General features: G+C 41.8%; 5 protein-coding genes across 5 annotated transcripts; 3 read left to right on the top strand and 2 right to left on the bottom strand.

The window, feature by feature from the left end:
• Window positions 1-22057: 22057 nt before the first annotated feature.
• LOC137914010 (GPI ethanolamine phosphate transferase 3-like) lies at window positions 22058-29429 on the bottom strand. The gene is made up of 10 exons (XM_068757629.1): window positions 28952-29429; window positions 28447-28590; window positions 28209-28332; window positions 27784-27940; window positions 26120-26302; window positions 24422-26018; window positions 24124-24327; window positions 23392-23573; window positions 23112-23182; window positions 22058-22187 (listed from the first exon to the last, which is right to left on the bottom strand). The coding sequence occupies exons 1-10, from the start codon at window positions 29427-29429 to the stop codon at window positions 22058-22060; spliced, it is 3270 nt and encodes a 1089-aa protein (XP_068613730.1).
• Window positions 29430-30570: 1141 nt separating this feature from the next.
• LOC137914009 (stomatin-like protein 2, mitochondrial) lies at window positions 30571-33990 on the bottom strand. The gene is made up of 10 exons (XM_068757628.1): window positions 33864-33990; window positions 33209-33361; window positions 33007-33106; window positions 32869-32927; window positions 32658-32759; window positions 32422-32556; window positions 31562-31706; window positions 31310-31389; window positions 31095-31223; window positions 30571-30979 (listed from the first exon to the last, which is right to left on the bottom strand). Exons 1-10 carry the CDS (start codon window positions 33903-33905, stop codon window positions 30854-30856), a joined length of 1071 nt encoding a protein of 356 aa, XP_068613729.1. The 5' UTR covers window positions 33906-33990; the 3' UTR covers window positions 30571-30853.
• A 1177-nt stretch (window positions 33991-35167) lies between these two features.
• Window positions 35168-82471, top strand: LOC137914013 (protein unc-13 homolog B-like). Its single transcript, XM_068757631.1, has 41 exons — window positions 35168-35189; window positions 40330-40359; window positions 43686-43785; window positions 45515-45632; window positions 45831-45954; window positions 47387-47460; window positions 47784-47841; window positions 49054-49267; window positions 60624-60920; window positions 61030-61120; window positions 67498-67544; window positions 67623-67701; window positions 67938-67943; window positions 68466-68540; window positions 68665-68884; window positions 68968-69195; window positions 69306-69447; window positions 69550-69719; window positions 71285-71400; window positions 71752-71915; window positions 72289-72439; window positions 72649-72717; window positions 73007-73096; window positions 73285-73422; window positions 73559-73689; window positions 73812-73897; window positions 74293-74419; window positions 74913-75009; window positions 75202-75345; window positions 75587-75664; window positions 75971-76048; window positions 79469-79557; window positions 79646-79792; window positions 80045-80168; window positions 80277-80330; window positions 80421-80498; window positions 80670-80817; window positions 80999-81055; window positions 81271-81363; window positions 81473-81632; window positions 82055-82471. The coding sequence occupies exons 1-41, from the start codon at window positions 35168-35170 to the stop codon at window positions 82338-82340; spliced, it is 4800 nt and encodes a 1599-aa protein (XP_068613732.1). The 3' UTR covers window positions 82341-82471.
• A 4652-nt stretch (window positions 82472-87123) lies between these two features.
• On the top strand, window positions 87124-97229 carry LOC137914006 (probable phospholipid-transporting ATPase IM). The gene is made up of 27 exons (XM_068757624.1): window positions 87124-87178; window positions 87336-87394; window positions 87512-87625; window positions 87744-87842; window positions 88000-88061; window positions 88173-88245; window positions 88354-88424; window positions 88526-88608; window positions 89289-89447; window positions 89857-89945; window positions 90819-91012; window positions 91102-91310; window positions 91388-91431; window positions 91524-91689; window positions 91880-92068; window positions 92484-92599; window positions 92687-92851; window positions 93097-93208; window positions 93294-93399; window positions 94010-94160; window positions 94368-94551; window positions 94654-94877; window positions 94977-95060; window positions 95693-95938; window positions 96091-96229; window positions 96329-96459; window positions 96960-97229. The coding sequence occupies exons 1-27, from the start codon at window positions 87124-87126 to the stop codon at window positions 97227-97229; spliced, it is 3594 nt and encodes a 1197-aa protein (XP_068613725.1).
• A 10156-nt stretch (window positions 97230-107385) lies between these two features.
• Window positions 107386-108291, top strand: LOC137914004 (heat shock protein 30-like). The gene has a single exon (XM_068757622.1). It carries the CDS (start codon window positions 107462-107464, stop codon window positions 108113-108115), a length of 654 nt encoding a protein of 217 aa, XP_068613723.1. The 5' UTR covers window positions 107386-107461; the 3' UTR covers window positions 108116-108291.
• Window positions 108292-112401: the final 4110 nt, after the last annotated feature.

The raw sequence follows: 112401 nt of genomic DNA, 5'->3' as shown, positions 1-112401 counted from the left end.
TCGATTGCACGACTAATTCAGGTTTGTTTAGTCTTCAATATTTAAATAAAGCTCTATTTGTATTTATTTCATAGAAATGGGTTCTGAATGGAGATGGAACAAACCCAGCCCTGGGTCCTTTTCAAAATAATAATAAGAAAAAGGCTGGCAAAGTAAAAAGCAAAGGCTCCGTGTCCTCAGAATAATGGTCTTAGGTTGTCACCATTAGCAGTCTATTCATGGTCCACTTAGATGCTCACAGTGGTGAGAGTCCCACACATCTTAGAATTGGCGCACTGCACCAACTGCCTTTTTCAGCACTGAATTTCTTTACCTGAGGGTTGAGAAAAACTTTCCTAATTCCACATGATCGGTGAATCCAGAGTGCTTTTTGGGGATTTGTTACCCGCTCATGTCACCTGATTCCCCATGAGCACATGAAGGCTCATCGCTGCAGCATATTTACCTGGTTAATATGAGAGTAGTTTCAACCTTTTCACCTAACTCTCTGCTAGAAAGCTAACAAGTATATTTATCTGTTTAATATGATCATGACTGATTAAATAATCTTAGTTTTACAGTGAAACAAGTCAAACTGTTTGAACCAGTCAAATAATGTAGTCAGAAGGGAGGTAAGATTATCAGGATCTGCACCCCAGCATCGCTCATTAAATATATTACCCTTTGTAGAAACACTGATCTGATTGAGTCACAGATCCACTTCCATAAATGCCACTACAGCAGAAATCAAGCAGAGGGACATGCCCTCTGGGACAGAGCTGTGCTCCACTTTTGGCATATTTTGGATTAAGTCGCATCATGGGATAAAATGAGCTCTCTTATTGATATATTCTTAGAGAGTATCTGAAATATTTAGATATGTACCACAGGTGATAGCAATGCAAAGTCACAAAATGTAAAAGGTCTCAATATACATCTTTAGACACATCTTACAGTTGCCCATTCAATAAGTTCATATTTAATCTAGAATTGTCCAACACAAAATTCTCAAAAAACATAATCTAAATAACTTTAATGTTGTTTTATGGACTGAAACATTCCTGAACCAGAATGGCATGTTCTCTGCCAAGAATCAACATCCAGCCGTCCATCCATTGTCTTGTAAATGAGACAACGTGAATCATCTCGCCTACAGCCGCTTTATCCACCTTGCGGGTCACGGGTGTTGCTGGAGCCTATCCCAGGTGACTACGGGCGAGAGACCCGGTACACCCCGGACGCATCGCCAGCGCATCCCAGGGCCACACACACAGTGTGGACAGTCAACCGCTCGCTCACACACACACACTCACACCTATTGTCAATTTGGAGTGATCTATTCACCTTAGTTGCATGTTTTTTTTTTCCTCCTGAAATTCTAAGTGATTCAAGAGGCGACATTTTTACTTGCTACTCAATGAAAACCTTTTCTTCAGTTCACTTGTCCCTTCTAGCATGACCTCGGCCATTGTGTCATATTTTCTGCTGTGGTGCTCAGCCTTCACTTGTTCTTTTGAATCACTCACTTTCACATGAGAGGCTGAATATATTGCCGAAAGGATCAAAAGCTTGCATTCCTTTTGGTTGCTCACTTAAAGAGAATAAATAAAGGCAACTCTCTTAGCAATCCTGTCCATGCAGTTCTGGACACACTGTCCTCAAAATGTATCTTCTCCTGCAGTGCATTGCGTAACAAGCTCGTAGATCGAAGGTTAGACAAAACTGAAGCGTTATGCCCATTTTGCATTAATGAGTTATAGGTCAACCAAAGTACAACAAGTCTGAAGTATTACCTCAGACAGTGCTCATGACAACAATAAGTCCATTATTGGAGTAGATGTCCCGTGTAGTGCACGTCAACGTCAAGAAGAGGAGTCACTCAGGATGAAGAGTACAGGATGAACCCACGTGCTGGAATTTAACTCATCAGCCACAGAAGGCAACACTGGCAGAACAGAAGCAGCCAAAGCAGAGACACTGCTGCCGCTGTGTGGGTGCGGGTCCTATCCACTGACAAATACAATTCATGTAATGGTCCCTTGATGACCAGCCAGTATTTCACATATAAAAAAAAATAATAATAATACAGTAAAACATCAAAATCAAATTGAGATGTCATGGGGCAAAAATGCTCTGATCATTATGACCAATTTGTCATAACTTTCTTTATTCAAAGACAGCAATTTACTGTGATGAATTCAAATCAATTTCTTTGTGTGATTGATAACGTTTATAAAACGTCGGCCTTGGATATAAAGTTACTCTTTAACTCTGTATCTGTTGCTGCGTCTTGATACGTGTCCTGTTCCTTGTCATCGCTCAGTAATTCTAAGTAGGCACCTCCAGTCTGTCCTGATGATTCCAGAAGACTTTAGCCCTTCATTTCTTGTCAGGTTCATGTTAGGCCAGAAAGCCCAATAAAACCACTGCTGACTCAGCACCATGGAAAGGGTCAGCAGTCACTGCATGGGAACGCCTGTTTGTTCGCTCAATAACATGCTGTCAGACAAACAGGCTTTGCTCCAATGATACATTTTTCTGAGTCCTTAAGTTCTGAAATAGTGGACTGTCACAAGCATAGGATGAATTCATTTATCAACTATACTGGTTAGACTTACTCCCAAAACGTAAGTTAAGAAATAGAGCTTACAGCATACAGACATCCACACTTGTGTCCCCAAAAGATTGGAATGTCCCATAATGATGCTGTTAGGATCAACCATTTAATATGTGACCTTAATGATTGTCAGTGTTTTAGCAACTTCAGAAGTATCTTGGGTGAGAGGTGAAATATTTTCAAACCATAAATAGAAGTGTAGTTGCTTTAGAATGAACCTTTAAGCACAATCATGACTTTGATGAATGAGAATCTACACGAGCATCAAAGCATCCGCTTGGCATAATCTTTCTGTCTACGTGACCTTTCTTCTTTTTAAAGCGCAGAAGCTGTATTTCTTTTATTCCATGTCTGCTATGATGCAGCATCAGTTGGTGGGGATGCTGTCTTCTGGCCTAGCTGATACATGAAACATCACTTCCTCCTTTTACAGTAATGTAATGGATAGTGATTAAGTGCTCATTTATCCATTCCCAGTGAGCTGGAAACAACAACTCATGAATATTACAGTATCACCATGGTGATGGCCCCCTTGAACTTCACTGTATATATTTTATTATTTACTGAATGACATTAATACACTCGCTATTGTATGAAATGGAAGTACATATATTGGAAAATGTTGGATTAATCAGGGTCCAATGGTGGGAAGGGAGGAAGGGCGGCACCGAGAGAGGTGATCAGGTTGACTAAGGAGTTTCTTAGGGAGGAGATATAGACAATGTACATGAGGTTGGGGGTGATTGCTCTTCTTGGTCATGATTATATGTTAGTGTGTACTGTATGTGTATGTGTATGGAATTATATGTGAGTTAATCACCAAGAAAAAAACAAAGAATCAATTGAACTTGTTTAAGATTGGTTGAAGACGTTTCACCTTTACTCCTCCAGGTTACTTAGATCGATAGATAGATAAATAGATAGATAGATAGATAGATAGATAGATAGATAGATAGATAGATAGATTGATTGATTGATTGATTGATAGATAAACCGATCTTGACCTCTGCAGCCGATCATCTTAAACTGATATTTATTTATGTCTGAAACATTTGCGAAAAATAAACATATCTGGAGGGCAAAATGTCTTTATTCATCTCACATAGCTGAAAAATAGCAAACAAAGAAAGATCCAAAGGTCAAATATGCTAAATGGCCAAAGAGCCAAACAGCCGTGGATGCAAACTCATCTTTGGAAATATATCTTCTACACCACATTATCTTGACATTAATTCAAAGTTTATTACAAATATTTTTTTCTGCAGGAATTTAGGCTGAGCCAGAGTGAAGGCTGTGGATAAAAAAAATCTGGTTTCTTTGTTGTCCCAACATGATCATATTAGTGAAATGATGTCTCAGCCTTATTTGAACACAGTGTTGATGCGGAAAGAAATGGAAGGAGCTTCAAGGATCTAAATATATTCAGCACTTCACATGCTCAGTGTTTGTAGATCATGTTGGTTTTTGAGTATTGTAACCTTTGGCCTAATTTAAAACTGTCATTATTAATTGTATTTTAACCTCAGAATAATATTTATAATGAAGAAATCTGTGATGTATCCATAGTAGCGCACAGAACCGCACTAAACATGGCTTTAAAGACTCTAGGCTGGAAAAACACGTAGATGCCAACACCAACACTGTTGCCAGGCAACTGATCGGTCTTGCATCTGATTTAGATTCACCCAAAATCAGCCAAATTTCTCTTCCAATGTTTGAAGAGTCTTTTAGGGATTTTTAGAAGCTTCCTACTCAGTCTGTCAAACATGCCTTAAGGACGTGTGTGCTGATTTTCCTGTTGTTATCGTGGACATTGTTCATTTTGAAATTATTTGGCATGCCCAGAATCACGCTGAAAGTGTAATGAAAAGTGAAAACAGCTCACTAGTATTAGCAGTGCTGTGCTGCTACTTGTGTAACTGAGAGGGGATATTGTGACGATCCTGCATATCCTTGTATCAGGTGATAATTTGGTAAACTATATTCATTATGAGGATAGAGAATATCCCATATGTCCCGAAGGATAGAGAAACAGCATGTAGCATATTGGGATATAACGGATTTATGGGCTGTTGTTATTGTCTAAATTGCCCTTTTTAAAAGAGTTTAAATTAAATGATGATCTCTGGTGATGATTGCATAAAACATTAGTATTCGCTGTTGTGAGAACAGCTATAAAAACATCAATTTCTATCAGCCATTCTTGCTTTTGCACAGGATTTAATTAAAAGATTCTGGCAAGGATTTTATGGGTCAAGTTAGATGAGGTAATGAAACCACACTTACTTTTAAATTGCAGCTTTCCATTGCAGCACATGCCCAGGTATCCCTTTCTGCTTGTCTCTGCACTTTGACCTACATTTTACTTTTAATATGGATGGTGGAATTACTTGTGTGTGAAAAGGGTTGCTCAATGTAAAAGAAAAAGCACAAAGAGGTAAAACCTTGATCTGCCGTCATTAATTCTGTAGAGCAGCATATTTCAGCAGGGAAGAACTCAAATGGATCTATGCTTCAGTCCGAGAACCAAACGTCTGTCAAACAACTTTAAAGACTAACTGATTATCTTTGCGAGGTAATAAGCAGCTAAAGTTACATCTATTTTTAATAGGAGTTGCTGGAAACTAAAAAAAAACAAAGAGTTTTCTACTGTCAAATAATGAAAAACAAACAACAACATTGTTGGTCAACTTTGCCTTTGAGTCCAGGTTAAAGGAGACATATTATGAAAAACTTACTTTTTTTTGGTGGTTTTGGGTCATTATCAACCTCAAAACAGCAAAATAAACCAGCAAGTGAATCCTGCGTAGTTTGCGTAGTTCTGTAATCACCTACTGAAACGCGTCTGGCAGAAATCTCTCCACTTGTGATGTCACAGAGGGCGAACGTGCACATGCATGCACATGCACGCAATGAACTTAGTTTCAGTTTTGTTTTCAGAGGCTTTTCTGACAGAGCTGTTTGGGACGGAAATGAGGGGCACTGTCCTGCAGCATGTGTTTGCTATTTTAACCAAAGACTGTCCCAGATATTTCATATAAGTGTCTGGGAACTGCGTTCACTTGTGGAAAAAGAGTATAATATGTGACCTTTAATAAAACATCACGCGTCAGTGTCTATAGCTTGACTTTGCTGCAGTCAGCAGTTAATATATAGTTAAAGACATTGATGTAAAATATTTGATACATATTTTATTTCCTGCACATTTCTTTGACAATATTTCTGTTAGCATCTTGTTGCTGGGCATACAAGCTTATTGCAGCCAATTAAATGTGACACTGTTGCCTTGAACTGGCCTCTAAGGGACCAACCAGGGGTGGGCAAACATTTTTGACTCGCGGGCCGGGGCCACAATAGGTTCTAAAATTTGACAGAGGGGCCGGACCAAGAACAGATGGATGGAGTATTTGTGTGAGCTAATATAAATTACACATGAAAGCTATTGCATTAAAGGATTTGGCCTTTTACAGGCAGCATTACAGGGAAAAGGTCAAATGAATGAGGTTTAATTATAATACAATTCTATTTAATGATATAATTTGGACAAGTTTGGCGGGCCGGATTAAAAAGACCAACGGGCCGCATATGGCCTCCGGGCCTGGGTTTGCCCATGCCTGGACCAACCTGAGAATTACCCACAAAACGCTGCAGAGAAGACAACATCCACAAAGTTTTCACTTTCATTGTTGTGCTGTCTCCAAAATCCAAACAAGCTTGCCCCACAACAGGTGGTTTAACAATGCAGACATCACCAAACGACTGTCCAAAACAATTGCCTGACTTAGTAGCAGTAAGAAAGAGAGGCTGGAATTTGTTCAACCACCGGGGTCATCCTGAGACGCCGTATTTGCCAAGTCATGCTGCTCATGCATCTGTTTCTTCCCATTGCAGAAACTAAATACGCTTCATAATATTATAATTTTGAATCAAATAGGATATAACTGCATATGATAACAAACTTAGCTCCTTCCCTGCGTGATATGAGAGAATGATGCAGTAATTGGATTTCCATCCTTACCGAGCAATCTGATAGACTGCTGCAAAATGCTAATCTCTTATCTACCTGTCCGGCAGTGCAGACCAGTATGACAAAGCCGAGATAAAGAACGCCATCAAATCTGGAGCAGAGCTGCTCTTGTCAAATGGTGGAGCGCATTCGACGATATGCGATCCACCTCCAGATCAATGTGCAGTTGGTCCAGATGCTGCGTGCCCGACCATTCCCATTAAATCAAGGCTTTATACGCACATAGCCCTTTCCCCTCCTTGTCAAATCCGATCAGAGAATCCACTCTGAGGGAGAATTTTGTTGCACTTTGTTTAGCAAATTGCCAATCCCATGTTGCATTTGATCATTTTCGAAATTTGGATTTAATATGTGCTTATGCGTGATCCTTTTCTTTTCCTCAGACAATTTGATGTCTTTATGTGATGATGCAAATATATATATTTTTACCAGATCTGAAAGAGTCCCATTATTCAGCATCACTCACCAGAGCTGACACAGGAGATCGAGCATCGAGGCATAACGGTCCACATTAGACCAAAGGAGGGGAGGGCTGAACACAAAGGCTGACAGCTTCAGCTTTTGAGTTTAATTAAAAGTGTCACAGGTTTCTGCCTATTTACGGCATGGATAAAATAATCAGGACATGCTGTGTAAGGTCTGCGAGCACAAGCAAGAAAGTCTGCCCCATTCATCTCGCAATGTGATGAGAGAAGCATATAATGTCAAAATGTAAGTGTGTGGGGCTTTAGATTTACCAAGATAGCAGACTTGTCAGCTCTTGATCACGACACACTTCTAACAGAAATACATCCTTGTCTTGTCCAAGAACAAAAAAGCAACTATCATGCCACAGAAGCCGGCCACACAATTGAGTTTGTCTTCAAATTGTACGAAGAAAGCTGATCAAGCAGTAATATATTGTAGGCAGACTTTCTGGATCCATACTAGATTTGTTTGTGCATTCAAAATGAATTACTTGATTGTCTGGCGGCAAAGACTAATGTAATTTAAAAAAAATACACTTCACCCACAGAGATTCAGAAGTAGAGTGCAGTTTTGTATCTGATAAAATAAACTGAATTAACTAAAATTTAGATAATCCAGGTTGATTAATGCACTCAAGGACTGGAAATCACTCAAGTCGTCTTTTCTTTTATGGAATACACTAAATTGTGTGATTCCTGGAGAAACTGGTTGTGCCGGATCAGTTGTTTCAACCCGCCAGACTTTGATTTGCTTCATCCCCAGTTCTCCAGCTCAAATTCATCAGATGGACAGATTTAAGTTTCATCAAAAGCCTGTTGATTCAATCATGTCACAATCGGATAGAAGAAAGGAGTTGGCATTGTAATGGCATTAAGGACTTATGTGAAACTTGCATGGTGTTTACAATATTTAAACAGCGCATGTCGCCCTGAAACACAGATAAGAACATCACTAAAGTAAAGTGAAAGAATAATCTGCATAAATTCAAAGTATGCCTCTTGAGTGTTCTTGTAAACAGAAATGGATATGCTAGAATAATTATGAATTAATTTGCTGAAGAAGAGAAGTTTACTCCACTTCCCACACCAACACTTGGCGGCGTAGAATGATATTGCTGCCACGGTAACCTGCCGCTGTTACAGAGCGTTCTGAAATGATACGGCCGGTTTAATTAATAAGACATGAGGTGACAAAAACAGAGACAACATCTCAGACCGCCACAGATGACGGGGAGTGTCAGGTTCAGCTGCCGAAATTGATCTTGTCATGGTTCCCCCCGGGAAAACATTTAATAAATAATCATATTTAAATAAACACATCCCCTTGTTTATTTAGGGAAGCTAACAGAACTGTTTCCACAGTAGACATCTTGTGAGGGTCATGTGGCTGCACTGGCTGATTGGCCTACGACTCACACCTGTTTTCGGCCTCTCATCCCAGACACACCTGAGGCTGATTACGACCGGCCTTCATAAGCCCTGCTCCGCCCGCTGTTCCCAGTCGGACTATTTTTCATGGATCGCGTCCCTGCGTACAGAACCTCTTTCTGCCGCTCCTCATCCCTGGGATCTGCCTTTGTTAGAGTTTTGTATTTTGAGCTTGCTTATTTGGATTGTTCTTTTGGCTGTGTCTTTTTGTTTAACAAGGTATTTTCGTTGGGCTCCAGCCACCCCGTAACCCGTGCGCAGCTCTGGGATAGTGACTCGGCTGATGAACATTCCAGTAAAGCTTATAGTCACGTTTGTGCTGTCTCCGTCCTCTGTTTCTTGGGGTCCTCTCGCACCAGTCCGTAACACATCTTGTATTTTGACATGTGGAGGTTAAGTAGGCTCAGATGAAGGCAGCAATGAAGGGAACCGCCATTTAGTTGTACTTTTGTGATCTGCATCTAAGAAATCAGACGTAAATAATGTCAAGAGTATGAATGACAGCCCATATTTCAATGGCAGCAGCCCAACAATGCATTTCAGCCCATTTTAATATTTGATAAGAACAATTCCTGTAATGGAAAATCCCTAGTTCAGAAGCACCTGATTAATTGAGGAAGATCACAGCATATGGAATGTGGTCAGGAGACACAGAAACACATTAAAATAACCAATTAGTGGTCTGGTAATTCGGCTTTAATGAGCTACGTCTCCTGGACAAACAGCTTCTCCTTTGCTTGGAATTGTCCCTGTTCTGTCCTTCATTTTTATTCAAGTCAAACACACCCTGTTGGCATTGTGTAGAATCCATTGCCACATCCAGCCATCATTCACTGCTCAAGTAATTATGATATACAAATAATGATGTAAATGGACTATGGATGGAGAACGGGCTGGCATAGACCTATTTAGAAAAAAAAAACAGATGAAAAACAGACAGCTCCAGGCAATACACAGAGTTGTGATGATCTAATTACTTTCTTCCGCACATCTTGCACAATTACTGTACAGCTGCCGCCCCAAATCACAGAGTATGTTAATAAGTAAAAATATTTCATGCTCCAACTCTGTTACATGGCAATAAACAGGAAAGCCGCTGGCAGTGCACGCCTTGCAGGTTATATCTTAATCTAATGGTGAGAAACCTTTGTGTTTACCTCCTTGGCTTAGCATGGTACGGAGCATTACGACGGTGGCGCAGGTGGTTGAGAGGGTCGTCCTATGATCGAGGGATTGGCGGTTTGATTCCCGGCTCCGCTGTCGTTGTGTCCTTGGGCGAGACACTCCTCCCACATTGCCTGTGTGAATGTTGTGAGTGAATGTTGGTGGTGGTTAGGAGTTTACCACCACCAAGTGTGGTGAAGCGTCTTTGGTTGCCTAGAAAAGCGCTATGTAAAATCAAGCATTATTATTATTACCATAAGGATAAGGGGAATCCCGTTAGCTGTGCAGATATGAGATGAAAGTGTTGTACAAACTGAACTATTGACCATCAGAGCAAGGAAGTTATTGAACAATCCTAAAAAAAAAAGAAAAAAACACTTTCCTAATTGTATGCTAATTCATGTAAAGCTGAACAAACACAGCAGAGCAAGACAACAAATAATTATATTGTCGTCACAGGTTAAAAGAGCTGAACCTACATTTATTCTTCTCAATACTTATTCTCTAATAGTGGAGGGAAATTAAGGCTTTTTATAAAATGAAATGTCATTTTCTCATGTTGATATAGTTTGATCTGATTTGATTAACAGCAACATTGGGAAGTAAAGCAGACAATCTGACCTCCATCCACTTCAAAGCACTGAAAAGACTGTGGGAATATAAATCTAATCATAGTTATCTTTACATGTTTAATAAGAAAATTGTTCTGGGGAGAGAGAGAGAGAGAGAGAGAGAGAGTATGGAACACCCCTGATAATAAAAAGCTGATTTAGAAAATGGGCTTTCAGGTCTTTAACATCAATATTAATGCAGGAATGGCTTACAGATCTCTTGACTGCAGTGCTTTCAGCTAAAATGGGCATGGCTCTTAAAGATGCAGGGATGATCACTAGAAGCTGTTGACACATTGATCGAGTGATGCACAGCAACACATCTGATCGACACACTTTGGAAACAAAGAGTAAACAAAGTTTCCTCTTGTGGCTTGTAGTGTGAGATTGGAAGGTCTAATCACAAAGCAAAGCACAAATAAAGGACTCTGATGACACACTGACATCGTACACAAACACGTTGGTGCCTCACACAATTAGATGTGATGCTCTCATATACTTTAGTTAGAAAAGCATGCTTAGCTTGCATGCATAATTGATCAAGACACTAGCTCAAATGAAAATCGGATATGCTGTTCTGCACAATGAGAAGTGTGTGTGTGGGGGGGGGGGGCATTTCCTTTTGGCCAGGCCCTAATGTAAAAGGAAATGGACTGCCACTTATGGTGGATGCACTGTTATGGAAATCTTGCTCCAAAGCCAAAGATGCTCCAAAATGGATGCACGATGGTCAAAATGTAAAGAGAGCGTTTATAATTAGCGCTGCATATCATGTCATATGGAGAAGATGCGTGCTCGCCTGGTGAGGACCTCACCATTTTGCTGTCGTTTCATGAATTGAAATTTGCTTGTGCATCATTAGCCATCTGGTCCCAGTTTGTCTTTTGAACTTCATGTCAAATAAAGGCAACAGACAGAAGAGGAAGGATCTTCCGGTTTTCTCTATGCCTTTGGGGGAAAAAAAAGTCTTAGCAATAGATATTCAGGTTTTTTTTTGTCAATGTCATATTTTTGACACATTGATTATAATGTTTTATTTATTTATTATTATTTATAGAGTACCTTCTTTATTTTATTTATACAGTTCTTTAAAAGCTCTCTGCATGCGTTTCTAGTTTGAATGTGAAAAGGTCAGTTCGGGTAGAGAGGGGCAGCTACCCAAATGACACCCCAGAATCAGTGCTTGGTCATAAGGTGAGAAAGAAGGTTCTAGTTTTCTACCTTCTACCTTTGGGGTTTGACTGATAGCAAGGATTTGATGCTGATTCCCATTCCCCACCCCTTCCCTCGATAAGGAGCTTGTCTCTTCCTCCAGAACGTGGCTGGAGTAAATGTGGTTTTCTGGAAGAACAGCAGGACAGAACTGTTCGTGTTCCTCCGCTTTATGCAGAATATCTCATTTGTTCCTTTATTGACACTGATGCGTCGCTACTCAGCGTCATTTGTATGTTCTCGGCTCGACTCACTCTAAATGCATAATGCTCTCTAAAAGGAGTGTAAGTAAACCTCTCAATATTAGAAACAGATAGCTGCAGCTTTTCTACATTTATCTGAAATTATTCTGAACCCCCCCCAAAATATTTAATTATTTTAATTTACCTGCATGCAGTCAATGAACAGTCACATGTGATTGGCTGATGCAATTCGTAACAGAAGTGTGAGCGCTTGTGATATAAGTGTTTTCCCCTTCTGATTGATTCTGATGAATTTGATTACACATCAAAAATGCAGAAAGAGATTCCCTGAGACTGTTAATGTGCCTGCTCATTTACATTCCGCATCCCCAATAATTCCTTGGTGGAACATCCGAACCATGTTTGCGATGTGTCAATTAATTAGTGATAATTGGATTTGATGAGCTTGTTTTCTTGTTCACCACACATCATTATTGCCTCAGGACCAATGCTATAATAGAAGGTGAAATAATTAATCAGCATTTTGTCGAATCCTTAGATTTAAAGCCGTCCCGGTGCCATTAATGAACAAACAAAAAAGCAGGCAGGAAGACGTCCCGGAAGGAGTCTTCTTCTAGGTGTCGTTTAGAATGCTGAGATTTCAAGAACAAAACCTGGCAGTAAGTACGAATTGTGAGTCAGCTATTTGCATTTTATAAACTACCTGATTCATGTATGCAAACGTTAATGCATGTAGTCATTTTTTTAATGAGCTTACAACTGAGCAGGAGAGGATTTTCCATGAAAGCATCATATCAAAGGTTAGTGAGGTTAGAGACCATGAAATATTTTTGATCCAGTCTGCAGAAGTTCTAACTCTGACTTCCAAACAGTGAATGTAGAATGGTTTAGGTCTACGAACTGAAAGTACATTCACAGACCACATGGTTCACGCTGTACCACGTGAACCATGTGGACGGTGTAAATCCAATTATGAGGGCAATTATTGTTTGTCTCTGCGTGGCCACACGATGCGCCGGCGACGCTTTCGGGGTGTACCCCGCCTCTCACCCATAGCAAGCTGGGATAGGCTCCAGCGACTCCTGCAAAGGAGATAAGCAGGACAAAATGGATGGCAACTATGAGGAATTCATTCAGGCAAAATCTGCAGGAATTCATTCTGCAGGAAAGTTCTCGTGTGCTTGATCGACTGAGGGATAGAATGCAGCTCAGAGTGAGTGAGTGTGCACTCAGAGAAGTCAGACTGCAAGTGTGTGTGTGTGTGTGTGTGACAAGAGTCATCTTGTCAACTCGAGTAATTAGAGTAACCTGAAGCAGCTAATTCCAAAGGTTGATTCAACAATTACTTTTGTCATTCATGCCAGCTTCCTGTTTCGGTGTGCTGCTCTGAATGCTACCCTTTGCACAATCGTTGCCCAAATATATGAGCCACTGGAAACGAAAGAGGCCATATCACAGAATGTAAGAAGGTGCCGACACAAAACTTACATCAAAGTCTGGCTGTAAATGTTGTTCCGTGAACCCACAGATCACTTTCATGGTTCAATCAACAGCCTTTGGGAGGAATTGCTTCAGCTGAGTATGTGTTGCACAACTTGCTGCCAGACCGCCACGAATCAAGGTGATTTTACCTTCCCTGTGGGTCCATCACTAAAAATAACCACATCATTCAGTTCAATTTGCAGTCAGGTCTTGGCTGTCACACCTACAATCCAAGAATTGTGACGTCTCGTGTCTTTGACCTCATCTTCACTGAGAGGAAGCTTCCTATATCTAAAATACCCCAAAGCATTAAAAAAAAAAAAAATTCTGTTGACATATTCATTGAAAATCTAATGACATTCGCCCCAACCTTGGGCTTTGAAGGCAGCTTTGAAAAGGTAATAAACGGTTATTTACATAGCAGTACTGGGAGGAGACCCTGCGGACCCAAGACTCACCGGAGGGATTACATATCCCATCTGGATTGGGAACGCCTCATGATCCCCCCAGGAGTGAGGATAATATAGAGAATCCTTCTTGGTCTGCTGTTGGGCTTTGAATCCACTACAATTAGCAATTCAATAGCAAGGCCATGTCATAATTGAACATTGTTATTTATATTTTAGTGGACTAAACATTCAATTTCAAGAAAATATGTATCCAAACTGAAGCGGTGAACTGGCGGCTTGTCCAGGGTGCACACCGCTTCTGGCCCGTAGAATGCTGGGATAGGCTCCAGCAATACCCGCGACCCGGACGTCGATAAACCGGTCAGGAAAATGAATGAATGAATGAATGTTTGGTTAAGATTGTAAAAATGAAGAAAAACATGTCATTTCCAGATAAAGAAAAAATATCTATTTCAAGGGGATTCCAGTATACCGTAATTAAAATATATGAGGTGAACAAATTATGGCCAAAATACAAAAAAAACACTATTCTAGTCCTTTGATATTTTTATGGCTGTTACGATGTGATTTGTGACCATGAACGCTGCTTGGACTGAACACAGCCACTGTCCTTCATGAAGGGCTAAGCGTTCCTAAACCAATCAGGACTAAAGGTCGGGCCGACGTCGTGCTTTTGGGCTGAGTCCAGCTGAGCCCCCTGAGAGGCGCAGCCACCAGTGGTTCGGATATGAGCCCCTACCTCAGGCCTGAATCCAGGGCGGGCCCCCGGTTGTGCCTGGCTTCTTCTTCCTCATAGTCTGTAACTACAGGAAAATTTGGACATTGATTATCTGGTGTCCTCTGCCATAATTACGTTATATTGATGGCACATTGAGGCTGTCCATTGTAACAATACAAATAAGTGTCTACAGTTGTTTATTACAATATGTGTGATTCCTTTATTTTTATTATTGCTTCTGTTTCCATCTGCAGTCCCAGAATAAGTATTTTCTGCCTCAAGCATTCTCTGTACACTCATATTCTTCATTAAAATGCTACATCACACTGGAAAAAAACTTGACGGGAAGACTAGGGCAAAAACACTTTGGGGAAGTGAATTACCCAGTAATATAAAAGATCATGTGAATACAAAAAAATGTCACATTTGAGCTGCAGGCCTGATCTCAGAGGCAGTCAGTCGGTTAGAGGCATTCAGTCTGGGCTATTATGTTGGCCATTCATTCGGTATTCAGTATTACAATCAGAAAACCTTCTACAGTCCGACTCAGTAATGCAACCTTGGATGTCATTCAATACAAGCGTGCAAGGCCAGTTTCAATGCATCAAAACACTGAATAATGTCCTGTTGCCGTGGCAACAGGACTTGGACCTCACACAATAGCCATAAAGACAAAAACAGTGGTAAATAATAAAGCAGCAAAACATTTCAGAACTATTTTTCTAAGAAAATAAACTGCGAGAGTCAATAAATTTCAATATGTGCCTGTTATGTTTCCAACTGTAGACTTCCGCTTTTTATATTTGAGTTTTTATTTTAAGTTCACTACATTATTGTGAAGACAGACCAATTGATTTGATGTACAGAGGGACTGACATTATTTTAATGTAGCGTCATAGGTAGCACAGCTAGCAGGAGTGAGTGTAGCACAGCCAGTGTCTTCCTTGAGCTGGTCCCAAATGGTTGAAATGGCATCCGGTGTAAAACTTTGCCAGAATTAAGCATGCAATCAACTATAAATATGAATGTCATACCGAATCGCAAGAGGCCCAGGTTAACAACGACCGGCATCAGCACTGTTAACTCTCAGGATGCTAATGGAAATTAGATTACTGTGGGCTGAATAGGAGGAAGACGGGTGCATCCGCAGTGAAAGAAGAGGGAATGCAAGAGTTTAGCGGCGAGACAGGGACTATATCTGTAGAAGGATGCTGAGGATGGAGCTGCCAGGGAACAGGGCTAGAGGTCGACCCAGGAGAAGATACATGGACGTAGTGAGGGAGGACATGAGAGTGGCTGGTGTTGGGGAGGACGATGCAAAGGACAGGGTGAAGTGGAGAAGGTTGATTTTCTGTGGAGACCCCTCACGGGACAAGAAGAAAGAAAAAGAGACTGACATTTGTTCTCCAGTTATTTTAATCTAGTTGCAGCTCAATGCATATTTATAATTAGACACTTTGCCGTTCCCTAGAAGAAGCATGGATCTCAGTGCTTCCATGTCAAACGTGAGAAATAAGTGATATTCTTTGTGTTTTGAATCATCTGAATTCTAATTTAAGACAGAAGTGCTTTCATATCACCCAATGAAAAGGAACCCTTTTTGTATGTGTGTCTCTCTGTGTGGGTGCATGCACCTCAAGGATGCTAAATGGATTTGACTGCTATAGCTCACCAGATGGATTGTACGCCACCTCTTTTAAGCAGCATATATACCAATAATACACGTTTAACGGATTCGTAACACTGTTTTAGAGCTTTTGAAGTTCCAGCTGCCACATATGCAGTAGAAGAAAGAAAATGTAGAAAATATTCACGCCCACATTTTCTGTTTTGTGCATACTTTTGTACTGTACTATTATTGGATAGTAGACCATAAATCAAAAAGAAATAAAGAACAGGCATCACATTTTTACTTATTTTATTGATTACAAAAAAAGGGTACAATAATAACAAAATCCACTTTGCTAGATTTTTGACAGATAATGAGAAAGTCTTCCCAATCTTTTATTATAGCTGGCCAAAAGAAATATGTAAAAATGCTGCTGTTGGAAAAGTGGTTGAATGATCTTTGGAAGAATATGTGAGGTATTTAAAGTGTCACTACTACTCTGGAAAGAAATTAACATTTGTTGAACATGTAGGAACTAGTATAGTTGCTGAAGTTAAAACAGCACAACCATGTTAAAGAAGTAAACTAGCCCTCAATCTAACATTAGCATTTCATAAAAAACAAATTGAATCTGTTTAGTTTGCGTTCTTGCATCAGCTCTTGATGTATTTTTATGACTGGCTCAAATAAACCCAGTTTATGCATCATGTTGCGTTATTCATGGTGAATCATGCCTCGGCAACTTGTCCTCTGGCTTTCTCTCCTCAGAAGGATCAATAGGAGATCAGAAGATCATCCTCACCCCAAAATATATCTTTTCTATTTGATGGTGAAGTAACATTTTATCAGTAGCTCATTTATTCTGTGAAACTATTTAATTTACTCCTGGTGGGAGCTTTCTGTCTGTTTCCTTGCCATGCAGCATGCCAGACATTTGAAGATCTTCTCCTTGTTGGTTTTCAAACAATAGTTGCTGGCCTTGTTTTTGTTTGGTGCCATCTGGGCAGAAGAGCGTGCATGATCCCGACTGTCTGTGTTTGCTGTCTGCAGCACCAAGGTCACACGGCATCATACCTCCAGCTTCCTTTTGCCTTCTTTTAACAAAAATTACAAGCTAGCTTTTCCCAGACTTCATCTGAATCGGAACTTAATGAAGCGCTAAGATGATGTTCTGTCAGCAATGCAATTTCTTTGGTGCCTTAGGTTGCTGTGTTCTAACTTCCTGCTGTCATTGTCCGAGTTAATTGTTTAATGAGCCTCATCAGAGTCATCAGCCACCGCCACCACCATCACCTGGATTCCATCGGGGGATTTATATTGCTGCTCCTCACGGCAGACATCCTTCAATCCCGAAAAAGTTTGGCTTTTCTTAGAGGCTATTCATGACCTGTATCTGCTGTAATAAACAATCATCATCCCACGTCTCTCCTGATTTAAAAGCTGCTTTTAATCTCACGGTATTTCCAACGGGAGGCAAAATAAATGTATGCACTATTCTTCAAAAGTTCTTAATCGACCCGATTTTTTTTTGTAAAGTTCCCATTTGTCTGTAAAGCTGTCACCTTTTGAAAAGGTAACAACCTCAAAAGCATTCAAGCAACAAATTGTTTTCTGTCCATGGATATACACGAATGGAATTTTTTTAAGGAAATTTCCACCAGGCTTCGATGCTCCTCAGAGGCAGAACTCATCTCCAGAAAGATGCCACAGGGGTGAAGTCAGCAGAAGTGCAATCATGCGACAACTCCTGGCGTCTTACGGCTCCTCCGAGTGCGTCTTTCAGATACTATTGTGTGTATTCTTGGTCACGCTGCTCTTTTTTTCATCCTGCTGCTATGAATCACTTCGAGCATGATACATAATCTCGCTCAATGTCAGGTAACAGTTATGTGAGTCTCAAGACTGCAAACTCTCAACTGGAGTGCATCCAATCTGTTTTAAGTCATGTCTGTCTCAGTGGTATATTAGTGTAGAGGCCGTGTCCCACGCAACATACTGCCACTCCCAAAATGGATATGTTAATCTTCCAGATCCATTATGATCCAGTGCATAATCTGGAACATCAGGAGTAGTTCGTACCTGGCTATTATCATTTAAACGACATTTTCATTGTCATTATGAAGTGAAAAATGAAGATTGCAGAAACTTTATCAACTCATCTTTAGACTAACATCCATGCACCCATCTGTTTATAACTTCATGAGGCATCTGGCAGAGCAACTGGCATACGAGCCAAAAATAATTACGAGTTATTAATTTATTGTGCAGCCTCTCCTGCTGTCCTGAATTTGTATCTCTACGCTTCTTATGTATCAGCAGGCTATTTTTCTCAGGCTGTGAGATTCTTTAATTCTTCTATCACACTTTACCACAAAAATACTTTCCATGCTTCATCTATTTATAGGTTTTGGTTTCTGAGTAATATAATGACACTACATATTCTTTATCACACATCCCTGAGGTTTATACTACTATGACTACTAATATGAGTGAACTTAGGGTTAAAACGCCGGTGCATGATATGTCATGTCTGATCATTAATAAAAATAACCAGTTTTGCGTATTACACATTAAGTTTCTTCTTATCACTATCACTATTGAGCAGACATAGACACCTTTATTAGGTATCTGATGCACCCTGATAAAATACTTCTTTTTTGTGTGTTATTACAACAGTGTACATTTCATTATTTAATACCCCAGACAGAATACAAAATGTGGAAATGTTCCCAGAAAGCAGCAGGCGTCAGAACTACAAACAGTATCAGTGGTATTATTTTAAGTTCAGGATTTGCTTTTCAATTACCAGATCAAAAATATGCACAAATATATTTGAACTGAGTCTGCATATCTAATCAAGTGCAACAACAACAACAACAACAAATATTCCCCAACAGCAATCCTTTGAGAGTCACAAATGTTGGAGTCACTCTCATTTTCAGCAGCTGCTCTGATGCTTTGTATGTATGAACAAAAATGCCCTGTAAAGGAGATTTGTGCCACAGACATGCTTAAGAGTAATACGTATAAAAATTAAGAAACTGTTTTATAAGTACAAGAAAGGAAGAAAAAAGAAGAAGAAATGCCTGAGGATCTGCTAGCAACAGCCAAGAGAACAATTATTTAAAATTATTTCAAGGTCTACTGCGTGGGATTTAATGGCATCTGGTTGTGAGGTGGCAGAATGCAGCCAACTCCACAGCCCTCGTGTCATCCTCCCCTGCTCTGGCTGCTGATGCAATGATGTAATCATGCTAATGTCAAAAACACAAGAGGCCCACTCTGGAGCTGCTGCTTGATTCCTCTGCAAAGATGTGGCTGACCCCACTGAAGACAGCCCACTCCCTCTGTGGATATAAAAGACTCATTTTGTGTTGGTAAAACACAATCATTTGCATAGTAATGCGATATACCAAAGAAAACAGGATATTGTACCACATTTTTCCTTCCTTTTAATTTTTGATGGAATTATTTCACTTTGCTTCACTGATTAGCGATGACAATTACCTGAAATATTACATAATAGTATTCATTGAGTATATTAGCTTTGAGGATCATTTCAATTCTTGAAATATTTCATTTTGGTATTTATTAATATGTACCGTAAGCAGACAAAGAATCATTTTGAGAAGAAAATCAGGCACTCTGGCTTTTACTCCCAATTTCTAGAAGCAACTCTTTTTTTCTTTTTGTTGCAGCAAACTGTTTTAAAGGAGATGCTAAATCTAATTGTGTGTATCAAGAAACTCTGGTGGTGAAAAGAATCATATTCAAGGCCAAACTTTTCTTTCTATGAAACTCCAATTTCCTCCAGTAAATATGACGGAATCCACCGACTCCTCTGGAAAATACCAAAGTTTTCTAATGGCTAATGGCTAAAAATGTTATAGCCATTAATTCCTTCTGAGAAACTCTTTGTTTGTGCACAGGGCTGCTTATCGGATAATGAGAAGCAATTAGAGGAGTACTGATGTACTCAATGAAAGCTTTGCTACAGCTTCACAGTCGTAATGGCATTTCACATCACCCAAATAGAATAGATCCAATGCGTTCATGTTACTTTAAAACTATAAGCACTTATGTGTATATAATTATGGGGCAAGTCATTATTCACATCAAACACCCAAACTCACCACATTAGTTTGAAGAAAGCGACATGTGTGCGGTTGGCCTCACTTTATAGAAAAAAAAAACAGTTTTATATGGCCACCACATTCATCAATTTTATTTAAACGGTCATCAATAACACTGATAATGAACATCTAAGTACAAGTTAAAACTTAAACTGACTTCATGAGGACTCGCTGCTTGCTACAGCTTCTTGTTTTTCGAAACAAACCTGTAATGGTGCTCATTCCTCACTCCTGGTTACATAACGGCTCAACTCCTGGAATGACCAGATCGGCATGACATTCGAATGGATTGTTTTATGGTCGATGAACAATCCTCTTCAAACAATTAAAATCTGTTCACAAGTTGAGCTTTTCCTTGTGCCGTTTTTTTAAACCTAATATTTGTTAAGCGGAGACTAACTTAAGCTGTCCCCTATATTGGGAAGCTGTAGCAAGAACAAAATGAATCTTAAATAGGATGCTTTCTGTTGCCTGTTTTGACAAGTGAGACGTTTGACGACAGAGTTATGGGAACTGAAAATGTGGAAAGTCCGGGTGAATAATGAATGAAGTACCTTGACTGAAGGGTCGTAAAAACCTATGGCAGCACCCACGCCCTCCATCAAATCATCAAATCAATAACTTGAATATTAAATACTACTTTTATCCACCGTATAAAATGTTTGCACTGCAGCAATAACATGGAAAAGGGTTGATATGGAAACAAAATAAAAAAATATTATTGGAATCTGGATATTTCATATCCTTATATGGAAATGATCATGACACCAAAATGGCACTTTTAAAAACAAACTTTTATTTTTTTTCTCAGTATGTAAAATCATCTTCATTAATTAGTTACTCATATATTAAACATTTTAGAAAAGAAAAAAAAAGACAAGTCATCATTGAACCTAGTCAGAGCCTTTTTTGAGACGACCAGCTGCTCTCGGAAAACAGACCGAGAAAAGGTGTGCTGTTGCTTCGTAGCTAATCCGACCCAATCTCTCCACCCCTTCAGTATCTTGAATTAGCTAATGAGATGCAGATCTAAGGCTGGACACTGACTCAGCCATCTTGCAGAAATAAATTAACAGCTTTTCTGCACGTCATGGATTCCATGTCCCCGTCAAAACTACTGACATCAGAGACAAGAAAAAACTAAAACTGCATTCCATAAAGCTAGGCTCCTATTCTGGAGATGTCAAATTAAGATGAAAGTGTAATTTGAGATGAAAGAAATTATTCAGTGATGAAAAAGAACAGAATAAGAGTTAGGAACCCAAACCGTGAATGATGTATGAAATGAAATCAACTATAAAGACCCAGATTAAATGCCCACAATTGTTTTGAAAATAACATTTTCAGTAACCAGCTGTGCTGGTTTTTTTCAAACATTTCCAAAATACAAAATCCTACAAAATAAAATGTTTTCCCTGCAGTCCCTTAAAATGGCATGCTGTAATGCACATTGATGGATTTCACCAAAGCCTTAAACTTTAATCATAAAATAGTTCCACAGCTCATAGACTGACATCTGGTCTTCTTGTCTTTGATGACTCACTGTAAACTACAATGGCTGTTAAACCTTAACATTGAAGTTAAAATCAGCCTCTCTGCGAGGAGGAAACCTCCCAAAAAGGCAGATTTACCTGTGACCATTTACTGGATGTTCAAGAGACTGGCTTGGAAAGAATACAAAGAATACAAGGCTCTATAGAAAATAACAGAAACGTTCAGATGCCGCTGTTCAGACAACTCTGAATCCCTGAAGCCTTCAACTTCGGGCAAGTGAGGTGGCGTTCAAGTAAGTCAAACTTCAGTGGGAGTCCAGACACTCTGAGATTTTATCCCTCCGGCTGCAGTAAGAAGCAACCACAGGCGGCTTGCTGGTGGAGCTCCTTATGCTAGACACAGATGGATTTTTGTTTTGGCAAGAGTTTGTATAAAAATGTCATCATGACCATCGGCTTCATTTTCTCCGCAGCGCAGCGTCCTAAAGCGTAGAAGCGCCGTCGCTACCTGGAGGCATCTGGGACAAGTCTCTTGAACCAGCGGCCCACGGCTCCGTCTACTCTAAGCACCAGTGTGACCCCGATCAGCAGGGAAAAGCTGCTCACGAGGAACCCCGATGCTTCAAACATTAACCTGGAAGGAGAAGACATGACGGCCGGCAGGTAAATATAAAAAAAACGATTGTCTGAAATAGCAACAACAAGTTCAAAAATAATGCCATTTCTGCACGACAACGTGTGGAACAGTCTTTGACACCTCCAAGTTATCAACTGAAAAAAATACTAAGACCAAGAACAACTGAAAGTTCTGCCAAGCAATGACTGCATTTGATCTTTTGAGAGACGCCATCTTGACAGAAGTTACTATCTGTGTATGGGTACGCTCGCAGCCAGTTGCTGCAAGCATTCTATGATTTCATGCGTCTGGCAGTTACGACCCATTCAGTCCGCAGTGTGGTGAATTTGAAGGGGCTAATTAATTTCAAACACTTTCATAGTGTATTCATGTTTAAATATAAAATAAAATAAAAACCAGAACACTTCTCCTCCATTCCTCTGGCATCTTCTTCCTCTCTAGGATTGTAATAAACAACCCCATTAAAAACTCTACAGCTACCTCTCCTAGACACTTCCACACCTCCACAGGTACGTCTCTGGCCCAACTGCCTTCCCATTCTTCATCTTCTGCATTGCCTTTCTATTTTCGCCCATCTAATCTTTGTCACTTCCTGGTCCACAACAGGTGCCGCTACTACCCTTTGTTCGCTCTCATTTTCCTCATTCATTAATTCCTCTAAATACTTATTCCATCTTCCTAGAACACTACTGGCCTCTGTCAACACCATCACAATCCGATGTCGACCCAAAATGCCCTGGATGGACTTCATATCTTGTCTAAATCTTGAATATCCATTAATATCTCCTAACAGTGATCCTCTACAGAAATACATACCTTTGTTTATGTGCATTAGCAGGTAGAGTAGGTAGTTGCAAACCTCAAAAAAACATTTACTGTTAGTGGGGTTGTGCAAGCTGGAAAATCCATTCAAGTACTTACTTGGGTGCGAAAACTTTCCACACCATGAGGTGTCTCCTGAGGATAGCAGCTGCACAAACTGAAGCAAAGACCTGCAGAAAGATGCACAGATACACGCTGAAGAAACGAGATACAGAAAGACATCGAACAGGGAAACAAACAGAAACATGAATATTACAAAAATGGTGGACTGAGTCCATTTCATAGATATTTTTGGATTTGTGACTGAAAAAAATAAACTCACCATGTAAGAGATAATTCATTTTGTATGTGAATAAGTACAAACTGAATAACAAAGTACCTGTGCTCCCAGGATAAAGAGGTAGCGTGTTGAGAGTTGCAGGAGAGCAGCGCTGAACTGCTGGGGGTTTTCTCTCAGTTTCATCTCCATCACAGCGTCCTCTCCCTCTTCCCCGCACACTCTTCCCCTGCTGCCACGCGCTTCACACACCAGTGGCCAGAACAGTAGCAATGGACAACCCACTGTGGGCGACGGCACATGGACACAAATACAAATCAGTTTTCTTCTTCGACTCATTTTTAGATCAGTTCTATTCTTTTTACAACTAAGCACTAATCAATGAGCATTATCAACCAAGCTGAACTCAAATAGCATGTTTTATTTGGCTGTATGATGCATCCTTAAAGGACCAATCGTCAGACTTACCTCATATTTAAATACATATGAATATATATAAACAAACAATATGCTCATTTCCCTTTTTAGTGATTTCTAACATTAACAGGGCAGTATTTTTGACACCTTACACCAAAGAAAATCACGCATATGTATTGTAGATTATTTCATCACCTTGACAAAGTGTGAAAATCTAAATTTTTACTTAATCTATGTAGTGTAAAGCGGTGCAACATTATTCAGTACTGCACACATTTCAATAACTTTCTATTTGCTGATCTGTATTCTTAATCATTGTTTACTACATACATTTATCATATTAGATGCAAAAGCCTAATTCCCTATATGACCATGAATTTTTTTAAATGCCTTTAAACCCACTAATCTTAATACTACCTGCAAATAAGATGTGTGAGGCAAAAGTGTTGAGCGTAACCAGTGAGGCGGGGAGTATATTGCTTGTGTGTCCATGTGGGAATCCCACAAAGGCAGCGTTCCACTGGATGGAGGGGAAGGTGGGGAGGTGACCTGTAGCATGGAAGAACTGAGTGGCAGCCAGAGACCACAGCACTACCGGAATCCATGGCACATTAAAACCACCTTAAAGAAACAATTAGAGGTGGATGAGATATAGCATGTCATAAAAGGGACACAAAAACACACAAGAAAAGATGTGCAGTTGTGAGACTCTCACCAGATTGTGTTCCATGCAGGCTACAGAGGGTCGTGGAGGAGGCGTGAATATGCAACAGAGCTCCCATTTGAAGCAGCATCAGGAGGAAGGACAGTGCCATGCCCTCTGGGTGCAAGAGCAACAGGCCGATCCCCAACAGGCCGCAGAGCAGCAGCAAAGGAGCAGAGTAGACGGTCCCGAGGCCGTAAGCCTCCACAGCGGGTCTGCTGCCCACCTCGTTCGCCTCGCTCAGCTCTCCGTCTTCCAGGGAACGGCGCATGCGCTGGTAAATCTGGGGGATGAGGTGGTGCAGCTCAGCTTGGGGACTGATGCCCGTGCTGGCTCGGTAGCGGGGTCGGGGCAGCGATGCACCTCTGGCCGTAGCCGCTGCCCTGGTCTTCACAAACACAGTGAGAGGATCTATCCAGATCAGCAGCAGCCCCAGCCCCAGGAGAAAGAAGGCGCTCCTTGGGAGGACCAGCTGGGCCAGGCTGATCAGTTCAGACAGATTCCGAAAGCTGTCTTCCGAAGTGGCACTAACGGCCCAGTAGAGCCCCAGGCAAACAGCGAGCATTGGTAGGATCCATCGGGCTGTAAACGCCGTCCCCCCTGAGGAGTTGAGGTTACCATAGTGACGGAGGCAGCATCTCAGTAGATATGTCCACACGCCCAGGGAGGAGACAGACAGGACATAATGGAGGTTCTTCAGCTGGTTGTCCTGCAGTCTGGAAAGTGGCGTGAGGAACGGCGACGGCTGGCAAGAGCCTTGTTCTTCCCGGCAGCCATGAAAGGAGAGAGAGAGATAGAGGCTGCCAACGAGCAGCCCCACGCAGGTGAGAAGGGTGCTGCTTTCCTTTCTCAATACCAACGGGGGGGAAGCTGCAGAAGGCAGGAGCCCCGCAGCCTTCAGTGGGTCAGGGCTGGGGGGTGACAGCAGGCCATCCCAGTTGAGACGGATGGGAATGTAGATGGCCAGAGACAACACCAGAAAGGTCACGGCACGGCCTTCTGCAATCACATAGCTGTCTGAGAGCAGGGAGGCACAACGGAGTAGCGCCACCAAGAGCTGGGGAGCGAGCAGGCAGCCCGGGGTCAGCCAGCTCGCAGACTTGAAGGTTTTACATCCATTTTTTGCTGCAGTGATAGCTCCGGCCTGCAAAGTCCTCCAGAGGAAAATAAGCTCGGAGCTCAGGGCAGCAGCCGCCAGGCACCACGCCACCTCCACGTAGCCCAGCGTGAGCCGCTGGCCAGCGGCCACAAGAGCACCCGCCATAAGGGCTGCGCTAAGCAGCGCCTTTAATACCGAAACGTTCTCCCTGATCAGCAAATGAGACAGTTCAGAAAGCGTAAAGCACATCAGGCAGGCAAATGCAAGGATGACTAAACCAGCAGCCATCTTGAGTGGGTTGAATTTAGCCCAGGTGGCTCGGCAGGTGTCTCTGACGGAGGCGAGATAGGCCTGCAGGGAGGCGGCCAGCTGAGGCGAAGGCGTTCGGGTCCCTCCGACAGCGGTGAGGTACTCGGAGGAGAGGCGGGAGAATTCATCCTTCAGGTGGGAGAGGCTCTCTGGTGGGATGTCTTTGGCGATGCCAGAGTACGTCTCTAGGAAACGGTTGACCTTCAGAAACAAAATGAGTTAAAAGTAAAAACACAAAATGACTGAACGTGCTCCAGGATATGCCGATTTCTGTAGTAGTCAACAGCGCTTCAGAATAGTACCTGCTTTGCATTGATCCACAGCGCCTCCAGCTGGCTGAGACGTCCACCTACACCGTCTGTATGTCCAAGGGAGGGGAATACAGGCAGGAGAACCTGTCCTAGATTGCTGTATGGGATGGGAACTCCCAGCAGCAGAGCCAGGGTGGGCACCAGGTCTGTCTGAGGTACCACGGTCGGTTCACTCTACAAACAAGAGAAAAGAAATGCAATTAAGAAATTAAGGAAATTAAGATGGACATTTTTAAAGACAGAATTGTGCAGTCAACTCTGCTGATATGTTGAGATAAAATTAGCCATTTGCTGTGAAAATAAAAGACACATAAACACACAGTGGTAAACAATCATTTGCATTTTCTATGGTGGTTTATCTGTGCACTGAATCGTGTTTAATAGCATTTCATCTTCTTTGAAAAAGGACCAGGAGACAAATACCGGTATGTCTCCACCAACCATGTATGATATGCAAATCATCTGCTCCATAAACTGCAGGCAGTATTAAATCAGAATCTATATCACACTCTGCATTTAATTTACAAGTATTTAGGAAATCTTAGGTTAAAAATCCAATGTAACCAAATAATTAACCTGCTCTTTATTTTAGTACTTATTTCAGCTAATTCCTCTGTCCTTCTAAACTGTTATTAAATTTACATTTATGGTTAAACTTGACCAGTTTCAATTCAATCGGATTCATTTGATTTACACAACTGATGGGAATTAACATGGGAAGATTCGGATGGCCTACGCTGATTCGCTGAAAAGGTTTCTGACTTGGTCTCAATGAGTGAGCAGCTAAACAGCTGATGCTCATTAGCTGAGTCGAGCCAATCAGTTTAGCTGCTTTGTTATTAAGCTGTTATTCACCTTCTCCTCCTTTCCTCTGCTCACGTTGTTCCAGTGTTTAGCTATAACCTTTCTGGTTAATATTGAGGCGATTGTTTGTGGTCTTTACCATTTCTCCCACGATGATTGTTGCTAATAATAATAATGATACAGCGTTTAGCCTTTACTGACATATTTTCAACAGTCAGCCTTGATGTTTTGCAGTTCAGCTTCCATTGACCTTTAAATCTGCATGATTTATCTTTAGGTTTTTCAGCAGTCAATGACAAATATTTTCAGCCTTATTTACAAACCTGGTTCAGCTCACAGCATCCACTTGCATGAAGGAAATTTTCTAGTTGTTATCATTACTGTTCTCTGAAACTTTTGTATCAACTAATACGCTGCATTGATAGAGGATTTAATGGAAAAAAAGGATTTGGAATTCATGACATTCTGTTTAATTAATGTTTTGTGGTGTGTCTTGACTTTTTTGGAATACAGTAGAGGTATTAACTACTTATGATTAACTGTGGTTTGAGTGTCTTAAATCTTAATTGTGTCAACATGAATACAGCAAAGCTGATTATATAACCTATTTTTCCTCATGGCAGTATATTATTTATATAATGGATGTGGAGAAACCACTTAATTAGTTAATTGTTAAAGTTTTTCATGTAATAGATTAAAGCTAAACAGGATAAAATGAAGTTGACTTAAATAATATAGACCTTATATACCGTATGTTCACTGGGCAGAAGCCTATATAGCTGAAAACTTGGACTATTTTCAATCATCTCGGGTTAAAAGTGACTTTTTAAAAGTCTGCAAAGCTGACTAACCTGGGAAGAAGGGGGGAAAAGAGAGGAAGGACTGTAGAGGAAGAGCGCTGCGTCGGTCTCCTTCTGACTTTCTCCACCATGATCTCCGCTGTCCGTCATCCCATGATCTCCCATCACCACCAAGAGCGTGTCATTCTCCACACGATCAATGACCGACCTGGAGGAAAATGGCAAGAGATAAATTAGGACTCTGAGGTTTTAATAACTCTTAGGTAGTTTTACTCCTTCAAATCACATTACACTGCACATTGTTTTTTTTTTTAAACACCTGCAATGAGCTCTTACTGATCCTCGGCACCTCTTACAATCAAAGGTACTTGTTACTGATGTATGTATGGTAATATACACTGTATCAGGACATGATGACTGCAGCCGGGGGATCCTACAACCATGAAATGGTTGCATCAGCTGTGCCGTTTTCTGACCTGATGACTCCATCCATCTGGGTGAGCTTGTCAGCCATGGCCGGGTGGTCAGAGCCAAATCTGTGGCCGCAGTGATCCACGCCGAGGAAATGAGCAACTACAACATCCCAGTCGCCCCCCACCACTGTCAAAACCAACAGCAAGTGGCAGAGAAGAGTCGTGAAGCACAACACAAAATAGACGCGCCTTCACTTGCATTTAAGACAGAGCGAAGTAAAAGAATTGTGGAAATACATACTGGTTGTGTAGAGGTGCTGGAGGATCCCGTTGTCGACCGTATGCAGATCCTTGACATTGAAAGAAGGGAAGGGCAGAGAGCGATGGAACCTTTTCGGAAAAAGACTCTCCCAAGTGTCATCGCCCATGAACACCACTCGTTTGCCTGTGAGGGAACACGCACGTTTATTCAAACGCGTTTTAAAATCGAAGCATTTTGGGTTGTGAAAGCGGATGCTGAAATGACTTCCCCGCTTGAAGTTTCATTTTTTTATTATATCGCTTTTACAGTTCCTGACCTTGTCCTCTTAAATATTTATAAAATCTAATCAAATGCCCTCAACAGTGGCCCAATGTTACGGAAAATAAGATTTAAACAATAAAATACAATTTGAGTCTCCCACTGCATGTTTGCTGTTGGATAATAAACAATAAAAGATAATATTTTCAACGTTTACCTCCCTCTTCAGTCCTACAGATAACGTCAAGTTATGCAGCCAACTACAAACAACTGAGAATGTGCTCACCAGCATTCCCAAATTGATGGATGAGGTTGTCCTCCAAGATGGCACTGGATGCGAAGTTGTTGCCGACATCCACAAAAGTAGGCAAGGAGCCGGTGGTGAAGCCCTTAATCCTCTGCATGGTGGTCGTAGGCGGATCAGCCCGGAAAGGGTACAGGCGGCAGTGGGAGGGCCTGAATGTGACCATCTCCTCCAGCACAGGAAGCTTGTTTTCAAAGGGTAGGGGCGCCACGTTGTTGGGGTCGAACCGGGTGAAGTCGATCCTCAGAGCGTCGACGATGAGGAGAACAGCCCTGCGGAATCGCGGCCGTGCGTGGCAGAAGTCCCGCAGCTCGTCTGCAGGCTGCAGCACGTCTCCGCAGGTGCTGGTCCGGTTCACCTCCAACCTCACCAACAGGAACCCGCCCACGAACAAGTAGATGCCTACATAGTACACCGAACACAGCCAGAGGAGGAGGGACAGCAAGCGTAGCCCCTTCATCCTACGGCGGAGCAGACATGGCGCAAGACAGACAATGATAAATCATTATTTTATCATGATCGTGGTAAAGCATCAGATAAAGAGGATAACACCTGCTGCTGTTCAAGATGCTAAAACTGGTAAAAAAAAAAAATACAAAAAATAAAAATGCAACTTGGGAAAGGTCCAAAATGACAAATTTAAATGGTGGACAATCTGGAGGCTACACAGAAAGCATCAATTCGCGTTAGTCCGGCAACACTTAGGTGCAAACAGTTAACGCTGTTAGCAGGTGCTAGCTCTCCTCCCTGTTGTCACTGACCTTGTAGCAGTCGCGTTTTCGTCCTCTCGATATGTGCGTGTGTGTGGGGGGCGTGATCCGTGCGTTAACTCCACCGGTACAGGTAACTCTCTCAAGGCAGCAAAGAAGCACGGCTCACCACGCTCGCCTTCATTGGGGACGCCGGTACAGCATGTCAAGCTGGCTGGCTGGTGGTGACTAGGAACGTTAGCGTGCGTGCACCCAGACGGAACTGTGCGTCGGACCTTTTTCTATGTAACACTGAAGACGCTGACTTACATCCTGAGCCGGAATCTTTAGACAGACACGCCGCTACCACACTTTAGCTGTACAGTTCTTTGCGCGCTGGGGTGTGTAAAGTCAGAAACATTTTACACACACACATTATATATATATATAGTCGTCATTCCAAGACAATTAAAAATAAATTACTAAACAATAGAAATAATACATGCCGGAAGTCATCAGGGGTATTTTTTTTCTTCTCTGCATACTTTTAAGTAAATGGGAAAGGAACAATTTCATTCTTTTAAATATTACTTTTTCTAAAGCAAACGTGCATAAAGTTTTCTCTGGGAGATGGCGGTTTAATGTAAAATGTGTCGACCTGTGAATAAACTTTTTTTTTTTTTTACACCATTCATAGGCAACATCACACATGGCAACTTCAAAGTTCCACTGATGCAGTTATCGATGGTGATAAGTCAAATCAGTGCAGCTGTAAACTTCAAAATTAAATCACCCAGTTCCATTTGGGTTGATGTAATAACGCATGCCTCTACAGATCTAATGCACAAAAATAATGACTTACACAAATCTGATACTGCACACCAAGATTTTATTTATGGAAAGTGAGGCTAACGCATGTCGAATCCTGACTTCAATTTCTCCACGTCAGCCTCTCAAAGCCATTAAAATGAGCATTTCTGGCTGACATCTGGTGACAATAACTGAGAATTAGTAATAGTCATTGATTAATTAAAATCATCTTAGAAAAAAATAATTGATTTTCAGAGAACACTAAGACAGACTTCCTGAAAGCTTTTCCCTTCTGATCTGCTTGAGATCATTCTCACAGAGCTGCACCTTGGAGGCTCAATAACTGAAACACAAACTGCTTGTCCTGCCATTTTCAACTTGAAGTTTATTCATAAGGTCTGTTTTCATCAGTCGCTGATGATTCATTTGCAAGCTTGACGCTGTTCTCCTCCACTGCTTCTGGTGCCGACTTTAAGCTCGTTTTCGCCAGCGTTCCATAAATGGCCATAGCCTGAGTGTGAGAAAAGAGGAAACTCAAAACACTTTTGTAGCAACACAAGAAAACAAAACCATAAAGACACTCTCTCTGATGACATTTCAAATCCAAAATGTAAATGAAGAAATACCTGAGAGACCATTCCGCTCATGTCACCGGTATTGGTGGGCAGAAGAATGGTGTTGGACTCTTTGGCAAGGTTGGAGAAGGCAGAGACGTACTGCTCGGCCACCGTTAAGGAGGCTGCGGCGTTTCCATTCTGAACAAAACGCAATGAAAATGGTGAGAACTGGAAAACCGGTAATCATGGTTATCTGAAAAGAAATCAAAAAGGCTTATCCTTACCCGCTCCGTCAGAGCCGCTGACAAAAGACGAATAGCTTTTGATTTCGCCTCTGCTTTGGCCAAAACTGCCTGCGCCTCACCTGAAGGGAAAATCATCAATTGGAAATATTAGCAATTATTTTTTTACTTCAAGTGAAATCCCCACATACAGCAGCAGAAATAGAAGCAGATAACATTTGTCCTTTGAAGCACAGCAGCTACATTAATGCTTCAGATATAAAACAACTGGACTAGATCTGCAGGTGCACCCACCAGCAGCTTCATTTATCTTCTCTGCTTTTTCCCCCTCCGAGGCCAGAATCTGGGCTTGTTTACGACCCTCTGCAATGTTAATGGCCGATTCCCTCGTCCCCTCAGACTCCAGTACTGTGGCTCTCTTCTTGCGCTCAGCCTCCACCTACAGGGTTGTAATAAACACCGTTTAGAACGAAAGAAAGTTCTATTAATTCATCCAGCATGGGGAAATTATACATACAGGCCCCGAAGTGAATGGGTTTTATTGTGAAAAGCTTTTGTGGTGCGAGTGTGCTTCCTTCCATCACAATTGACTGATGTGAGCGATGTCTGAGGTCTGCACATTGTGTGAGTGGTTACTGCCATCTTGTGCCTGCACACAAATTCTCTTTTTATCCTCAAGAGCTGTTTGTAAGTTCTTTTCAATGATGCAAACAGGAGCTTCTGTTCTAGCACCACATGTTTGAGCATCAAATAATCCACAGTGGACAATTGAAAACATAATAATGATCAAATCGGAACACAGCAATGTGTATATTTGTGTATCAGTAAGAGTAGGAGATGTTTTACTCGCTTGAGATAAATATAATTCTAGGAATACAAGATGGGTTGCAGCCATGAGAGCATCTCTGCTTTAGATTAGCTGTAAGGTATTATCAAAGACTCCTGCCTAACTTCATGTTTCAAGTGATTGTGGTAACAAAAGATGCTAAAGAATAAGAGTGAGTGCACAATCTGGTTCCTGTGTGTAACCCAGATAGTAAAATTGCGGTATTTTGTGTAAAAGCTTTGAGCAGCAACAATTTCGTTCTCCCATGTGGTCTAGGCTGCCTAGTCTTGAACCAAATAAAATTGGAAATACATTCTGATTGCCCCACCTGCATCTGCATGGATTCTTTAACACGAGGCGGAACATGAATATCCTTGATTTCATAGCGGAGGCAACGGATTCCCCATTCATCAGAAGCCTGGTTGATGGAGTGAACAATGTTGGCGTTGAGAGACTCCCGCTCCTTTAAAATGAAAGCAAATAAATAAATAAAAAAAGTTGTGACCGCACTTACGATTCACGCTGTGAGAACAAATAGGAGACAGAGCGGCGGTTTGTCATTACTCTGAACACTTTGTCCAGCGTGAGTTTGCCCAATTCCGAGCGCATGGTGGTCTGTGCCAACTGTGTGACAGCATACTCCGGATCCTCAACGCCATAACTGGCCTGGGAACAAGCACAAGTTGTTTCACGAGATAAAACTGACATTTGTGTGGCTTTGATCTGAATATCGCACCAGAGCGGTGCAGATAGTCTGCAATGATTAACAGCGTACCTTAAAGGGGTCGAGGATCCTTAAATAAAGAACTCCGTCAATCTGTAGCGTGACATTATCTGAAACGCACCATTCACTCATTTAAAATCAACTCCGGCGGCACATTGCTGAGAACGTGACACCATAATGGCACCTTACCGAGAGACACTGCGGACTGCTCCGGGACATCAATGACAATCTCTTTGAGACTTTGCACATAACGAATTCTGTCGAGAACAGGTATGAGGAAGTTTAAGCCCTACGAAACATGAAAAGGTTATTGAGCGTTGGATGTTCTCTTCTGTAACGGACGACACCAGTGCTCTTTGAGCAGGGATCTTCAGAGGTTTTAAGGTGATACCGGCTCTAAGATTCGGTGGAATCGGCCCATTCTCTCAACCACCCAGGCTTCCTGTTGGGGCACAAACAAGACCACAGTGTTCATGGGCAGAGTGGATGCCCATCGCTGCTGGGCTGGCGTAACCCACAACCTCGGCCCGGTCCTCTGGGTTTGCTATAGAGACACAAAATAAAAAAAAGAAAGAAAAACACATCCAGAGTGTCGCTTTTCAGCTTCACGAAGGCATATTTTTCAAAACAATGGTAACGGATTTTAAATCATTTATTTTGCTGCAGAGAGGGCTGAAACTCACAGCAGATATCACATTTGTGTCTTAATAAATGTAACCGCTAAAGCTTAAAAATATATAACCCAGGGCGCAGTGGTTAGCGCTGTTGCCTCACAGCAAGGAGGACGCGGATTGGTGACACTGAATTGCCGCGACCCGGTGATTGCGGTGAATGAATGAATGAACTCAGTATGCGACTGTATTTAATTCCTCCATTACGTCTCTGCATAGATCGAAGCGCGTTAGTGTCTGCCTCGCTAACTTAACTCGACTTCCTGATGAAAGGAGTCCCCGACATCGATTATCAACACGCTGAATGACGCCATCTTCAGCGACGCTTGTAAACGTTCAGTCAGTGAATTAGCGCGATGATCGCGGCTTTATTACCTGCAGGAGAGCCCCGCCGGCGCGACACAGCGTCCGCAGCATCGATTACTAAAGACAAAAGTCACTGCAAAAAGAAAGTTCAGCTTATAAACGGTACTCGAACCACACTCTGTACTCGTATCTGACCCTAATCCGGAAATGAAAGTTACATCAGTGGTGCACCAGTGAATATTCCGGGGGATACACGAGCGACGCGCTATGGTTCCGCTGCCACAATATCAGAACAGCTTTTTAGTTTTCTGCGCTTTTTATACATACATACATACATACATACATACATACATACATACAGTTACTGACAGGACCCACTGTCATTACAGCAGCGGAGCGCTGTTGGTGTTCCTAAATTGAAGGTCCGTAATCGATAGATATTACTCGGATTGACCAAATTCGAAGTTGTTGCTCGTGTTTATATCGTGACTGTTCAAGAGGCACATGGGTCATATAATCACGAGGACAAAATAAAAAGTAAAACGTTGAGAATTCAGCTATATGTATATATTATATATATGCAGCGGCCTTTTACTTATGATTATTATTTATTTATTTTGTAAAAAGGAGTTATTAAACGTGACCGGCCAAAACACACGGCGAACGTCCAAATGATAAAGACAACAGATATGAAAATAGTCGTTTTAAAAACATTTACACCTCAGAAGAAAGCAATTAAATGTGTGGGGATACTGCACTGATAAACTGGTAACTAATTGGTGAATAAGATTAAACTAATAAAGCGGGAACAATTAGGTGTTGAAAAATGATGAAGTATTTCACATTCACAACAATACAACTTGCGTGAAAACGTAGTCTATAAAGTATTTAGAATGTTGTTTTATTTTTACAAGCAATAAAAACAATAAACAAATATAATGTCTCCAAAAGCGACTGCAAATGAAACGTTCACTGTCCCGAAAGACAACAGGTGTCTATTGAACGCGTCACCTGTTTCCTCATCCGAACCGTCTAGCGATTGGTCAGACATTCATCACATACCCCGCCCTCAAACGCTGTCCTGTATTCTGATTGGGTGTGTCGGACGCCAGTGACACGTGCTTCTCCCCCGACCCGCCCTCCCTCGATGCCCTCTGAGGTTGTCCGTCAGTCCGGCGAGCTTGTGAGAGTTTTAAATAATGCTGTGGCCGTGGAATGGCGGCCGCCGCTCTCTGCCCGGCGGCGGAACTCCTGTAAACATCGAGTCGGAACCAAAACACAGCGTGAAATATAACTGGCGTGTAACAATGACAGAGTGAATTTCCGCCCGCTCAACAGACAGTGTCAAAGTGCTGGATTATCCCCCCCTTGCCATGTCGTTACTGTGTGTCAGAGGTGAGTTTTAATTTCATTTTAATTTCTTAATGTAATTAAAAACAGGTGTGTTGGATTTAAACTTGAAAACAACTATGTTGTGTTCTGTTTGGTGATGGCAATGAGCAGGTTTTATGGCAGGATGTGTCGCTTAACTTTTCTGAAAACTGGAAAGCAGCAACATTTTTCCTGTCGTGTTTTTATTTTATATATATATATATATATATATTACGCTTATTAAGATTAATGAACACAAGTTTGAAGTTGTGTTCTGAACCAGGACACAAAGTGAAACACTGAGATTTCCATGCTTTGCCATTCCAGCTGTTTCTGACCCGAGGTGGACAGAGATCTGAGGTTTAAAGCGATGAGGAGAAAACGGTTCAGGTTAGAATAGTTCAGAGATAAGTGCTGAAATCTATGAAACCAACTGATTTATAGGTGATGAAAAACGCTATTTAATAAATAATATATAAATAAAACGAAAGCTTAGTGATAATGTGAATGGAAATAATACGGAAGCAGTCGTATTGGAATCACACAAACTCAATCAATGATAAACTATCTGAGATTTATCTTGAATGCTATTATCCAATCCATATATATATATATACACACACACCAGAAAACTGAAATGAGTACACCAGAAAATGTAAATGAGTACACAAGATAGTACAGTACAGTACAATAAGTGACTTCTTTCAAAACATGGTAAAAGTTAATCCAAAAAATGGGAGGGCAATCCCTGCCGGCTCGAGCATCATTCACTGCAGGAAAGCAGCTTATGCAATATGCGGTGTCTGTGCCCAGCAGTTTGGTACGGTGCTGCCAGGAGGAGGTGAAAGGTTAGAGAATCATGTCATCATTTCATGTCATCATTTATTTCAAGCTTTAAGTACAGAGCATTATCTCCTAAATGACCTTGTCATCACAGACATTGTTGTAAAGATGACACTTTTATTTGTTTGTTTGTTTTGCATGAAGAAGTCTGGAGTGGCAGAGAAGTATGTCAGAGTAGTTCAGAACATGTAGGACAGCAGTGAAGTGTGCAGTAGGAGTAACGGGGGAGTTTAGTGTAGAGGTGGGATGCACCAGGGATCAGATCTGAGCCCCTTTTTGTTTGCCATGGTGATGGATCGACTAACAGATGAGGTGAGACAGGAAGCTCCTTGGGATATGATGTTTGCAGATGACACTGTGGTCTGCAGTGAGAGCAGGTAGAGGAGGATTTAGAGAAGTGGAGTTCTGCTCTAGAAAAGAGAGGAATGAAGGTGAGCAGGAGTAAAACAGGGAAGTTACAAGGAATAGACTTTAAGAAGTGGGAGTAATTATCTCAAGCAGAAAACGTCCTCTCATTTGGGTTCGCTGTGATAAATAGAGATGAGCTGTTCTTTTTGTTGTGCTTCATCGTCGCTGACAGCATTGACTCCACCATCTTGTATTTTGAATTAAAATGTTGAATTCAAAAGGCAGTTGGGATTTCAGGCCTTGCTTCTCATCACAGAGAGACATGACTAATGTCAAATAGCAACCTGCAACTGCTCTTTCTTCAAACCCCTCCCCCTCGTGCTTATGCAATCAGGCAAACACCTTCTGTCATGATCTTGCCTTTCCCAAAGTGCCTTAGCAAATGTTCAAGTGTCAGTCCTCACCTCTCAGATATGCAGATATTCAACAACAGTGGAGACCTATTCCAAAACGATCCTTCTCGTTCTTGTGTCGACCCCCAGACCACCTGCAGGGGTTTATCTCTATCACTCGTCACCAAGGAGGTTCAGTAATGACTCTGTTTATCTGAACGTTGGCAACATTCGGCCAAAATTGCTTGATGGATATCCATGAAACTTGTTGAAGCAGTTGGACACACGGAGGAAAATAATCCAGTGAAGTTTGCAGGGGTTCTAGATAGAGTGGTGGCTCTGGGATGTGTTTCATGTGCGAACCATTATACCTGTCATTTTCCTTAAAAAAAAAAAGTCATGGATTTTCATGAAACTTAAATCACAAGTAAACTTTTTAGGATTGAAACATTTTGGGAATTTTCTGCCCAGTGGAGCAGAAACTGACTCTCCTTGAACGGCTCCCCCCCCCCCCCCCCCCCCAGCAATAAAAGTACCGTAGTCGATGGAGCAAAGTTCTCGATGCATGTTTTCATGGAGAAATGAACTAAATAGAAATGAATGCAACAGGTGGGTACATTGTTTAGTGGCTTGTCTTTCCTAAATGTCAGTTTCATATACAATTATAAAAAGCAGTATATAAGTACAGATCATTATTTACCACTTACTATATGTTTGGACAGTTTGATTATATCCTATGGGGATATACTAAAATCATTGTAGATATTCCCTAATAGATAGAACAAACAGGACACTGTAGGGATCATGAGTCAGGGCACAAACATTTGAAAGGGAAGGATTTGAAGTTCGCCCCAATGTTATCTTCCAATGAAGAGTTTTATTCAAAATGAGGCGTCGCTTATAGAACGTGCACGCTCACCGCTTAGATGCAAGCAGAAGAGCTTAATGTGACTCGTCCTCTGAAAGCCCAGGTTGACGGTGTTGCTTTTATTGATTGCTAATTGGGATGTTTCATCTCCATGGCGATGGTTTTACGCAACAAGAAGAGTGGTTGCCCTCACAATTGGACATGTGTGGGAGACTCCTGCTGTGGATTAGGGGGAGGGCTGACAGGAAACGTGGCTCGGATGGACCCTTTCATGCTGCAGGATTAGAGGCGTCGGATGCAGACACACGATCGCTTCGGTGGCACGGAATGTGGTATTTCCTGACACTGGAGAGCGACGCGTGGAAAACAACAGAAACATACATTTTCATGGATTCCGAGCGCAGTCGCCAGGCAAGGCAAGAGCTCACATGTTTTTTTTAAAGGATGCTCTTGTAGCAACAGTCATTCTTGGTCTGAAGTAACTCACATGGTGGACAGAGGATGATGATGATGATGTCTAATCATCAAAGCGATTGAGAAATGAATCATTTTAGCACTGAACATCAGTGGCAGTGAAAGGTCGCTATGCTGTATCACTTTATAATCGATTGGTGCTGGCAGAGTTATTGCCAACTCATCATAGATGATGCTGAGTGTGTTTTCATGTATCGCTGAACCTTTTGTTGACTGATTCATTTTCGTTTTACTGCTCCACCGGTGAAAACGATAAGAGTAGAAGCAGCAACGTGATGAACCTCTGAACGACTCTGGAGAGAGTTCAAGTCAGTAACAACTGCCTCAACAGCACACTTCCTAATCTCTCTTCGGTCGACTAAATAGGTTAGGTTGGTATGGAAGGTAATTTGATAAAGGATGAGAATCGGAGACGTTGCACTGAGATTAGTAGAAGAGCAGTTGGGCTGAGCGAATGTAGCGAGCAGAATAGTGGAATTATGAGGGGAAGAGGCAGCGATGGAGAGCGAGCGCTTAGAGATTGAGGCGGTAATCCCCTGGCCATCTGTTGCTTTCTCTCTCTCTCTCTCTCTCTCTCTCACACACACACATCCTGTTTGTGCTCTCCTGCCTTCTATCAGACCTTCCACTGATGATTTCCTCTAAACCTTGTCCATGTCTTTTAAAACCCACAAAACGTCTTTGACTGGAGTACCAGGTCGGCTCATCAGGATGTAAAAGCGTTGGAAACAAAGTCACTCAACTGTGTTAACTTAACTTCATTTGGTCTTTTATTGAGCATTCTGCAGCAAAGATTTGCAAGACGGTCCAAATTTGATGAGATTTGATTGAATGGCCTGAAATTCCAAACATGCACACTCGTTTAAGCACGTTTGAATTTTGCGGCAGATTGATCAAATGGAAAGAAAAACAAGACGAGATGAACAAGAAGCAGTAGCTTGAAAGGGTAATGGTGCAACTAGCTCTGACAAATGGTGAGCTAAATGGCCCCTCTAGCCTTGGAGTGGCCAGGACAGAACATGATAGCATCAGTTTCCACCATAATGGCCCCCTGGTTTGTTTCCTTCAGCCGAGTGTCCCACAACCATAAATCACATTATGCAAATTAATACATAAGATCTCTGTGCGGCCCGTTTGCCCCAGCGTCAGAACCTTATGGGAAAATGTCCGCCGTTTCCTCTCCACCTCATAGTGAAGCGTGTAGAAAACAGGAAATACTTCAGAAGTCGTGGCACTTTTTTTCTGGAGATCTGAAAAGCTAGCACTGAGGGAGATTAAAAAGAAGAAGAAGTTTTTTTGTACTTTAGTGGATATTTGTGGGTGGTGTTTCAGCTTTGGACAGACTCGGGTGAACACATACTTCTTTGTCCCAGTTGTTTTAACATGCACAGTAAAGAGGACGGGGAACGTCGGATGAAAATATGAGCACATCGTCTGTGCCTCCATCATCCCGTCCCGCCCATCTGTCCTCTCAGGCTCTAGAGATTTAGTAGGATGCATGCCTGAACACACACAACTCTCCCACAGCAATCACAATTAATCCCCTCCAAAGCGCTTCACAATCCCATAACCATTATTGTAGAAGTATCAAGGGGTCAGAGGAGGTTGAAAAACACAGCGAAAAACACCCGCAAGTGTTTTCCACTTGAACTACAGTGTTTTCCTGAAGGAGATGGGAAGTGTATCCGGGTGCTACTTTATTTTTACACTCTCAACTCATTCAACTTGGTATTCTGATGCTGATCAGAACTTTCAATGCATGCTTTTTTTTTATATACCACTTTGGATCTCAGGTTATGAACTTCTCAAAGCCCCACTAAGGGAGATGGAAGTCTTCTGAGATCTTTCTAATACGGGATTATTATTCCAGAGGGTTTAATCGATTGTATGCACTTGTATTTGGAAGGTTTATCCATCAGGAGTTTACATAATGGGGGGGTGTAAACTACGCAGTGGGCATGATTATAGACGGTGAGTTGTGATGATTTTGTGCATCATAAAACCATGGCAACATGAATGTTCTTGTTCATTAATGAAAATTTCACTCGCCAAAACAAAGCTGATCTGCGTGTGAAGTATTCCTGCTCTACATCAAATGGCCGTCATGAGTTACTGACTCACGGCTTAAATAGCAGGAGATCCGATCTGTTATTATCAGATCACATTTCAGTAGCTTTACTTTTTTCCTTTTAATCTCTATTCAAACTGTCCCAGTCATTGTTTTCATTTTGTCTTGCAGTGAAAAAGGCCAAACTCCAAGGACCAGCAGGTGAGTACCGGTACTTGTGCTTCACGTTTACTCGCTTTGCATCACCGGTCTTCAGTCTGGTCTCTCCCTCCCTCCCTCCCTCCCTCTCCCATCATCCAAAGGTTCGGCGGTATGAAGACTAACCCTGTCCCAGTCCTCCATTGCATTTAGGGAACAGCAAGCCATATGTTTGCAGTTCATATTTACATTTATTTGGAAGTCAGGGGCTGCTAAATCCAAAATCCCATCACCTCCACCTTTACAAACGCCTCCAGGGTTCATCCTCACGCCTTCCTCTAGACCCTGTGACGTTTGCTTCAGTGCGGTAGTAAGAGACAATTGACAATTAACACTCATTCACAGCCCCCCCCCCCCCCCCCACCGTGTCTTGAGGATAATTTGTAAATGGAATTTTCCAGCAAATCTCTGCATTTTTGCAGCATTTTATTCTTTGTGTACTTCCTCGACCGTTCTGTATTTTTTTCCAGCTTCTTCTTTGGGTCTTTTCTTCGCAGCTCTGTTGTTATTAGCTCTCGATTGTCTGCTAATACCGGCTGCCTGCCCTCCTCCCTTCCCTGAGCCACGTCGCATGTGACACCTGTCCCAGAGTAAACATCAGGGTTAATTCGTTTAATCCATTCATCTTCCGCAGGACAAATGTAAACATCAGTCTCATTTGTTGCTGCATGGCAAGTACTTTGGATTTGTTTTTGATGGTCTATCATGAGCTCCAAAGTTTATGATCATTCTGTAAATATTCATAGATCTGCTACGATTGAGTGGAGTGAAAGGAGAAGGGACTTTTATGTGCTTTTATTTTAACACATTCGATTATTTATTTGCAAGTTCACGCTGCTCCTGGTGCGGAATCTGATTCCTTTTTTTTACTCGGGCATGTATAGCAATACATTTTTGCGTTGTGATATCGATGTTAAAGCCGATAAGAACTAACAACCTGCTCAATCAAGTCTTTCAAGGAAGTTGAAATCTCCTGTTCGAAACATGATATATCAACAAACACAAAGTCAACTGACGTTCCTCTGCGCTAAAGTAAAAGGGAGGCGTCAGATTACTGTAGTACTACAATGGGCCTGTGGGTACTGTAATAGCTGTCTTTTTATATTAAATATGCATTAACTTAATCTTATCTCAATTCTCATTTTCTACTGGAAAACGATGTCCTTTATTGAAAAGTGATCCTTCAGGTTCGAGGAACTGATTCTTTTTTCCCCTCTCTGATAACAATCACTTCCTCTGCACAGGAAAGAATGTGAAGGAAGGAAGGGACATTTTTGTCAGTGCTGGTTTGTCCTTCTGCCTTTTTAGGAGGGTTCCATTAACAACCTAAAGATTGATGGCAGCTATAACAGGAAATATTTAATGTTGATACTGTAGAGCCGTAATCATTCGAGCATGTCGGGGGAGTTGTTTGGCCTTGGTGGAGATATGAAGAGTCCTCAGAGTTTACGTAAGGCTGTGAGGTGTGTTTGTCATTCCCTGGAACTCCGTGTTCAAGAATATTTCTATAGACATTGGAAATGAAGGTGACCTTAGATGGGCCAGTGACGTTTCCCCTGATCGCCACAGGAAACCGAGGGCTCTGACATTGCTCTGTTTAAATTGATATCTGTGTCTCCATGACACATATCTGAGTTATGCTGCTCACATCATGTTCTAAAGTCTGATGGAGGACCTCCTCACCAATGAGCCTCAGCTGAGGCAATATCGATGAGTGGTTTGCATTTGAAATGGCAACCTGCCAACAGATTAAGAAGCCTATAGAGCAGGGAGGAAAATGTGGACTTACGGTACTTTAACCACAAACAGGAAAAGTAGCCTGCATTCTCGCGGAGGAAGCGGTCTCCTCTGGGCCTCACCCTATGACCTGAGCTGGGCCTGTGGTCATGGCTCACACTGGGAGGATGGCTGCTGCTTTCAGACTGAGTCACATTGGCAGGCATTGCTTGATCTTCATTTATGTCCTGTCAGTGGAATATTTGTAAGAATCCACCTGTGTCAACTGTGTATTGTTCTCATTGCGTCATTGAGCTGCATTTACTTATCTGGCTGCTGTGTTACCAGCTATGTGCAGAGTAAATGTTTCAATATGTTGCCAAGGTAACGAAGAAAATCTTTGTTTAGTGTGGTCAGCTGATCAGTCAACAAAGGAGCAGCTGATGCCTTACTTTCATTTCCCATACGCCCATATGTGTGTGTGTGTGTGTGTGTGTGTGTTGGGGGAGGGGGATGTACTACATTCATTTGTTTACTTTAGCAAAAGGCTGAATGAAGAATAGTTGAGTTGAAATAATACAAAATACTTGTATGCTGACTTTTCAAGAGATTTCAAGATTTATTTTCACCCCGACCTCCAAAGAAAAATCTTCAAAAGCTACGGATCGAGATCCAGAAGAATCGGCCGTTACTGAAAGTGATGCTTTTTGTGAAGAACTTCTAAACTAATAATTAAATCAATGTGAATCCAATTTCTAAAGGTTTGTCTTCATGGTTAAGGAATCTAAAAATATAGATAAAATAAATGCGGGGCCATTCTTTTTGTGTAAATCACAGTAAAGGGGGACTCGGGGTGCTTGGCAGAGGTCAGTCTCTACGGGTGCTTTTCTAGTTGAACATGGTCTGACTGAAACCAGTACGCTCTCAATGCATCCAGACCAGCTTCAAAAGAGCTCCAGCAGTGATATTTCCTATAAAAATGGCCACTTGTCACATTGAATCTTTGCTTCGGGATCGCGGTCGCAAAAGCTGCCTTCATCTGTGACCTGAGCGAATTTCATGTTCAGTTTTCATTGTCAGGTTGAGCGGAGACCTTTTGAGCGGTATTAGGAGGTCAGGGGTGAGGTCCACTCCATTACGTCATCAGCAGATCTGCTTCCTTTGCTGTGCACATTTAGAGGGGGGGATGTTTCACATCAAGAGAAGCTGCAGGTGACGGTGTGGGAGAGACATAACAGGCGCAGTCGGCTCCAGTGCTTCCATCGGCTGCATGGATTGGCTTTCTTTGGATTAACAGGGTCAGTGTGCTGCTCTGCCTGGCCTGGCTCGCCTCAGCATCATGAGGACAGGAGATGTGTCTGTCTCTTTGTTTTTCTCTCTCAGAGGAGCACTGGTTGTTGTTGTTGTTTTTCACCTTCCCAGAGTCCAAGCAGAACTGGCCCTGGTTGGTTCCATCAGTTGATCATCTGACCTGCTTCCTGTATTCTTTTAAAATGTTCAACTTCACAGTGTTGAAAATGTTGTGGTGAAAGTGCTGTCTGGACACTCATTCATTCATTTTATACATGCATAATTCTTTCTTCATCGTCCCCCCCCTCCCCCGTTTGTTTCAGACAAGTTCAACACGTACGTGACGCTGAAGGTGCAGAATGTCAAAAGCACAACAATCACCGTGCGGGGGGAGCAGCCCTGCTGGGAACAGGATTTCATGTTGTAAGTTATCAAACACAGACTCGGTGGTGCCATGCTGGAGGATTTATTGATCTACAGTAGTTCAATTTTAATTACTGTACTTTAATCTCCAGCTATAATAAATGTCAAGTTCATCGTAGACTAAGCGTCCTACTGGAACCTCACGTTGGAGAAGAAAAGATATTCATCGATGACACATAAATGACCGACAACTCGGTGAAGCCGGATCGCCAGGAATATCTAGAAATAAATGATCCAGGAGCTCTGAGACTAATTTATTGGAAATCTTTCGTCTATCTTGGTGTACAGCTGCTGCTCAATTCCTCCTAGCAATTTATTATTTTAGTTTAATTTCCTCATGGTACTTTCCCTGATAAAGGTATCTATGGCGACAACAGGGCCGACGCGTTGTTGCATGTGTGTCATTGTTTGTCTTTTGTTCACTCCCTCATTGCAACACTGTTTGCTTTTCCAGGCCTTCATCCTTCTGCTGTCCGTTAATGATGCGTCAGCTACGTCTAAATGCGGCTCGGTAACATCTGTTAATTAAGCAAAGGTCCATTGAATGATAAATGTCATGACTCGCCTTCAGTAAAACCTGACAAATGGGGATTCCAAATTTCCCAACGTTAGCTAAATCTGTCGTTTTAATTTTCATGGGTTGTAACCTTAACAGTCTCTCAGGCCATTTACATGTTTATAAAGAAAATTGTAAGTGAAAATAAAGTTTTCCCATTGGGTAATTCAAATAAAAGTTTAAATATTAACAACCAAATCCATAGAATTGGAATTGATTAAGCAGCAGTGACTTCTGCCAGTTCACAAACAAACCACAACCTTTTTTGTAATTTTCTTCTGGATCAAATAAACATCATTACTTGTCCTTTGTCTTGGTATTACGTCGGCACATTTGATTATCTTCAGACAGAACTAAGTTACCTGTGTCCCTCCTGCTTTGTTTACTACACTAAATTATTATTATTGTTGAAATGTATATATATTTGCTTTAGGAGTTTTTAATTAAGCCTTTGTATTTCAGAATTATTTTAAGTGGAATTGAAACCCTTTCTGAGAGACACAGTACATTTTAAGATTAACGACTACCTCAGATGACTGTTAAAAAACGAATTCCATTTACCGTAGTTAGAAAACAGGATTAATTTAGTGACGATGCGTTAGTGTTTTGTGAATGCGTGTTAAAATGAAATATTTAAATCTGCTTGGTTGGATTATATGCAACAGTTTAATTTGAGTCCATCGCTGTATTCATTTGTTCTTTGCCATTTTGAAAGCCTGCACCTCTGCACCTGCATGCTCATCACCCACCCCTGTTCTCCTCTCCTCTCAGTGATCCACTCTCTTTGATTATCTTTCCTCTCATCTGCCTTTTGTTTGTCCTGTTTATAGTTGTAAACTGCCACCGATGAGAATATGCAAATGCACTTTCCATGTGGCTCGTTTCAAATTGCTGTCATCAAGCTGTTTTTTGAGCCCTTTGAATTGCGTGTTAAGGCTTGAATGGAATATTAGATTAATAAAAACATGGAAAACAGGAAGTAGCCTTTGTTAGCCGGTGGTCTGGTCTGACAGTAAATACGTGTAGTGTGACTGAAAGGTTTTGTGTGCGATTTAAATATTACACCTCAATACAATCTCAAACAAATCAGGTGTTGTCTTGCACTTCCACTGATATTTTCCACCTTGTTTATCGAAGCTTGACAATACTTGACATATGAATAATTTTCCTCAGTGAAATCAACCAGCTGGACCTTGGCCTCATTGTCGAAGTGTGGAACAAAGGCCTCATCTGGGACACCATGGTGGGGACAGCTTGGATTCCTTTGAGGAGTATACAACAATCAGAGGAGGTAGGACAATTCCCCCACACACGTCTGAAGTCCAGAAAAAAAACATACAAACAGAAACAGAAGTACTCATTACGAATAGTGGGATTTCTTTTTTAAATACACAGTACAATACTAACTTGCTTCCATTCAGAGAAAATTCAAGAAAAAAATGTTAATTTGTTTGCAAAGGTTAATATCACTGCGTGCTTCTGGTTGCAGGAGGGCTCAGGCGATTGGATCCTTCTGGATGCAGAGGTTCTGATGAAGGCAGATGAGATATATGGCACCAAGAACCCAACACCTCACCGGGTCCTGCTGGATACTCGCTTCGAGCTGCCTTTTGGTTAGATATCAGTTTACGATCTTTTTTTTTTTTTTTCATTTTCTCACAATGCTCTACAGTTTGCTATTTTCCAATGCTCATTACAGGGCAGGGCAAACCGAGCGTTGATCCACTGAGCTACACAAAGATCACTCATGCGTCCAGCTAAAATGTCAGCAGTCTGTTCTTAAGGTTGCGCGGGGGGGGGGATCATCCCGCTTGATGATGTGTTGCTGTCTTATGGAACCCTAGGTTTCATTGATCTGTCATCTCAACTAGAATAGAAAGTACAAAGACCACATTAACAACATGCTCTGTGAGCACAAGCTCACATTTACATGGGTAGGTTGTATATTATTTGTGTGAAGTAAATGGTAATGTTGTGCAGCTCAAAAACAAAATGTGATGCAAGAGCTTAATGAGGCTAAACGTGTACATTCATCGGGTGTCAACTTTTACTGTCACATTTCTTCTCATTTTTTATGTAAATACATTGATAGTGAAGAATTTGGATTAACAGTGGAATGAATTTAATTTAATGGAGCAAATTTAACGCTCTTTAATCTCAGAGGGCCGTGCTGCCCCTGCTGCTCCTGCTGCTCTACGTACGCTGTCTCCATAGCCAACGTAAATGGGGCTCAAGCTCTGTGATCAAAAGGCATCAAAGTTAAAGCCTGGTGTATGTCTAAAAAAACCTTTTAAGGTTGCAGGAGGCCATCATGAGTCTGTCTCTGTACCACTGTTCATTGAAGCTGTGGATCGGCATCTCTTTGAAGCCCCGGTCTTTGTGTATGTGGCCTTTACTGTTTGTCTGTCTACAGAGCAGTTCCTATTGAAAAGTGTGAATGGTCAGATAATTTTGTGCATATTTGTTGTATTGGACGGTGCACATCAATCATCAACATCAATGAACATCATAATGCCAGGGCGAAACAGGGCTGTATGAAGTATACAGACATGTTTATCATTCAGATCAAGAAGAAACTGAAAGATAAATCACACACTCAGACAAGCATAAAACAGGAGATGGCGTAAAAGTTCATTTATGAAACAGTCTGACATTCACAATTTCAGATTGTGTAGATTCTAACTGTGCTTGGGTTCCTTATTTCCTCTTGCCGCTGCATGATTATTATTGGCAATAGATATGGTTTGATTGGTTGGTTTAAATGGAGAATTATAAATATTAAACCATTACTTCATAAGTAAATGTTGATTAGATATACCAGTTCTACCTTCTCTTTGTATTTACATTTGTTTTCTTTTCACTTTTTTGTTGTACTTAACATTTTTGATGTTTTGATGAATATTGTTTCGGAAAGTTAGGAAAGTTAACATTTAAAATCTCTTTTCTCTTGGTGTTTACCAATAAAGGAATCAGGAATATGATTCCTAAAAGCAGCAGGAGGTGCATGTTTGCTTGCAACACACTTGTTCACTTTTTTTTAACCAGACATCCCTGACGACGAGGCACAATACTGGACAGGCAAGCTAGAACAAATCAACACTATGGGAATGGATGATGAGGTAAAATGGAAATATCAATATCTTATTGCTTAATTTACTTAAGTAACAGTTGTGTATTGTAACAATAAACAAGGTGACATACTAACCTGCTTCACAGATAAAAGATCAGATTAATGTATTTTGTTTACTATCAAAAGCACTCTTGTTTGTTCCTGTTTGCTGCATATCTTGTAATGATGCTATGCTATAATAATACTATTGCTAGAATATCTTTTGAAGATATTGAAGATGTTATGAAGTGGTATTTGGGTGTTGAAATATAACAACCTGGCAACAGGAAGAACGTACTTGATGCTACTGATTTTCCACTGTCTCCTCTTCAGTTTCCCCTTCAGGATGTCGTTCAAAGTCGCCCATTGCCATTTGCAGCTTCCCAGTGTTGTGAGTCCACCTGCCCATACTATGCTTGGCCTCAAGATGGCGCTAATTCAATATATAATAATTCTCAGGCTTTCTGTTATTTATTTATTTCATATATATATATATATATATCTTCTCACTTCCTTTGTCTTGTTGTTCTCCATAATGTGGCACTAAATCATAGTTTAAATGACATTACACAACATTACCACTAAAGGGCACTTTATTTTTTCATTTTCACAAACCCTACGACCTCTGACTGTACATCTCACTTTAAATGTTTGCACTTTCACCAGGCAACTATTTCGGATGGGCTGATCCACTGAGTATGTAAATCACAATTTAATGAAATTATCCTTCCTGACAAATCCCCAGTGCCCTCTGCATGTCCAAATGCTGAGTGTTCCTCGATTACATGTATACGATTTCTATAAGATTTCTATTTATATTATTGTCATTATTTCACTCCAACACTGGTCCCTTAAATTTTCCCTAACTCCCTTTTTACTTTTTTTTAACTTATCGTACTTTCCTGCTTTTAATGTTTTAATCTTTTATTTGCAATTTTGCATAATATTCGTAGCTCTTTATGTTGTAGATATAGCTGTATAATTAAGCTGACCAATGGCAGGCTTTGCCAAATAATGTTTATATATTTCACCTTAATGTCTTGTCCTACTGTATCTCCTTCAATTTATTGCTTTTATGAGACAAACTCTAGCCAACCCTCCAGCAGATGAGTAACTAATGCTGGAATATCCTTGGATTATAATGTTTGCAGATGGCATTGTGATCTGCAGGGGGCAGGTAGAGGAGTATTTAGAGAAGTAGAGGTATACACTAGAAAATAGAGGAATGCAGGTGAGCAGGAGTAAGACATGTGTGTAAATGAGAAGGGCCCAGGGGAAACAGTGAAGTTACAAGGAATAGACGTAAAGAAGGTAGAGGACTTCAGGTACCTCGGGTCACACATTGCGGAGTGATAGAGAATGTGGAAAGGAAGTGAAGAATCATGTGCAGGCAGGCTGTAACGGGTGGAGGAAAGTATCAGGTGTGCTATGTGGTGGGAAGGATGAAGGGGTAGCTCTAGAAGACAGTGGTGAGACCAGCCATGATGGACGGCTTAGAGACAGTGGTGAGATCTCAGTGTCTTGCATGTACCAGGTCATGCATGTAAGTCTTGTCCAAAAGTTAAAAAATTTGAGATCAGATCTTTTAATCGTCCTGCTGCAGCTCTGGATGACCAAGACAGCGCTGTAGATGACCGGGATAGTGACTACCGCAGTGAGACAAGCAACAGCCTGCCTCCACGTTACCACACAACAGCCCAGCCCAACTCTTCTGTCCACCAGTATCCCATGGGTCCTCGGCAAGGGCGCCACCCAGATTCCTGCGCAGATTCTATCCATAGTTTTGATCTGGACTACAGAGACCAAAGAGGAATCAGGTAGGCAGAGTATTAGAGTGGACATGGCTGTGGAATAATATCCAGTGTACCAGAATGAAGTTGAAACCTCTCGGTAATAAAATGTATCTAATTATCTTTATGTTCCTCTTTTAATTACTAATGCTAAAACAAATTTTATTCATTTACCAATAATCCTTATTCTGCAGGCCTAATTGATTTAGTCACATTCTTATTCGTTTTTCTATATAACCTGTGGTGTAGTGCATTCAGCTCTCTTTGTTTATCTTGTGGTATATGCGACAACTTGATTGTACAATTAAAGTCGTAACATACTTTAAATTCAATAACAAGCTTTTCTGTAATTCATCATTTGCCTTGTATGTATGTAAGTTTTCAGATGGAGCTGTACACTAGCTATACACCAAAAACGAAGAGCGTTGTACTCCACTTAGTTTGTAATCTGGAAATAATTTTGTAATCTTAAAACATGAATTCCTAAATTGAAAAGCATAATTTTGCTTTTAAAGTTGCATGAAAGTGTTCTCATTTTATTTTATTTTTCATTTTCCCATACCGCTTAACTTGTTTGTATTTTTTTTTTGTTTGCTTGCTTCTTCTTTTCCTTTCCCTTCTATCTCCTCCCATCCCTTTGTTAAATATATACATTAAATGAAATAGATCTCTAAACCAGAAAGGAAGGGTCAGAATTATACCTAATGATTCGGGCATGGGGGTTGAAGATTGGGAAAACAAATACAAAGGGCAGAGCAAGCCTCGGTTAAGTGACTTCTTGGATAGTGAGGAAGACAACGTTATCCTTCGAATGAGAAGACCTTACCCTGGGCCATCACACACCTCTTTCAATCAGAATCCTCAACATCGCGTCTTCTCGCCTGCCACCTACCCTGAGAGCTATGACACTATCGATCGTCGGCGAAAAAAAAAGATAAGAGACCCAGGGGGTTTGCTGAGTACAGAGGTAGAAAAAATGAGAGAAGAGGATTTCCGTTCTGATTATGCACTGCTCCGTGAGAAAAGAGGGGAGCTGTTTATGCGTCAGGTAGCAGAGATGCAAGAGGAGGAGGAACGTATGACATCATGCCTCAGGCCATACGAGAACGGGCTTCTTTACAAGGCAAGGATGTGGGCTAAAAATGAGCTGGACAGCACTTTGGAGAATTATGTAGCATACAAAAAGGAGCAAGACGCCAGAGCAGAGGCAGGGTTTGATTTTAATTCAGAGATTGCTGATGATCTGCAATACTCCATAGGAATAGAGGATGACAATGACATGATCTCTATAGCAGAAGACTTTCTCCCAGAGAATACAAGATATTATAAAGACACATATTCTTTCTCCTATGAAGGCGACATAGAAAATAGTCAAGGTATTCGAGAAAGGATGTCTGAAAAAGCTCAAATTGGAGAATGGCCTGGAGAGGCAATGCTTTCTCCTGTAGAGGAACCAAGTGATGAATATGTCAACCCCATGGATGAGCTACAATGTCTAGTTGAGACTGTTTCTGAATACCTTGCTGAGAAAGAAGAGGAAATAAACAAGTATGGTTCCCTTCCTAAATCAAACAAATCTAGGCTTTCATCTCAGAGTAGCAACAGAAACGATTCATTTGGAGAGGACCAAAATAGTTCTAAAGATCCTAGTGGAGAACCCCAATCATATACTGATCACAGCATTGGAGGAGTAAAAAATGCTATGAGTTCTTTATTTAGTTCTCTTACTGAAAGAGTTGGAGGAGGCACCAAACATCCGGTCCCAGGTCCACAAGCACCATCTGCACATCATTCACAATCTGGATTAACAAAACTGTTGTCTTTTATTCCTAGATCAAATAGTTCTGCTCCTGTAGCTGTTGTGTCTCCTGTAGAAAGCACTGAAGAAAAATCATTGAGTTCTTTGCCCTCTCACCAACCGTGTAATGCCAATACGTATGTTCATCATCAAAAAGCAAAAACGCACACAAGCACTCAGACTCAAACAAGAATAGATGTGCCTGAGGTTGTGAACAAATCTCAAACTACTCCAGGGCACATAGTCATGGGCAAATCTAATCCCTTGAAACTTTTTTCATCTGGAGACAATGGCAATTTGGCTGAATACAAACAAGAACAAGACTCTACACCTCAAAGACAATGGGATGAGAAACACAATCATAGAAGTAAGCATGTGATGACTGCTGAAAGTGGAATAAAAGCAGGAAGTACATCACAAGAAAGATATATGGGACCAAGACAAGATGGAACTATAGAAGACAGACAGAAGCATGCGCCTGTTCTTAGACCAGCAACGCCGGCTCCCAAATCTCAATCAGGAAACACTGGATTCTTCAGCCCTTTAAAGAAGTCATTAAGTTCATTGATCACACCTGTTGTCCCTGTTCATCCTCAGGAAGCCTCTCCTTTGACCGTTTATCCTGTCTTTAGATCCTCAGATGATCCTCAACTGCAGAAACCTACAGAAGACTCATCATTGAGTAGTAAACATAAATTGCCTTCCCTATCCCTTGATAATGTCTCCACTCAACAATGTCCCAAAGCAGAGGGAGGCTTGTTCTCTGGTTTTTGGAAGTTTACATCCAGTGAGAATGTTACTGCTTCCATGAACACACAGAATCCTGTGGAAGCGCATCGTGGATCATCTTCATCATCCTGTGCCACAGCAAAGGATAATTCTGTGCCCCAGGAAACACCTGAGAAAGGATGGCTTTCAAGCATGTTTCACGCTACCGCTGCTCCTGCTTGTTCAAACCCGAATTTGACTAGTAATCAGCTAATTAAAAATAACAATTTAGCAATAAATCAGAAACCAATAATGGCCCAGCATGGTGTGCAATATCAAACTCAAAATCAACCTGAATCACAGAGTTTTTTGACAGGTCTTTTTAAAGGAAGGTCTAATGAGGATGCCTCTCATATGGGCTCGAATCAACCAAAGCAAGGAGGACTGTTATCTGAAATTCTTAAACTTACTTCTACAAGTGATCTATCAAGCGATTTCCCTCAGGAGTCTTCACACAACAGTCACCCACCCAAGAACTGCAATTCATCTCAGTTTCCTCATCACTCTGCCCCACAACAATGTCCTTTAACTTCCTCTGAAGTTGTGATGCAGAAGAATCTCCCTGGAAATGACTCACATCAGCAGCAGATTTCAGATGAGACTCAAACACAACCTCCACAAAAAGGGCTGTTGTCTGGCTTTCTTAAATTTGCATCCTCTGAGAAAATTCCAAGCAGCCAAGTAGTAGAACACCAACAAAACAATGTTCAATATAATCAAGAGGATTTTAACCAGGATACTCAAGGTACAAACAATGGACCTCATCTCTTGACTCGAGCATCAGTTCAGCAAATTGCCCAACAGGAGATGAAAAAGCCAAGTTTTACTCGACAACACACTGTTCCACTTCAGCAACCACCATCCCAGCCACATGGTCTTTTATCTGGTCTTCTTAAATTTACTTCGGCAGACAACATAAACACTCCGCAGCACAACCCCAAGACAGTCGCCCTAAGTGATTCCAGCGAAGAGCAAACAAGGCCAATTAATAGTCCAATTTTAAAGGATGATCAGCTGCAGACTAACTCTAGACAAAAAGTCACAAGTGGTTTATTTTCTGGATTGTTCAAATCCTCTTCAGAAAATTTAGCACACCAACAGCAGGCCAGAACAATACGGGAGACACAACAAGAAATCAAAATGTCAAGTTGCCAGACTGGTGAGATACAGTTGGGGAAAACAACTCAGTCAGGAGTGCTCTCAGGATTGTTTAACAAGTTGACAAATACATCTGATAATATTGCCACCACATGCTCAACAACAACAGGCCAGTCAATGTTTCAAAAAACTGATCATTATACAGCCACATTGAAGACCCCACTGGAAACAAAGTCACAGTCTAATTTATTACAACAGTCGTCACAAGAATTTGTAAGAAAAGAGGGAAGAGTTCCGCAAACTGTCCAGCCCGGACTTTTTTCTGGGCCATTAAACAAAAATGCAACTGTCAGTCATACTAATAGTCATCAAGGGGGAGTGTCAGGTCTTAATAATGAACAACATACAACCTCACATAAGTTTGCAGAGTTTCCTGTGGACCTCTTGAAAAGTGAAAATGTGAAAAGTGCTCCCTCAGAATTTGAAACAAACATTTGTCTAAAGCTTGTCCAAAATGCTATAAATCAAGGACACAGCAGACATGCACTTATTAGTCGACCTGTCTCATTTGATGAGGATAGTTTAGACTTAAGAACATCGGCTACTTTTGCACGATCTTTTCCGAGTAAAGCAGCATACTCCTCAATTAGCACAGGAAATTTATTTCAGTTACCGGTATGTAATTCTGCCTCAATTCAACCAGTTCCTGCAATGGCTTGTAGCACAGGAAATATTCATTCCTTTTTACAAAGCGATACAGCGTCTTCAGTAATGTCCACCACACAGCCTTGTGTTGATGAAGGCAGTGCCTGCTTTCATGGAACAAAGATGCAAAATAAAAACCAAGATCAGTTATCTCCTTATGGAATGAGTACCTCTTATGATGAAAATCAGTGGATCCAGCAAAGTACTCTCTGGCAGCAGTTTCAGAATGACTCAATAAATTGTCATTTCCAAGGAAAGAATCAAGTGTTTAATCAGAGTTGTGAAGTTGGGCCATCACTGGAACCTGGTCTTCACTGTTGCACCTCAAACGTATGTCAACCATTTAACTCGGCTACACCTTGGCAAACTATTTGCCACCAAGAGCAAATAGGACCATATCAGTTAGGACAGGGGAATGATAATCAATGCCCTGAGACAAAATTATGCGCCAGTTATGAAGATTTGGGAAACAAAGAATATTCCTTTAATGAGGAGGGTGTGCTGAACCTAACTACTAGACAGAGCAATGCAACGTTTGGAAAATGGCACTCTTTCAATGATGGTAGCACCTATAGCATGAATGGAATTTCATATCATGAAGGCTATTATGAAGAGACTGCACCAAGCTTATCTTATTCTGCCAATTGGAAATATAGAACGGACAATACGGTCCTGCAAAATTGCCATGGTGAGCATGTGATTCATGGGAGTATCTTTAATCTGAGTCGACCAGTAGATTCAGGTTCTACTCAAAGTGTCAAAACTGACGCAGAAGACTCCTTGTATCTTGAAGACGCCGAGTGGTATCAACAGTGGCTCACACTGCTGGAGCAAGGTATATGGTGGCCGGCAGAAGATGGTGACTGTGGCTACTTTGTTTATACAGATCACAAGTACATTTATGCCTTACTTACAGATTCAGCAGGCGAATATGTCTATGCATGTGGCCCTGAAGGAGAATTGTTGGGGGATGCCGAGGTATTAGATGGTTTTCCCATTGCCTGGCTGCACAATGAAATGGTTTGTGTCTGTGGATTTAAAATTCCACTTTACAATGAGGATGAGCTTCTTTGGCTACCTGGTCAAGATAACTGTGATTCTCAACTTCTCAATGCACCCCTTGATTTGTCTGCTGCCTATAGAAAAGGAAATCAGATAATGAACTTAAATCTTGAGGAGTTTTCTAAAATGTTTGAAAATTCATTTCTGTCACAGTCACAACAAGGTGTAGATTTCACCTCTTACACATTAAACAAAGTCAGGATTGATCCTAGACAGCCCAGTTACGTCTACGAAGACCAATGCAAATATGCCATTGATCTTTCTTGTCAAAATAAAGGGCAGATTGGCCCTTATTGGAACAATGATGAAATTAAGACATTTCTTGCTCAAAAGGTTTCTGTTTCCATGAACTCTACTCCTGCACTGCATTCTAATTATCAGCCACTTTACAACTGTTACCAACCCAGCCAGAGGCGACGGTCATCCACTGGGGTTACAGTGAAGCACATAGATAATGTTTTAGAGGAAGAATGGAGGAAAAGGGTGTCTCCGGGAGAAGAGAGACCTCAAGTCAAAAACATTCCTTCACTTATATCCTCCTTTGTGGGAAAAGCATCAAAGGTGGAATTAAATAAAACTAACACATCAACTTATGATCAAGTTCCAGTCAAAAATGCAAAGAGCATTATTTCATCAGGTTTCCAAAGTCTTAAGTCAAAGATCATTAAAGAAGAACATACTGCTGTTGTGACTCAGCAGGAAAGTGTTAAAATACAGACACAAAAGCCAGCTACTACACAGGGAAGAATTTTGCCCACAGCACCAACAACGTCTCAAGTGCCTCACCACACACATACACCAAAACCAAGACTTTCACGTCAGACTACCATGGCACAACAAGCAACTCTGCCACTGCAGCCAAATGTAACAGTGCCTTTACAATCAGAAAAATCCATCTGTGAACCTGGACCCTTTGGACAACTTGCTACTGATAAACCAGTTGATAGACCAATGGAGAAACACACTGATCAACCACAGACAAGCTTTATGAATCTCTTAAAATCTGCAGTAGGAATAAATGAAGAAAAATCTGAACCACAAACCGTTTCTCCACCATTTCCAGATCAGCAGTGCAAAATTGATGATGCTCCTTCAAATATGGAGGCTACTGGTGTTTCAAAACTTTTTGGCTCACTTAGTAGCCTATTTAATGCGGAGCCCGCCCCACTACAGAAGCAACAAATCAAACCTAGTGTTATTGAGGGTTCACTGACAACTGCATCAAGACCAAAGGGTATATTGAGACAACAAACACTGGATCAAAGTTGTACCTCTCCACCCACATGGAGCCACCCCCCAAACAAAAGTATATTAGTAGGAGAAATGCTAGTTGGGTCAACTGTAACTGCCAAGTCAAAACCCACATCTAAAACACCTGGACCATCTACAGCTCCACAAGAAGAGTTACTTGGTAAAAGGATATTATCAACGTTTAGTGGGCCAAATCCTCCACAGGATTCCCCCAAAACTGGGCATCAAGTATATCCATCACAAGCAAGTTCACAACCTCCTCAACTGGAATCACTTAGTAAAAGTTTATTATCAATATTTGGAAGAACAAGTCCTCCCCAGCCTCCTCCTCAATCCAAACAGGCTGATAATGTACCACAACAGGGGGCAATACCTCCAAAGGACCCTACAAATACAGGATTCCTTTCAATTTTTAGTGGTCCCAGCACCCGACAGTCTCAATCCCAAAGAGGATCTGTTCTAGGGGCAATTCTGCCCGAGTCATCCAGTTCATCAGAAAGTCGAATGAAGGGACTGTCAATGTTTAATGATAACATATTTCCGCAACCTCAGCCACCAGAATATTCGTCGAAACAGAAAATACCTCAGTCAAAACCTCAACTACAAAATTCACAGCCTGAAGCACAAGCACAGTCTGCAACCTCTATTCTTGGGGGGATATTCAGCGGCTTGTCTACTTCTAGTGAAAGTCCAAAAAATGCTTTCTTCTCAATGTTTAGTACTTCCAGTGCTGGTGGAAGTGAGAATTTGTCTACTTCTCCATGGACTGCAACATCCAAAGAACCTTCAAAGAATGTACTCTCCATTTTTACTGATGTTTTGACATCTCCGCAACAAATGCACAATTCATCACCTGTAAGTGTTACTGTTAATAAAGAGCCACCAACTACTTCTTTACATCACAATTCATCCCACATATCACCAGTTTCAACTAGCCATCTCCCGGTGGCAGCAACTACCAGTAAAATATCAAGTGAAGTGTATATTATCCCTTCTACTGATACTAGACTAGATACTGCACATTGTTTAAAACCAAATACGGAATGTGCCATTGTGGAAAGAGAAATGGGCACAGAGGGTTCAACGCAGGGACCTGCTCCCTCTAAAGAACCACCAAAGTCTAGCATGCCATCAATGATTCGAGAATCAGATCATCATACTTCAACCTCACAAGTTGGATTCTTTTCAGAAAGTTCAGCAAAAAGTTTGCTATCATTATTTTCTGGGCCCAGCACTGCAGGCTCTTCACCTACAGGGCCTGAACCTGGATCATCTGGCCCCAAGGATACACCAGTCAAAGGTATCTTCTCTGTATTTAGAGGTTCTGCTCCTCAGTCCTCTTCACAACCAGAAAGTTCTCTCTTGGGGGCAATATTTGGTGGTTCTTTGCACCAACCAACAACCCCTCAAACAGGTGGATCATTAATAAGTGGTTTATTAACAGGGACATCTCCCCAGAGTGCTGGACCGCAGACTGGAGGCTCCCTTTTGAATGGGGTTTTTGGAAATTCTGGCACGCCATCAACAGGGTCTGACACTAGTGGGTCACTCCATGAAAAAATTGGTGAAACCTTGGAACAAATTTCAACATCCTCTAATGGTAGCTCTACCTCAGTAGAAATCTTTGGGCAATCCGCTCAAACAGCCACTGATCAGACTGGTGGTATTTTCCTCAAAGCTTCTGCTCCTAATGGGACGACCGACAAAACATTACTTTCAATGATTGGAGAATCTGTTCTGCCTGAAACATCTACTTCATCAGCTGCTCAAAAATCTAAAGAAGACAACAACTTTTCCACGACATGTCCTACTGATACTATTTCAGGTCTAACTCCTCTACCAAAACCCAGTGATGACAGTAAAACTGTTACGGCTCTAGACACTTCTGAAAATTCTGTAACTGATGCTGCTGCCAGGACCAAAGAGGAAATATTACAGCGAACTACAATTTTTTCTCTTGGGACAAGCCAACCTAAAGCAATTGTCAGTGTCACTGAAAATATGAATTGCCAATGTATAGAGTCTTGTCAAGCACAACAGCCTGAGAGACCAGAGCTTAAAAGTGGTCATGACAATCAAGACACAATACCACCTCAAGTAAATGAGGAAACACCAGCCACTCAATCTGCTAGGGTTGCAGTTCAGGAACAGCATAAGCCTCCAGGGCTAGAGAAAACTACTGGTGACTCATCAGCAGATAAAGTTGCAACCCTTATGTCCTCCTTTTTCAAACCAGCAGTTGTACCCACTCAAGGTCCTCAGCAACAACAGAAGAGTACAATTTTTGGACTGGGTGGGACAACACCCCAAGTTGCTACTGGTCAGTCTGAATCTGCTCTGTTAGGACGTATTTTTAATGGTTCAAAAACAGACATAGGACCTCCAAAAACAGGGGTATCATTACTGGGAGGTTTATTTGATGGTTCTGCATCTCAGTCCAATACTCAAACGTCTGCCTGCACAACTGGAGGGTCCATATTAGATGGAATATTTGGAGGGGGGTCAGCAGCAACGGCACAGCCCGGTGGTTCTTTATTTGGTGGATTTTTTAGGGGAGTTACTGCTCAGAGTGTGGGACCAAAAACATCAGTACTTGGGGGTATCGGTGGATCTTTATTTGGTGGTATTGGAGAACCACCTAAGTCATCTGAACCAATTCCAGTAGAGCCCAAGCCGACACCTGACACTTCTCCACAGCCGCCACAAAGTGAGAATGAACGAGTAACACCTAAAATATCTGCAGCTGTCACTGAGATTAACACGTATACACTTGCTGACGCGACCCCAATATTTGACATTCAAGAACAATCGAACAGTCTAACAAGTGGTAGTGCCTCAAATTCTGAGGCACTTTGTCCAGAAGCCACTAATGTCACAGGTGCTTCAAGCACTGCATCTGACCTAACATATAAGATAGAAAATACTCAAAATGAACTGAGTATTGATGGATTGATGATAAATGAAAAATCTTTGATCATTAAAGGAGCCCCTGAGAGAAAACAAAGTGACAAATTTGTCCCTCTTGATTCCCAAGAAGTAAATATGAATATGCCCTCAGTTAATCAGTTGCCCCATAATTCTGAGCCACCTCAAGCTAAGTCTCTTTTTGGTTTTATATCAACACAGAGTGATGCAGGAAAATCTCTGGGATCTCTATTTTCACCAATATCTTCTGGTGGTCTATCAATGCCTCAAACAGAGGGAAGCAGCAGTTTGTTCTCAGGGTTAAAAACGCTTTCTGGAGCTCTGTTTCAAGAGGAAAACCCTGTCCCAGGTAAACAAGTGCCTTCCACGACTTCAATATTTGGGACAAAATTAAGTTTTCCTTGGCAACCGGAGTCACCCAAGCCACGATCTGTCCCAGTTATAACATCTCAACCTCAAACTATCAAGATACGAATTGAGAAAACGCCCACTTTGCAAAGAGTCCCAGCTTCTGATGCTCAAAAAATGGAATCGGTACATTTCACAGATGAAATCACGAATACACAGATCTGCATCTCCTGCCCCGAAGTAGATCCTTCAGCATCCCTGACCCTGGAGGAGAAAGATAGACTTGTAGAAACATACCCCTCTGCAGGTCGAACCGCTGGAGTGCAGCTGGACAACCAGACTAAGAAGGATCTAATGAATGCGAAAAGGCCAGTAGAAGCAAAATAAATGGCAACCCCTCCTCACCATTTATAATGCATTTTACATCGCTAAAAATGTTTTATTCTCTGTCCAGATCTACAGTTCATTTGTCGTCAATAGTTTAATGTAGTGTTTTAGCTTGAGTGTGTGTGTGTAGATGTGTATGTAGATATATACAGTATATATTTTACATCTGTCTATTTGTGCTTATTCTTATTTCACGTTTTGCTTCTTGGATCATCCATGTTGTGTTTCATGTCAACATAATTCCAAAACAAAACTTACATGCTGTCCAAATCATGTGCAAGTGAATGTACCTGACATTATTTTATTATAAAAAAATAACTATTTACAGTAACATGTATAAGTGTCCGTCCGTACTAAATAATATCAGTTTTGTTTTGGAATGGAATTATGTTATCATAATATAGTTTGTGCGTTGTGTATTATTTTTATAAGTAATTTTTTGCCCTTATATTCATATAAATCAAATTATCAAAAATGTTTCATCCAAGAACTTTTCAAACGTAACTCATATTCATTCTTAAAGTAAAAATATATTTTTTGGGACATAACACTTTATAAAGGATAACAATTAAAACATAAATATCAGCTCTTACTATATTTAATTGTAATCCATCCATAAACCTTGCATTTGCATTGCCTGCCTAACTATTTTTCACCATATATATTCCTTCTGATGGCCAAATGAAAGTACTTCATAGTACTTCTTATGTGTACAATTCCTGTTTGAAAATCTCCTTTGTTGAAAAGCATGGATAAGGACATGCTGTCCCTTAAATGTAGTCTTTGCATTTTTGTAATTTTACAACATGCAACAGCTTCTCTTCAACGTTGGGTATTCTGGGCCTGGTGAGATATGTGTAGCTGTGCCAGTTTAAAATTTAGAGGTAATATTCGTTAAAGTAAAAAATTGTTAAATGGCATCAATTTGTGTTGTACCTCATACAACAACATTCAGTTGCGATTTTCAGTAGAAATAGTTGTTTTCTAAGAACAAAAAAATATTTTGACAATAATTTATTTATTTCTCTCTCCCCATTGTAGTCCAGTGGATAGTAGTCGATTTGGGTCATCAGGAAACCTGAGCCAGGCCAGCTCCCAGCTCAGTGAGACTGGACAAGAGAGCACTGGAGGGTCGGAATTGGAGGAGTCCTTTCACACCTACCATAATACTGGCTTTCACCCCTCCACCACTGGCCGACCACGTACCAATGGATGCCATCTCACAAATGGACACTCTACTGTCCTCTCTAGTGAGAAGCAGATACATAGGCTGTCCCTTGAAGTGGGACAGAGCCTGAAAAATAACACTGTGACAGAGAGAGGGACTAAACTCCTGAGGTATGTTTTTTAGATTTTGATCATTTCATTTTTTCAAATAAGGAAGGTCAAAGTAACAGATTTTTTTCATGTAATTTGGCTGTTCTGCTCTTAAATTCACATAACCCAGGTTCCATGATGACGGGCCACCACTACCCTTTTCCCCATCCAGAGTTCGTTGGTTGAAGGCTATTAATAAAGTCAGGGTTGAACTCAGGGAGGTAGGTTGAGTTGCACTCCATGTCTTTTACCAATATATGATCTCTGAGTGTCTGACCTTCTCACACTCTTCTTTTGTACCATCATGGAGAACAGGGATTCCCTTGGATTATGCAATTTAACAAAAATAATAAATACAATTAAATGTTTAATGGTTAAGCTTTACAATGTATTTTTTATTTTATTTTTTGCTTATACCTTTAAACACTTTAATGGTGTAAATGTGTTGCGCAAATTTAGTTTAAATTGCATTCTTCATCCTCATTAGAGATATTACTTTTGTAGGAGGTGTGTGAACATAATAAAGGTTTCCTCGGGGTGCGAGGCAAAGAAAAGGTTGGGAACCCCAGATCTAGAGACACCATGCATACGCTATATGTAGAGTATAATAAGATTTACTTTAAATTATTTGACATTGGTTGAATTTAATCTCTTTCGTTGTTTAAAATCAATACTAAAATGTATTGCAATAATATTATAACTTGCAGTCATTACTTTTTACACCAAATGTGTTATCCTGTTTATCCTGTATCCAATGCGGTTTTGAGATTCGCTGTGAAAGGTTGATGCTAACAGCAACAGTGGAATTACATGGATTCCTGTCTCATCAAAGGCACCCCAATACTTCACATAGTTAGAAAATAACACTCCACAGTTGTTATTATTATTTTATTTTTTTATGGCACACAGGTAATTACTTACTCATACAGGACCTTGCTTGGCTCCATTATAATGATTATAGAGGCTCACATGGGATGGTTAAGATGATTGAGATGATTAAATAATAGAATGGAATAGCACTTTATTGTCACTACACACGGTGATGCAATGAAATTAAGCAGGCTCTGCACAGTGCAAAAAACAGTAAAGGTGCAAAAGTACAGTACAAAGTACAGATCAAGTATGAAGTTATTGTGGTAAACACACAGCGTTTAGAATAATTATTACATGTGAAATACTTTAATGAAAGGAAGCCTGTGGTACTGATATTATTTCAACAAGAAATATCACAAACATCCTCAACTGGAAGCTGGGGGCCGGGGGGGGAAGTCTTGCAGCCTCCAATAGTCTTTGTGCCTGGAATGCATTGCTATAGGACAGAAAGCGTGTGCAGAGAACACACACAATATGGTGGGAGGGAAGTAGGGACGGCTATTGAAAGGAGAATGAACTGCTGCGTGTTGTATTCTACCACAGTCACGCTTTTGCTGTTCAAGTGGTACAAAGGATGGACTCTGTCAGTTAAAGAAGGTCTGCTCTGTTAATTTAGGTAGAGCAAGAGTTCTATTATACAGAGGATACATTTTGAAGAAGACATTACCTCACCCTCAAACAGGTTTAGTAGATCTTGCAAAATTATATCTAGTGGTTATTTATTTTGGTTTTTTCTAGTTTTTTCTATAAGGTAAGAAAAGCATCTCCATCTTGGTCCGTTTATGCACTGCCTCCCCACTTTTGTCAACTTTTATGTAAATCTGCATGTTAATATAAACTTATGTTTAAGTAATGTACGTATAAATACCATTATGTCATATATGTATGCTTTGACAGAGGTTACTGTTACTTTGGGCTCTCAGTATTTGAGTTTACTAGTTTTTTTTTTTATGGCAACTTTGAGACTTGAAAATCAAGTTATATATTATTTTATTTTATTCCAAGCCACAGATGTTGCTTGAGGATATGACTGGTCTAAATAACTAAATATTTGATTGTCTGTGAAAAGAGCCGTTGGCACTCAGAATTGCAGTACTGTATAGATAAATCATAATTATAAGCATTATTACAAGTGTTAGTAGAATTATGTGTCGCAGTAGTATTATCTAGTATTGAGATTACTTCGTGTTTTTCAGCATCAAATGTATTTAAACCAGATATCCCTCTTTATGCAAATATATTTAGATTATTTTTGTATTTAACCTCAGAAATTATATAATATAAGATATAATAATCTACAGCTACAATTTCATTTTTGAGTAAGAGAACTCTTCTTTTTTTTTACCCACCAAACCATTATCAGTCGAGCATTCATTTTCAGAACACAACCACTCATTAGAGGCCTCCAGTGTAAGAGAAGATTATTTATGGAAATGCACTTTCCAAAACAAATCAAAATGCCCAGTCCCATTCGACTCCACAGCAGTTATCTGTGTCACATTCAACACTCCTGTTAGTGCATGCACGACAAGCACAGGGTCAAAGCTAGCAAACTCACGCAGCTGGTCTGGGAGTGAAAGAATGGCATGCCCACAGAGGAAAGAATTGACCTGTCTTAATTACCTAGCTGCCTTTCCGAAGCATCCTAATTGCTGAGCTCTATGCATCTGCATGCTGCTCAATCTGAAACATGTTACTTTGAGAGGAGCTCAGATGAAGCAACACTTGCTGCACTATTTCAGTACTTTAGTCTCTCGCAATGACCGTAAATATCAGAGAGGTTGCATCTGTGCTTAAATGTGTTGTCTTGCAATTTCAGTGTCAAGGCATTTTTCTTTCTTAACTATCTTATCTGTTGACCTCAAAATAGAATTCAAGATGGAACGTAAATAAGATGAATGAAATTATTTATTTGCTTCAACGTGTTTTCATTCCAGTTCCATGAATGATTCATTTAAAATGGGAAATGGGAGTGGTAGGATTGAAATAATGCATCCCTTCTTTGCAAGCATGATTTTATCGCAGCTCTATTAGCTACCTGTAAATGAGGGCGCAGTTACCAACTACTCAGTAAGTGAATGTTGGAACTACAAATTCAGATAAGTGCATTTGAGTGACTTTTTTACTCCTTTGTGAATAACTTAATGTTTTCTTTTGTCAGTAGTTGTGCAGGCGCAAGTTTAAAATGCTTGCCTATGCTTACTCTACACTGAAGAGGAGTCACTGATGTGGTGAATTTGTCAATGTGGGGAAACAATTGATCCAGAGTGCTGCTTGTTAGGGATGCTACCTACAGGACATCTCCGTGGACACGATGAACCTGACAAAACAGAGGAACTTCCTCTCTCACCCAAAATGGGAGCCCTGTGGCAGAAGAGACCAGAAAATCCTAAAATGGAGCAAACTTTGTGTGGGAGCCTGCAGAAATGCTTGCATGCGCCAGAGGATAACTCTCTTCATGAAGGTGCATCATTGGGCACAAAAGCTGATTTCACCCCATCTGAGGAAATCAGCAGTTGTGATTGCCAGGATGGCGTCGGACTTGTGACGGAAACTGTTCCCGGGCTCATGGAAAGGATCAGAAATGAGGAAGAGGGGACTTTAAAGGATGATGATGCCGAGCAAAATTCTAGTAACATGGTGGAGAATATCCTGAAGGAACTGAAAGGCATCAACAAGATTCAGGAGGAAATTTCAGACCTAAGACAGTATTTGACATCAGTGCGAGGTTCGGTGGATGAAGTATCTTGTTGCGTTGATGCAGTTCTCAGTGAAATAGGTGATCTTTACTCTGGGGCCACAGCTGCAACTAATCATAGCCCTGTCTCTCAAACGCCCCCCAACAGGCGAGGAAGCTTGGGGAGGCAGAATGCCGTAACCTCTCCACATTCACAGCCATCTGAAAAATCACACAAACAGTGGAACGTTGACAGAGTCACACTCAAGTCAGACCAGCAAACCAAACAAGAGGAGCTGGAGCAGACCTCAGACATGCATGTGATAGGTACCGGAAATCCTGAACCCTGCTACCTGGAGCTTCATCATAGCCATGGCTATCAAAGCACCAGCTCTTTGTCATCATACCAGAGTTCCAACTGTCCAGACACTGGTGACACAGAATATGACAGATGGACCTCTGGTGACACTCAGCTTGGTGTAGGTGCAGAAATAGGTTGGAGTGAGGAAGATGTCTGCTCTTGTACAAACAGTGCAGAAGAGCTAAAAGGTCATCTTCGTGCTTGGGATAGATGCACCACGGGTGAGACACAAAGCGCTACACCGGGTCATTCGTCACACACCAGCTCTGAACATCTGTCACTGCTCTTTGGAAATTATTACAGCTCTCCTTCAAGTTCTTCTAGAGTGATGGACTCAAGGTCCCCAAGACTTGAAACTGAGGAAGAAATCTTGGAGTGTGACTGTTCCGCAAACTGTCCGTATTCACGTAGTTCAGGTTACCACGCAATGGATTTGTGCACAAATGAATTTGTTAATGGACCTTCCAGGAGTGCCAGTTGCTCCACAGTGCGGTTGACAGACTGGGATGATGGCTACCTGGAGCCGCACTCCCGATGCGAGGACCGTTCTTCATCTGGTGACACTCTTGATCTTGGATCTGCTGATAGTTTGGACAAGGAGTGGACAGAACACAGCATCTCCAGAGATGACGCGGGGGAGTCTTCTTCACATGAGTCATCTGAAGTAGGGTTTGATGGCACCAAGGTCCCCTATAAAGGTTTTGATGTAATGACTTTTAGCAAAGCTGTACTCACTTTCACGTCTGCTTTAAAAGGAGCGCTGAATACTTTGGAAGGATCCAAACCTGAAGATGCAAAAGATGAAAATTGTTCTGAATTAGCTCTCCCCCCCATCAGACAGGCCAGTGGGCAAGAGGAGAGTGGTTCAGAGCATGCAGAGGAAGAAGTTAGTCTCGCAAAAAATCACAGTCAATTTGTCTCTCCAGAGGTAATTAGTCAGGTTTTTGTCTCCATTGATTGCATTGAAACAAATGAGAACATTCCTTGCTCTCTTCAAGAACCTTCCCATGAAGTAGTCCTTCCGTCCTGCGCCACATCTGAGTGTCACTCTGCCGTGACTTTGCAGGAAAAGAAAGACCCTCCAACAGAAGAAGAACTGTCCAACATCGGCTTAACACCAGACTCTTCTCCAGTAAAACAGGGTGAGAGTCCACTGGGCAGCGTGCTCAGTGCAGATGAGGTACGTCTAAGTCCAATTAAGGAAAACCAAATCCTTAACTGCATAAATCAAGGAAAACCGATTGATGCCAGTCATAGGGAGCGTATCGCTAATTTCCAGCGCATTCTAAGGGAAAAGAGGCAAACCCATCATAGACTGTCCAAATCTGCTCAAGGGTCCCAGGGTTCCAGTGGATCTCAAGGGTCTCAGGGATCCCAGTCTCAAGACGAGTTCATCCCAGGTATATTTAATGATACTTGGTTTGATTGTAATCACTGCCATCACTGAATTAACCTTCACGCGTTCAATGATCTTATCAACTTTGTGTATTGGGATTAAATCTTCATACCTTTTTTACCAATGCTGTTTATAAACACTTGTTGATTTCAGAGTCAAATAATTCTACATTTTTACAATTTGTTTTCCTTTTCTTTGCAGAGTTTTGGAGAGAAGATTATCAGGTTACTCAGATAACATTAGGTCCATATGTTTTATTTTATTTTTTCCATGATTGTCTTTGTCAAACGACGTGCTTGGATGCAGTCCGACGTCCCATTCACTGCACAAATGATATGGAGTATCATTTGTGCAGATGTGCTATTTGTATTTCCAACTTCACCTTGCAGTATTGAGAAAACAGTTTTGGATGTATTGCAGTTCTACAGTGTCTTATTTATTTATTTTTGTCTGACTGACCACGCAAGTTCAGGATTCACCTGTTTTTACACACATTGCTCACTGTGTTACAACCATTCATACATTTACTTAAACTCTGTATTCTATATGTTCAGAATGAATCTATTTTTATTTATTCAAACCATGATTTGTTGTTTCCAATTGGAACTTCAGCCATCTGAGAGACAGATTTGACAGCACAGAAAAGTAGAAAAACACATTCTTGTGTAAATATGCAGCATCGTGGTCATAATTTTAGTGATTTTGTGAAATCACTTGTAAATATTAATCTACTACATCTGAACTAATTTAAACACGTTTTCCCAGCGTTACAGTCCGTGAAATAGAATGTGGCTGTGGCTCAGTTGGTACGGCGGGTTGTCCAGGTCAGCGGTTCGAATCCCAGCTCTGACTGTCCACAGGTCAAGGTGTCCATAAGCAAGACACTGAACCCTTAAATTGCTCCCAGTGGGCCTGGCAGCATCTTGCATGGCAGCAGTCGCCCGCTGGAGTGTGAATGAGTGCATGAGTGTGTGAATGGGTGAATATTAGAGCGCCTTGGGCACCACAAAGATGTAAAAAGTGCAGTCCATTTACCATTTTACCATCTTTGTGTTCTGTGGTTCTGTATCTCCATAATATTGGTCTGCTGCTGCATTTCAAATACTGCATTTTCCAATTAAAGATTTTGTCAACCTTTTTTTCTTTTATCATTTGTTTTGAAAGCATGATCCTTTTTTACTTTGCATGTTTTATAATATCAGAAAGGAGGAACACAAGCAACGGCCTCCCTCTTAAAATCTACAACTATGTGCCAGTTTATTTCAAGCCTAATTTCTTTGAAATCTCTTAGGGTCGAGATGATGAACTCAATGCTAGACAGGCCCTTCTCAAACCAGTGTAAGTCACGTATGTCACTTTTTAAAATTTTGGAAATTAATTTGTACATGTTTAATAGTATTTATTGTTGTTTCGTAGTGGTGGATCTAGTCTTTATGGGATTGACAGCATGCCAGACCTTCGTAAAAAGAAGCCCATTGCCTTGGTCAGCGATGTGGTCAGTACTACATCATTTGTCATCCTGTTTGTCTTGTTTTGTCTTTGTTGCCACGTGTCTTTCCTTACCGAGGGTACCACATGTGATGTTATTTTACCTTTGAGCAGAATATGAGATGATTATCAAGAAATGGAGGAAAAAAATGAAATAAGTCTTCTGATTTCTCTCTCCCTCCTCTCTTTAACCCAAAACTATTCCACACAACTCTCTTGAATGCGTTCACTCTCCTTGATCAGGCTATGGTAAGTTAATAGATCCCAGCTGCCACTCCCTTCTCTACTTGAGTGCAAAATATCAAGTGGGAGCCACATGTTTGTAGTGTGTTGATCCCTTCATCACAAAACCTGTTTTAGACAAATTAAAACGTGCATGTAAGTTCTTGGTCATGGGAAGCTTTTCTTCTTATTTGATAGCAAACAACAAATCAATCACATCATTTCCCTTTTCAATTTTTTGGTTTGAATTTGCTGGTTTGACTGTTGGGATTACCGTTTTGATGCGGGTTTAACGACCTGTTTAGTGACCTCTGATCTTCTCTAGTTGCTAATAGTCTCTTAAAACAAGTAAAACTCACATGGGTTTGTTTTCTTTTGATTTGGTAAGCACTAACCTTACTCACCACCCTCAATGCCAACTTGGCCACCTTTTTAACAATACTGACCATCACTGTCACAGTAACATTTTCAGGTGAGCTGGGTTTTGGGTTGTTGCAAGTTTTCTAAATGCTAACTTTGACAATTCGTCTTCCTTCACTTGCTGTTCAGTCCCTCGTCCAAGCCAGGAAGGCGAGGATTGCGTCTGTCATGGCTGCACGATCCTCAATTAAGGATGAGGAGCTGGTGAGTATGACACCTTAAATGTCCCATCTCATTTTAAAACTTAATGCTCGTATGTTATTCAGTGTCTCAAGAAGGTGCAATCATAATGTAATCGGGAGCAATCCCCCCCCCCTCCCCCTCTCAGAAAACCCATGTGTACAAAAAGACCCTGCAGGCTCTCATCTATCCCATATCCTGCACTACACCACATAACTTTGAGGTGTGGACTGCCACTACGCCCACATACTGCTATGAGTGTGAGGGGCTGCTATGGGGAATTGCCCGCCAAGGCATGCGTTGCTCTGAATGTGGGGTCAAATGCCATGAAAAGTGCCAAGAGCTGCTGAACGCTGACTGTCTCCAACGTAAGTGCTGCCCAGAAAACATTTAAAATTCCCATGAGATCTATTTTTAATCTGTATAATTTCTAAAAAAAAAAAAAATGTAGGAGCCGCGGAAAAAAGTTCTAAGCATGGTGCTGAGGACCGGACTCAAAATATTATCATGGCCATGAAGGACAGGATGAAGATTAGGGAACGGAACAAACCAGAGATCTTTGAACTTATCAGGGACGTGTATGTCATTAGTAAAGCCATCCACGCACAGCAGATGAAGACTATTAAGCAGAATGTACTGGATGGCACCTCAAAGTGGTCAGCCAAGATCACCATCACGGGTATCCCACTCATCAAATCGGACCTCGGTCCTCAAAATTAATTCACCGTGTGATTGCTGTTAATGGTAATGCTAATTCCTTATTTCTTCATTTCTCCATCATCACAATAGTTGTTTGTGCCCAAGGACTTCAGGCAAAGGACAAAACGGGATCCAGCGACCCGTATGTCACCGTTCAGGTGGGCAAGACCAAGAAGAGAACCAAGACCATTTATGGCAATCTCAATCCTGTTTGGGAGGAGAAGTACCACTTGTAAGTCACCGCAATGTATTGATTATTAAATATGCATTTCTTGTGTGCAGTTCTTGGGTATTCTTTTGTTTGTAACCCTTTGATTTCATTTATCTTTGTTAGCGAGTGCCACAACTCTTCAGACCGAATTAAAGTGCGTGTGTGGGATGAGGACGATGACATCAAGTCGAGGGTGAAACAACGCCTAAAGAGGGAATCTGATGATTTCCTTGGCCAGAGTATAATTGAAGTTCGAACATTGAGCGGAGAAATGGATGTCTGGTACAACTTGGGTCAGTATGCGGTCTCATTTTTAAATACATTTTCTTCAGGATCCATAAATAATTTATTTATCTATTTTTCTATCATAATGTTTAGCCTGCATGCAATGTAAAACAGTTACGAACTCATCTCGAAAAATGTAACTATCATGGAAAAGTGAAAAAAAAATACAGATAAAAGATATCTTAAAATATTACAATATTGCAGTATAAATACAATGTTCTCAGTCAAATTCAGTACACACTGCTGTAATTATGGGGGGCAGACTTGCTGACTTGACAGTTGTTTCCCAAGGAGGGGAAGCCACAAATCACTGCTGATTGGGCTGGCTGTCCACTAAGTGCTATATCAAAACGTATCCATGAAATGTTGACTGGAAGGACAAATTGTGGTAGGATAAGTTGCCAAGCAACAGGGATGACTCCAGCCTTGAGAGGCGTGTTAAGCAAAGCCGATTCAATACCATAGACGTGCTTCACAAGGAGTGGACTGAGGCTAGATTCAGAACGTAAAGGGCCACCAGCTCATAGCGTCTCCAAGGAATGGACTAAAAGTGTCATATTCGTAGTGTGAAAGCCACAACATCAGACGTAACTTACCCTGGCTAAGGAAAAGGAGAACTGGACCATTGCTCAGTGTCCAAAGTCCTGAGCACATTTTAGCATTGGAAATAAAGAGTCTGAAGGAAGAGTGGAGAGGCACAGAATCCAAGCTGCCTGCGTTCCAGTGTGCAGTGTCCACAGTCGGTGATGTTTGGGGTCCATGTCGTCTCCTGGTGTTGGCCCACTGTGTTTTATTAAGTCCAAAGTCAACACAGCCGTCTAACAGGGGATTTGAGAGCCGTTCTTGCTTCTGTCTGCTGATAACCTTTAGGGAAATGATGATTTTGACAGCCACCTCGTGTTTTTAATCCGTACATCCACTCCACTGTCCATCCTTAGAATTAAGTTGATGGATTGACCCTTCGTAGACGTTATGTCATACTGCTTCTACATTATTCAAATGCTGACTTCACCCTGCCAGCAATAATTCTTTTGCAATGAAAATGAAGGTGCCTATAAATCCGCTGTTTCATTTAAACTAGGAGACGCGTGTTATCCCTCTGGAATACACAGCAGCGTTGTTATTGCGTCACCTGGAATTCAAAGGAAATGTAATGATCGTACAAAATTTGCTGCTATTTTCCCTCCTTCTGTGTGCTCCCTTTTTCCCCTGTGATGTGTGATTATCAAGTAGCAGCGCTCCAGTCGGAAATCGACCAATCTGGCAACATGTACAAATTGCCTGTAATGATGTGCCTGTCAGGGCAAATAGCAGGGGTGAGCCACTAAAGCGCCCCAACCCCGGAGAAGCTCCAACTCAAGTGTGTTTGGTGATCAGGCACTGATCCGCACAGCCCACTGTCATCGTCTCCTTCGCAATCAGCTGGAAGACTTCTATTAGTGTTGCCGGCAAAGCGCTGCCATTGAAATTGTGTAGTAATGCTGCCATGTTAATAGCCTCTAATCTAATGTGTGTCCTTGTCACAGCTCTGGTTCTGGAGCTGAATTCTGTGTGTATTTTTGTTTAATTACAGAAAAGAGGACTGACAAATCAGCTGTGTCAGGTGCCATTCGTCTTCAAATCAATGTGGAGATAAAGGGAGAAGAGAAAGTTGCTCCATATCATGTGCAGTATACATCTTTGCATGAGGTATTTAATTCTTGTTGAGAAAAAATAAAATATAAAACTGAACCTAAATATCCCCAGATTATTTTGTTTGTTTTGTGGCTGTCATTAAAGTCACAACCACATGACATACTTTAAGTAATTTGGATTAGTAACATCATGAAAGGTTGCTGTCAATTAAAAATGTTTTACTTGCATTGCTTTTTTTAACCTGTAAAAATCCTTCCCATTCCCATATAATACTTTGGATTTTACGGAAGCTTGAACGAACCAAATGCTGGAATAGCTTGATGCAGATTAATTAAAAAGATCTAAACTTTGGAAAAACTCGATCCAAATCAATTTACAAGTTAAAATATTTCTTCTCCACGACAGAACCTGTTCCACCACTTTACCGATGTTCTCGGTCAAGGTGTCGTGAAAATTCCTGAAACTCGTGGAGATGACGGGTGGAAAGTCTACTTTGAAGATGTGGCCCAGGAAATTGTGGATGAGTTTGCCATGCGTTATGGGATTGAGTCGATCTACCAGGCCATGACGTGAGTCTGAAATATTGCAGTGGACATTACAACTCTTTGTCCTGCTGCCTGTCTGTGTGTTTGTCAACTCTTCAATGGGTTTCAAATTGATTTATCTACTGTATGTGAACTGTCCTGCTCCGTGCTAAGACCAGTTAGCTCTCCCATGGGACTAATTGGGAGAATTATCTCCCATTTAGTTTCCCTTCAGACTAAATGTGTCAGCAACCTGTTGGGCAGATGAGATTACCTTATATTATAGGGATAATTGGGTGAAAACAAAACTCCAGAGATGACACCGGCGGTGCGAACAAGGGCACAGCAATGAAGGAAACCTCTCTGTGAGTGCAGGAATCGCTTCTTCATCAAGCTTTCCATGGTCTTCTCTTTGCAGCCACTTTGCCTGTTTGTCAACCAAGTACATGTGTCCTGGGGTTCCTGCAGTGATGAGCACCCTGCTGGCCAACATCAATGCCTTCTACGCCCACACAACAGCCTCCACCAATGTGTCCGCCTCTGACCGCTTTGCTGCCTCCAATTTTGGGGTTTGTATTAGTGTGTATGCGGCGCGCGCACAGACACACACACACACACGTGCGTCTTGCAATGTTGTATTTGTCTCTCTCCTGAGTCACACATGCACACATACAACATGTCCTCCATGCATTCTTGTGTATGTAGCTTTGTCCTTCCAATTAAAATGAATGTCAATGTATGGGCTCATTTCTTCTTTTTTCTGTTACTCACTACACAGAAAGAACGCTTTGTCAAGCTTTTAGACCAGCTACACAACTCCTTACGCATTGACCTCTCAACCTACCGGGTAAGATTTTGACAGCCCTAATTTAATTTAGGGCGACTAATGACTAATTATATTCTTCTCAAAATATATTGCGATGCATCAACTTTGAAATTATGTTTTAATAGTGCCATAATTTTATTTTATTTATCTATTGCATAAATAAAACATCTCATATTTGTTATTATATAAATATAATATTGATATAAGCTAAGCTGTTGAAACCACTTATGCTTATTGAAGAGCTTTATGCTTGTAAAGTAAGATTGAGTTGCATAAATGAAAACTGATTCAACCTCTTTCTGCTCTGCAGAACCATTTCCCTGCCAGCAGCAAAGATCGCCTGCAGGATTTAAAGTCCACTGTGGACCTGCTGACCAGCATCACCTTCTTCAGGATGAAGGTTTTGTAGATTGTAAAATTAAACCATATGGTTATCAACTGATTTTTCCAGTGCTTAAATTTTACATTGAATGGTCATGAAATCCAAGCTAAATGATCTCATTTATGTCACTTGCAAGTAAAGACTGATGGATTGGATGCCGTTGCAGTCTTTGAGAATCGGCGTTGCTATCTCCATCTGGTGTTCAGGTCCAGGAGCTACAGTCCCCCCCTAGAGCCAGTCAAGTGGTGAGGGACTGTGTGAAGGCCTGTCTCAACTCGACATACGATTACATCTTCAATAACTGCCAAGAGCTGTACAGCAGGCAGTACCAGCCTATTGACACGGTGCGTCTCATAGTAATTATCCCACCCATGCAAAACTCACAAGCCTGACCGCCAGGCATGGCAATGACTCCATGTCTAATAAAGCAGAATCCAATAAACTCAATCAAGTTTATGACTGTGTTGTGTTCTAATGCAGAACAAGGAGGAGCTCCCTCTGGACGAGCAGGGTCCGAGTATCAAGAACTTGGACTTCTGGCCCAAACTCATCATGCTCATTGTTTCCATCATTGAGGAGGATAGGAACTCCTACACATCTGTGCTCAACCAGTTAGTGTCACTTTTCCCCTCGCCCATTTCTGCTGATTCTTAGTGCGATCAGATTTTTTATCAGATGTCTTTTTTCGGAGGCGTTAATGTGGGTACTTTAAACACCCTCATCTCTCTTTAAGATTCCCTCAAGAAATGAATGTTGGGAAGGTGTCAGCAGAGGTCATGTGGACCTTGTTTGCACAGGATATGAAGTACGCTTTAGAGGGTAAGTCCCACTCAGAAAGCCATCATAATTCTAGGTTGCATTGTTGCTTCAGTGACAAACTATATTATTTGTCAGTTTTAACGCTTTCATAAAAAGAATATATGTTTTTGGTTTCAAATTGTTTACTATAGTTTAATCTATTATGACATTTTCTGTCAAAACGTAATAAAAAATAATGTCTTATTGTGGAATAAATACTGCACAATTTTGATGTATACATGATAAACTGCTGCCTAGTTCCTAGGTGTATCCTTTGGACCATAACATAGACTCCTTTATAGTATTATTCTGACATTTGAAAATTGTACATAACGTACTTAATGTTTTGATTTGATTATTTCTCCCGCTTTGGTGCTCAATGACTTTTATTACCGGTAACTTTCCTGTGTCTGCAGAACATGAGAAGCATAGACTGTGTAAGAGCACCGACTACATGAACCTGCACTTTAAAGTTAAGTGGCTCAACAATGAATACGTCAAGGAGCTGCCGAACTTTAAGGGCGTCGTTCCTGACTACCCGTCGTAAGTGGCTCCAGATCGGTCGCCTGTATTTATGTTAACTGTTAACTGTTCGATGCTCTTTCTGAAACCTGCAATGATGCCACGTGTTCATTGAGGGTAATGCCTGGACACAAAGCCGCCTCCAAGGGAAGATTTCACATCATATGACAGCCTGTCAGCCAATCACAGCTATTCAGTGTGTTTCAGAGCTGCTAGGTTGAGTTAACTTCACTTTTTAAGCGTGCCTTGTCTCAGAAGCTGGAGGAAGCCGATGATGATAATGGATCATATCGAGGAAGAGTATCAACCCGGTGCTCTGCCTCAAAAACTGTACTCGCCGCTTGTCCAGTTTTACAAACATACATATTCACGGAGATAGAGTGTGGCAATGGCAGACTTAATCATTATTTTTAGAGCCACTTAGTCAAGGGCTTGAGTGTCATGCATGCTTTTTTGGAAAAAGTAAAAAAATATATTACATAATCTTTTTGAACGTATTTTGTTTTCCATGCAGATGGTTTCTCCAATTTGTGCTGAAGTGGTTGGATGAGAATGAGGATGTATCTATGGAGTTTATGCACGGAGCCCTAGAGAGAGACAAAAAAGATGGAGTGAGTTGACCTTAGCAAAGGAGGTTGTGTTATCAATAGAAGTTCCAATTCTAATTCATTCATGCCCACGTTGACATACACTATCAGCACCTTTTGTGCTTCAGAAAGTAACTTGACACACGATAAAGAATATTGGTTGTAATAAAGTACTGTTTTGTTTGTTTTCCCCGTGTCCACCCAACAATGTCTCAGTTCCAGCAGACATCCGAGCACGCCCTGTTCTCCTGCTCCGTGGTGGACGTCTTCACCCAGCTCAACCAGAGTTTTGAGATCATCAAGAAGCTAGAATGTCCTGACCCAAACGTTATGGCTCATTACAGCCGCCGCTTCTCCAAGGTTAAGCCTACTTCACTGGATGTTTAAACTCTAAACCTGCGCTCGAGAGCATGTTGTAGAAGGATTTGACGAAGAAAACTGTTGTTTTGGGGTTTGCGTTAGGGGACATTTGGGAATATTTGTAATACTGCAGTTAGAAGAGGTTATCATTTAAACATACTCCAAAATAAATTTGTAACATAATTCAAACCTATTGAAGTGTTTGTGACAACATTTTAAAGGTATTTCTTCATATTTGCAGACTATTGCCAAAGTCCTTCTGCAGTACAGTGCCATTCTGACCAAGAATTTCCCTGTCTATATTGACAAAGAGAAGATTGTAAGTTTGAACACTACATAAAAATACATATTTTTCTGACCCCTTATTTTATTCTTTATAATCAATAACAGCTGGATTTATTGATTGATTGATTGATTCCGCTGTACAACCACCATAGCATAGCATCATTATTCAGGCAAATTTGGGGGATTGTTAGGATAAATTGACAGACCCGCTGATGTGTCCATCATTACATTAATGTCTCCTGAAATCCAGTTTTACATTAGTTATGTAACAATGTATACTGTCTTGGGAAGATAATTTGCACAGTTGTCATGGCAATCACTTTTATATTTCCTCATACAGCCATGTGTCCTGATGAATAACGTGCAGCAATTAAGAATCCAGCTGGAGAAGATGTTTGAGTCCATGGGAGCCAAACAAGTAAGTCTCCAGACTTGGATTAGAAGACATTTTAATGTGCTGCGTTTCATACTGGATAGACAGATGATGTCTGGTGTGGTTGCTGCTAGTGTTTTAATAGATGAAATTAACACAACTAAGTATTTTACTGGACAATGCTGCAGTTGTATTTGTTTGGCTCATTTTTCAGATTGCAACAGAGGAAGCATGGGTATGTCCGGTCCACTAGTGGTAGTTTAGCCCATGTGAAGTAGATTGGCAGTGGTGGGTTAGCAGTAGTGCTGCTCATAGTCAGTGTTTACCTGACTCCATCAGGAGGGCGGCTCTGCCACTCCGATAAAGATGAAGAAGGGACACCATGTCCGATGCAGGGAAATTAAGACATGTGATCTGGAGTTTAATCGAAATATGAAGCCATCCAGATCCTTCGAGTTTGTCTTACAAGTCGAATCTGAGCGTACCCATACGCACAGGATTTCATTTATTTATTTGCCTCTAAATATGTTCGTCTTGTACTGACCTTTAATTGAAGCTGGTTTTATTCAAATATGTAATTTAGTAAATTTGTTTAACCCTCACCCTCCATTCCCTCGGGGCTTCACTCACTGAATCTTGCCCAACACCGTTCAGGACATTTCAAAACTGGCTGCTGTCTGCTGTTCATTGATGTTACAGTCAGGTCATTAGATGTGTGTGATGGGATGCTGAACCATAAATCAGCAACAATTGAGATTACACATGAAGCAAACTTATTGAAGGTCGTGTCCTCTGTGTTGGTGCTGGTGGAGTAGTTCTAGTCATGAGTATCACTAGCTTCTCCTCTCTCTTTTGAATCCTGACAATGCTGTTTCTGTTAGTGCTTTAGAGTATTGATTTCTGTTAGCAGCAGAGTTTTTAGTCATGCTTACTGAGTTGTAGGATTGCAGACATTAAATCAGCGTGTTTACTTTGCAATTAAAGCAAAATAAAGAAGTGTTGGGGGAGGAGGAGGCGAGAGTGGAGGAGGTAGGTTTCCATCCTGACCTGGGCTGAAAGAGACATTTGTCTATATGAAAGTACTTCTGTCAGTTTTTTAATCAGTTGGATGGGGATGCAGTACACCATTATATTGATTATGTCCCCTCTTACTCTGCCTTTAACAGCAGCCTGTAACTGAGGATGTAAAAGGAAAGGCTGTGGTGAGTTCAGTCAAAAGTAGCAGATTAGATTGATGAGTTATTGCTTGAACAGACTCTCAAACATTAAAGTGTATTAATGGTTCTCTTCTATAGACCTTAATAGTCATTTGAAATATTTCAGGCACACAGATGGCACTGTTACATTTTGTGTAGATGGGCAGCTCTTCTGTTTTTGGTTTTATTCCTACACAATGGGACTTAGATCATAAGGCCAGAAGTCGGGTGAAAAATAATAAGGTGGAAAATTATTTTGAGACCAAATTTTACATGCAATAGTTAATAATGGACTCTATCTTCTTTACCAATTGCAATACTCTTTGGGTGATTTGAACCTGGTTTGGAGAATTTCTCTTTGAAAGGAGTTTAACAAGACCTTGTCGTTGTTCACCAGATAAAAAAGGCGTATATTGTCTTCCACTTGCTTTTCCTGCTTTATCATCAGAAAGTTACTTTTGCCTCTCCTGTTGGATAATTTTAAACATTTTAATGAATTATTTGCTTTGTATTTTTGGATTCTTTTTTTTGGGGCGGGAGGGGGGGGGGCTTTACCATAATGTCAGTCATCCATCCAGTAGTCCTGTAGTGGATCATTTAAACAAGGGTTAGCTGTATTGCAGTTGATGTGGCTCACAAGCATTAGCGCTCTAGTTTTGCTGCAGCATCTTTGAGCTGCAAACCCTCTGTAGCCTTAACCAAGTAAAGTATGTATCTTTGGAGTGAATGAATCACTATGTTTGTTTGTTTTTAATCTCTTTTCTAGCACAACAATAGAATACTAGCATGGCAGGCAAGTTGACTGCATATGCATGCATGCCTTTTAATGCATACATGCATTAAAATAATTTCCCAGGTCTGGGATAAATAACAATATTTCTGTTCTATACTATTAAATTAAAATAGCAGCACTGCAAATATCTTAACGTGACATACTTTGTTGAGCATGGTTGTGATATTTGCATAAACTTTGATATTTTGTGTTTTCACTGTCCAACTTAGTCTGAGGAGAGTGAGGAGGAGGAAGTAGGGGAAGAATTGGAGAAACCTGAGGTTGAGGTTTGTTTGATTGGTTTTATTCATTCTTGCCTGTCGTTTTTTCCCGCTCTCGGCGACAGAGAAACTCCGTCCTACTAGAATAAGTCCTCCCCGTGGAGTTGCTGTTGTGCCGTGTTTATCGTCATCTGTGGTGATTTCCACTTTAAGATTTCACCTCCTGTCGGAGCCTTCTTCCATGACCTTTCTTTAAAAGTGATCCCTCATTAATCCCTGGTTAATCCTCAGATTCAGGTTGTAATCATCCTCTTTGTTGGAGATTCTGGTTTTGTCTGGTTGTATAATCATAGATACTTGAGTGTAGTTTCAACAAAACAGGATAAAATAAATCAACAACGTGTATTCATTTATTTTATTTTTCTCTGAATGAATCTAAAAACATCTCCACTACCTCAAGTTGGATGCACCGGCCGAAAAGGTAGGTTCCACCCATCAATCCAGTAGTCGAAGTTTCCCATCATCCATTCCCAGCTGCTCTTTTCTCCCCTGAAACCTCCATGAATCAAAGGCCTGTTGGATCATTGACATAATGAGCCACACCACAACCTCATCCATCAGGCTTACCGGCCCTGCATCCATGAATTACTTAGGTGATACCACAGTATGTGGGATACTTCCCTACTCATTCCCTTGCTCCGTGCTTTGGAAGCTCCTCATTGGGCACAAAGCTCTTGCACTATTTAACCTTTCTATTCTTCAATGTTTTCCCTTTGAAAGTTGGAGACTTCTGGTGAAAAGGTGGGTTTGTTCTTCTGTAAATACGTTCGATTTAACTTTGTCTCGACACAAATAAAATAGCATTTCAGAAAATACTGTCATGGTGTTTATGATGGACGTCTTTCTACTCTAGGAGTATGTGATCTGACGTTTATTTCACACAGCGTCCAGATTATATGGAATAGGGAGGTACAATACAAACATTGTTCATTGGCACTCAACATGGCATAATATAAACTAAGACGAAAGTTATTGAAGTTTCTATAGCTTAATTATTGCTTCCATTTGTATCTTGTGGTTTTCATGACTTAGTGCTGCATAATTAACTTCGACTGTTGATAGGTGAACCAAAAACTAGAAATTGAATTGAAGGTCTGCTGTCTCTTCACTGTTTGCCCTCCTTCTAATTATACTCCCCGCTCTGCAAAGTACTTTTGACTTCTAATATTAAAAAATGTACTCAATCAAATGTTGATGCCCTCTGTAATTTCTGCAGATGGACCCTGAGGCCAGTGGCTTATTGAACGATCTGCAGGCGAAGCTGAATAGTGTGCTGGACGAGCTCAGCAGCACATTTGGGAACAGGTAGCCCGATCCCGATCAATGAAAAGACAAGCGTTTACAGTTAAAGCAGTACCTGCACATGTGTGCTTATTGACCGTTGTCTTTCCAGTTTTCTCAGCCGCATTAATGATTGCATGCGACAGATGGCGGCCCTGCTGTACCAGATCAAAGGGCCGCTCAATGACAGCAATAAGAACCAGGTGGAGGCCGACTCAGACAACATGCTGCGGCCACTCATGGATTTCCTAGATGGAAAGTGGGTCAATTTACTAACATTTAGGCCTACATTTAATGATATTGCCAGATCTTCAGCCAATTTGTCAGGCAACCGCTTCATTAAATTCCAGTCTGTTTGTTTCCCTTTCTTCTGTGTCCATTGGTGTTGAACTTTACTTAGAATTTTAGAATTAAAAATGCTTTCCAACATTTTTTTTTGAAAGTGAACCCAGACCAGTACTATCCATGATATGTGCCTCAGCTTGTACGTACATGTGATTGTGTTTCACAGACTGACGCTGTTTGCCACCGTGTGTGAAAAGACGGTTTTAAAGCGAGTGCTCAAGGAGCTGTGGAGGATCGTAATGAGCAGCCTGGAGAAGACGATCGTCCTGCCACAGGGCAACGATACGCTTGTAAGCTCAACATTCAGCATCACCTGCTTAATGCTTGAGCATCCGCTGCTCATTGTTTTTACTTCTTAGTGCAGAAGTGATACTGCCCCCCCCCCCTTTTTTTTTCAGGGTGCACAGATTCTCTCAGCTGCAAAAGAACTGGGACAATTCTCCAAACTCAAGGTGTCGTAATGTCTTCATGTATTTATGCATCGCCACGTCGAATTCTTGGTACTTTTCAATTTAGCAATGACTCTTTCCTTGTCGCTGCAGGACCACATGGCTGGGGAGGCTAAAAGCCTGTCTCCCAGGCAGTGTGCTGTAATGGATGTGGCACTGGACACGATCAAGGTAAGTTTAGAGCCTGTTTATTTTTTTTTCTATGGTTTCAAATTAATAGAATGCTGCATTCAACATTAATTTGAATTGCTGAGCTGTGATTGTGGAGAACTTCCACATCGATCTGATTTTAGTATTGAACTGATTTTTCACATCCTGTCTCTCGACCTGTTCCCTTTGCAGCAATACTTTTATGCTGGAGGCAACGGGCTGAAGAAGGCGTTTCTGGAGAAGAGTCCTGAGCTGTCCTCACTCCGCCACGCGCTTTCCCTCTATACTCAGACAACGGACATACTCATCAAGACCTTCGTGACCACCCAACATGCACAAGGTAGCTCAAAGCAGTGAAGAAAACATGTCCCATCGTGGACCAGCAGAGGGTGCTAAGGCTCTTCAACACTCCTCCAGATTGTTCTCCAGCATTTTGTGTATTATTTAGTGTTTGGAATGTTTTCATTTGCTGACATGTTATTGCTGTCTTCTTTTTATCTCCTGTGCTGCCTCTGTGCCAGTGCACAATGGAAAGGGTATTAGGTTAACTCCCAATGAAAAAACACAGCCCAGCAGGGGTAGGTTTCATTGATTTGGCAGGCCTTCTCTCCCTCCTTGTGTAATTCCTTTTTTTTGTTGCCTGCCCCACTAAGGTGGGGTAGTTCCAACCTTTACCCTAACCTCTGAAGTCTATACCCCCTTTCTCATACTGACACTGTATTAGGGCCTTTCTTTTTGTCTTTGTTGGTGCAACTTTAAGCTCACCTTCGTGCCTGACTGTATTTCGCACTAGGTTCAGGTGTTCCCAAGCCAATAGGTGAGGTATCAGTCCAGATCGAGCTGCACACTCATCCTGGGAATGGGGAGAGAAAAGTGTCCATCAAAGGTCTGTTTGAACTCTCAGAACATACTGCTAATTATGCAGTATGTACTCGTATTTGTATCTGTTTACATCCTCCTCATTCTCTGGTGTGTGTCCACTCTGACACATTAAGTTGTGGGAGCCAGTGATTTAAAGTGGCAGACGTCAGGCATGTTCCGACCCTTCGTGGAGACCTCCATGATCGGGCCTCACCTCAGCGACAAGAAACGCAAATTCCAGACCAAGTCCAAGAACAACAGCTGGTCCCCCAAGTTCAACGAGAACTTCCACTTGTAAGTACTGCAGCCGATTTCTAGGTCTAGTTTTGCTTGTCGTGCGAATTGACATTCGTCTCGGATGACGGTTTCTATGGCATCATTTTAAAAAGCTGTTTAATATTTTTACATAAAGGTTTATGTTTCTGGAGAAGTGTAATTTGATATAATGGGAATTGTATGGGTTTTTTAATGTTATTTTAGTATTGAGTGATAAAAAAAAAATCACTTTTTCTCAAATAATCAGTTAAAAAGAATTGAATGTCTTTTTTTTCATTCATAGACTAAAAGAATGAAGACTATAAGAATTTTTTTTTACAGTGTAAATGATAAAGTAATTGCTTCTACTTAAATTTAGACCGTCTGCAGTGCGTTGTGGTTGAGTGTTTATTCCCTAAGCTGCTGCTGACTGGAAGCGCAAACGTCTTTGCTCTCTCCAGTGTCCTCGGAAAGCAGGATGGCTTCGAGTGCTACGAGCTGCAGTTGTGCGTCAAAGACTACTGTTTCGGCCGCGCCGACAGAGTGGTCGGCTTGGCTGTTATACAGCTAAGGGACATCACGGGAAGGGGCAATTGCGCATGCTGGTGCCCACTGGGCCAGCGCATCCATATGGATGACACTGGCCGCACCGCCGTGCGGATCCTGTCCCAGCGCTCCAATGACGACGTGGCCAAGGAGTTTGTGAGGCTGAAGTCAGAGACTCGTTCGGCCGAGGAGGGAAGATGAGGGATGCTCGACAGCGAGGCAAAAAAAATAAACCATGTGTCCAAATCTCAGAATAAGAGAATGATCTCATGTGGCAGCCCGTCAGAAAGCATCAAATAATTTTTACACAAATTGTAAATCTTCGATACGCCTTGGCTGCTGTGGACTGTGATCTTGCTATGAGCCACATTCACACTGTTGGACAAAAACTTCATGTTATTCAAACGGTCATAATATTTACTGAGCTCTGTCACAAAGAACCACATAGGCCCGGCAATGCGTACTTAGCATCTATTCACTTATATTTGTACCCCACTCGTCATCAGATCACCAGGTGTAGCCTCAGGGGAACAGGATGCCAGCCATCACTACAGGCCCCTACCGCACCTCCTCCAGTGTTATCGTGCAATCACCCCACTTAAACCCATCTGATGGTGTAATCGATGCCTTACACACTGCAACATATGAGATGTCTTCTGAATGCCCTGTTCTGTGTCTCCTCTGTGATGGTTTGAGTAAATGAGAAAATAACGTGTGGTCTATCTCAAGGAGGGGTCTTTGTTTTGACGAACGAATGAACAGAAGCTCGTGTTTTTAGCATCCATCAGATGATTAAATGTGCCTTGCCATTGTAAGTTCCCATTGCTGTTTCTCCAGTAAAGGCAGCAGTGATGTAATCAATCAGCAAGCGATGAAATGATAGGATTGAAATCAAAACCTCATGAGAAATGAGTATGAACTTTCGATCTATTTATGCTCCATTGGTGTAGCCGTTTTATTTATTTTTATACCTATTTATTTGTGCTCTTCAGAAGCCATGATTTTTTTTAAGTGTTGTTTACTGCTGGGAACAGACTCGATTGCCACAACAGAGAATTTGCACAGTGTTTGACGTGTTTCTGCCGCAGTGTTTCACATGAGGACTTTCTTTACATGACGAAATGCACACCCTCAGAATAAAGTAAGGTTTGTTTAAAAAATAATAATATTCCTAGCCCTGACTTACAGCAGGGATCTTTTTCACCGTAAAGGCAACAAGACATATTACAATTTCAGGTGAAACCTTTTTCTTCCAGATGGGGACATTTGAACCCGAGCTCCTCGGGCGCTATGGGGTCTAGAATTACTAATGGTTTACATGCATCCCTCTCCGCTGTTCTACTCTTCCTTTGAGTGGCCTTACTTAAAATGACAACAATATACGTGTATATATATTACCCTTGTCTTCGCTTTGACTCCCAGAATGTTCTTTTCTTTGCCGTTAATGATGTCCAGATGTGACATTCCATATCATTATATATTTTTCATCTCTAAAGATTAGCAAACATTTATGCTTTATGGTTTTTGTGTTCTCTTCCATCTGGTGTTTTGTAAATGGAAATCCTTTCCAGTAGTTTGAATAATGCCAATCGCTGTACTGTGAGATATGTTTCAGTTTTACGGACAGGAGTTGTGTACGGTGACTTCTGCCGGTGAATTTGTCTACAACTGATGGAAATATGTTCGAATGTTACTGCTAATGAAGGATGGGTGTTTCTGTAAGAACTTCAGTGCACATTTTTAAACCAATCAGTGTGTAGGAACCACCAATTCCCATTCCTCTTTGTTATAGGTCTATGTTTATGGGTCTATGAAGTGTTTTATAAACATTCTGTAATATGCATGTTCCTAGTGCCAATGTCTCACTCTTTTATGTATTCTAATTTATTGTCTTTCTTTTTTTTTTTACCCTTGCACTAAATCACTGCAATAGTTAATAAAGGGCAGTGTCTCGGTCACGGTTCCTGAATAGTTTGTGGTTTCTTTGTATTGTCACTTCTCTAAAATGGTGTCACCTTGTTAACATTTAGTTTAATGAATTTTATATAAAGTATATGAGAATCTGTAAATATGTCTGTTTTTTTTTTTTTTTTTGAATAGAGCCTGATTTAGTTTTATTTTCTTCTGTGAATATTGATTAAATTCATGAACCTGTCTTTCTGGTAGTCAAATGGGGGGGAGGGGATCACTATTAAACAAATTTTAAATCTTCCATGATTTAATTCTGATTACTGAGACATGAGGGTTACACTGGAGGGAAGTTTTCTCGTCAGATTTACCACGTTGAGGTAAAACTTCTGCATCTGACCACAGGATGATTTTATGCAAGCTGAATTTGCACATTAGGTGTGTTTGTTACAATTTGCTCAGTCATCTATGATAGGGGTGGGCCTGTTCACAATCAGCACAGAATTGAGACCATAATTATTTAACACGATCAGGAGCATTGGATGTATTAGTTTTTACATGTGCTGCTGCACTCTGTATTTTTTTCTAGCAGGTGTCATCAGTTAATAAATCCAAATGTAATTTCACCCCAAGGCGCCGTACATGCTACAATCAGTAGCGGCGATGGGCCCCACAGGGCTGAGCCCACCCATCCCAGAATTAGGCCTTCCTCTGACTCACAGGCAGAGGGATTTAGCATCACAACTATTCTCTAATGAAATGCACGATATTCCTTCCTTAATATCTCAGGAACACCGTTGATTTATTGCATTGATCAGATTGATTGACTTGAAATTGAAGCAAATAATCCACATCAGTATTTCCAGTAGAGGTCAGAGTTGCATTGTCTCCAAAAACAAACCTCAGCTTTGTTTCTACACACAGGCTAGCAGGATGCTAACATATGTGTGCTTGCAGCCACACAGCTGGTACGCACATCTACACAACAGACTAGATTAACCAGAGGTTCATGTTGAGGTCCCCTCGATGACACAGGCATTCCTTTGTGTTGGAGCTCAGGCATTAAATTGCATTTGTGAGAGCGCCTGGGTGTTTATTTCATTCACATGGAGTGTAACACGGCTTTAATCGGATACTGTTTATTTTTGAAGGATTCAAACATTCTGCTTTTCTTCTACATTTTGTGTGAACTGAGTTAATTAATGGATTAATGGTGATGTTGTGAATGTGAAAAAGGTTTGTCTGAGCAGGTGTAACTGTCAAAATGTCTATTACTTAGCTGACTGCCCAGATCCCGACCAATGCTGGCTCTGATTGGCTGCAACCCTTCACCTGTGCTGCTGTTTTATGGCCCCGTCTCTCTGTCCAAGTCCAAAGATCGCCTCACTGTTTGCTCAAGCTTTGAGCTGTTAGGTGCAGTGAGATACTGGCTTTCTATCCATGAACCTGAAACCTCTGCTGCAGCCGCCTCGCTCACCTCTACCGCACGTCACCTGCTGTCCATCCTGCATTTCTTCCATCCGACTGGAGGCCCCACTTTCTGTCTGGGACAGGGGTCGGCACCTAGATGTCCAAACGGCGCGCACGCACAAGCGTCTGGATTCGCTTTATCTAAGGCGGAAGCAAAAAAAGGGAGAACTGAGAGTAGTTTTTATAACCCCTCTCGCTTTTTTTGGGCCCGTGTGGGTGCAGGACTTAAGAGGACAAAAGACAGCACATTTTTAATTGAGGTATGTGGCTCATTTACTTTTGGACATAAGGACATTAAAAGGTCACAAAGCAGCTGATACCATTCAAACTTTGCGAAATATTTTATTCAGGAATAAACAATCTCCAAAGCTGTTTCGGTCTTTTCCCGAAATTCACAGTGAGTGTGAAACTGAAGCTAGTTTTTCACTCACCTTTTGGTTCATGTTTTCTAAGTTAATATAATCACAATATTATTAAGCAGCACAGCGTAGTGATGAGAAAAGATACTTCATTCATCTTAACGAAGATCAATGTTTCCTCACTGTGTTTTCTTTTATTCACTCTGGACATTTCCCATCTTTCCTTTTCTATTTTGGAAACTATCTGTTTTCTCACGATGCCAGAAATAAGAAGAATGTCCTATCTGATTTTGAAGTCAAACCTCATCGGCCGTATCGTCGCGTTAATCATTGTGGTTATGGAGTATCTGCTATGTATCTCTTGCTGGTACAAAGGGTTGACAAAGGAGTGTCTTTATAGTTCTAAGGTATAGATAAAACCTGGAAGAGTTCCAGCCAAGATCCACATTTACCAAACACACCCTAAACATGATGCAAGGAGACAAAGTAAACCAACATTTGCAGTTTAAAATGGATATCTGTAATGATTTCTTATTGAACTTCCATAAACTTCCCCCTGCTTAAGTGTCATTGCTTAGTTATTATCTATTTAAATGTCACTCACAGGGATCACCTCTAAGCCCCTTTTTGTTTGCCATGGTGATGGATAGACTAACAGATGAGGTGAGACAGGAAGCTCCTTGGAATATGATGTTTGCAGATAACATTGAGATCTGCAGTGAGAGCAGGGAGAGGATCATTTAGAGAATTGGAGGTGAGCAGGAGTAAAGCAGAGTATAGTAAATGAGAAGGTCCCAGGGGGGTCAGTGAAGTTAAAAGGAATAGACTTGGAGAAGGTAGAGGACTTCAGGGAGTGACCAGGTTGGATGGAATTAGAAATGAGACAATAAGAGGGAGAGTGAAGGTTAGATATTTTGAGGTCCGAGAGACCAGACTCTGATGGTTTGGACATGTCCAGAGGAGAGACAGGGACTATATCTGTAGAAGGATGCTGAGGATGGAACTGCCAGGGAACAGGGCTAGAGAACGGCCCAGGAGAAGATACATGGACGTAGTGAGGGAGGACATGAGAGTGGCTGGTGTTGGGGAGGACGATGCAAAGGACAGGGTGGAGTGGAGAAAGTTGATTTGCTGTGGCGACGCCTCACGGGACGAGCCGAAAGTACAGTGGTAGTATTTGAATGTTACTCAACATACACGTACTCACTGTTTCTCTAGGAGGGAAGGATGGAGAAACTGAACTAGCTATGGGGTCCATTTCATCATATTTTGAACGGCTGTGTGGACAAAAGGAAAAGGGAGGTGAGCTCTTTATCATTCAATATTAGCGATATCTTCCGAGGTAATTTTGCTATATTTCTAACAGTCAGCAACTTTTGCATGCTGCGTGTTGAACGATATCACGCTCGGTGCTTCTGTGACATCTCGAGTTCTGAAGTTATCGTGTATATTTTCACAGAGGAGGAGAGATGTGTGCGAGCGAATGACAGACCTTTCAACCTGTCTAAAAATTATGCTGTAAGTACGGAAGCAAAAGACAGATAAGAACGGACAGTAAAATAGCAATTCGAATGGGTGTGATTTGACATTTGCATGGATTCCATTTGATTGATGCCCTCTCACCGTCCGCTTCAGAATAATGCCATCAAGACCTCCAAGTACAACCTTTTCACCTTCCTGCCGCTCAACCTTTTTGAGCAGTTCCAGAGGCTTGCCAATGCCTACTTCCTGTTCCTCATGATCCTTCAGGTGGACAACTCTCTTCTCTCTGCAGTTATTGCTCTGTTGTGATGCATGCTAACATGCCACTCAAGCACCGAATCATTTTAAAAGTGTTAGTGTGTGTGTGTGTGTGTCCCGTCGATAGATAATCCCACAAGTGTCCTCTCTCTCCTGGTTCACCACGGCTGTCCCTCTGGTTCTGGTGCTGTCCATCACGGCGGTCAAGGATGCCTCAGACGACATAGTAAGCTGAAGTTGGACAGACAACTTGACAGGAATCACTTTGATAATAAGAAGACAAATAGCATCGGATAATAGGACAGAAAATAAGCGCGTGAACTCAAAATGTCCAATCTAATATACGCGACCGGTTCTCTCGGTCTCCCGTGTTGTCTGAGTAGAACCGGCACAGAAGTGACAGCCAGGTGAATAAGCGGACGGTGAGCGTCCTCATTGACGGACAGTGAGTCATTTCAGATGCCACTTTGATCTTTTGAAACACAAATATACAGTTTGGGCTTTGGAGAGTCACGCTCTGTACTGTGGTTTCATGCTTCTTTCTATTTCCTGGCAGACTGAGAAGTGAAACGTGGATGAATGTCCAGGTTGGAGACATCATCAAACTGGAGAGCAACCAGTTTGTCACAGTGAGTGTGGAGACTCCACAGCGAACGTTTGAAGTGATGCATCCCCCCCCCCCCCCCCCCCCCCCCATCCGTCCAGTCGTCTCTATTTAATGCTTTGATTGTTTTCAGGCAGACATTCTGCTGCTGTCCAGCAGCGAGCCTCTAAATGTGGTTTATATAGAAACTGCTGAATTAGACGGGTGAGTGTGCAGTAATTCAGGCGTGCGTGGCTCATAATCTGATATCTCCAGAAACACCCTCCTCATGTCCTCGTGGTGTGTGTCCCCCCCCCCCCCCCCAGTGAAACCAACCTGAAGGTGAAACAGGCCCTGACTGTCACCGGAGGGATGGGAGACGACACTGATGCACTGGCTGCCTTCAGAGGTGAGCAGCCCAAATAAAATGAACTTGTAATATTCTTCTTTACCAAGTTCCACTTTAGGAAAAAAAACGAATAGTGGCACTGAGGAAAAGGCAGGAGGCGGAGCTAGAAGTGGAGGAGATGAAGATGCTGAGGTTCTCCTTGGGAGTGACCAGGTTGGATAGAATTAGAAATGAGACAATAAGAGGGACAGTGAAGGTTAGACGTTTTGAGGTCCGAGAGACCAGACTTTGATGGTTTGGGCATGTCCAGAGAAGAGACAGAGACTATATAGGTAGAAGGATGCTGAGGATGGAACTGCCAGGGAACAGGGCTAGAGGACGGCCCAGGAGAAGATACATGGACGTAGTGAGGGAGGACATGAGAGTGGCTGGTGTTGGGGAGGACGATGCAAAGGACAGGGTGAAGAGGAGAAAGTTGATTTTCTGTGGCGACTCCTGATGGGACAAGAAGAAATTACAGCAGCAGGAGTAGAAGGAGGAGGAGGTTAAAGACAACACACATTTGGACTTTTAATAAACAGCAGGAGCAGAGTTCTAGCAATGACTGAGGGAGAGACAGGCTTTTACTGATCTATGCTCACTGCTAACTACCAGAAGATATGTTTCCATAAATGGGGCTGTAATCTTCCACATTCTATTGAAACTTGTGACCTTAGATCTGTCCCTGATCTGTGTCTCAGGTGAAGCTCATTGTGAGCCTCCCAACAACCGTCTGGACAAATTCAAAGGCACCCTGACAGTGGATGGACAGACATACTCTTTGGACAATGACAAGGTGCTGCTCAGAGGATGTACTCTGAGGAACACTGAGTGGTGCTTCGGCCTGGTCCTCTTCGGAGGTAAACTTTAACCCGATTTTGGTAGTTGTGTTATGAACGAGAGGCGCTCATGGCTTCAAGCTGCAAATTCTCAAGACACTGTGCAAAGCAAAGCATGTGTGTGTGTGTGTGTGTGTGTGTGTGTGTGTGTGTTTGAGTAATGTAAACACACTCGTCCTCATCACAACTCCAAGCTGCTAAGGTTGGGCTGCCCTGGCTCCAATGCTAATTACTGGTATACAAGTGAAATACACAATATTCATTGCCACTATGGAGATTTCACAGTAGAGCATTAGCATGGATGGCTAAACCAAATCTGCCTATATTTCACACAATAAAGTTTGAAAAAGGAAAATTGTGTTTCTCAAAACTCAGATATATCTGTGAAAGATATTTCTGTGAAGAAGTACCTGATTTGAACTCCTTCCAGGCCCTGATACCAAGCTGATGCAGAACAGTGGAAAGACGATATTCAAACGGACGAGCATCGATCACCTGATGAACGTTCTGGTGTTGTGTGTGAGTTACGTTTTGACGTATACACAAACACGCACCAGGTCACGAGTGCATTTCACCCTTCAGATATGTTACACTGTGTGTGATATCATTATTGCTTTTTTGACTCTCCTCCTATCTGTCCTTGTCTCTGTCAATCCTTCTCTGCCCTTGTCCCTCTGTCTTTCTACCTCTGTCTCTCTCTCTCTTTCTCAACCCAACCGGTCAATACATGCCGTCCGCCATGAGTCTGAGGTTCTGTTCAAGGTTTCTGCCTGTTAAAGGGAAGTGCTTGCTCTTGTGGGTCAAGTTGGGTTCCGTCTCTCCCTGCAGGCCTTTTCCTGCTCCACCTGGAAAGTGCCTTGAGATAACTTTCTGTTATGATCTGGTGCTATAGAAATAAAAATGAATTAAATTAAATTAAATTATACATTGTACTCACATCAGAGTAAATTTTACTTTCGTAGTTGTATAAACATGCTCATTAATGAACCATCGTAGACTAGGACATTCATCATATTTTGTAATGTATCTTGATATGAAAAGATTTAATAATATTCTCTAAATACAGATCAGGTTTTCTATAATTGCCTTTAAAAATATATATATATATTCTGATTTGAAATAAACTAGATAACAAAATAATTAAATTAAATGTATTTACCCCCATGACAAAATAAAGCCTAAATTGGTATTTTGGGTTTCTTTTCTTGTTTTAGCTACACTTGGCTTAAGTTTTTTTGTTCCTTTTTTTTTTTTTTAAGATTTAAAAAGAATCTAAAACACTACCTGAGGGAACTTCACAGTGGTGCTTTCCCCCCCTCTTCCTAATATGCCTTAAGTCACAGATGACTTATTATCAGTTCATTTATATGGACTGCGTCTTTTCTCCATCAGATATTTGGCTTCTTGGCATTGATGTGCACATTTATGACCATCGGCAATGCAATCTGGGAGGTGAAGGAGGGCTCAGTGTTCACGGCCTTCATCCCTCGGGAAGAGGGCATCGCTATCGGTCTCTCATCCTTCCTCATCTTCTGGTCCTACGTCATCGTCCTCAACACGGTGGTGCCCATCTCTCTCTATGTCAGGTGTGCTGTCGCCCAGAATGATAACAGCATCAACACGCCATCTGGGAAAGTCTTTCTTTTTGAATCCCCATGTGTTGCATTTGCATCAGCGTTGAGATGATCCGTCTTGGGAACAGCTTCTTCATAAACTGGGACAGGAAGATGTATTACCCCAAGAGTGACACTCCTGCTAAAGCGAGGACCACCACGCTCAACGAAGAGCTGGGCCAGATCAAATACATCTTCAGCGATAAGACGGGCACCCTGACGCAGAACATCATGACTTTCAACAAGTGCTCCATCAATGGCAGAACTTATGGTTGGCATCAGTACTTGCTATGAAAACTGCAGAGCACTTATGGGATGGTTGGTTTTGAACTGTTCTCTGTTTTTCAGGAGATCTGTATGACTTTGCTGGACAAAGAGTGGAAATAACCGAGGTGAGAGGACAATATTTATACAGGATCGTTTATGCGTCCCTAACTATCTTGTCACCTGTACAGCTTTGGGTTTCTTTCCTCCGTTTCTTCAGAAGACACAGAGAGTGGACTTCTCCTGGAACCAAATGGCAGATCCGACTTTTTATTTTCATGACTATGGTCTGGCGGAAATAGTCAGAGAGGGAAACCCGGAGGCTCAGGACTTCTTCCGCCTGCTGGCTCTGTGCCACACTGTCATGCCTGAGGAAAAACAAGAGGGTGTGGCACCCGCTATTTTATCAATTGCATGCTTTCCTCTGGGGATTTGGTTTTTGCATTGCTCGGTGAAATCATAAGAGAGGATGAGACAAATTCTGAGAAGGCTTGAGCTCAAAAAGGAATTGGATGAAAACATCTCGGTGTAGCGCCCACTAGTGGTGGTGTGATGCTTTTCTCTTTCTCTTTGCAGGGACGCTCAACTACCAGGCTCAGTCTCCCGATGAAGGCGCTCTGGTGACCGCAGCTAGAAACTTCGGGTTTGTGTTCCGGTCACGGACCCCAGAGACCATCACAGTTGTGGAGATGGGAAGATCGGTCACCTATGAACTTTTGGCTGTTCTAGATTTTAACAACGTGCGCAAGCGAATGTCAGTCATAGGTGAGAGAATGTAATGACACAATCTTTGTTTTTTTTTATGCTGCTGATGGAGGGAAAAAGAGGTTTTTAACGAAACGAGTCCAACGAATTTAATCAGGAAAATAGTCACTTCAAAGGAAACCATGACAATACATGCTGACCTTGGAAATGACCAAACTCTGATACACACACACACACACACCTGCTCAGCAGAGATGATAACAGTGGCCTGAATGAAGCATGTGCTTCAGCTGCATTCAAAATATATATATATATATTTTATTTATTAAATAATCTGGAGAGATTCATGAAGCGATCAAACACATTTTCATTTTTGCACCTCACTGCTTCGTTGGCGTTAACGCTGCTCTCTGATCATGATCCAAACAACAAATGTACATCTCAAACCTCACGAGTTTGTGCTTGCAATTCACAGTGCGTAGCCCAGATGGGAAAATCACTCTATACTGTAAAGGAGCAGACACCATAATCTTTGAAAGACTCCACCCGTCCTGCAACAAACTGAATGACGTTACCACCAGACACCTGAACGTGAGTGATGCGCTTTGATTTTTGTCTTATGCGCTCTTGGTATTTAAAAGTAATACACACTGCGAGTTCTCCCCCCCCCCCCAAAAGGAATATGCAGGCGATGGCCTCCGTACACTGGTTCTGGCCTACAAGGACTTGGATGAGACGTACATGGGGAGATGGAAAGAGCGCCACCATGAGGCCAGCACGGCCATGGATGGACGAGAGGAGAGGCTTGATGAACTTTATGAAGAGATAGAGAGAGACATGATGGTTAGTCTACACCTGCTCCTTTGACATTATGCGAGATGTTGATTGATTCAATATTTGGCTGATTCACTGTTGAATGGTGATTGAGGTGGCTGCTAAAATAATGGCAATCCAACGAAAAGCTCCATGATGCAGATTTAGCTTCTGCTCAATATGTGAATATGTGTTGTTTTACATCAATCCTGCATGGAAATGTCCTTAGCTTGGAATGAATGATGCACATCACCTCCCTGTACTGTGGTTTGCAGCTAATGGGGGCAACAGCTGTGGAGGACAAGCTTCAGGATGGCGTGCCACAGACCATAGAGCAGCTGAACAAAGCTGACATCAAACTCTGGGTGTTGACTGGAGATAAGCAGGGTGTGTGTGTGTGTGTGTTGCATATTGTGTAATCCCTGTCACTGTTAAGCGCAGGTTATGTTAATAATATCAATTTCTTAAACAGAGACGGCAGAGAACATCGGCTATTCCTGCAACATGCTGAGAGAAGAAATGAAGGAGATTTTCGTCATCGCAGCCAATTCGGCTGAAGGAGTCAAAGAGGAGCTGCAGTGAGTCAGTCAGAAGCAGAATTTAGCAGTTAACACAATCAGGTTCCGCAATTACAATGGATTTTAATGGCAGAATTTACCTCTGAGGCTAATAATGTCCACCGGAGCATGTTAGTGTGAGCTTATATAATTTCTGAAAGACTAATGTTAAAAGCACTGGTCCTTATGGTAACATAAATGTCCCAGGAAAGAAACCACCATCCTCTTTAGGACACAGAAATAAACAGAATGTAATACTCGTGCATTTGTATTTAAAAACAATTATACGTCACTTTTTAATGAAGGATGCTTTATAACTTTGTGTGTAATGAAACCAAACAAAAGAAAGAGTAGGACAGAACTGTTGTCCCTTTTTTCTACACTAAACTCTCAGAAGGCTCCTCCCACAGTAAATGTCTTGTTCCAGACACGTTTCTAATTGAAGCATAACCTGCTGCTTGTTACTGCAGGTGGTAATTAGGTTGTCAGCTATGTATGCCAAACTTCACAGATACAGCAGATTAAGTTTGTTTGTTTTTTACCCCCCCCCCCCCCCCCCCCCTCTGTTCCGAGCTCATTCTTCTTCTTTCATTTAATTAAACTGGCTTTCACATTTTTACACAATTTCCAGAAATGCACGAATGAAAATGTGTCCGGAAGCTTCAGAAGAGGTGTCTGTGAAAAAGGCCCGTGCCGGTCTGTTTTGGCTTAAGAAGACTAAAACCGTGCAGGATGACACAGTGGACGGAGAATATGGACTAATAATAAATGGACACAGTCTGGTAAGAAGACTTTTGCTTCCAGCAGCAGCCGAACTAAGCAAGAAATTCCAAACCATTTGTCTCTTCTGCACATTCCAAACAAGAGTGTTATTCTTAGAAGCACACAAATAGTTCTTTCATTTTGGTGTCCGGTTAAATCCTCTGAAGTTTTGAATTTGGGCGAATTGAAGCATGAACTCTGTATCGCCTCTTGTCTTTCATCTTCAGGCCTTTGCTCTGGAGAAGAACTTAAAGCTGGAGTTCTTGAGGATGGCGTGCATGTGCCAGACAGTCATTTGCTGCAGGGTCACCCCTCTGCAGAAGGCCCAGGTGGTTCAGCTGGTCAAGAAATACAAGCAGGCAGTCACTTTGGCCATCGGGGATGGGGCCAACGACGTCAGCATGATCAAGGGTAAGCTCAAGGATCTCCCGAGAATTCAATTAGAACTGAACATCTGGAAAGTAGTCCCTCAGAGACTGAATTCTGCTTCCCTTTGTCCTGTTTGACTGACAGCCGCTCACATCGGTGTTGGCATCAGTGGCCAAGAGGGCATGCAGGCAGTTCTGGCCAGCGATTTCTCCTTCGCCCAGTTCCGTTACCTTCAGCGCCTCCTGCTGGTCCACGGTCGCTGGGGCTACCTGCGCATGTGCAAGTTTCTTCGGTATTTCTTTTACAAGAACTTCACCTTCACATTCGTGCAATTTTGGTACGCTTTCTTCTGCGGCTTCTCTGCTCAGGTGAGGGGTGTGTGAGGGAATCACCTGAGAAAGTTAAATACGTTGCAAAATGTGAAAAAATGTCGCATTGTGTTGTTGCTTTACTGGTCTTGTTCCCAGACCGTGTACGATGAGTGGTTCATCACCTTGTACAACCTGGTTTACGCAGCACTTCCTGTCCTTGGAATGGGCCTCTTCGAACAGGTAACCTATGGAAAGGAGTCCTCAATTTAACCCAGAAACTTAAATTCTTAAACTTAAATCCATCCATCTTGAAACCGCTTATCCGGGGCCGGGTCGCGGGGGGGGGGGGGGGGGCAGCAGCCTAAGCAGGGAAGCCCAGACTTCCCTCTCCTCCAGCGGACCCCTGAATAGACCTTACGGGGGGGGGTGATCCCCCTATAGTTGGCACACACCCTCCAGTCCCCCTTCTTACATAGAGGGACCACCACCCTGGTCTGCCAATCCAGAGGCACTGCCCCCCCCGATGTCCACGTGATGTTGCAGAGTCGTGTCAACCACGGCAGCCCTACAACATCCAGAGCCTTAAGGAACTCTGGGCGGATGTCATTCACCCCCCCCGGGGCTTTGCTACCGAGGAGCTTTTTAACTACCTCGGCAACCTCAGCCCCAGAGACAGAAGAGCCCACCCACGAGTCCCCAGGCCCTGCTTCCTCACTGGAAGGCATGTTGGTGGGATTGAGGAGGTATTCGAGGAGGTAGTCCCTCCACCGATCTATAACGTCTCGAGTCGAGGTCAGCAGCGCGCCATCCCCACCATGCACAGTGTTGAAATTCCATTTTGGTTTTGTTTTTTTGCTTTGTGTTTTCTGCAGGATGTGAATGACCGCTGGAGCCTCCATCATCCTCAGCTTTACACGCCGGGCCAGTTGAACATGTACTTCAGTAAGAAAGCCTTCTTGCGCGGCATGTTTCACAGCTGGTACAGCTCCTTCATCCTCTTCTTCATCCCCCGGGCGGCCATGTACGACACGGTCAGAGACGATGGCAAAGACATCGCTGACTACCAGTCCTTCGCCTTGCTGGCACAGACCTGTCTGCTTTTGGTGGTGAACGCACAGGTGAGGAGTACAAATAACTGCTAGAGATGTTTTCACAATAAAAAAAAGAACACGGACTGTGTTATAATACTCATTTCGCCCACTCTTAAAACCCATATTATGTATGAATATGTGCGCGAGAGTGAAAGATGACTGAAGTTGACATATTCCAGGTGTGCTTGGACACCCTTTATTGGACAGCTGTGAACCAGTTCTTTGTGTGGGGCAGCTTGGCCGCTTACTTTGCCATCACATTCACAATGTACAGCAACGGCATGTTTCTCATCTTCACCTCCGCGTTCCCCTTCATCGGTCAGTAGATCCGGCTCATTGATGGCATGTTGTCCAACTTCAAAAAGTGAAAACGTCGCAGTAGTTTGTGATTTAACCCCGCTGCTGGTGAAACCTCAGGTGCAGCAAGGAACTCGTTGAATCAGCCAAACGTGTGGCTGACCATCTTCCTCGCCTCCCTCCTCTGCGTCCTGCCTGTGGTGGCTTACCGGTTCGTCCTCGTTCAACTTTGTCCCACCATCAACGACAAGGTGAGCGAGCAGACGACATAAAAGGGTTTTGCATGTCTTTATGTAAACAAATGATGTTATGTGGCAGCACATCTTAAAAACTAACTTTTGTAATAATCACAACTTAAAAGCTCATGAATACTTCAGGTATAAATACTGTAGTTTTATATACGGTATTCGCTTTGATTTGCTATTGCTGCTGTAAATGATTCATGAACATGCGCTTAGCGGGACACTCAGAATGTGAAACATTAAAATCTATATCAGATAAATGTTTTGCAAGATTCAGTCACTTAGTAATAATAATAATAATAGTAATAAACAAGCTATATATATCTAGCGTAACTCAAAATCAGTATTTCAAGTTTAATAAAGGAACTACTGCCTCAACAATCATTCAGAATTCATGTGTATGCGACGCGTTTCATGTCGCGTGAAGCCAGGAGATTCCAGCTGTTTAAATATATCTTCATTATCCTGAAGAACTGTGACGTCTAATGTCCCCTGTCTCCCCCGATTAGGTGAGGTATAAGTTCCGGAAGGAGGCGCTGCCAGCTCCTGCACCTCGTCGCCCGCCAACCAGACGTATCAGGACCCGTCGGTCTGGCTACGCTTTCTCACACTCTCAGGGCTACGGGGCTCTGGTCACATCTCGGAAGTTCCTGCTGAGGCCCCGGACTCGTCCGAGCCCGTTTGCGCATACCGACTCTCCTCTGGCTCAGAATGAGCCCCAACACTACCGCTCCATCACAGAGGAGCCCAAGGGGCCACAGAGCCCCCCCCACGTGTGAGGTGTAAAAGTAGGGAGTATGGTGAGGGGAATGTTTGATTTGTATTTTGGAGGCTAACTCGTAAGAAGATGCACAGGGTAAATGAGATTTTTATTTTTCTAGTGGTTGAACGTTGTGATAATGTGGAACAACCTGAAATTGCCACTCTGGCACTTTTGCATGTTTTGGCCGAATTAAATACGACTCTGATATTCTGCATTTTTGTATTACTGCTGATCTTTTTCTGAATCCCAACAAAGACTTTTAGATAGAGATTTTGATTCATCTCATCACAGCGACACTCCAAAGTTGCGTCATTTATTCTGGAACTTCCTCAGTCACGTGGAACATCTGTCGGCCTCCAGTTTTTTTTACGTTATAAAACAGCCGCAATCCGGAACATGTAGGATCTGCCATCATGTACACTTCAATCACTGCAACATACGTTATTTTTTTATTCTTGACTTATGAATGTTTTTCGTTCATTTCAATCAAACTTTATTGCTGTTGAACTGAAACACTTTGAAACACTGTCCTGTCATTTCAAGGTTGATAATAGATAGAAAAAAACTGCATGCATTTCTTATTTCATAGGCTGAACTGTGCAAAGCCATAAATCAATGACATTAACTTCATGCCATTCAGGTTTAATATTTGTTGTTTAAAAAAGTGTACAAATTGCTTAATCTGGATGAACTGACATTAATGTGCAGCATTTATTCCTGCTTTATTTTCTTCAGGTGAACAGTCAATGATTTAAAGCTATGTTCACTGTTGTTTACATACCGTACTAGTTTTTGTATCGTTTCCTATTGCGTATCAATGATCGTTTGTTTGTTCATTTAGGAATATATGCACTTAGTGTCACAGAGTTTTGTTTTATGGATTCCTAAATATATATCATGACATTTAAGAAACCCTCAAACTAACATCACGGGGTGGAGGTCGGTGGGCGTGTCATGGCTCCAGAAAGAATTTAAGTTTGCATTCTGATCCACCAGAAGAAAAAAAAAATCACTTTGCATTGTAATGCAGCTGCAACCAAAGCAGCCAGAGAGAAAGATCACAAATCATCCCAAAGGTTAACAACAGGTTAAAAGCTGATGACTGATAAAGGGAGGATGATAAAACAATAAATGTATATACTCACTATACAGTAGGCTATAATTCAGAATAATAATTAAAAAAATGAAACTCCTTCCCCTCTAGTTTAACCCTCGCTCTGCCCCCCGCGCTTATGACCATGCAGCACAGTCAGCAGACCCCCCCCCATCTCCAGTGAAGGTCACTGAATTATCTCACAGTCGGGAGCAGGAATGGAGACTGGTATGCCTTATAATTAGCCTGCCTGTGTGGCACACCCAGATTGCGAACATGCACTTTTAACATTTTAATCACTTCAATATTTCTGTTTGGGTAGTATTTTATATCGATAAATATATTAGATTGATGACTGAAGCCAGTGATGGTGCAGAGAAGTTGGTTGAACCTGACACTGACTTTAATTGCACCAGGATATAAAGATCTGTTGTGTTTAAATGCACACAAACGTTGCAGCAATAAATGGACATACAAAGATATGGAAACCTATGCAGTCATTCTAATGTCATAAAATCTCTCTGGGTCAAAGTTCAAGTCAAAAGTTCATGTAAGAGGAGATGGCAGACTCCACCTTCAGAGAATTTCACACGTAGCAGTCCAACATGTACTGAGGATCACTTCGTATTCCAGGAGAGCAACCTTAAGCTATTTCTGAGCGCATACAATTGTGTTACGAGTGTTGACCCCCGTTAGGACAGTATTGCTGATTGGTGTTTCATACAGATTAAAAATGTATATATATCTTGACAACTCCATCACAATTATTTAAATGGACCATCATCAAATGCTTTCGATCCTTCCATGTTTTGTGATTGATGATGAAACATTTATTTTATCCTTTACTTTTAAGACAACATATATATATATATATTAAATACATAGGCACCAAATTTAAGAAACGCGCTGCCTTTTCTGGCCACTGGAGGGCAGAAGAAATAAGTTATTGGACCGATAATGACAAAACGTCCTAGAAACTGCTGCTAATAGATTAGTAAACTGTACATTAAGGGCTTAAAATACATTATAAGTCATTTAGAGTTGCATTTCCCGACAACTGGGAAACATTATGTAGTATTCTGTTGTCTCTACCATCTCCCGATGGATGTGCAATAGATCCATTTCAAAAGCTGCTAAATATTGCGCGTAGATGCAGGGTACAGTGAGTCTGCAGGACTTTTTCTTGTTTTTGTTGCTAAAAACAGCTATAAATATAAATATATATTTATAAAACAGAAAAACATTCAAAAACGTATTTGGTTGTTAGACAGAAGGGTGTATCTGAATTGGATGACTCAAAGTTCAACCTTTTGCTTCAACAGAGTTCAAGCATTAGCCCAACCCTGACTTACTGTGCACGTGTGTGTGTGTGTGTGTGTGTGTGTGTGTGTGGATGGTTGAATTAGTTTCTAGGAGAAAGACAGACAATGAGTTGTCTGTATGTGGAGCATGGTGTCACTTGGAGTGCCATTAAAGGTTACAAAAGTTCATTTGTTGTGTAACAGGCTGTCCTCTATTTAATTAGATAAGACATACGAAGACAGGTTCTGTATTCCCGAGACCGTGTGTTTATCATCTTTGGCTCTATTTTTGGCTCTTGCCTAAAGGCAAACATTTAAAAGTTCCCTGAACTCTTGTATTGAACCAGCGATCACGCGACTGACAGCAGGGCAGACTTCTGTTGCCCCAGTTTAGAGTCAGACGAGTCTTGAGCCAAACTGCCAAAGGTACGTGTTGCTAAATCCCAAACCAGGGCGAGTACTGGTCGGACAGAGGGCTCTCCCAAAACTAGAACCACTGCAGGGATCACAATTGTTCTTTCCACTCTGCCTCTCCTCTGCTTCACTGTTATACTGCTTTTGAACTGGCGTTATCCCCTGAAATAACCTTGCAAAACCTTCCTGTACCCTGCAGAGAAGATTAATCATTTAGGGGACAGGCAAGACACTGAATTTATGCATGCACACGTGTGACTGTGCACTATTTACCATTCACAGAGTGCTCGGACTGGAAGATGAAGACGCAGTTACCTTCAGCACAGAGCGGCGGTGAGCTGACGATCTGACACTAAACATGGCCGTTAATGCTGTATGGGCACGCGACACCTCTGAGCCAGCTGGATGAAGAACGAGGTCAGTCTTGGCTTCCGGTTCGACCCCCTGGACTTTTATATAATGAGAATTTAGGCATCAGCTCAAAGAGAACTCAGAAGACCCTGCAAGAATAAATCTGTATTTGTTGCAACAGCTATTAATGATTGGCAAAAGATTTGCAGCAACAAAACATCAGTCCTATGTTTATGTTTAATTTAATGCTTAAGTGGATTTTCTACCTTGATTTGTTCATCCTTTATTTTTCAGACATCTGAAAATGTCTATTTTCACAAAACAATCTCATCCTCCCTTCCTAAAAAGAGGGTTTTTGCTTTTAGGAGCCAAAGTAATTCTAGTTTAAAGCTGACAACCCACAGAGAGCATGGGGCTGAAGTTAACCTGCCACAGGGCTGATATCGCTTCACACCATGCATTGATTGACACCGTTTTAGACAAAGGGAAATAATCTGATTTGATTTGTATCAAATAATCCAACGTATTGAAGTAAACAAAGAAATATATTGAAGATATGACAAACAAAATGTGCTTATTTGGTAAAGAATTACATTTTAATGACATTCAACAGTAACATATTCATGACGGTATTGCATAATAATAAGATGCTCCGATATGAGCCCAGATATAGACGCTTTGATTACGACCATACACTTGGTGGAAACCAACAAAAGTTAATTTTAGTGATTCAGTTCTTGTATTGAAACAAAAGATGATTAAATGCATTATAAGACATTAGAGAGAAAAAATATCAACGTTTAAAAGGCACATTTTTAGAATAGCAATGGGACAATCTTTCATGCAGTGTCCGACAAGGTAAAAGCAGCATCAAGGTTACGACTCGATCACAGTTGAGTGGTGAACATGTTAGAATACCTGATATAACATGAATCACACACACACACACAACAAATATTGATTTGATTATTGCTGGAGTAAAAGTGAACTATGTGCATTCATTCTCATATATTATTTAAAGCAGCATAGCGACAGGGTACAGCAATTAAAGTATTCACTTATGCAAATCAAGCACTTGTTTTAAGTCACGCACATTTAATGAAGCCACATTCGCATCATCGCAGATGCTGCAATACAAAGAGTAAAGACGCTTCGTTTAATGTTCCCGTCTTTTGATGGCAATCTATTCCATGGAGGATAAACAATCACTGGTACGAAAAGCCCGAGATTCGCGTTTTATCCCAGCAACAAAGGTAGCAAATTCTTCTAAAATACACCCAGGCATCAAACATGGTTCAACTGAAAGGAGCAAAACGGCTGTTTCCGAGAGGCTCTTTCTGCTTGAAACGCAAAAGGTCTGGAGAATTGTTTAAGCCGAGCTTGGTTTGTTTCTGATGTCAGTTTTTAATGTTTCCAATGTTTAAATGAAAGCAAATCTTCAATTAATGAAAAGGTAATGGTGCCTGTTTCAACTGGCCAAGACTCAAAGATAAAAAAAGGTCATCGTTTTGATTCACAATCACAAATATTACAAAAATCTGTGAACCTTGAAACTTTTGACTTGAAAAATTTAGAAATACCAGTTCGAAATGATGGTAAATGGTGCGACACTAGACCAATCACTTCAGCACCAGAGATTGTGTATTATCATCCTAAATAATGGCTAGATATCCAGATGCTTTTTTTCCTTTTTCCTGTAATTTATTCAATTTTACTAGGCTGTAAAATCGAATAATAACCTGTATTATTGTGTTGATATACTGTACAAACAGGCCTTTACTGGCCCAGTTTCCAGTTGTAATCCTCTTAGAAGTGTCCCCACCACTCGTGTACGAGCAGGTCGTCTCCATTACCTGTATCAAGGAGGCGGTTGCCACATTCCTCCCAGCGACACACCCCACCCTTGTCCAGCAACACGAGCTTCCACTCCACTTGGCTCTCTGCAGGCAGGCTGACCACTGCGGCCCAATATCCGTCACCGGTCCTCTCCAGTGGGATGAATTCCTTCCAGTTGCCCAGTTCTGGCTGGTTCCCCGTGACGGCCACCGTCTGGTACGGCGATGTGGTTAAATAATGGACTCGGAAGGTCACATTGACATCTTGGAGCGTGGGCCGAACTGCCAAAAGCTTTTCGTCATAATCTGCATCAACAAGAGAGGGAGCACTGGTTGGTTTGACTTCAGCAGACGCTGGGATTGCCGTTACGCCTTTGTCCTTGACAGCAGAGCTGGAGCGGCACGCCTCACTGGGAAGCTGGTTGGGTTTGGTGTGGTCTTGGCCGAAAGAAGGATCAGAGGGATTCATACAGGGAAGAACTTGGCAACTACTCTCTGTGATCCATTCATTGTAGTCCATTGTTGCCTCCATGATGCTGATTTCAGTCTTTTCCAGGTCCGCCCTTGCCTCTTCCTGTGCAACGCTTTCTCCAGGCTTTTCCTCCTCTTTAATTTCCAAAACCTCAAAAACGGCCTTCACGTCTCTCTGCAGCGTCACGTCACCGGCGAAGCGAGTGACGCTGGCTGAAATCTGCGCCGTAAACTGATCCATCACCCTGTGGTAAACGTTCTCAATCTCATGACCAAACATATCTTCATTGACCGCAAAGGTTTCGACCTTGCTCCAATCAGTGTGCACGCTGTGAGATGTCTGGAAGTGATGTGATAAAAAAGGCCCGATCGCCATGGCCGCTGAATCCTCGTTATCGACGGATGAAGCCACATCGTCCGCAGAGAGGCCGTTTTGAGCTTCTGGTCGTCTCCCGGCCTGTAGATCACAATCCATCACTGGAGCTGCTGTGTCACCAACGGTTACGCCAAACTCATTGCCAGCATCGTGTGGATCAGGGCTGACAGCCAAGCTAGAGATGCCACTCTCGTCATCGACACCAGGAAACGATACGTCCTCATGCCTCAGCTCGCTTTGCCCCACAGACTGTAAGGATATTGGACACGTGGGACACCCAATGTCTTTAGACACGGCCGGTGCAGCCCTCAAGATGCCAGAGAATTCCTCATTATTTTCTGAGGGATTACGTTGCTGGGAGAAAGAGGACATGTCAGGTCGGGGTAACTCTTCAGCCATTACTGGCGCAGTATCTTCGTCAGCCGTGATTTGAAAACTTTCTTGGTCTTTGCAGAGAGATTGAATTTCAGGTTCAAGCCTATCGTCACCACATTTCCCAGCTAACGCCATGGTGCGCCCATCTCTGAGGTTTTCAGGCAGTGCCTTCTCATGTGATGTCACTTGCTGGACAAACATAGCAGATTGAGTGCCTGCACCCAGAGATGCAGCTGTTCCACCTTGCATCCGCGGCCGACAGCGCACCGACAAAGCAGAGGAGTCTGCCACGCCTGACATTTGAGCTTTTGGATAAGTGCTGATGCCTGACCGACGGCTGTCATGAATATCAGCCTGGACCGGAACACGCAAACGAGGAAGCGGCTCACTGGAACTAAAACCTTCTTCAGTACCATCACAAAGAACTCCGTCCTCTTGACCACATTCAGGGCACTTGCTCTTATGTTGTTTAACCTCCTCTTCTGCATCTACAACGCCTTCGATCACATCACCATCTTGACAGCGAAGGCCATCCTCAGAGGACGGGATCGCCTTGTTCGTCACGCCATCACCCTGGTCCCGGCCTGTCAGCTGTGGGTCTTCTGCACATGTTGAGGACAATGTCTCGGTCTGTTGAGTAATTTCACGTCTCCCCTCAATGTGATTTTTGAAGGAACACACATCCTCGTGTGCGACCACGTCGTCCCCATCCCGGCATTCTGCTGTTAACGCCTACATTATACACAGAAAAGAAATGCTGTACAATAAAAAATATACACAGGACATAATGAAACACACACTTACTCGGCTGATCGCTAATCAGTCTGCTAGTCTGACAGCACAGACACAATGAGGTCAAAGGGAAATGGATGTGTTAAGGAGTGCCCCCCCCCCCCCAAGGGGTTGGTGCTCCAAATCATTGAAGAACTAGTTCAGACAAATTCGGAAATATAATGATTTGTTGTCTTGCCATGCATCAGATGGGACCACAAGCACCTCTCTCACATGCGTCTGCCCAATATGAAGTTGAAAACCCAAAAATGGATTCATCAGTGGTTGCAAAAAAAATCATGCACCAGTGCCCACAAAGTGTAAAAATTAACTTGCTATTTTGCAAAGCCAACACACTGTGTTCCTACATGGGGTCATTTCTTCACCGGGTGCTACGACCTTGCGTCTACTTTGACTGTGTATTTGCAAAGCACAGATACTTTCACAAGTCCAAAGATTTACACGCTCCCCTTTGCTCAACAGCCATTTAATGGTGCCGTGTGTCTGCTATCGCAGGGCCTCTCCTAAAGGGGCATTAAGAACATTACCGAAGGGATTTATTCATGCCCCCCCCCCCTATAGTCCTCTTCTGGCTATTGGCTTTCTTTTGCTTTGAGCCATATGTGAAAGGTCATGAGAACATGAGAGTATTGCTCCTGTGTGTAAGTTTATGTAATCTTTGAAGAACATATGTTCAAGATGGCAACACAGAGGAGTACATAAATGTTTAGTTGTGATGGATTTCTCTGTAGTTTGCATAGAACCTCTCACAGATATGAACACCTTCTTACCTTCTGGCCCTCCTCACTAAACAGCTCAGGATCATTCAAGCTGCTGTCATCATCCTGGAGTTCCTCCACCTCCGTCCCAGCCATGGTGGAGACATCGCTTGACAGGCCTTTTGCCTCTTCTTCATTCGTCACAGCTTTCATTTCCTCTGTCTTATCTGAAGGGGTGCGCTTGTTTTCTTGCACATGGATGGCACCCTTAAGAGGATGAGGTTTCTTCTCAGCGGCAGCCGGACGGTGCCTAATTTTGAATTCAGTCAGAACAACGTCTTCATGGTCCTCCTTCACATCTGATGAACCTTCATCACTGGCATCTGCTGCACAACAAGAAAAAAATGATGTTCAGGAAACAAAAAAATATGAATATTATTTTTTGTGGCCTCCATTTAGTTTATTTCCTACTCCTTTCTATGTATAGCTGACTATTACATCAAACGGTCTCTACTCCAGCTACCAGCCTCAGAGGACAGAAGAACAGAGCGGATAAGGTTTATTTTTGGTGGTAATGTTTTGGTGAAAATTGGCAAAAAATGTTTTAGTGTGCTCTATCATGCTTTATCATGGTTTATCATGGTAGCGTGCATGCGCCTGCTCGCTTTTGCTTCCGGGTTTAGACAGAAGAGACGTGCCAGAGAACTGCCTTAACTTGTTGTATTTAGCCTTCCAGGTGTTCTTTCTTTCTCTGGAGCTCTTTGTTAATTCTGATTTTTTTGGGGAAAAAATGTGCTTTATAAATAAAGTCATTGTCAAAGTGTCACGAATGAAATCTCTCGTACACAAAGCAAGGTATTATACTTATTTGCTTTTATTTATTTCTTCTTCTGCTTGAAACAAACAAACCATAAAACAATAAACCATTTATGAGCTCAAAAGTCAACTGTAATTCCTCACAGAACTGTCAAATGTTTGTCATATTTCTGAGTGCTCCGTTTTTAAACCGAACCAGGACTCGGATCTCCCACGCGTGCAGTGGAATGATCCACAGCTTGATCTCTGACCTGTTGGCTCCACGGAGCCGTCGAATTCCTCCGGACTCGCTCCGGTTGTGCTGTCATCGTCATCGGACGCGGCCGCGGCCTTCCTCCGCTTCCCCCTCACGCTCCGGTAGATAATAAAACCCGCCAGCACGGAAACCACCGCGATGACAGCCACGGCCACGGCGGGACCGTGGCGCCCGATCATGCAGAAAAACGACGCCAAGTCCACGCGCCGCTCCGCGTTCACGGTGTCTTTCAGCGGCATGTGGAAGATCTCCAGGTGACGTGTGCGTGTGCGCGTAAAGGCCTCAGCGATCCGCTCCACCGTCCTCTGTGTTCGCGTGTGGCGGTCGGACCTCCTGTTTCTGCAGGGCGCTGCAGGTGCGAGCCGCTCATTGGCTGCGTCGATCACGAGGACTCCACGTTCATTCATGAAAAGGCAACGCATTTAGTTAATCCTGATGGCGCTCCTCTGCATGCCCCTCCATGTTTCACACGCGTTACACAACACACAGCAGTCAGTGTGTCTTCAAATTTGCTCAAAGTTTGTGAATATTGATTATAATTATTGAATACTTTTGATTAAACGAGGAGGGCTTATCAAGCAAGAATGCAATTTCTGCAGAAATCATTTCATGACAACGTTCAGCAGAAAAATGCCCTGAAGGACATTTTCCTGAATTACGTCCCCATCTAGTGGACATATGTAGTCATTACAGAGGGTTTCCTGCCATTAATAGATAAATGTAAATAACTAAACGTTTAAATCACATCTTCTCTATACAGGTGGACTTCCGGCAACGCTGCAAATGTTTTTCACTTGGAAATACTTTAGTGTCAAAAAACGAAAGGCATTTCATTACTATTGTAAAATATTTAACCAATTACAATTATTTCCACGGACAACTTGTTTATCAGTTCTTTCATCAGGTTTATAACGTATTGCAAAGAAAACGTTTTGTGTATTTGATGTCATCCTCTTCCCCTTTCTTTCATTCACATTTTAAATATTTCTTTAAAACCTCATTGTAGCAATTGAGGAAAAATGACATAAACATACAAAAATAATTCTTATCTTTGTGTTTAAGAAACACATAAACCTCTTCTTCAATTCGCTGATGAATCATTTAGCGAGATGTCTGTTTTTGACAGCACATATGCAGCACAGTACTGTCGTTCAGAATCTTCCTGATCAAACAGCAATGTTCAGGAGACATCAGAGCTCTAGCTCCACCCAGCGGAGAGTTGTGGTAACGATTGGAAGCTTCCAGATCAAACAGCAATGTTCAGGAGACGTCAGAGCTCAAGCTCCGCCCAGTGCACAGTTGCGATAACAGACTGGAATCTTCCGGAAGATTCTGCAGCTCCTCCAGTCAGAGTATAAAAGCTGCGTCTGTCCCACTGCTGAGACAGAAAGCAACACAAACTACACAGAAGAGAACATCTCAACAGTGTTCATCTGACAACACGAGGACTTAACTCTGATCCCAGTGAAGATGCTGTGCTCTCATGGATTACAGTCATCCCTCAGTCCAGTCATGAGCTTCTACTGGCCTGTACGCCGCCTGAGACCAGAGGTTGGACCTCTGCTCTGCCCGAACAGAAACCGACAGAAGCTCTGCAGCAGTCTGGAGCTGATGCACAAACTTCAACGCGACATCCTGGAGGAGATGGAGCCTTTCCAAAGCGGCGTGGAGGTGCAGCCAGCCTCCCAACAGCTGGAGAAGGAGGGGGAACACCTTGTGCTGACCCTGGACACTCGGGGCTTCTCTCCAGAGGAGCTCTCTGTCAGGCAGGTGGGCAGGAAGCTGAGAGTCAGCGGGAGGACAGAGAAGAAGCAGGGAGAGGAGGAGAATGGCTCCTACTCCTACCGACTCCAGGAGTTCAGACGGGAGTTTGATCTGCCGGAAGGAACGGACCCCGAAGGCATCACCTGCTACCTGGATCCAGACGGGAAGCTCCGCATCCAGGCGGCTAAAGCTTCACACGGGGAGGAGGCTGAGAGAGAGCTGGCTATCAAGAGGAGCTCGGAGGAGAACCCAGAGCAGAGTGTGTGTTCAGAGGGAGAAGGCCGCAAGGGCTTTTTTGAAATGCTCCTCTTAGACAGGATGTTTGACTTTATTCGTACTGTAATACATGCTACTGTGTGACTGTACTTGTACTCTAACATTCTATGTAATAAATATATTCATCATCATCATCAAGGAGACACCTTAAAAACACGGACTCCTCTGCAGGCTGGAACCGTGGATTATATACATATATAAGTGTTAAATGTTTGTTTTTATTAACAATGGATGCAATAAATAATTGTGTAAAAAGTGAACCTTTGGGCTGTTCTTACTTTTTGTGATCATCATTTTGAATCTGTGGCCTAAAATCACATTAATGATAATAAGATATAGTCACAGCCACTGAATGAAATCCACCAGCTGTCAGATACAGGCCAGTTTAAAAAGATCCCGACCTCAATGATGACGTTCATCAGGGCAGTGAAGTCACGTTCCTCTATTCATGATTGTTAGCATCTGAATGTCATCGTTCAGAGTAAAATATTAGGGACGGACATTGTGTGGAGAAACCGTTTTAACGACCGTTCCCGCCCATTCTTTATCCTTTTTCCCGTGTTGTTTACATCTTCACGCCGGCCACGATGGCGGCTGCTCCGTCTCTCCCTGGCTCCTGTCTGCCTGTCGGGGCTTTTCTTTCCCAAGAATAGAGGGATTGTCTGGTAAACGTGGCCGGACTGGGGTGGAGGAGGGAACACAATACTTTGAGGACTCCCTCGTCGGGCTGCACTTTGCTTTTCAGGGATTTGTCGTCAGATTTCTTCTTCACTGATCGCCTTCATCCTCTGTCCACTTCCATCTCCTCCTCTCCTTCCCCTCCTTCCTCTCCACTCACTTTGTGACAATTAGGCTGAGCGTGGGATTATTTACAGACTTCTTTGTTTCTAATATTCACCAGACTGACCCTCCTATCATCCTTCTTGCTCTTTACTCTCTCCATCTTCACTTAAGCCTAACTCCCCCTCTCTCCCAACCCCCTCACTCTCATTTCCTTGTCGTCTCAGACACTTTAACTGACTCTTAATTAACAGGGTGTGTTTGAAGCGGGTTTTATGGCTATTACAAAAGCCCATGAGTCAGCGCTGTGTGTGTGTCTGTGTGTATATCTATATCTGTGTGCATGTCTACATCTGCTTATGTTAAAAGGATGTATACGTATATTAAATGGTGCGTCACCAATTTTGATTTGGAAAACTCTGCATTGGCAAATCCGGTGTTGCACATTTTAAAGTTTCATCTCGTAAAGCGCTCAAAGATTTGCTGATTAATTGTCTTGATTTGTACATTTACAAAGTTTGGGTTTATGCCTGAGCCTCATGAAAACAGGCAAGAAAACACAAACACACAACCCCCGACGCCAGCTCTGTCCCATTAGACGACCAACATCACACATAATTAAGTTGGGTACGTAACAGACAGCGATAAAACTCTCATGGGCGCCACGGTTTACTCTATCAATTGTTGCATTTTGTTTTATTTCCTTTTGCCGTCATTTTGCACACTAAGCTAAAGTTGAATTCTTGACACTATACACAGGAAGTGTATTTTATTTTGTATAATGCATGCTGTGATGTGTGAGGGAGCTTTCTATTGAAGGCCAGAAAGGGTCTGACCATGCATTCAATCAATCGGAAACTTTGCAAAGCACAAATTAGACGACAGATGGAATGATTTGAAATGCAGGGTCATGTTGGATGTTCTCAGAAACTCTTCTGGAAATTGCCCATATTTCCCTGACATGGTGCCCTTCAATATGATTGGTGTGACAAATATTACAAATCCAATGTAATTGATTTCAAAAAAAGTATTTTTCTATTGCATATAAGTCTTGCATATGCATGCATTAATATTCATAATGATTGTATATGATATATTTGTATAAACTGCCAAGATGTAATTGATATTGAGCAGAAGGATGGACTAGAATACAAATACAACTTTTCAATATTGAAATACATTATGGGAAATGCAGGATTTAGTATTTTGTAGGCTCTACTCATTCTGCTGGAGCGACTGAAGATGGTACATGATCAGTGGTAGAGTTTAAGGTCTGTCTATTGGGAGAATGGTGGTGTGTCTTTATATAAAGACATGCCAGAAGTTCTAATAATATTTATTTGTACTCTACCGTGTATCTCTGAATTACGTGCACTATTTGTGACTCTTATTAACAATATTCTGTAGACATATATAGAGCTGCTCATTTGGTGTGTTGTTCAGCGTTTGTGCCCTTTTGGAGTAACTTTACTGCTTTCTTAATGTGGGAATGTGTTATATGCAGTGAAAAGGGCAAATATTTTTTTCTATATTCTGCTCACAAAGAGTGACTTTTGTAGCGTTCACGCGCACACATGCTTGTACTCACACACATTTCCTGTGTGACTTTGAGGGTCTCTGGTATTTGAACAGATGTGGGCAGACTGAGCGTGCCTAGATCCCCTCCTGACCCGAACCTGCACTTCCTGCTCCGAAAGCTAACACCCAGCGAGAACAATCGTAGTCTGTACCCTCAGAGTGCATGCACACACACACACACACACACACACACTGGGGTCAGCGAGCAATCCACAAACACAGATAAAAACACTTGCCCATAGATACTTTGAGGAATAGAATGAACTTGGAACACACAATCTCACAGAGTAGTTAGTGTGTGTGTTGTTTCCAGATGAAGTAAGAGTTTACGCTGCTTTCAAGACATTCGTCTGTGCCTCGTATGTTTCAATAATGTGTACACACTAATTCATACATTTCTTACATTTCTTTTGAGCCTGTTACTTTGCGTCATACTGGAAAACACATTCATTAGATGTGTGCAGAAATGTGTGCACATTTGTCAAAAAAAATCATGGTCACAGATTGGAGATGCTGAGTACTTAAATAAAGACAAAAATAATAATATAAAAAAGTGCAATGGACAGCTTTGTTCAAAGACAGACCAGAGAGAACATATGAGAAGGAGTATGAGAACTGCATGTAAAAACACAAGATGGGCAGAAAGAGGAATGTGCCAGAGAGCGAGAGTAAGACAAATATATCTGAAGCAAAGCAAGAAAAATGGAATCAAAGGAGCGGAATGAAAAAGAGTAATCAGATCAAAAACAAGCTGGTTAGACAAAGAGGTCACGGACTGGAAGCTGAATTTATGCCAATAAGCCAGTTTCTGCAGTGCTACAGGTGGAGGGTGGGGGGTGGGGTACAACCACACACACACACACACACACACACACACAAACGCTATTATCAACATGAAATATAATCTTCTTTATTTGATGATCTGAACAATCATGCATGAATAAAAAAAATAAAACCTTTGGAAACAAAATACAGCAAGAAGCACAATGTGGTAGCGGCTTGGCAGGTCAGCAAAGGACAGCTACACAACACAAGCAATAAAACGCAGAGTTCAACTGAAATGCAAACACATAAGTCAGTTTAAATTTGAAATCAAACATACTGAAACAGGATATTAATAAATCGCAGCCGCAAACAGCTACCGAGGGGCCGCTTCGAGCCAAACCCTTTCTTTAACCTCAAAGTGAAGGGATCCACTGTGTTTCTGAAAGCACTAACAAAGTCGTAAAAAAGAACTGCATTGGGGTGTTCTCCCGAGCAAACATCCCTCCAAGAAAAATCTTTTCACATAGAGACAGTGAAGATATTTCCAGCAGTAGCAGCTGTGGTTTCTTTGTAGTAAAAAAAAAAAGTTCATGAGTAAATGCAGTGCAGAGTGATACCAGATGGAGTTTTTAGCTGTGGTGGTGCCATTGTAAATTGACATTTGTTCTCAACTGACGTACCTGGTTAAATAAAGGTTAAATTAAAATCACCTGTTTCACTGAGCGTTCAGACTGCCTACTATCTAATGATTGAGAGCATCTTAGCACATTTGTTTTTTTTTACAAATTATGTTGATTCGATGGATGCTGGTAGAATATATTCATGTATATATCTTGTCATAAAAAAAAGCCCTGCAAATAAACAGTTAAACTATTCAAACTAATCCAACAAAATATCAAAAGCCGCCCCGAGGCATTATTTCCTGAGCATCATCAAGCTGCAAATGCTCAGCAAAGGTGTGGAAGTTTTTTTTTAAGACTTCCACTCTCAGAAGTGTCCTAGACAAGGAAGGGAAGTCCGACAGAATTGAACATGTTGCTATCTCTGATCGTTTGGTGTGATTGTTTCTATCCACGACAGGTTCATCCTTTTCCTGATCCATCCAGGACTGACTAACATGTCTTTTGTTGTCTCTGCTCTCCGCTCGCCATCACTGAATAGGCAGCTGTACGTTTAAAGATAAATGTCCCCACTTTCCCAGCCCTTCCCAGGAGGCAGGATACTTGGATGAGTGAGGCTGCCTTCCT

This window comes from Brachionichthys hirsutus, unplaced genomic scaffold, assembly GCF_040956055.1.
Source record: "Brachionichthys hirsutus isolate HB-005 unplaced genomic scaffold, CSIRO-AGI_Bhir_v1 contig_647, whole genome shotgun sequence".
In the NCBI taxonomy this organism is placed as follows: domain Eukaryota; kingdom Metazoa; phylum Chordata; class Actinopteri; order Lophiiformes; family Brachionichthyidae; genus Brachionichthys; species Brachionichthys hirsutus.
This window is presented reverse-complemented; position numbering and strand designations above follow the sequence as displayed.

Bases quoted from the DNA above. Each gene is read 5' to 3' on its own strand.
- LOC137914006 (XM_068757624.1), top strand. From the start codon at position 87,124: ATGGGGTCCATTTCATCATATTTTGAACGGCTGTGTGGACAAAAGGAA. The intron at 92,600-92,686 runs GTGAGTGATGCG...CCCCCCCAAAAG, and splicing joins TTACCACCAGACACCTGAAC to GAATATGCAGGCGATGGCCT. The intron at 93,400-94,009 runs GTGAGTCAGTCA...CACAATTTCCAG, and splicing joins GGAGTCAAAGAGGAGCTGCA to AAATGCACGAATGAAAATGT.
- LOC137914009 (XM_068757628.1), bottom strand. From the start codon at position 33,905: ATGCTGCGGACGCTGTGTCGCGCCGGCGGGGCTCTCCTGCAG. The intron at 32,928-33,006 runs GTAAGGTGCCAT...GGTGCGTTTCAG, and splicing joins GCAGTCCGCAGTGTCTCTCG to ATAATGTCACGCTACAGATT. The intron at 32,557-32,657 runs GTAATGACAAAC...TTCATTTTAAAG, and splicing joins CGCTGGACAAAGTGTTCAGA to GAGCGGGAGTCTCTCAACGC.
- LOC137914013 (XM_068757631.1), top strand. From the start codon at position 35,168: ATGTCGTTACTGTGTGTCAGAG. The intron at 47,461-47,783 runs GTAAAATGGAAA...TCTCCTCTTCAG, and splicing joins CTATGGGAATGGATGATGAG to TTTCCCCTTCAGGATGTCGT. The intron at 75,346-75,586 runs GTTAAGCCTACT...TCATATTTGCAG, and splicing joins ACAGCCGCCGCTTCTCCAAG to ACTATTGCCAAAGTCCTTCT.
- LOC137914010 (XM_068757629.1), bottom strand. From the start codon at position 29,429: ATGAAGGGGCTACGCTTGCTGTCCCTCCTCCTCTGGCTGTGTTCGGTG. The intron at 26,303-27,783 runs GTTAGTCAGCTT...TCTTGTTTGTAG, and splicing joins TTTTCCCCCCTTCTTCCCAG to AGTGAACCGACCGTGGTACC. The intron at 23,183-23,391 runs GTACTTTGTTAT...ATCTTTCTGCAG, and splicing joins TCTTTATCCTGGGAGCACAG to GTCTTTGCTTCAGTTTGTGC.
- LOC137914004 (XM_068757622.1), top strand. From the start codon at position 107,462: ATGCTGTGCTCTCATGGATTACAGTCATCCCTCAGTCCAGTCATGAGC.